General features: G+C 44.5%; 1 protein-coding gene across 1 annotated transcript; it reads left to right on the plus strand.

Moving 5' to 3' along the window:
* The first annotated feature begins 23,375 nt into the window (after positions 1-23,375).
* enpep (glutamyl aminopeptidase) lies at positions 23,376-112,076 on the plus strand. Its single transcript, XM_085962215.1, has 20 exons — positions 23,376-24,193; positions 51,788-51,929; positions 52,484-52,615; positions 61,475-61,595; positions 63,801-63,955; positions 66,934-67,047; positions 67,721-67,855; positions 71,452-71,517; positions 72,933-72,998; positions 73,113-73,264; positions 76,810-76,892; positions 77,886-78,016; positions 78,689-78,744; positions 85,974-86,124; positions 86,233-86,306; positions 86,400-86,501; positions 87,325-87,495; positions 88,528-88,668; positions 103,583-103,664; positions 111,495-112,076. The coding sequence occupies exons 1-20, from the start codon at positions 23,553-23,555 to the stop codon at positions 111,636-111,638; spliced, it is 2,859 nt and encodes a 952-aa protein (XP_085818341.1). The 5' UTR covers positions 23,376-23,552; the 3' UTR covers positions 111,639-112,076.
* Positions 112,077-144,179: the final 32,103 nt, after the last annotated feature.

Genomic DNA, 144,179 nt, shown 5'->3' on the forward strand with positions numbered 1-144,179 from the left:
ACACTTCTTTCTATGATGTCTTACTTCATCCTTAATGTCTGTGACTGTTTATTTGCATGACCCATCCCTGTTTTTGCTTCTTCCTATTGTGATATAAGTAGATTATTCTGCATGATTAGACTGTCATTTTCTCATAGGCATCATGCTGCTAAACAAAATAAAATGTAGGTCTGAACCAAAAACAAAAAAGCATTCAAGGCATTAAACAACAGCAACTCACATGAAAAAGTTACAAGAAAATTCAGCATATCATTGTCCCAAATTTCAAAGATTCATAAGAAAAAAGAGAAATTGTTGAAGGAATGGGACCACAATGAAAATCCAATAACCAAGTGGAAGACAGGAGAAAAGAACATGACATGGGCAATAATTTGGTCTATGGTGGTAAAGGCTCAAGCTTATCCTAGAACTGGTCCATTGCAGAATGAAAATCAATGTCCTTGGCAAAACAGGGACTGAACACCTTGAGCCAACAAATAGGTGGCTTTTATAATAGAACAAGGGATATTACCTACAGTAAAAATAAAGATACATGTAAAGGTAATAATTAGATACAGAATTTGCACGCCTGTATTTTTCCCTGAAATTTTATAATCTTCCTAATGTGTACACTTTTTTTTTGTTAATCCTGAAGCCTTGTATTGCCTCAGTATGTTGGTCATCCCTCAACCAACATCACAAAAACAGATGAACTGGCCATTATCAGAGGCCTCACAATCTGTACCACAGTCTATAAAAAAGCAAAGGAATGAACATCTATGATGCTATATCATGGATAGAAACCACAAAATTCCACCTCTGGTTATAGAAAACAGCACAGATCACAAATGTTCTAGTTATATGTCTTAGCTAAGTTATGTGTTTTTGCCTAAAACTAAAACTCAGACTCTTGAACAGGCATTCTCTGGAAACTTAAAGTTGCATTATCTTAATAGAAGTATGTTCAACAAATGTTCTTTTGTTTGAGGAGAAACTGGAGCCACAGATCTGTGCACCAATTTCATCCTATTGATGTCACACCCAAGCAATTCGAGGATCCAGTTCAAAACAATTTACATGGGCCAACAGGGCCATTCTTTGTTGAATTTTAAAGGGGTACTATCTTTATTAGAAAAAAGGTGCTAAAAAAAACTCTATACAGGAAACTTCGCGATATCCGGCACCGACGGGACCGAGCTGCTGTCGATCTATCAAAACTTCCGGATAGACCAGCACTAATGTTGAAGGATACGGAGGTTTTCATCTCCGTATCTGACAACAAACACTGTTGCTTAGCAACGGCTTGTAAACACTCGGCCCGTACCTTGGAAGCCTCTCTGAAGCTGTTGCTAAGCTACAGAGACGCTTTCCAGAGCCTGACTGTTAAAAAAATGCTAGGAGAAGAAAAAAAACCTAACCAAAACGGCTGCTGATTTCTGCCGTTAGGTCGAGGTTTCCGGACATACAACCTCCGGATAAACCAAAGTTTCCTGTACTTTTTTTACACAGTACTAATGTAAATCATTTGGATGCACCACCATGTCACTTGCGTGTGACACATTTGTGAAACTAAAATAGTTTTTCAGGCCATATGATCTCCTCAAACAAAGGTTTGTAAAACCCTTTAATAAAAGCCCATGAGGCAAGCTTTAATCTTTCATACTACCAGCAGAGCTTCCTGAACTATGAGTGTGTATTGGAAATTCAGGCATTGCCTAATTTGTGGGGCTCTGATTTTATGTCCATTAAAATTTGTGCTCGTTAATTATATTTCAACAACTGTACCTGCTTTTAACAGCAAAGTCTAATTTCCTGATACCATAATTAAAAAAAAAATTATTTGTATGGAAAAAAACCTTTAAAATTGAAACTGTAAAAATTACAGTAGTAGATAAAATAAACTAAGATAAAAATGCACAGCAGAAAGAACTTGCCAACTTGATTGTAGAAACCAGCTAGTAACTTCACTGCAATTGATTTTTCTAGGGTAGACAACTTATCAGGATTCTGTACCAGCTCAGATAAAGTCGGCAGTGTTGTTACAGGCAATTAGAAACCAGACTGTGTAGGAAGATTCTGAATGTTATAGTTCTAACAGACAGAATAAGGTATCATAGGAAGCTGTCAAAGTCAGCATCAGCATGGTTTTAGAAGTAATGGGTAATGCCTTATTGGAATTGTTTGAAGGGGGAGCAAAGCCAGTGGATGAGGATAATCCAGTAGATGCAGCTAACTTGATTTTCAAAAGGCATTCAAAAAATTAACCCAAGTAAGACCAGTCCAGTAGGAATAGTTGAAGGTCATGGAATAGATGGCAAGTTTTTTTTAAGTGGAATGAGAATCGGCTAAGAAATAGAAGATAGTGAAAAGTGGAAAATGCTCTGTCTGTGAAACAAATGAAATCAATTGCAGTGAAGTTACTAGCTGGTTTCTACGATCAAGTTGGTCTGTCTCAACCATTATAGTACAAGCTCAGTTCCAATTCCTTTTTCATGATTAGTGTCTTTCATGAGATCGTTGGAAATGGTTTTATTAAAATGTTTAGTTGCTACAACAGAGAATCAGTGGCATGAACTGAATTTATTTTATTTAAAGTACCTGATGTTATCTATACGCAAAGTAAGTTTTATACCTCACACTCACCCTTCTGTCAAATCTGAAAAAGCTTATTGTTGCTGTTGTGCTTGCTGTTCTGCTGTGTCTTACCTCTATTGTACTTAGCTTCTTGGTCAGCCTGAAGCACTTACAGCAAAATTTTTCTCTACACATAACTTCTGTAAATCCACTGCTAGTTTATTTTTTTGAGAGGGCAGATGGTGAAAGATTGTTTCCATTGGTTGGGTTGCCACTAAAAGAATGAAGAGGGAAGTTAGAAGACATTTTTCAGACAGAGGTTTAGAACATGGAATGCTTTGCAATTGGCTATTGAGGCAGAGACTTATGGGGGAAATTTTCTTAGACACCACACCAGCAGTGTATCCTCAAAAACACGAGTGACTTTGCAGAAAATCGTAGGTGTACTGCTCTTGATTTTAAAATAAGCTGCTTGCTGTGTACAATGACCACGAGTGATTTGGGCATCTTGGAAAAGTTCTCCCAGTAACCTCAATTATCAAATTGGGTAAGTAATTAAAAAGGAAGACTATAAAAGGACATGCGGATAGCGTAAGGAAATGGGATTAAAGTAAATAGTTTCATTTCTAGAGCTAGCACCAGCAGAGATGCAATAAGACAAATGCCCTCCCTTCTGGAAAATAATTTCAATGATTATGATAGGTGAATTTCCTTGGGGCTTCTCCAGCTCTGTTACCATAACTTCGGCGCAAATCCCATTTACACGTGTAAATAGGGTTCCTGCGGAATCGCCGTCAAAGTTACAGCTGTGGAGCGGGAGAATTGTTGGTGAATAAAATTCGATAATCATCTTGCCTTTCCAGAAGCCCCTGCCAAATTTGTCTCTGTTAACTTCTGTGAAACTTATTTTTCATATCTTTTCCATCCTGATTACTCATTAATTCTTTTAGAGGATGCTGACCTTTCTTGGCTTACTTTTGTTTCTTACTCTAATTTCAATGTTCTTGGTTAAAGAATGTTTCTCCATTGCGACATTCCAATTTGGCCATTATAACCAACATCAAGTTTAATCAATGATCTCTGGTCCTGATGGTGTTTCTACCATCACCCTCACAATATGGTCCCCAAACATACCCCTGTCTTATACCATCTCTTGAATATTCCTTACTACCATTTCCTTCTTCTTGGGAATTTACTCAGGTTTGCTCTAAACAGAAGAAAATAAGGTTCTCTTAGTTTTCAAACTACTATCAAATTGCTACATTTAAATTGGTATTTTCTAAAGATTGGAAACTGCTGCTAACTCTCAAGTTATCTATTAGTTTGAAAGTTCTGGCCAGCCCATGATCACCAGTAAGGTTTTCAGCATAACCATTCCACTTGTGATCTTGCTGCTTTGGTCCACGATTGGTCATTGCCTTGGACATCTCCAAACACTAACAGCATCTGGCACTATGCACTTCTAAACTTCTACCATAATATAGTCCCGCCCACCAAAATCATGTTTACGGCTATGTAACTTCTTAATTTGCTCTATCTATCTACATGGCTTATTCTCTGAATCTTTTTTCTATTTAATCAGGGGTTCTCTAAGGCTCATTCCCCTCTCCCATTCACTTTCTCCACTCATCATACAATCCTACGAAGTCTTTTGCTGATATTTTCACTACACATTCGACATATGGGAGTTCAGGCTCAGCAGTGTAGGGAACCCTCATTATGTGAGCTGAACGCAATATAAGGTCAATCATAGATCCTCAGGCAGGGATTTTCTTTACCTCAGCGGGTTTGGGGTGGGTCGCGGCCCCGCTGCTGGCTCCATCCCGGTCTGGAAAATGAATTTACGTTAATGGGACTTGTTAATCACGTCCAGCGCATTTCCAAGTCCAATTGGCGACGTCATTCCTGATGCGTCATCCGCCGGTTTCCTTAAAAGGGACCATAACCAACTTTCTTTTGACATTTGTGTTGTCAGTCTTCTACAGCACTGAGGTGCTGCAAACACTGACAAGCACTGTACAGAGGTGCACGGCTGCACCCATGTTCTCCCATGACTCCCTCCATATGCTTATGGAGGGAGTCACAGCATGCAGGGAGGTCCTCCTCCCTTCCAATGGGCAGAAGAGATCTCCCCAGGAGAACAAAACAGCCTGGTTGCACATTGCACAGGAGGGCACAAGCAGGGATGTGGTCAGGAGGACCTGGGTGCAAGCCTTTCAATGATCTTAGTAGATCACGAAACGTTAGTACAAAGCCACACTCAAACTCATCCTGCTGAGCCTCTCATCACATTCCCATCACTGTGTCTTTCCTACCCTACTCCTGCACATCCTTACTCACACTAACTTACCTTGTACCTCCACTCAACCACGTGGTGGTTGAAGGTCAATCATCACAGCCCAGGACATCACTGCAGGAGTTCCTCAGGGCAGTGTCCTAGGCCCAATAATCTTCAGCTGCTTCATCAATAACTTTCCCTCCAACATAAGGTCCGAAATGGGGATGTTCACTGATGACAGCACAGTGTTCAGTGCCATTCACAACTCCTCAGATAATGAAGCAGTCCATGCCCGCACGCAACAAAACCTGGATGACGTTCAGGCTTGGGCTGATAAGTGGCAGGTAACATTCGTGCCACAGAAGTGCCAGGCAATGACTATCTCCAACAAGCGAGAGTCGAACCATCGCCCTATGACATTCAATGGCATTACCATCGCTGAATCCACCACCACCAACATCCTGGGGGTCACCACTAATGAGAAACTTAACTGGACCAGCCACATAAATAATGTGGCAACAAGAGCAGGTCTGAGGCTAGGTATTCTGTGGCGATTGTCTCACCTCCTGACTCCGCAAAGCCGTCCCACCATCTACAAGGCACAAATAAGGAGTGTGAATGTGCCTGGATGAGTGCAGCTCCAACAACACTCAAGAAGCTCAACACCATCCAGGGCAAAGTACCCCGCTTGATTGGCACCCCATCCACCACCTTAAACATTCACTCCCTTCACCACCGGCGTACCATGGGTGCAGTGTGTACCATCTACAAGATGCACTGCAGCAACTCGCCAAGGCTTCTTCGGCAGCACCTCCCAAATCCGCGACCTCTTCTGAAGGGATATTTACTAGTCCTCGCCCCTTTAGGGCTACCCCGGATCAGGCGTATTTCTCAGACGTTCACTTTCAACTAAAGTTTGAGGTAGCCGAATCCTAAAGACGCTTAATTGAGTCTAAAGGTCCGGGCTATCTCTCCCTAAAGGAAAGGACCAACCCGAGAATGTTACCATCCTCCAGATAGCACTTTTAATAAGTTTAGCTAGACTGTAGCATTCCGGATATTATTAGGGTCCGGAGAATTCCCTCAGAATTCTGTAACTCTTCACCAAAGAGTGTACAGAAATTGAGTTCGCGAGTTATTGATACAGAAGACTTGTGAGACAATTCTAAAAATATGTAGAGATTTATTAAGAGAACCGACATGGAATTTACAGTTGGTTAATCAGTCAGTCGCAACATTAACAGTTCTAAAAAGAGAACAAATACTATCTTTTTAACAGAGAATCTTACTTTTAAATCTTAACTTTGCTACAGTATTACAGTTCTTAAAGTTTTCTATACAGGATATCCATCAATATCAAATACCTTTGATCACCGAGGTACAAAGAGTTGGAGACTACAGAGCCACCTCTGAAGCCGAGAATCGCTTTGCCCGATTAAAGCGAGTCTGAGATCCCATTTGAGAGTTCAATATTTATACCCTTTTTCAGTGGTATTTCCTTTAAAGTTTCTGCTGACCCAAGTCAATTATCCCTATTCATCTTTCTGCTGGCCTCTGCAATTCTTACTGCTACATCAGCCAGAATCTTGTCTCATCTCCAGGTGTTCTAGGGTCACCATGTAGAACGGTGTGAATGGCAGGTGTTCCTTATTTTATGTCATCTTTACAAGGGCAGATGTTCCTTATCTTATGTGCCATCTTTATGAAGTTTAAATTAGAACACCTTATCCAGGGTGAAACATTGTTTTTGTTCCCAAAGGTCAGCCTGTCGGAGCCATGAACCTTCTGTTTCAATTATTTATTCAGGGTCAACAACTGTCTTATCTCAATAGCCAGAATTCTTTCACAGCTATTTCATCGTCAGGTTTCTAAATTTCCAAACCCAGTTTGTCATGTTTTAATAAGGCCAGAATTCTTTCAGAAGATAGTCTGGCCCAGAAATTCGGGTCGGGGGCTTCCCGCGGGTACAAGCCCCCGACCTGCACTTACCTAGCGCGCCAGCCGTTGAGCTGTGGGCCCGCGTGGGATTCCGATCCTGGGCCTCCTCCAACTGCCGGCACACAGTGCTTGCGTATCCCAGGGGCGCAGTTAGTTCGATGCGTCCCCTGGGATCACGTGGGCCATGGAGAGCCAATGGTAGCAGGGAATGCTTCATTCATAAGTTTGACAGGAAGAGCTGTCAAACCTATAAATACTATAAGCCCCAAAACATCACTAAAACTTCAAATACATTTTTAAAAAAACATCACATTTTTAAAATAACTACTGTGTTCACGGACATTTTTAACATCTCATTACAGCAGTCTGTTGTACCAGTGTGCTTCAAGGAGACAACCATTGTGCCGTTACCTAAGAAGACCAAGGTAACAGGCCTCAATGACTATCGTCCCGTGGCTCTAACATCTATAGCCATGAAGTGCCTGGAAAAGCTGGTCATGACACACATAAGCAGCATCATAACCGATTCCTTGGACCCGTTCCAGTTCGCATATAGGGCGAACAGGTCTGTAGACGATGCCATCTCCCTAACACTACACACTGCCCTGGAACACCTAGACAGGAGGGACACTTACGTCAGACTGTTGTTCATTGACTACAGCTCTGCATTTAATACTATTATTCCCTCCAAGCTGGTCCTGAAACTGAGGGACCTAGGCCTGGGCACCCCCATTTGCAATTGGATTCTGGATTTCCTGACTGGTAGGCCTCAAGTGGTGAAAATAGGGAACAACATCTCATCCACTCTGGTCCTCAACACCGGAGCACCACAAGGCTGCTGCCTCAGTCCTTGGCTGTACTCTCTGTTTACACATGACTGTACAGCCATACACAGCAACAACCAGATTATCAAGTTTGCCGACGACACCACAGTAATTGGCCTGATAAGCAACGATGACGAGACGGAGTACAGAGATGAGATAGTCCAGCTGATGAGATGGTGCAATGACAACAACCTTGCCCTGAACGTTGGCAAGACTAAGGAGCTCATCGTGGACTTCAGAAGCCACCGAGGGAATCATCGCCCATCAGCATAGACGGGACACCAGTGGAAGTCGTCAGTTGCTTCCGATTCCTGGGACTGCAGATCTCTGATGACCTGGTCTGGAACCATAATACTGAGGCTATGTTGAAGAAGGCACACCAGCGCCTCTACCCTCTACGGTGCCTGAGGAAATGCGGCATAAGCACCCAGTGGCTTGTGAACTTTTACCGCGGCACCATAGAGTGTGTCCTGACGAGTGGTGTCAATGTGTGGTATGGTAACACCACTGCACAGAACAAGAAAGCCATCCAGAGAGTTGTGAATACGGCAGAAAAGATCATCGGGTGTGCACTTCCGTCCATCGAGGAGATCTTCCAGACCAGGTGTCGGAACAAGGCCCACTCCATCATCCAGGACCCCAATCACCCTGGGCACAAACTGTTCTCCCTCCTGCGGTCCGGACGTCGGTACCGCAGCATCCGAACCAGGACCAGCAGGTTTAAGAACAGTTTCTATCCACAGGCAGTGCGCCTACTGAACTGCTAACCGCACTGCCCCACATATTATAGTTATATGTTTATGTAAATATATATATTATACTTATATTACCATATATTTATCATATTACATTACTATTATTTCCAGTGGTAATTGAGGCTTTTTTGCACTATTCATCATATCCTGCAACTTGGACTGTTATTGCTATACTTTCTGCTTATTTGCTTATTGTTTTTATTTATACTTGTTTTTATTTTTTGCTTTTATATTTATATGCTTGTATTGTGGGAGTGAGTGGGGAGTAAGCATTCCATTGTACAAGTTACATATGGCAATAAAATGATCTTGAATCTTGAAATAACTATTTTAAACAATAATTTAAATTTTTGAAAAAATTAATTACATTTTCTAACGGGGCTAAAAATAAACTTACCTTTCTTTAAAGTATTTAAAAATAATAAACCTGTGGAAAAAATGTTTTAATTTTAATTAATTCACCACTTACCTTGTTAAAAGCAGGCCTTGCGCCTGCTTTTTAAAAGCATAACTGCTGGAGACTTACCCTTCCGGAGAAACCTGCAAAAAAAACGTAAGTTCGATGCGCACTTGCTGCCTCTCCGGCGCACGCGTTCCACCTGTCAACCCCTTCTTTCAGAGGAACGGAAGTGCCGGTTTCCTGCGCATGCGCAGTGCATGCATGAAACCGGCACTTTCGTTGGGCCTACGTGTGAGTACCCCGTACGTACTCACACATTGGGACCCGAATTTCTGGGCCAGTTTTTCCTGAATAGGTTATATGGCTTAATCCTTCACACTTCCACCTAGAAGGACAAGGGCAGCAGGCGCATGGGAACACCACAACCTCCGAGTTCCCCTCCAAGTCACACACCATTGTGACTTAGAAGTATATCGCCGTTCCTTCATCGTCGCTGGCTCAAAATCCTGGAACTCTCTACCTAACAGCACTGTGGGAGTACCTTCACCAAACGGACTGCAGCAGTTCAAGAAGGCAGCTCACCACCACCTTCCCGAGGGCAATTAAGGATGGGCAATAAATGCTGGCCTTGCCAGCGATGCCCACATCCCATAAACTAAATTAAAAAGAAATCCCTCTCTGTCTACATTATCCCATCCCCATCTCACTAGCCACCACTCACCTCATCCTAGTGCAAGCTTACCAACTAACACACAGGGGTAGCCACTTGGGTAACCAATGTTCATGTAAAGTTTCTGTTAATGTGCTGTCAAACATTGAAACCTTTATTTGCAACTTTCTGTTCTTGGACAGATTTGTGTGTATCTTTGGAAGTGGCTTAGTGAGTTGCAGTAAATGGTGAGACTTAACGATACCCCTTGCAATGGTGGTGAGTGTGAAAGGAATGGCTTGGACATTGCAGGGATGCTTTATGGTGTTGGTGTGGGGTAGTGCCAACCTGGTGCTTCATGTGGCAGCCAGGGTGTACAGAATCAAGTGAAGTAAATCTGACCATGGTTGGATTCTGAGGACCAAGGTGAGACAGTATAAAGGGCATCCATGTTGATGGAATAGATGGCAGGTGAAGTAGAGATGACAGAAGCATTTTGTCAATGGCAAGAGAGTTCTTCCAATGAGGCAAGAGTGGATGGAGAGTGGAAAGCCTGCAGAATCTGTGCTGGAAATGGACTGAGAAACAGCTTGTGGCTGAGGAAAGTGATGATGTGTCAGGTGGGAGCTTTTACTGTACATTTGAAGCTGTCAATAATCAGCTGAAGCAATGGCCATTCAACTCCCACCTCAGGTTCACAGACATGGCCCCTGAACAGCGTGGACCCCGTGGGCAAGCAGTTAAATTTAAATGGTAATGTCTGTCAACAACTCAATAATTGGTTTAATTGGGTCGCCCGCCCCTGCGGGTCAGATCGGTGATCACACATGTGCCATTGGGAAAGGCGCGTTGCGGCGGGGTCCCGACCTGCTGTCAAAAAAAATCTAATTTCCCACCTGACCCACCACCGATCCCACCCACTGACCCCCGGAAAATACCAGCCTGAGTGTACATTGCACTATGCAGGAAAACTGAATATTCGCGGACTCAGCAGTAACTGATCACACTCTGTAGAATCACAGAGGGTGAGGAGTGTCTGGATTGTACTCTACAGAATGTGGTCACCAAAGTGGTGGCGTCAAACAGCTCAGGACATGGGAATAGCATTGGAAGACAGAAGTGGATGACTACCTGTAGAGGCAGAAGGGGGGACTGGACTCATAGATATTGGAACTGTCCAATTATGGTGGGTAAGTGCGAAGCAGGCAGTAACAGTGATGGTGGTTCTGACCAGCATTGTGGAACTGTGGAGCAAGAGGGACTACCTAGGGGAGAGAGAGTCAGGTAAACTACAAGAACAGGAGATAGTTAGTAATAAATCCAATAGGAAAATACGAAGGAATGTCTTTACCCAGATACAGGTAGACTACCTTTTATCCGAACTTCCGAAAACCGAAACCCTCTAAAAACCGAAGGTTTTTTCGTTCAGCGTAAGTCGTGCGCACGACATGACCAGAGTGGCGCACGACTTACGCTGAGCAGAGGGTCAGCATAAGTCGTGCGCACGACCCCGACCCCCGCCGACGACCCCCCGCCGACCCCGACCCCCGCCGACCCCCCAGTGGACCCCCGCCGACCCCCCCGCCGACCACGGCTCCCGCCGACCCCCCCGCCGACCCCCCGCCGACCCCCCCACGGACCCCCGCCAACCCCGACCCCCGCCGACCCCCACCGCCGACCCCGACGACCCCCACCCCCGACAGACCCTGACCCCCGCCAACCCACCCCCGACAAATTTCCCAGTCTTATAAAATACTTTCCGAAATCCGAATTTTTCCGAAAACCGAAACACGGCTGGTCCCGAGGTTTTCGGATAAAGGATAGTCTACCTGTAGTGGTAAGAATGTGGAACTCGCTACCACAGGAAGTGATGAGGCAAATAGCTTAGATGCTTTCAACAGGAAACTAAACGAGTACATGAGAGAAAAGGGAATAGAAAGATATGCTGAAAGGCTAAGATGAGGCAGATGGAATGGGGGAAGACTTGTGTGGAGTTTAAACACCAGCACAGACTAGTTGGGCCAAATGGCCTGTTTCTGTGCTGTATATTCTGTGTAATAGCTATGGAGGCTTATAATATAGTAACCATACAGAGTTGAGGCTTAGGTTTGAACAGGACTGGGAGCAACAATATTACTAGTTATAACACTTTCAGGAGATATAAGGAGGGGAAAAAGTGTGTGGATGGCAGTGTTAGCGAAGGATGATAGAACGCAAGGATGTCCTCGGGGTTGTGTTAAGGCAGAACTCATATGAATAACATTAAGAAATAGGAAGAGAAATGATACAATTCTTGGTGTGAATTACGGACCACCAAACAGTGAAGATGAGGCAACGGTGGAGATCTGCAGAGAGTTATGTAAGAACAACAGGGCAATAGTACTAGGTGATTTTAACTATCTCAAGATTTACTGGAATCAAGGTAATGCACATGGTCAGAGTGAGGAATGATTTTTAGAATGTATGCAGAACTGTTTGCTAGATCAGTATGTCTCTGGTCCAACAAGGAAAGAAGCATTGCTTGAATTAGTTCTGGTAAACAACTAATGTTAGAGTAGGGAAACAATTGAGAAATAGTGACCACAACACAGTTAACTCCAATGTTAGAACAGGAAGGAATAATGAAGAGTCAAAGATAAGGGTGCTTGATTGGAAAAAGGAGAAGTTCAGTGAGATAAGCAGCAGTCTGGCCCAAAGCAGTCTGCCACATCCAGTTGTTAGTGGTGGTGGACAATTAAACAGTTAACAGGAGGAGGCTCCAAAAATATCCCCATCCTCAATGATGGTGGAGCCCAGCACGTGAGTGTAAAAGACAAGGCTGAAGCATTTGCAACTATCTTCAGCCAGAAGTGCCGAGTGGATGATCCATCTCGGCCTCCTCCTGAGGTCCCCAGCATCACAGATGCCAGTCTTCAGCCCATTCAATTCACTCCACGTGATGTCAAGAAACAGCTGAAGACACTGGATACTGCAAAGGCTATGGGCCCTGACAACATTCCGGCAATAGTACTGAAGACCTGTGCTCCAGAACTAGCTGCGCCCCTAGCCAAGTTGTTCCAGTACAGCTACATCACTGGCATCTGCCCAGCAATGTGGAAAATTGTCCAAGTATGTCCTGTCTACAAAAAGCAGGACAAATCCGACCCGGCCAATTAACGTCCCATCAGTCTACTCTCAATCATCAGCAAAGTGATGGAAGGTATCGTCGACAGTGCTATCAAGCGGCACTTACTCAGCAATAACCTGCTAACTGACGCCCAGTTTGGGTTCTGCCAGGGCCACTCAGCTCCTGACCTCATTACAGCCTTGGTCCAAACATGGACAAAAGAGCTGAACTCAAGAGGTGAGGTGAGAGTGACTGCCCTTGACATCAAGGCAGCATTTGATCGAGTGTGGCATCAAGGAGCCCTAGCAAAACTGAAGTCAATGGGAATCAAGGGGAAAACTCTCCATTGGTTGGAATCATACCTAGCACAAAGGAAGTTGGCTGTGGTTGTTGGAGGTCATTCATCTCAATCACATGACATCACTGCAGGAGTTCCTCAGGGCAGTGTCCTAGGCCCAACCATCTTCAGCTGTTTCATCAATGACCTTCCCTCCATCATAAGGTCAGAAGTGGAGATGTTCGCTGATGATTGCACACTGTTCAGCACCATTCGAGACTCGTCAGATACTGACGCAGTCCGTGTCCATATGCAGCAAGACCTGGACAACATTCAGACTTGGGCTGACAAGTGGCAAGTAACATTCGCACCACACAAGTGCCAGGCAATGACCATCTCCAACAAGCAAGACTCTAACCATCTCCCCTTGACATTCAATGGCATTACCATCGCTGAATCCCCCACTATCAACATCCTGGGGGTTAACATTGATCAGAAACTGAACTGGACCAGCCATATAAATACTGTGGCTACAAGAGCAGGCCAGAGGCTGGGAATTCTGCGGCGAGTGTCTCACCTCCTGACTCCCCAAAGCCTTTCCACCATCTACAAGGCACAAGTCAGGAGTGTGATGGAATACTCTCCACTTGCCTGGATGAGTGCAGCTCCAACAACACTCAAGAAGCTCGACACCATTCAGGATAAAGCAGCCCGCTTGATTGGCACTCCATCCACCTTCAACATTCACTCCCTCCACCACCGGCACACTGTGGCTGCAGTGTGTACCATCTACAAGATGCACTGCAGCAACTCGCCAAAGCTCCTTCAACAGCACCTTCCAAACCCGCGACCTCTACCACTTAGAAGGACAAGGGCAGCAGACGCTTGGGAATATCACCACCTACAAGTTCCCCTCCAAGCCACACACCATCCTGACTTGGACCTGTATCGCCGATCCTTCGCTGTCGCTGGGCCAAAATCCTGGAACTCCCTTCCTAACAGCATTGTGGGTGTACCTACACCATATGGACTGCAGCGGTTCAAGAAGGCGGCTCACCACCATCTTCTCAAGGGCAATTAGGGATGGGCACTAAATGCAGGCCTAGCCAGCCAGCGACGCCCACATCCCCAAAAAAAAATTAGGAAAGGGGGTTAAATTAAGAGCAGAGAAACTGTAACTTGCTTGTATTATTAAATTAATAACTTAAACTAGATAAAATACTCAAACAATAATACTAAAATATTGATTGAATAAAAGCTTTAACCAATTAATTAATAAATAAAACGAGGTTAAGGTGGCAGGGCAGGTGGTGTGTCATAACTGCAGCATGTGGGAGTTTCTGGAGAGCATCGCGATCCCGAGCAACCACATCTGCAGTAAGTGTCTGCAACTCGAGGAATTGGGAGAGTTTCAGAAACCAACAAAGGATGACCAAAAAGTTGATAAAAAAGGGAAAAAACAGAATGAGAGAGAAAACTGATGTAGTTGCTCTAGGATAGACTGTCGTGCTGGCTGTGGAATAATCACTCGTGCTCCCCACAACACGCAACCATCCTGCACACTCAGCTCTGTTTTCCTGACACTGTAGTGTGTGAAGTCAGCCCCTTCCAGATGCTGTGGCCATCCCCTCACCACATATTCTCAAACTCTAGACAGTACTGGATCTTTACCTGTCCATGTCCTTACTTGCTCTGCAGTCACAAGTGCCGTGTCAGTGTCCTCCAACATCAAAACTCTGTCCTCTGGAGCTGCACGGATAGGTGTGCCTGGCAGTGGGAGACAGCTCAAGGCATCTGTGTTCCCATGGTACTTGTCTGCCTTGTAGATGATGACATACTCATATGACCTCAAAGTCACAGCCCACCTCTGGATCTGGGGTGACACCATCTGTGGAACTGCTTTCATTTCATTGAAAAGAGAGAGAAGAGGTTTATGATCGGTGCATATGGTGAACTTCCTGCCATATATGTACTTGTGGAACATCTGTAACCCAAACATTACTGCTAACCCCTCTTTGTCTAACTGGGAATAGTTTTTTTCCTCTGGTGTTAGAGTTCAGGACATAAACCCTATTGGTCTTTCAGTTCCATCTTCCATGCAGTGTGAAAGAACTGCCCCCACCCCGTAAGGTGAAGCGTCACAAAAGAGAATGATGTCTTTCTCTGCATTGTAGTGAACCAGCACATCCGACAACAGCATCAGTTTCTTGGACTGTTCAAATGAAACCCCCTGCTCCTCTCCCCACTGCCACTGTGTCTCCTTGCGCAGTAGTTTGTGAAGAGGTGCTAACACAGTTGACAAGTTTGGTAAAAACCTGTTATAATAGTTCAGCAGTCCCAGGTAAGCTTTTAACTCAGCCACATTTGTAGGAGCAGGGGCGTCCTGCAGTGCTTGTACCTTCTCCTTGAGTGGATGGAGCCCGGTGGCATCCACTCTGTGTCCCAGGAACACTGCCTCATTCGCCAGGAAAGTGCACTTACTCCTCTTGAGCCGGAACCCTGCCCTCTCCAATCTCTGTAGTACCTCTCTCAGAGTGCTCAGATGCTCCTGGTCGGTTCTTCCCGTCACCAGAATGTCATCCAGATAGATGGAAACATGTGGAATCCCTTGCAGTACGCCTTCAATTGTCCTCTGGAAGATAGCTGGACTAGATGAGACACCAAACGGTAAGCGGTTATATGTAAACAAGCCCTTGTGTGTATTTATGGTGACATACTTCTTTGATTCGTCATCCAGTGTAATCTGCAAGTAGGCATGACTCATATCCAACTTTGTGAATTTCTTTCCTCCAGCCAGGTTTGCAAAGAGATCCTCTGTTTTGGGAATAGGATACTGCTCTAGTTTGGACACCCGATTGACTGTCAATTTATAGTCTCCACAGAGTCTTACCGAATTGTCCGGTTTTAAAACAGGTACTATGGGAGCAGCCCATTCCGAACATTTCACTGGCTCCAGTATGTTCTCTCTCAATAGACGGTCAAGCTCAGCCTCTACCTTTGGCTTCATGGCATAAGGCACAGGTCGTTGTTTAAAAAACCTTGGCGGTGCCTCCTTGTCTACATAAATCTTAGCTGGGGGGCCATTAAATGTGCCAAGTTCCTCCTTGAACACATTCTCATGTTCACTCAACACTTCTTGTAAAGTCAACTGTTTGCCCGCATCTATTTGATGTACTGCTCCCCAGTCTAATTTAAGTTCTTTTATCCAGCCCCGACCTAACAGGTTTGGTCTAGTACCCGATACTATAACTACAGGTAGCTGTTCCACTGTGTCCCTGTGTTGCACAGTTACCTTAGCTGTACTTAATGTCGCTACTCGTTCACCTGTATATGTTTTAAGATGCAGGGAGCAAGGCTTTAACTCTGGAACTTTTGCATGGTTCCACAATTTTGACTACTCTGCCTTGTTCATTATGGTCACGCAGCACCCTGTATCCACTTCAAAGTTCACCTTAGAGTCATTTACTGTCAGTTGCAATGTGATAGGAGCCACTTTTGGAATGTTCTCTAACATGCTTTACATTATGAACATGTCCTCTTCTTCCTCAGCTTCCCCGCTGATGTGGTGTGCTCCATGTTTTTTCACTTCTCTCCCTTGGTTTTGCTGTCCTCCCCCTTTTGGTTTGGATTCCTCCACAGGTGATTTCGTCCTGCAAGCTCATTTTATGTGTCCTTGTTTCCCACACTTGTAGCACTTTTCCTCCAGAAACCGGCATTCACTCACCAGGTGATCGCCCTTGCATCTATAACATTCCTTCATATGCTCACGTTGTGGTTTCTGATGCATGTTCAACTTGTGCACAACAACCTGACCTGCAACTTGCGTAGCATTAGCCCTGTCTGAACCCTGTATTTCTTTTACATCTCGGTTCGCTGTCTCTATGGCTTGAGCAAGTTCCAATGCTTTTTCATAAGTAAGCCCAGTCTCGGATAATAATCTACGCTGCATTCCGTCATCCATAATTCCGCAAACTAGCCTATCTCGCAGCATTTCCTTCAGGTTGTTCCCATAATTGCAATCTTGTGCTAATTTACGCAACACCGCTACATAGTCCATTACACTCTCTTCCTCCTTTCTGTTCCTTGAATTAAACTTGAACCGCTGTACAATCTCACTAGGCTTAGGGTTAAAATGTTCCTTCAGCAAGGCCACTAATTCAACAAATGATCTGTCTCCAGGCTTTTCAGGACTGAGCAGATTCTTCATCAAACTGTAGGTTTTGCTTCCCACTGAACTAAGCAGAATGGCTTTCCTTTTTCCGGCATCATTTATTTCATTTGCTTTGAAAAAATAACCCAACACTTCACAGTATTCCTCCCAGGTTTGTGCTTGAATATCAAAAGCGGAGACCGTTCCTACCGTGGCAGCTATGCTCTCTTCCAACTGGTAGCTAACTTTAGCTTGTGATTTTGTTGTTTAAACGTCCTGGCAGGCTTCTCTTTATTCAGGGTCCTGTTTTACCTCGTCGCCAAATGTGATAAATCCATGTAGTGAGACAAAGAACTCGAAGAGGCGAGGTATTAGGATTAATACGAGTACTTTATTAAACGACTGCGAAACAACCAGGCAGGCCTGCATCCAGGCTTTGCACCTTTGCTGACCTTGGCAGGAAGTCAACCCCTGACCTTAACAGGAAGCCAACCCCTGACCTTAGCAGCAGCATTGGCTACAGCACCACCTGGTGGGTAACCTTAATCATAACATCCCAGATTACTATATTATTCACTTTGGTAGGAATAAAAAATCAGAATGTTTTTTAAACGGTGAGAAACTTTTAAATGTTGGTGTTCAGAGAGATTTGGGTGTCCTTGTGCAAGAAACACAGAAAGCTAGCACGCAGGTACAGCAAGCAATAAGGAAGGCAAATGGCATGTTGGCCTTTATTGCAAGGGGGTTGGAGTATAAGAGTAAGGAAGTCTTGCTACAATTGTACAGGGCCTTGGTGAGACCACACCTGGAGTACTGTGCACAGTTATGGTCTCCTTATCTAAGGAAGGATATACTTGCCTTGGAGGCGGTGCAATGAAGGTTCACTAGATTGATTCCTGGGATGAGAGGGCTGTCCTATGATGAGATTGTGCAGAATGGGCTTATTTTCTCTGGAGTTTAGAAGAATGAGAGGTGATCTCATTGAAACATACAAGATTCTGAGGGGGATTGACAGGGTAGATGCTGAGAGGTTGTTTCCCCTGGCTAGTCTGTCTAGAACTAGGGGGCATAGTCTCAGGATAAGGGGTAGGCCATTTAAGACCGAGATGAGGAGGAATTTCTTCACTCCAAAGGGTTGTGAATCTTTGGAATTATCGGCCCCAGAGGGCTGTGGATGTTGAGTCTTTGAGTATATTCAAGGCTGAGATAGATAGATTTTTGGACTCTAGGGGAATCAAGGGATATGGAGATTGGGCGGGAAAGTGGAGTTAAAGTCGATGATCAGCCATGATCTTATTGAATGGCAGAGCTGGCTCGAGGGGCCGTATGGCCTACTCCTGTTCCAATTTCTTATGTTCTTAAATTAACTGAGCAGAAAAGTTAGCAAACAGGACCATGGATCAGCAGTGGGAAATCTTCAGATAGGAGATGGATAAAGTACCAAATAAATAAATAAGATAAAAAGGTAGTACACCAAAGAATCAAGTTCCCTGGATAAATAGAGATTAAAACTAAACTGAAACTTGAAAGGGAGGCAAATGATAAAGTTAGAGCTAATAATACCGAAGGAAATCACAAGGATTATAGAAAGTGCAGTTGTGTAGAGAGGTTAGAAGGGCTAAAAGGGAACATGAAAAAAGTCTAGCAGATAATTTGAAATGGCTTTTGTAAGTGTATAAAGAGCTAAAGAATACTTCAAGAAAGGATAGGGCCACTCGGAGATAAAGGAGTGAATGTAATGGTGGAGGTTGAAGGTATGGTAGAGATATTAAAAATTTGCACTGATTCTTACAAATGATAGTGGAAGTGAGAATGTGGGTGTACTAAAGCAGGCTATAGAACAATACTAGAGATAAGTGGAGAAAGGGAACTGGTTCTAAGAAAATTGTCAGAACTGGTAGATAAGTCACCAGGCATTGATGGCATGAACCTAAGGTGGTTGAAAGAAACCAGACAGAAGACAGCAGGGGTTTCTGGCCACAATGTTTCAATCCTTCTTAATCAGTCTTTACAGTAGAAGACACTAAGGATATCCCAACACTGGACAAACAGGGGGCTAAAGGAGGGGAGGAGCTAAACACGATCAAAATCACTAAGGAAGTGGTACTCGGTAAAATAATGGGACTCAAGGCGGATAAATCACCTGGACCTGATGGCTTACATCCTAGGGTCTTGAGGGAAGTGGCGGTAGGGATTGTGGATGCATTGGTAATAATTTTCCAAAACTCCCTGGACTCAGCAAAGGTCCCGGCAGACTGGAAAACTGCTAATGTAACACCCTTATTTAAAAAGGGCAGTAGACAGAAGGCTGGAAACTATAGACCGGTTAGCCTAACATCTGTGGTAGGTAAAATTTTGGAGTCCATTATTAAGGAGACAGTAACAGGACATGTGGATAATCATAATTTAATAGGACAAAGTCAGCATGGTTTTATGAAGGGGAAGTCATGTTTGACAAATTTGCTGGAGTTCTTTGAGGAAGTAACATATAGGGTGGATAAAGGGGAACCAGTGGACGTAGTGTATTTAGACTTCCAAAAGGCATTTGACAAGGTGCCACACAAAAGATTATTGCTTAAGATAAAAAATCACAGGATTGGGGGTAATATTCTGGCATGGATAGAGGATTGGCTATCTAACAGAAGGCAGAGAGTTGGGATAAATGGTTCATTCTCAGACTGGCAATCAGTAACTAGTCGTGTTCCGCAGGGGTCAGTGCTGGGTCCCCAACTCTTTACAATCTATATTAACGATTTGGAGGAGGGGACCGAGTGTAACATATCAAAGTTTGCAGATGGGAGGGAAAGTAGTGAGTGAGGAGGACATAAAAAACCTGCAAGGGGACATAGACAGGCTAAGTAAGTGGGCAGAGATTTGGCAGATGGAATACAATACTGGAAAGTGTGAGGTTATGCACTTTGGCAGGAAAAATCGTAGAGCAAGTTATTATCTTAATGGCAAGAAACTGGAAAGTACTGAAGTACAAAGGGATCTGGGGGTCCTGGTGCACGAAACTCAAAAGGTTAGTATGCAGGTGCAGCAAGTGATTAAGAAGGCCAATGGAATGTTGGCTTTCATTGCTAGGGGGATAGAATATAAAAATAGGGAGGTATTGCTTCAGTTGTACAAGGTATTGGTGAGACCGCACCTGGAATACTGCGTACAGTTTTGGTGTCCATACTTAAGAAAGGACATACTTGCTCTCGAGTCAGTACAAAGAAGGTTCACTCGGTTAATCCCGGGGATGAGGGGATGGACATATGAGGAGAGGTTGAGTAGATTGGGACTCTAGTTCAGAAGAATGAGAGGCGATCTTATTGAAACATATTGATATACCTATCAATTCGTCCAATAGAAGGCGACGAGTTAAGAACGTAACTAAAGGTTTTTATTGACTAAATAACAGAGCCCACCCTCGTGGGTGATCGGGTCCAACAAGGAGGAATACCAGCCAGTCGACTACCTTTATACCTGGGCAGGTAGGTGGAGCCATGGGCGGAGTCGGAGGTGGTCAGCCCAGGTATAACAGCGCGACAAGAGGCGACCTCGTATCGTGATACAACGGTGATAACAATACAACAGTGATAACTATAGTGTAACGATAAAGTGGTTTACCACACATATAAGATTGTGAGGGGGTTGGATCGGGTGGATGCGGGGAGGATGTTCCCGATGATGGGTGAAACTAGAACTAGGGGGCATAGTCTTAGAATAAGGGGCTGCTCTTTCCAAACTGAGATGAGGAGGAACTACTTCACTCAGAGGGTGGTAGGTCCATGGAATATGCTGCCCCAAAAAGCTGTAGAAGCTACATCATTACATAAATTTAAAACAGAAATAGACAGTTTCCTAGAAGTAAAGGGAATTAAGGGCTACGGGGAGCGAGCAGGAATTTGGACATGAGTCTAGGTTCGGATCGGACATGGCCCTGTGGGTAGCGGAGCGGGCCCAGGGGCCGTGTAGCCTGATCCTGCTCCTATTTCGTGTGTCTAATTCTGTTAGATTCAGGAGATGGTTCTGTGATAGTGGATTGGCGGTTAGGATCAGATCAGCCATGATCTTATTGAATGGCGGAGCAGGCTTGAGGGGCCGATTGGCCTACTCCTGCTCCTATTTCTTATGTTCTTAAACATGCAAAGCGTGCCCTGGCACTGGAGAGTAGCTGTTGGTGTAAAAGAGAAGTCTTCCCTCCTCTCAAGCGGACCCCCGGAAATAAGGGGCCGACGCTTGCCCTATATATGCAGGAAGGATGTTCCCGATGGCGGGGGAATCCAGAGCCAGGGGTCACAGTCTAAAAATAAGGGGCAAGCCATTTAGGACAGAGGTAAGGAGGAATTTCTTCACCCAGAGAGTGGTGAACCTGTGGAATTCTCTACCACAGAAGGCAGTTGAGGCCAATTCATTAAATATATTCAAGAAGGAGTTAGATATATTTTTTTTAAGGCTAAAGGGATCAAGGGATATGGGGAGAAAGCAGGGACAGGGTACTGAATTTGGATGATCAGCCATGATCTCATTAAATGGCAGAGCAGGCTCAAGGGGCCGAATGGCCTACTCCTGCTTCTATCTTCTATGTTTCTATAGCAACCACGAATTCACCAGACAGACACCTTGGGTAAGTTTCATGATCTTTATTCAAGCATATGCAGGGGGAAAATCTCAGTCTCATCCCAGAGAAAGGATTCTTCCACCGAGTATCAAATACATACAGCAATTATACCCTAACTTGAGGCGTGCACCCCTCATGCACACCCCTTCTACGATCATTGATTGGTCTACAGAACAGGCGAAGGGCTGCGTCCATTCGTTGCCCCTTATCAGGGAGGTTGCTGAATGGTTCACAGAAACCTATTTTTACAGCATTCGCGGGCAAAATTATCTGTTCCTACTCTGGCCAGGTGGTGCTTACCTCATCCCATGAGAATCTGTATGTCCTGCCTTATCTTAAGCAAGGACAAAAGACAAGCTTGTTAGCCTACAGTTCCTGTCTTATCTATGCCCTACATTCCTAAGCAAGGATCGGAGACAAACTTAGTACGATAGCAAAATACTGCAGATGTTGGAAATCCGAAATAACAACAGAAAATGCTGGAAAAACCAGCACCTCATCTTCCGATTAGGCACTCTGCAGCCTTCTGGACTCAATATCGAGTTCAACAATTTCAGATCATAAGCTCGGCCCCCATTTCATTTTTTCTTGTAATTGTTCCACTCCTTTCCCCCCCCCCCCTTTCCTTTCCTTTCTCTCTCACACCTGGCAGCTATCTTTTGCCCTGCCAGTACACTTTACACCTAATCCCAGCCTATTACCATCTCGTCTAGCTTCTAATCTCTTACTTCTTTTGTTTCTTTTATTCTTTTGTCCGATTGCAGCCCTGCCTTCGATCTAGTTTCTTTTCTTTCCAGTTTTGAAGAAGGGTCCGACCCGAAACGTCAACTCAAATTTCTCTCCACGGATGTTGCCTGACCTGCTGAGTTTTTCCAGCATTTTCTGTTGTTATTTAGGAGACAAACTTATCAGCCTTCTAGTTTCCACGAATTTTAATTTTAAGAAGTTATAGTTTCTTCTAACTTTAATTCTAAGAAGTCTTTTTTGTCCCCTTACAGTAGCCAATGTAACAGCTTTCTTTTAATATTAGAAATTTCAATGTAGTGCAGTAGGCTGTTGGAGAACTTTTTAAACTACACAGTTTACATTTCAATAACTCTATACAGATTCCAGTACTAGTGGCCAGATCACCTTTTCCAGGTGGTCTTTCATCAGTGCGAAACTGCTGATTTCTTGGAAATCAGAAATGTTACATATGTTTGACATCAGCACAGTGTAAAATATTGAGTGCCATGGATGCCAGGCATACCGGGAGAACTGGGCGTTAAACAATATCCCATTTAGGATAATTGGACTGACTCCTTTAGATACTGAGAGATCATGTAAACCCGATCGAATATTAGTAGAGCATGTTCAATTATTGCTAAATTATCCATTTCCACTTCAAGATTTTATAACGGGAAATACCAAATTCAGATTAAGATATCTTAAAAGATGTCATTTAAATCCTTCTTGGGTACTCAACCCATAGGCTAATGTGGCTTTATGCGCTGATGCCCTCAGCTCCAGTCCAACTCAGTTTAAGTGCACAGTAAAAGAAACCCCGTTATATTCAGAAACAAACGAATTCTGAGTAGAAATAACGAAAATAAAAATAGCTTTTAACTGAATGTTCTTTTAACTTCTTTTGCCCGCGGTAGAATTTGGATTAAAGTCAAAAACTGAAATGGTTAAAAAAACTCAAATAACCTGACAATTTAGAATCCAAGATGAAGCAAGCTATGTGTGTCAGAAGTTATAAAAACAGGCAAGCAAACTTGCAATTTGCATACCTGAAGTCCAATCTGGGCTAGCGCCGCTTCCTCGTTCATTTTGTTTTGGGGTGGGGGGGAGTTGTCGACATGTTATTTGACCTGTGGAAGCTTCTCATTGCTCATTAACATGCTGCAGTTTTATATTTAACCCGGGTGGGACAGTGTGAGACAGATACTGCGCGCTAGCCAAAATCCCCGGGCAGTTACCTCAAGACCGCAAACCTACACCGTCCTCCACCGTGGGCGGAAGAAGTACCGAATGTGCGGCACAGACTGCGAAGAGGGGGCGCAGAAGAAAAGATGCATCAGTGGTAAAAACGTGGCCATCGTCCTATGCGGGGTGGTGGTCGCCCTGGGCCTGGCGGTGGGGCTGGGAGTGGGACTGAGCGGGAAGACTGAAGTGTGCGAGCTGGAGGGCGACACGACCACTTCCAGCCCCCCGGCTCCCAGCCCCAGCCCCCCGGCTCCCAACCACTGCCCCCCCAGCTCGGACTCCACGGGACCGTGGGACAGCTTTCGCCTACCCGACTACATCAGCCCGACCCACTACGACTTGGAGCTGAAGCCCGACATGGATGGCGGGCTCTACACGGGCAAGAACGTCATCTCTATCCGCACCAGCAAGCCCAGCAAGTACCTGTGGCTGCACATCAGGGCGGCCACGGTCACCGCGCCGCCCGTGCTCCACCAGCGGACCGGCTCGGCACAGCCCAGCCCGCTCCCCCTGCGCCGCTGCTTCGAGTACAAAGCTCAGGAGTACCTGGTGTTCGAAGTCGAGCAAGAGCTGCCAGCGACCATCGCCGACCAGGAGTATCTTCTCACCTTGGAGTTTGAGGGCAGCCTCCTCGGCTCGCTGGTCGGCTTCTATAAAACCACTTACGTGGAAAATGGAGTCATGAAGTAAGTTTTTGGTGTTTGATCGATCTCTCTCTCTCATTTCTATAGCAATGCGCAACACTTGTATTTGGAAAAGATCTTCCAGCGATATCTGCACTAAAGCTGGAAGCACAAGTAGACCCTGCGATAAAGTTCAATGGACTTTGCTCTGGGATGCGCTCAATAAGCTATTTTGCGGCACGGTCTGTTGCTCCCGTCTCCCCTCTCATCTGTGCGAACTTGAGAGGAAAGCGGGCGGCTCAGTCTGCCTCCATGTTAACGAGCATACGCGATTATCACTTGCCGAGAGCCTCATTCCGCTCCACACGGCGCATGACTCGAAATGCGGTAACTGCCGTGGAGGAAGGTACAAAAAAAGATGCTGGGTTGACGTGCAGTGGTACACTTCAAACTAATGCTCAGGTTAATCTATCTTTACCTCATTTACTTTGGGTAAATTATTGGCCCAGATTTTGCTGTCAAAATAACAATGAGACCAATGGTGCTTGCCATAATTTAAGCGTAACTGGCACAACAACTTAAGGTGGTGCTTGAATGCCAATGACCGAAAATTGCTCCGAGTTGTGCCGCTCTGCCGTTAACTTTGTGAAAACAGCATTTCACTCTGCACCTCACCATTGAAATGCATTGAATGGCATGACGTTACTGTATTTCTAGAGGACTAGAACACAAGCCAGTAGAAGTTATGCTACAGCTAGTCAAAGCCCTAGTTAGACCATACCTGGAGTACTGTGAGCAGTTCTGGGCACCACACCTTAGGAAGGATATATTGGCTTTGGAGGGAGCGCAGCGTAGGTTTACCAGAATGATACCCGGACTCCAGGGGTTAAATTACGAGGAGAGATTACACAAATTAGAGTTGTATTCCCTGGAATTTAGAAGGTTAAGGGGTCATTTGATCGAAGTTTTCAAGATATTAAAGGGAACAGATAGGGCAGATAGAGAGAAACTGGTTGGAGAGTCTAGGACTAGGGGGCATGGTCTCAAGATTAGAGCTAAACCTTTCAGGAGTGAAATTAGGAAACACTTCTACACACAAAGGGTGGTAGAAGTTTGGAACTCTCTTCTGCAAATAGCAATTGATGCTAGATCAATTGTTAATTATAAATCTAAGATTGATAGATTTTTGTTAACCAAAGGTATTAAGGGATATGGGGCAATGGCATGTATATGGAGTTAGGTTGCAGATCAGCCATGATTTCATTGAATGGTGGAACAGGCTCGAGGGGCTAAATGGCCTACTCCTGATCTTATGTTCCTATTTGCGCGGTAGATATAAACTAAACTCGCTGTAGATATTTAGTGCTAGTATAACCCTCACAACCATTACCATCAAGCCAGATGACCAACCCTGGTTCAATGAGGAGTGTAGAAGAGCATGCCAGGAGCAGCACCAGGCATACTTGAAAATGAGGTACCAACCTGGTGAAGCTATAATACAGGACAACATATCTGCTAAACAGCAGAAGCAGCATGCTATAGACAGAGCCAAGTGATCCCACAAACAATGATCTGATCAAAGCACTGCAATCCTACCATATCCAGTCATTCATGCTTGTGGACAATTAAACAACTAACGGGATGAGGAAGCTCAATGAACATTCCCATCCTCAATGATGGTGGAGCCCAGCATAAGAATGCAACCAACAAGGCTGAAGCATTCTTAGTCATCTTCAGTCAGAAGTGCTGAGTGGATGATCCATTGCTGCCTCCTCCTGGGGTCCCCACCATCAAAGATGCTAGTCTTCAGTCAATTTGATTCACTCCACGATATTCAAGAAATGCCTGGATACAACAAAATCCCACTGCAGTGCTGAAGACTTGTGCTCCAGAACTAGCCGTGCCTCTACCCAAGCTATTCCAATACAGCTACAAAACTGGCATCTCCTTGACGATGGAAAATTGCCACAAAAAGCAGGACGAATTCAATTTGGTCAATTACCGCCCCATCAGTCTACTGTCAATCACCAGCAAAGTGATGGAAGGTGTCATTGACCGTGATATCAAGTGGCACTTACTCACCAATAACCTGCTCGCCGATGTTCAGTTTTGGGATCTGCCTGGACTACTTCACTCCAGATCTCGTTACAGCCTTTGCCCAAACATGGACAAAAAAGCTGAATTCCAGAGGTGAGGTGATCATGACTGCCCCTGATAATCAAGGCACCATTTGACTGAGTGTAGCATCAAGGAGCCCTAGTAAAACTGAAGTCAATGGGAATCAGGGGGAAGACTCTCCACTGGCTGGAGTCATACCTAGCACAAAGGAAGATGGTTGTGGTTGTTGGAGGGCGATCACCTCAGCCCTGTGACACTGCAGGAGTTCCTCAGGGCGGTGTCCTAGGCTCAAGCATCTTCAGCTGCTTCATCAATGATCTTCCCTTCATCATAAGGTCAGAAGTGGGGATGTTCGCTGATAATTGCAGTGTTCAGTTCCATTCGCAATTCCTCAGATAATGAAGCGGTGCAGCAAGACCTGGACTACATTCAAACTTGGGCTGATAAGCGGTAAGTAACATTCATGCCACACAAGTGCCAGACAATGAACATCTCCGAGAGAGTCTAACCACCTTCCCATGACATTCAATGGCATTACCATCATCTAATCCCCCATCATCAATATCCTGGGGATCACCATTGACCAGAAACTTAACTGGATCAACCACATGAATACTGTGGCTACAAGAGCAAGTCAGAGGCTGGGTATTCTGCAGCGAGTGACTCGCCTCCTGTCTCCCCAAAGCATTTCCACCATCTACAAGCCACAAGTCTGGAGTGTGATGGAATACTTTCCACTTGTCTGGATGAGTACAGCTCCAACAACACTTGAAGCTTGACACCATCCAGGGCAAAGCAGTCTGCTTGATCAGTACCCCATCCACCACCTTAAACATTCACTACCTTCGCCACCAGCGCAATGTGGCTGCAGTTTGTACCAGCTACAAGGTGCACTGCAGCAACCCGCCAAGGCTTCTTTGACATCACCTCCCAAACCCGCAACCTCTACCACCAAGAAGGACAAGAGCAGCAGGTGGATGGGAACACCATCGCCTTTATGTCACATACCATTCTGACTTGGAAATCTATTGCTGTTCCTTCATTGTCACTGGGTCAAAATCCTGGAACTCCCTACCTAACAGCACTGTGTGGGAGTACAGCACTGTGTGGGAGTACCTTCACACAAGGACTATAGGGGTTTATAAGAAGGCAGCTCACCACTACCTTCTCAAGGACAGTTAGGAATGGGCAATAATTGCTGGCCTTGCTAGTGACTCCCATGTCCTGTGAATGAATAAGTTCACTCCTACAGCAAATCTGGGAAATTGTCTTCAGTGCTACTGACAGAGTCTTGCACATCAAGGAGTGCAATTCAGAGGAGTGCACCCCATGATTTTCTGTCCATTTAATATTGGGGGGTGGGTTGGAGGTTCTCTAATGCCTGATATATTTGCCAGAGCATGCAACTCTTTGCATGGAGCACAAAGGGTGAAAATCCCTTTTCCCCATTCCTCCAGAGCATCCTTCAGCCCTACTTCTGGCAATAGAGAAGGTGTGGTGAAAGCTCTTCCGTTCGATGCAAGGTAAACTATTCCCGTATGCATTGCAGTGAAATAATTAGCTGGGGGGCAGATTTTCTTCTTGCTCCCATGGCAGTGCAACTGTGGCAGGGCGAGACTTCTGCTTGTCCTGTGCCTGCTGCCCTGACCCCTGATGTTTTCTAGGGTGAGGCTGACTGCTATAACTGGTGTGCTCCCGATTGTTGTATTCACCTACTTGACCTCATCCTCACCAATCTACCTGTCGCAGATGCATCTGTCCATGACAGCATTAGTAGCAGTGACCACCGCACAGTCACTGTGGAGATGAAGTCCTGTCTTCACACTGAGGACATCCTTCATCATGTTGTGTGGCACTACCACTGTGCTAAATGGGATAGATTCAGAACAGATCTAGCAGCTCAAAACAGGGCATCCATGAGGCACTGTGGGCCATCAGCAGCAGCAGAATTGTATTCCACCACAATCTGTAAACTCATGGCCCGGCATATCCCTCACTCTACCATTACCACTAAGCCAGGGGACCAATCCTGTTTCAATGAGGAGTGCAGAAGAGCATGCCAGGAGCAGCAGCAGGGGTACCTAAAAATGAGGTGCCAACCTGGGGAAGCTGCAACACCGGACTACATGCATGCTAAACAGTGGAAGCAGCATGCGATAGATGGGGATAAGCGACCCCACAATCAACGGATCAGATCAAAGCTCTGCAGTCCTGCCACATCCAGTTGTGAATGGTGATGGACCATTAAACAACTAACAGGAGGAGGAGGCTCCATGAATATCCCCATCCTCAAAGATGGTGGAGCCCAGCACGTGAGTGCAAAAGACAAGGCTGAAGCGTTTGCAACCATCTTCAGACAGAAGTGCCGAGTGGATGATCCATATCGGCCTACTCCCGAGGTCCCCGCCATCACAGAAGCCGGTCTTCAGCCAATTCGATTCACTCCACGTGATATCAAGAAACGGCCGAGTGCACTGGATACAGCAAAGGCTATGGGCCCCAACAACATCCCAGCTATCGTGCTGAAGACTTGTGCTGCAGAACTAGCTGCGCTTCTAGCCAAGCTGTTCCAGTACAGCTACAACACTGGCATCTATCCGACAATGTGGAAAACTGCCCAGGTATGTCCTGTCCACAAAAAGCAGGACAAATCCAATCCAGCCAATTACCGCCCCATCAGTCTAATCTCAATCATCAGTAAAGTGATGGAAGGTGTCATCGACAGTGCTATCAAGTGGCACTTACTCACCAATAGCCTGCTCACTGATGCCCAGTTTGGGTTCCGCCAAGACCACTTGGCCCAAACATGGACACATGAGCTGAATTCCAGAGATGAGGCGAGAGTGACTGCCTTTGACATCAAGGCAGCATTTGACCAAATGTGGCATCAAGTAGCCCTAGTAAAACTGAAGTCAATGGGAATCGGGGGGGGGGAAAACGCTCCACTGGCTGGAGTCATACCTAGCACAAAGGAAGATGGTTGTGATGGTTGGAGGTCAATCATCAGTGCCCCAGGACATCGCTGCAGGAGTTCCTCAGGGCTGTGTCCTAGGCCCAGCCATCTTCAGCTGCTTCATCAATGACCTTCCCTCCAACATAAGATCAGAAATGGGGATGTTCGCTGATGACTGCACAATATTCAGCGCCATTCCAACTCCTCAGATAATTAAGCAGTCCATGCCCGCGTGCAACAAGACCTGGACGACGTTCAGGCTTGGGCTGATAAGTGGCAGGTAACATTCGCGCCACAGAAGTGCCAGGCAATGACTATCTCCAACAAGCAAGAGTCAAACCATCTCCCCTTGACATTCAACGGCATTACCATCGCCAAATCCCCCACCATCAATATCCTGGGGGTCATCATTGACCAGAAACTGAACTGGACCAGCCACATAAATACTGTGGCTACAAGAGCAGGTCCGTGGCTAGGTATTCTGTGGCGAGTGTCTCCCCTCCTGCCTTCCCAAAGCCTTTCCACCATCTACAAGACACAAGTAAGGAGTGTGATGGAATATTCTCCACTTGCCTGGATGATTGCAGCTCCAACAACACTCAAGAAGCTCAACACCATCCAGGACAAAGCAGCCCATTTGATTGGCACCCCATCCACCACCTTAAACATTCATTCTGTCCACCACCGGCGTACCGTGGCTGCAGTGTGTACCATCTACAAGATGCACTGCAGCAACTCACGAAGGCTTCTTCGGCAACACCTCCCAAACTCGCGACCTCTTCCACCTAGAAGGACAAGGGCTGCATGTGCATGGGAACACCTCCACCTCCAAGTTCCCCTCTACGTCACACACCATCCTGACTTAGAAGTATATTGCCGATCCTTCATCGTCGCTGTGTCAAAATCCTAGAACTCCCTCCCTAAGCACTGTGGGAGTACCTTCACCACACGGACTGCAGCGGTTCAAGAAGGCGGCTCGCCACCACCTTCTCGAGGGCAAATGGGATTGACGATAAATGCTGGCCTTGCCAGCGATGCCCACATCCCATAAGCGAATTAAAACATTTTTTTTTTTAAATCACCACCGCTGGGTCACTTGTCTCGGAGGGGGAGTGGCAGTAAAATTGCTGTCGGCACCTGAAGCACTAGGCAAGGTGACCCTTTAAAGTTCAAATCCTCTTCTTCGCTTCCACCCCCCCAGCCCACTGTTTTAGTAACTCTAGATACTAGGAACACACTAGTATTCCTCATACAGAGGAAAATTGCCCTACTGATAGTTTAGATCTTGTGGTACAATATTACTTCAGTTGGTTTGCAGAAACCTGGAGTGGGGGTGAAATTCCTGCTGTTAATTTGAGCAAAAATTTAGCACGAGTACAAGATGGGCTTTCTATCATGATCTCTGCAACAACAAAAAACCACAAAGTAAATAAAGATACCCCATCAACTCTACCTGGGTAAGGAGCAGCAGAGGTGGAAGCACTTGACACACTTTGGAATTCAATGGTATTGATGAACTGTTCTGGGTTGCAGTTTTCTAGTTAATGGTGACAGCTGAACTCTTTAATGTACCACTTGCTAGAAATCAGATATAAATTGATGTGGGTGGAATATCAATTGTTGGTAAATTAAATCAGAAACAGATTTTCCTCCACACCAAGTCGGAGACACTAGATTGGGATGTACTATCACATGCTGCTTGTAATCTAAAGGTTGTACCAGTTATTTTAAGATTAGCTATCTTGAAATGAGTTTTCACTTGGAGTAGTGGCAGAGGTGCATTTTTATTGTTCTTGATGGAGCAATAGGAAATTACTGGGTTTTAAAGCAAAAACTGTATTCTGTTCATTGGTTTATTTTACATATACATTAATTTGTTTACAATCATGCTTCATCTTGTGCTTTTCAGTTTGCATTCTGTAAAGACAGGAGAATGTGGCACTTGCGAGATTACAGTAGTCAGTACAAGCAACATTGGTTTATGTTATGATCCCTGGGGTTATGCTATTATTTAATTATCACTTCGGATCATGTAGGGGATCAGTGGTCTGTTTATGAGGGGGACCAGTGATATTAAACCAAAGAGGGATCTAGCATAAAACACATGAAATTTGTAAAATGGGATAAGGTTTATACTCGCCTAGAAAGACAATAAGGGACATGTTAGCATGGACTTGCAAAAGTCAAATCATGTCTGATAAATTTCAATAGAGTTCTTTTGAGGCAATAACAAAGTATTGATAAAGGAAATGCAGTGGATATTGTGCATATGGATTTTCAAAAGGCATTTGATAAAGTGCTAATTAGGAGGCTTGCTGTAAAATTAAGGCACGTGGAATTGAAGTTATTTTGACGGCATAGATAGGAAGCTGATTATAGGACAGAAATCAGGAAGGCCTCTATTAACCCCACCCCCACACCAGTGGTCATGGGGGGGGTGGGTGGGGAGGGGGGGGTAAAATTAGGGTTAAACCTTAAACGTGACCCTATCCCAACCCATATGCGCTTGCCACCATTTTTACAGCGGCAGGTAGCGTGGCGTGTAATTGAAGCCTGATTTTATAACTTTAACAGCTGCTGGATTGGTTACCCAAGGCTCGGGAAACCCAGCAGTGAAAAGGAGGCAGGAGCTGCCAGCTCTAGATGTTAAGTGATTTTTTTATAGCACTCCTTGAACGACCAGGAGGAGCAGCAGTGCTTCCCCCTGCCCCCTCCAAACACCTGCCATGCTCACTGCCAACCCTCCCCCACCCCTCCTGATTTCCGAAGACTGTCCCCAAGGGTCCCCGACAGCAGCATCTTGTTGCTGATTTTTCCCCACCCTTGCTGGCCAGCCTGTCAATTTGGCTGGCTGCCGGGTGGGAAACTGAAGGAAAAAATTACAATGTGGTTCTGCTATTAAATTTAGTAGGAACTCTGCGCCACCAGCCTTGCCGGATTTCTCTCCTGCTATTGGGACTATTGCTATTCTCAATATAAGTAAATGATCTGGACTTGGGTATAGGGGCATAATATTAAAAATTTCAGAAGGCATTGAACCGGGAGCATGGTTATATCTGAAGAGGACTGTAAGCAGCTTCATGACTTCAGAAGAATAGAAGATAAATATCAGATGAAACTTAATTCTGATAAATGTGATGTGTGTTCGCAACCTTGGTGTCATATTTGACCCTGAAATGAGCTTCTGACCATACATCCGCCACCTAACTAAGACTACCTATTTCCACCTCGGTAACATCGCCCGTCTGCCCTTGCCTCAGCTCATCCGCTGCTGAAACCCTCATCCATGCTTTTTGTTACCTCTAGACTTGACTATTCCAGCACACACCAGGCTGGCCTCCCACATTCTACCCTACGTAAACTTGAGGTCATCCAAAACTCAGCTGCCCGTGTCCCAACTTGCACCAAGTCCCATTCACTCATCACCCCTGTGCTCGCTGACCTACATTGGCTCCCTGTTAAGCAACGCCTCGATTTCAAAAATTCTCATCCTTGTTTGAAAATCCCTCCATGGCCTCTTTCCCCACCCCAGCTCTGTAATCCCATTCTGCCCTCTTGAGTGTCCCTAATTATAATCGCTCAACCATTGGTGGCCGTGCTTTCTGTTGCCTAGGCCCTAAGCTCTGGAATTCCCTGCCTAAACCTCTCTGATTCTCTACCCCTCTTTCCTCCTTAAGACACCCCTTAAAACCTACCTCTTTGACCAAGCTTTTGGTCATCTGCCCTAATTTCTCCTTATGTGACTCGGTGTCAAATTTTTGTCTTATAATACTCCTGTGACGGGCCTTGGGACATCTTACTATGTTGAAGGCGCTCTATAAATACAAGTTATATTTTGATCAGAAGAATGAGGGCATATATGCTAAATAAAACTCTACAAGGCGTAGACAAGAAGAGAGAATTGGCGGCTCAGATACTCAAATCTTAAAGTAGGAGGACTGGTTGCTAGAACCTTTTTTTAAAAGCGTATGGGATTCTACGTTTTATAAATGGGGTTTATAGAGTACAATGGGGAAAAAAGGTAATGGTAAACCTATACAAAACATCAGTTTGGTTGCAGTTAGAATATTGGGTTAAATTCAACTTTGGCAGAGGCACAAAACGGGTGGTAACAGATTGTCCGCTCGTTGTACATCTCGCCTGATTTTTCCTTTAATCAGGTGGCGCATATAATGGCTGCACGATCTGCTACTGGTCATATTGTGCCCTCATCAAAGATGAATTTTAGTCGCTTTTAACTCCCCCCAAAAACAGGTGGGTTGGGGTTGGGTCAGAGGTCAAAACTAAAAAATCTCATCAACCTGCCCACTTCCAGGTTTAACGGGGGTGGGCAGCCAACCTGCCTCCTGGGAGGCAGGTTGGCAATTTAAATATTTTAATGAGGTTGGCAGCCTCAGGTTTAACCTGTTTTACATGTTTAACTGTGGCCTGCCATGTTTCCCACAGCTGAAGGGAGGCGAGGACAGCTTTGGGCAAAAGGTAAGTACCTTTTACAGCCCTGCTTGTGGGCCAGGAGGGGCAGGACAGCATCCCCTGGGTCGTGGATCAGACATACCTGGTCCTGCGGCCTGCTCTGGAGTCCTCCCTGCCCAACTGGAAGCCAAGCCTGTCAATCGGGCTGAATTCTGGGTGGGGAACCTCTCAAGGACAAAAGACGCATGCTGTGGAGTTAAAACGCCAAAGCATTGCCCCCTCCCCCTGGCCTAGGTAATCTGCCCCTTTTACTATCCAAGCCATCGTGCCCAGTTTTAGGAAGGATGTCATGGAGTGAGCACAAGAGAATTTATTAAGGGATGAGAGACTTTGGTCCTGATATTAACAGGGAGGGAGGATGCGGGGAGCCCAATAGAGGGCGAAGTTCCAGGCAAGACTGGAGACGAGTTGATCCTGCCAATCTTAAGGGTGAGGCATCATTAGAATATTGTTGGGCCGCCTCCTGCCCGGTAGTCAGCCAACCACTAAGCTTGGCCGGTGGGCAGGTGGCAAAACTAGCAGCAGGCTGCCGCTGCTAGGGACCCGTGGGGGAGGTCCCTGGTACTTGGAAGGGAGCATGAGCTCCAAGCTTGCAATTGGTGAGGGGGTGGGGGAGGTGCTGGAGATCGGGAGTGGGGGCTGGAGATTGGAGCTGTTGGGGAGGAGGGTAGCCTGGTTTACTTGAGGCCAGGAGGAGCACTCCTGGCCCACAAAAAAAATCCTAAACATTTAATTTTAACCCCCCCCCACCGCCCCCCCCCTTTCAGGCCCAGGATCTGGCTCTTGGCAGCTTTTGCCTCTGGTTTGCAGATTGGGTCCTAATGACATCATTGGACCTGATCTTCATATTTAAAACCAGACTCCGCTTCCTTCCTGCAGGTGTCCTGTTCACATGCTCAAAAGAGCAGGCTAATATGGGGACATGCTGGGAAGGAAGCGGGAATGGTGGGGGTATCTGACCCCCCATTAATTTAACTGCCCAGTGTCTGCCAGGTGGGGCAGTTAAATTCAGGGCCTTAGTGTCTTGTGTATTTGCCTTTGTTTACCAAAATTTTGCTGTTTCCTATGGCAACTTTAATACTATTATCTTTCCAGTGTGAAACGTGAGAGGCCTTCAAAGAGGAGATGGTTCGGGTACAGAGTAGACACATTCCCATGAGGGGGAAAGGAAAGGCATCCAAAGCTCGAGCTCCATGGATGACTAAAGATATAGAGGTTAAACTGAGACTTAAGAAAAAAGGAGGCTTATGACAATTGTAAGGTTCATAATACAGTAGAGAGCCAAGTGGAATATAAAAAGTACAGAGGGAGATCTAAAAAAGGAATAAGGGGGATAAAGAGAGAGTATATGAGAATAGATTAGTAGTTAGCATAAAAGGAAACCCAAAAGGCTTTTATAAACACAAAAATAGTAGAAGGGTGGGGCCAGTTAAGGCAAGCTGAGATGGAATAGAATTCCACGTGCTGCAATAGTGCTACGGCATATCCCCCTGGTGGCCATTCTTTATCTGTGTGGCCATATGATGAATGTTGGTGAGCTATTCAATTATGGGGACATTTCCACACACTGTCCACAAATGCACATTTCTAACAGGATTGACTTCATTTAGTAACCAGCAGTGGGATTCCTTTGTCATGCATTCTTTTGCCTTGGCTGAGACTAGGGGAGGCCAATTATAGTGTCCTCACTGCTTTTTAGAAAGAAACAAAGTTTTACCTTTCTGGCATTTCCTAACATTGATTGAAAATGCATGATTGTGGCCAGTTGGTATGAATGTATTAAAAAATGATAAAAGCACAGATCCTTGGGTTGAAACCCCTACATCAGCTAGAATATACTGTAACTATTTAGAATGTAGCAAATATATAGCACATCTGATAGAACACATTTTGAAGTCAATATAAATAGCAAGTGAAATAGAAAGAAATGATAGCAGTAACTAACCTAAACTAATTAGCACTCCCATCTGACCGAGTAAATCTTTAATATTAGCAGCATCAGACCTTTGGGGCTAATGTTCATTTGTGAACATAAGCTGATGCATGAGCATTTTGAGAGAAAAGGGGAAATGTTTAAGCAATGAATAATTGGGAATTACAAGCTTAATTCCTGAAATGGCCATCTTTGAAAACATGGTCGCAGAGCCTCTGTATTGGCTACTGTGAGTCTTTGCACTGCAGTAGACCTAACTAATGTTGTACTGTAGTACAAAATGTTTCAATATTTTTACTCTTGCCTAAGTTTTAATGAAAAATGACACTTACTGTGTTGTACATATCACTGAACGAACCTCCTGTGCATAGATATGACCAGATATTCAAGACTTTTTGTAGTGATGCCACTCCTTTAATAGCTTGGACATGTTTTGGCAGAATGGAGGGGGGACTCCGAAGGCTCCATTATACACCTGAATATTGACACAACCACTTTGCCAACAAATGTTATGCTTGGATCTGGATTTCTGTAGATGTTAAATAGAAAATAGCCAACTTATTCAGTTCTGTCCTATGGTGCAGTTAGTAATGAATCTGCATTTCAATGTACATGAAAACAACAGAAGAAACTGACCAAAAATAAATGTTTTATACCAAATTGATCAGATGTGCAAACTGGATAGTGAGTTGACTAAAAAATATACATTTAGAATAAATGTAAAGAAAAACATAATTGGGGAACATTTTATGTTTTGCTTTGATATCTGAAATTCCACAGTGATTCCACATTGTGGTTTTACCAAATTGAAGTTTTGCACGAGGATCAAAAATGTGATTTTCTTTTTAATAGAAATCATCTACATATCAGTTTTGGTGATCTCGGTGTAAAAAACTGGTGCGAATCATGTCAGCTATTTCACTTGTAATAATTAACATCCTAATCCTAACAGTTTTGCTAAAACTAGTAAAAGTCTTTGAGAGATAACTAAAGCCCATTGACCTTGAAAAAGATTTAACTTTAAAGAAATTTGCAGAACAGTGACAGTTCATGATAACTTTGCTCAGTTCATTTCCATGAGTGTCATTACTTAACCATGAAAACTGAAAACAAGCGGTCCTAAATTGAAGAATTTTAAAAAGTTGACATTATTAATTTAGTGTGAGCTGCTAAATGAATAGAACTCAGCCATAGACACAATCAGACAGAAGGGAATACTTTTGATGAGATTGTGTATCTCCCAGCTCGATTACATAAGTGAAATGTTCTTCTATAAAATGATTGTAAATGAGAGTCTCCAAGCCAAAACTTGCAATGGCAGTGGTTACCACGGAATATCTGTTTCGAATATCTTCTGGCTGTACTGAAGGTGACGCTATTTCTAGTGGATTCTTGGAGCTGTGGTTGGCTCTTTTACTGCCTGAAGCATATTTAATGAGACTGTTCCTTTTTTAAAAGGTCATTGGAGAGTGTCTTCTAGTACAGACTGGACAGGTGACATTACTTCCTACCTGACTGAGATAGTTACAAATATGGTTGAGGCTGCATGCATGAAGACCACCATCAGCTGAGATTATATAGATAATGATGGGGCTGGATACTGTTCATTACACAGACTTTCTATGGGGTTTTGCACAAGAACTTTAAATAAGAGCCAAAAATCACAGCACATTCTGCAGAGTATCTGGGACCTCTGTGAACAGGGCAAGCAACTGGCCTACTCCTGCTATTATTTTTATGTTTCTATCTCAACCAATCAGAGTGAAGAATTGGTAATGAGCAGCACAGAGTCTGAACTAGGAAGTTTAAGTTAGAATATGGAATTTAATGTCAAATCACATACAGAAAGCAAAATGAGAGGGCAAGATGGATTAAATTGAGAGGGAGAGATAAGAGGCAAAGGAAAAAGTAAAATTATTTGCATTTAAAAAAAAAAAAATCTCCAACAATAATTAAAATCTGAAGGAATGAGACTCAACACTTGCAAAAGTTAATTTTCAGTGCCAGAGAGGTTGGTTGGCAGTAATTAAGACTTACCACACCATTAAAAGGGTACTTAGACTGGAATGGACAAGCCCTAACTTTCTGGCGTGTTTAGTCTGTCTCTGAGGTAAGTACAGCAACTTCACTCAGTTCAATGTATTTCAATGGCAAGTCAGACGGCAAGATGCCATTTTCGGAAAGCTTTTGGAGGAGCAGGGCATCTCGGACAGCAACTTCCAGATCTCTGTTTAACTGCACATGTGCAGTCACTAAGTTGCTGTCCGATTTTCCACATAAATAACAGTGAGCACTGTTATCACCATTATTTCTACTGCAAAATCCGGCCCATAAGGTAAAGTAGGTAGATGTCAGGGTCACCTTGCTGTGGTTTTACTGGCTTGATGATCTCCAGTCTAAAAACAAATGGAGGAAACAGTCTTCAGTTACAGAACTTGACCCCACCTCCTTTTCTGTTAGCATAAAGTGCTTACTACATTAATGGAATCACCATATGTAGGGTAATAATAGACTCAAATGTTTTATGGTAACATTGTACTTAAGTTTGATATTTGACATGCCTCTCTGGGGAGTGAGTGCAGTGCTGAACTCTTAAAGTCGATGGGGGCCCCTGCAGTCTGTTTTATAGCAACAAACCTATCCAAACAGCAGATGGCGCTGCAGGCGAACAGTGTGCTCCTTCATCGAACAAATACTGAGCGTGGCATTTTTATATGGCGGACATCTGAAAACAATAAAGAATTCTCGAGATAAACACAGCTGAAGTGTAAACACCTTTTTTGCACCGAGCAGTGGAGCAGCTGTTCTGAAACTTTTTAATGTGCGGTGAACTTCCTACAAGTATTGACACAATCCCCGGGACATCTTGTGTTAACTTCTGAAAGACAGTGTCAGCCGGAAAAACGTTTCAGAAAACATTGTTGGTTAGTATACAGCGGGACAAATAATGTGCGGGTGCGGCACAATACAGATCTCTGATGATGGACAGGAACCTGATAACTTTATGGACCCTCCCAGATCCTCTCGTGAATCCCGTAAGGTCTGCAGAGCTCAGTTTGGAAACCTGTCAGTATCTGCACCACTTCTGTCAGTAGTGTGCACGGTAGCTATGGTTAAACTCAGCGCTCGTACTGCTGCCCAATTGGAGAAAGCAGAACTTCAGGCATGAATGTTTAAACATATGCACATAGCGCCAGTCACAAAAGTCAGTTCTTTCCTAACATTAGAAATGTAAAGGAAGTGCATCATGTGTCTGCTCAAAGTCAGGTCTGCGATAGCTCCATTCATCCTGCAGCCAGTGCATAGTTAGAGCTGACCTTTAGGATTTTATAACTTTTTATCTATCCCTCAAGCGTTTCCCGGGCTTTTGTACCATCCTCTGTACAGAATTTCAAAAAGAAACCTTTAAGTGTAAGCGTATATGTGTGTGACTGCGTTTGAGTCTGTGTGAATATTTGTTTGTATTTCTATGCCTGTCTGTGAATGCCGCAGCCTTATCTACGTTCCTCACTGTAACCTTCCCCTCTCCTCAGAGCAGCCTCTCCCCCGCCCCCCCCCCCCATTCCCCCCAATCTGTCCTTCATATCTAGGAGAGATGATATTATTTCTGCAGCTATCTTGGGGTCGAAGTCCAGAGTCTGGGTCCAGATCTCTGCAAGATGATAAAAAGAGAAAAGCACACGGGTCGCGTATCCGCTAGTTGTATCTGCGCAATCCGGCGGAATTGAAAGTACCAGTGCAAAAGATCGAGGAATTTTAAACGTGAGTTATGCCCAAAATCATTTACGTTCGTGTTGTCTGCGATCTTTTAAATTGATTCAAGATTCGATATGCCCCAATCAGGCCCCGCCCACAAAACATGCCACACCTTCAAGTCAAATTGCGAGTTTCCACCGATTGCACTGGTTCAGGAAGGCTCTTCAAATTGCACTCATTTTCTTAGGTGCACAGTAGGCATGTTGTAAACTTTCTTGGATCAAAATATATTTAATTTACTAAGGAACCTACTAGTGTACACCAGTGAAACCATTAAATGCTTCAGTATAGTTTTTAAGTCATTTTCACTATCCAGTTGTTCACAGGTGGAGGACTGGACACCCTTATTAAAAATACTTATTTTTGGTGGGCAACCCATTTTCAGCTGCATTAAAACTGCAGCACATGACCACTGTGAAGTACATCAAAGAATATTTTTTAATGGAAAGAAAAAAAGATAGAACGTAATTGTATCACGCTGCCCGATTGCGCTGGTTCATGAAAGATTTTGTTTGTGATTATGCAAATTTAGTTTAGCAGAAACCTGAATTGTAACCGAACCAGCGCAAATTCAAGCACAATTTGGGCACAATTTCCAGATTTGCGCCCAAGGCGGAAACTCTACCCCATATAAAGAGGAAGAGATATACTACACAGCAAAGAGAAAAATAAACTGTTTTGAGAGGCATGGAATGTATAAGACATACAGGAGAGTAGATGTTGATGAAAGAAAACATTTCTAAGGAGAGAGGAAAAGAGTTGCAGATATACAGTATGCGAAAGTATTGGCGAGCGAGAAATAAGGAACCAGGCAGCAATTTTGACTTCGGGGTGACTGGCGATATCGATGCAGCCACCCATCGTCCATCTCTCCCGATGTTCATTTCGTCTCTCCAAAGTGTGAACGAAAAATGGAAAGACAGGACAAAGAATTAAAGTGGGAGATAATTAGAGCGAGAAACAAACTTTTTTTTGTGTCTAAGAATGCCACAAGAGATCAACTAGTACTACTGAATTTATGAAGTGTTGTTTTGTCCGAGGGACCTTTGAATTGGCCCATTACGCTCTCTCTCAGACTGAACCAACTGACCCTGCAATTTACACTGCGACATACTAGGGCGTGAGTGCTTAACATGTTTGTCTACAATTCTTTTGCCACTATTTTAATGGCGACATTAGCCCATTTATTTTAGATGGGCTAATGACTCCTCCAAAAGGAATTTAGAAAATTGGTGTTCGTACTTCAGTATCCCAGGATGTAACATAGAAACATAGAAGATAGGAGCAGGAGTAGGCCATTCAGCCCCTCGAGCCTACTCTACCATTCAATGAGATCATGGCTGATCATCCAAATTCAGTACCCTGTCCCTGCCTTCTCCCCATATCCCTTGATCCCTTTAGCCTTAAGAAATATATCTAACTCCTTGAATATATTTAATGAACTGGCTTCCACCGCCCTCTGTGGCAGAGAATTCCACAGGTTCACCACTCTCTGGGTGAAGAAATTCCTCCTCATTTCAGTCCTAAATGGCTTACCCCTTATCCTTAGACTATGACCCCTGGTCCTGGACTCCCCGGCCATCATAAACATCCTTCCTGCATCTAGTCTGTCCAGGCCTGACAGGATTTTATAGGTTTCGATGAGATCCCCTCTCAATCTTCTAAACTCCAGTGAGTATAATCCCAATCGACACAATCTCGCCTCATACGTCATTCCTGCCATCCCAGGTATCAGCCTGGTGAATCTTCGCTGCACTCCTTCCATGGCAAGAACGTCCTTCCTCAGGTAAGGCGACCAAAACTGCACACAATACTCAAGGTGCGGTCTCAACTGTAGCAAGACATCCTTGTTCCTGTACTCGAACCCTCTTGCTACGAAGGCCAACATACCATTTGCCTTCTTAACCGCCTTCTGCACCTGCATGCTTACCTTCAGTGACTGGTGCACAAGAACACCCAGGTCTCTTTGCACTTCCCCTTCTCCCAATCTATTGCCATTCAAATAATAATCTGCCTTCCTGTTTTTGCCACCAAAGTGGATAACCTCACATTTATCCACATTATAGTGCATTTGCCATGTTTCTGCCCAATCTGTCCAAATCGTACTGGAGTTTCACGACATCCTCCTCACAGCTTACCCTCCCACCCAGCTTTGTGTCGTCTGCAAATTTGGAGATATTACATCCAATTCCCTCGTCCAGATCATTAATATATATTGTGAACAGCTGGGGTCCTAGGACCAATCCTTGCGGTACCCCACTAGTCACTGCCTGCCACTCGGAAAACAACCCGTTTATTCCAACTCTTTGCTTTCTGTCCGCCAATCAGTTCTCTATCCAAGTCAATACCTTGCCCCCAATCCCATGTGCCTTAATTTTGCACGCTAATCTCTTACGCGGGACCTTATCGAAAGCCTTCTGAAAGTCCAAATACACCACATCCACTGGTTCTCCCTTATCTATTTTACCAGTTACATCCTCAAAAAATTCCAGTAGATTAGTCAAGCATGATTTACCTTTTGTAAATCCATGTTGACTTTGTCCGATCCTGTCACTGCTTACCATGTGCTCTGCTATTACATCTTTTATAATAGATTCTAGCATTTTCCCCACTACCGATGTCAGGCTTACCGGTCTATAATTCCCCGCTTTTTCTCTACCACCTTTTTTGAATAGTGGGGTAACATTAGCTACCCTCCAATCCATGGGTACTGTTCCAGAGTCTATCGAGTTCTGGAAGATGACCAGCAATGCATCTACTATTTCTAGGGCCACTTCCTTAAGTACCCTGGGATGTAGATTATCAGGCCCTGGGGATTTATCGGCCTTCAGTCCCATCAATTTTCCTAACACCATTTCCCTACAAATACTGATTTCTTTCAGTTCCACCCTTTCATCAGGCCCTATGTTCCCCGGCATCTCTGGGAGGCTATTTGTGTCCTCCTTTGTGAAGACAGAACCAAAGTATGAATTTAGTTGGTCCGCCATTTCTTTGTTTCCCATTATAAATTCCTCTGATTCTGACTGTAAGGGACCTACGCTTGACTTCACCAATCTTTTTCTCTTCACATATCTATAAAAGCTTTTACAGTCAGTTTTTATGTTCCCTGAAAGCTTACTCTCACATTCTATTTTCCCTTTCTTAATTAATCCCTTTGTCCTCCTTTGTTGAATCCTAAACTGCTCCCAATCCTCAGGATTATTGCTTTTTCTGGCCAATTTATATGTCATCTCCTTGGATCTTATGCTATCCCTAATTTCCCTTGTTAGCCACGGTTGAGTCACCTTTTTTGTTTTATTTTTATGCCAAACTGGGATGAACAAATTCTGTAGCTCATCCATTCGGTCTTTGAATGTTTGCCATTGCCTATCCACCATCAACCCTTTGAGTGCCATTCCCCAATCAATCCTACCCAACTCGCTCCTCAGACCATCGTAGTTTCCTTTATTTAAATTCAGGACCCTAGTCCCTGAGTCAACTACTTCATTCTCCATCTTAATGAAGAATTTGATCATATTATGATCGCTCAGACCCTAGGGGCCTCGTACAACAAGATTGCTAATTAATCCTTTCTAGTTACATAATACCCAGTCTAAGATGGCCTGATCGCTGGTTGGTTCCTCGACATATTGGTCCAGGAAACCATCCCGTACACACTCCAGGAATTCCTCCTCCACAGTGTTGTTGCTAATTTGGTTGGCCCAATCTATATGTAGATTAAAGTCACCCATGATGACTGCTGTGCCCTTATTGCACGCTTCTTTAATTTCCTTTTTAATGCCATCCCCAACCTCTGCCTTACTGTTGGGAGGTCTATATACCACTCCTACTAATGTTTTTTTCCCCTTGGTATTTCTCAATTCTACCCATACAGATTCCACATCATCAGAGCTAATATCCTTCATTACAATTGTATTAATCCCTTCTTTAACCAGTAATGCTACCCCACCTCCTTTTCCTTTTTGCCTATCTTTCCTGAATATCGAATACCCCTGGATGTTGAGTTCCCAGTCTTGGCCATCCTTGAGCCACGTTTCCGTAATCCCAACCAAATCATATTCGTTTACCTCTATTTGCGCAGCCAATTCGTCCACCTTATTACAAATGCTCCTCGCATTAAGACACAAAGCCTTCAGGCTTGTTTTTTTAACGCTCTTAGACCTATTAGAATTATTATTTACTGTGACCACGTTTGATTTAAACCGTTGATTTCTCTGACTGCCACTTTTGTTTTTCTCCTTCCTATCTTTTGCTTTTATCCCTGTTTCCCTTTCCTCTGTCTCCCTGCTCAGGTTCCCAACCCCCTGCCATTTTAGTTTAAACCCCCCTGAACCGTGCTAGCAAACCTCCCTGCAAGGATATTTGTCCCGCTCTGGTTCAGGTGCAACCCGTCCGACTTGTACAAGTCCCACCTTCCCCAGAAGCAGGCCCAGTGATCCAGGAAACTAAAGCCCTCCCTCCTGCACCAACTCTTAGCCACGTATTCATCTGCTCTATCCTCCTATTCCTATACTCACTAGCACATGGCACCGGGAGTAATCCAGAGATTACAACCTTTGAGGTCCTGCTCTTTAATCTGCTACCTAGCTCCCTAAATTCTTGCTGCAGGACCTCATCCCTCTTCCTACCCATGTCATTGGTCCCAATGTGAACCACGACCTCTGACTGTTCACCCTCCCCCTTCAGAATGCCCTGCAGCCGTTCAGTGACATCCTTGACCCTGGCACCAGGGAGGCAACAAACCATCCTGGAGTCACGTCTACGGCCACAGAAACGCCTATCTGTTCCCCTTACGATAGAATCCCCTACCACTATTGCTCTCCCACTCTTTTTCCTCCCTTCCTGAGCAGCAGAAGCACCCCTGGTGCCGGGAAGTTGGCTGCTGCTGCCTTCCTCTGGTAAGTCATCCCCCTCAACAGTATCCAAATCGGTATACCTGTAATATCAGGGCCTGTCTTTAAATGAATATTGCTGATGATGATTCACCATTAATAAATTCAAACAAAGTAGCTTTAATACATTTTGTAAGTCAGGGTGAATGTTCTTGGGAGACAAATGTTTACAGAATAATAATAAAAAATAAACTGAGTGTTATGTTTTTTTTTTAGAAGGCAAGACCTGTTCAAATAGGAAATAGGATAAATTCAACACCGGTACCTAAAGCTGTATCGGTGCACTATTGCAGGTATCATCTTTCAGATGAGGCATTAAACTGAGGCCGCGTCTACTCCCTTAGGTGGACATAAGATTCCACGGCACTATTCAAAGAATAGCAGGGGTGTTATGCTACTTTTCTGGCCAATATTTATCCCCCAACCAAATCCCTAAAATCCAGATTATCTAGTCATTTATCTCTGTGCTGTTTGTGGAACCTGATTGTGCAGAAATTGGCTGCGACATTTCTTTGCATTACAACAGTAACTTTATTTTAATAAGTAATTCAATGGCTGTGAAACGCTTTGGGATGTCCTGAGATTGTGAAAAGCGCTATATAAATGCAAGTGTTTTTTTTCTTCTCTCTTGCCTTCTTTCTCTGTTTCTTTCTATTCGTAGTCTAAGGTTGCCATTTCCAAAAGGTCTTGCTAATGACGACAAACTGCTGATTATACAAAAATCATCAAGATTATGTTTGTTGAGGTGGAAAATATCTCCCTTCATCAGTGTTAAACATACAGTCAGAATTGGGGCACGAGCCATGCAACTCTTGCAGAACAGTTTGTGCATCATAACTGCAAAATTTATAATAAAAGAAGAAAAAGCTTTGTCATTCAGTATGTTATAGCAGCAACTTGTAGGCGAGAAACCATCTTTTTAAATCATACTCTACTGTTTACGTATGGATTACTGTTATCACTATAATAAGCTTTACTCACGTTTCTTTATCAATTTTAATAGCCTTTGTCAAAACATATGTTTAATATTTATTATCTTGTTGCAATAGGAGGCAATAAGGGACATTAATTTGCAAAATATCTCACGCACTGCAATTTTTGTAGAAACCAGATACTGAAATTGTGCTTGCTATGTCTTATTTCCAGAGAAAAAAATGAAACTATTTAACTTTCATCTTCCTCTTGAGCCCCACAATCTCATGGTTTTAAAGGTTTTATTAACCATTCTAAACCTCAGAATCTGAAGATTGGCGATAACTGATCAGACATAGAAGGGACTCTGTTAAATGAGTTGTCTCATCGTTGACCCTGGAGTACAACAGCACCTGGATGTGTCAACTTGTTCGAGTTCAATCTGGAACACACAAACGGGAAGTTTAATAAATCTGGTCAAATCTCCACATAATAAGCTGTAACTGAGCCAGATGGGTCATTTTTGTTATTTAGAATAGTCTGTTTTGAAGCCCAACCCCAACTCCACCTCCATTTTGCGCAGGAAAGTGAAGCACTTTTGGGTAATGTTCACCTGTATTACAAATTTCCTGAGAGCACTGAGGTAACTACACTTGTCCACATTTCCAAATATTAGGGATTGAAATAATTAAAATAGTGCCATTAGAGCTATTTGCTTCAAGCAAGCTTTCAACTTATTGAAATATTGGTAATGCCACATAGACAAAGCGATTCAGATAAGTATAATAATGAGTATATTGTAATGGATGCTTGGATTTGTTACAATAAAGCTTATTTCTATTTGCATCCAGCTTTATTAGAGATGTTTATAAACCGATGAATTACAGTTGGCAATATCAGCAGATGACTAACATTAATCTGCTAGAGTACTGCGTGCAGTTCTGGTCACCACATTACAGGAAAGATGTGATTGCACTAGAGAGGGTACAGAGGAGATTTACAAGGATGTTGCCGGGAGTAGAGAATCTTAGCTATGAGGAAAGACTGGATAGGCTGGGGAGACCTTATTGAGGTGTATAAAATTATGAGGGGCATAGATAAAGTGGATAGAACGGACCTATTTCCCTTAGCAGAGGGGTCAAAAACCAAGGGGGGCACAGATTTAAAGTAATTGGGGGAAGGTTTAGAGTGGATTTGAGGGGAAATTCTTCACCCAGAGGGTTGTGGGGGTCTGGAACTCACTGCCTGAAAGGGTGGTAGAGGCAGGAACCCTAACCACATTTAAAAAAGTACTTGGATGTGCACTTGGGATGCTCTAACCTGCAGGGCTACAGACCAAGAGCTGGGAAGTGGGATTACGCTGGATAGCTCTTTGTTGGCCGGCGCAGACACGATGAGCCGAAATGGCCTCCTTCCATGCTGTAACTTTCTATGATTCTATCTGACATTGTGCTGTCTGCTACTTTAACAGAGGCATTAATTTATTTAAAATAAATTAATTAATGACTGTTAAAATAATGAACAGGAATGCCAACCAAATGCAGTATGCTAGTATTACTAGCAGTAATTACTAAGCTATAATAATCTGCTCAAATTTGAATGACTGACTAATTTTAAGAATTTGTTATTTTGTTACCTATTTTCTTATCCAGCAGAAGCCTGAATAAGACTGAGCTTTCAAGTCAGGAGTTTGTAATTTGTTGCAGTGGAGCTTGGAAATTAAATTAGCCTTTCAGAATTGCAGCAGTGTTTGCACAATAACTCCAAATATAATGCACAATTAAATCTTTCATCTTTATAGAGTAAATATGTTAGGTTTCTTTTTTCCCTTCCGTCTGCCCTTCCTTCCCTGGTAACAGTAGTCTGGTGGCTGAATGCAACGTGGACACTTGCAGGCAATAACCATAGAAGGTACAATAAAAATACATTAAAATAAAACAATTTAAATACAGGCAATAAAAGAGAATGACAATTAATTTATCCTTTTCTTGCTGCAAGTATCTTTTCCATGTATATTTTGTAAAAATTTATGGATTTGCAGATTCATCATCATATTTTAGGATTTTAGCCTCTCACCCTATGTTAAAAATGCTATTATCGAGCTAGTCTTGGCTCTCAAGGTTATGTTCACAGTACAGCACAGCTTGTAGATGTAGATTAAGGATTGTCTGATCCACTATGGTGGAGCGAATGAAAGATAGTTTAACATTTCACTGATTGTTCACACTCTTTGCTGTGGTGACAACTCTATTCATTTAATTTCAGCAGGGGTCATTGTCAAGTTAGGCTGGTGGATCTGCAGTTGGGGTGGGGGGAGGGCCGCAGGGATTGCTGCCACCATGAGGGAGCCTGACTTTGCAGAAGAGAGAAATTCTGCTGCAACGGGAGCACCAGAAGAAGAGGGGTCAGTATTAAAGGAGCAGAAGCCTACCAAAGATTGGAAGAAATGTCTCGTTGTCACTGAAGAGCTCGGCCAAAACCGGAGTCTTCAGCAGGCGAGTGTCGGGTGGGGGTGTGAAATGAAGAGCGAAGAGGTCACTACCAAGCCCTCTACCTCCATGGAGGAACCTCGGGGCCATTCCATTATCATCTCTTTCTGGGGCATACTGCACCCTTCCCCATTGTTGGTCCTGGGAAGTAGCAGTAACAGGCCCACACAAGAAAAATGCATCAGCGACCTGGGCCTTGCTCTCTGCCATCATTTACATGTGGTGGTGGTGGGGAAGGAGTGACCAGTGAGTCTTGGCGGGGTGGGGGAGTGAGGTGCTACTCAGGAGTGAGGCAGCAGTAGGGTCTACTCCCTGAATTCAATCATTCTCTGCCACAATCCGGCCCGATTTCAGGCGGGAGCACAGTAAGAATCCAGCACAAGTTGTGCTGATGGGAACATAAGAAATAGGAGCAGGAATAGGCCACTTGGCCCCTCGAGCCTGCTCCGACATTCAATAAGATCATGGCTGATCTTGGGCTCAAAGCCACTTCCCCGCCTGCTCCCCATAACCCTTCACTCCCTTATCTTGCAAAAATCTGTCTATCTCCACCTTAAATGTATTTAATGACCCAGCCTCCACAGCTCTCTGGGGCAAAGAGTTCCACAAATTTACGACCCTCAGAGAAGAAATTCCTCCTCATCTCCGTTCTAAAAGGGCGACCCTTTATTCTAAAACTGTGCCCCCGAGTTCTAGATTTCCCCACGAGGGGAAACATCCTCTCTGCATCTACCTTGTCGAGCCCCCTCAGTATCTTATGTTTCAATAAGATCACCTTTCATTCTTCTATATTCTAATGAATACAGGCCCAGCCTGCTCAATTTCTCCTCATAAGTCAACCCCCTCATCTCTGGAATTAACCTAGTGAATCGTCTCTGAACTGCCTCCAATGCAAGTATATCCTTCCATAAATAAGGAGACCAAAACTGTACGCAGTACTCAAGGTGTGGTCTCACCAATACCCTGTACAGTTGTAGCAGGACTTCCCTGTTTTTATACTCCAACCCCCTTGAAATAAATGCCAACATTCCATTTGCCTTTTTGATTACTTGCTGTACCTGCATGCTAACTTTTTGTGTTTCATGCACAAGGACCCCATGGTCCCTCTGAACTGTAGCATTTTGTAATCTCCATTTAATTAATAATTCACTTTTTTATTTTTCCTGCCAAAGTGGATAACCTCGCACTTTCCCACATTATACTCCATCTGCCAAATGTTTTCCCACTCACCTAGCCTGTCTATATCCCTTTGCAGATTCTTTGAGTCCTCTGCACAACTTGCTTTCCCACCCATCTTTGTATCATCCGCAAACTTGGTTACATTACACTCGGTCTCTTCATCCAAGTTATTAATGTAGATTGTAAATAGTTGAGGCCCCAGCACCGATCCCTGTGGCACCCCACTAGTTACCGTTTGGCAACCGAAAAATGACCCACTTATCCCGACTCTCTGCTTTCTGTTAGTTAGCCAATTCTCTATCCATGCTAATATATTACCCCCAATTCTGTGAGCTCTTATCTTATGCAGTAACCTTTTATGTGGCACCTTATCGAATGCCTTCTGTAAATCCAAATACATCACATCCACTGGTTCACCTTTGTCCACCCTGCTCGTTACATCCTCAAAGAACTCCAACAAATTTGTTAAACATAATTTCCCTTTCATAAAACCATGCTGACTCTGCCTGACTGCATTCTGATTTTCCAAATGCCCTGCTACTGCTTCCTTAATGAAGGACTCCAGCATTTTCCCAACGACAGATGTTAGGCTAACTGGTCTATAGTTTCCTGCTTTCTGTCTCCCTCCTTTCTTAAATAGGGGTGTTACATTTGCAGTTTTCCAATCTGCTGGGACCTCTCCAGAGTCCAGGGAATTTTGGTATATTGCAACCAATGCATCCACTATCCCTGCAGCCCTGTGAAGCAGGCCATCTGGCCCAGGGGACGTGTTGCCTTTTAGTCCCATTATTTTACCAAGTACTATTTCCCTAGTGATTGTCTTTAGTTCTCCCCTCCCTGTGGCCCCTTGATTTTTGGGATGGTTTTCATGTCTTCTACTGTGAAGGCAGATACAAAATATTTGTTCAGAGTCTCTGCCATTTCCCCGTTCTCCATTATTAATTCCCCTGTCTCATCCTCTAAGGGACCAATGTTTACTTTAGCTACCCTCTTCCTTTTTATATACCTGTAGAAGCTCTTATTATCTGTTTTAATGTTTCTTGCCAGTTTTCTCTCATAATTCATCTCTCTTATTAAATTCCCAATTCTCTGGGCTCCCACCAATCTTGGCAACATTGTATGTCTTCATTTTCAATTTGATACCATCCTTAGTTAGCCACGGATGGTGCTCCCTTCTCTTAAATTTTTCTTTCTCTCTGGAATATATTTTCGTTGAGAGTTATGAAATATCCCCTTAAATGTCCACCACTACATTTCAACTGTCTTACCCTTTAATTTATGTGTCTAGTCCACTTTAGCCAGTTCTGCCCTCATGCCATTGTAATTGCCTTTGTTTAAGATCAGGACACTGGTTTGAGATGCAACTTTCTCACCCTCCAACTGAATTTGAAATTCAACCATGCTATGATCACTCTTTCCTAGAGGATACTTTACTATGAGATCATTTATTAATTCTGTCTCATTACACAGTACCAGATCTAAGATAGCCTGCTCCCTGGTTGGTTCCATTACATACTGTTCTAGGAAACCATCCCGGATGCACTCTATGAACTCCTCAAGACTTCCATGGCCAATTTGATTTGTCCAATCAATATGGAGATTAAAATCACCCATGATTTTTACCGTACCTTTTTTTTTTACAGGCCTCCATTATTTGTTGATTTATACTCTGTCCAACAGTGTTGCTACTGTTCGGGGGCCTGTAGACTACGCCGACCAGAGACCTTTTCAAATTATTTTTTTATCTCCACCCAAACCGATTCTACATCTTGATCTTCTGATCCAATATCACTTCTCACCACTGCACTGATCCCACCCTTTACCAACAAAGCCACCCCACCTCCCTTTCCTTTCTGTCTGTTCTTCCGAATTGTCAGATACCCTGGAACATTCAGTTCCCAGCCCTGATCACCTTGCAAGCACGTCTCTGTAATGGTGATCAGATCATACCCATTTGTATCTATTTGTGCCATCAACTCCTCTATCTTGTTATGAATGCTGTGTGCATTCAGATATAGAGCTTTTAACTTTGTCTTTTTACCGTTTCTCCTTGTTTTGGCCCCATTTTCTGTTGCACTCTTATTTTCAAACGTTCTGTCCCTTCCTGTCACACTCTGGTTAATATTTCCCCCATCTCCATCCTGCTCTATTGTTTTCTGATCATAACTGTTCTTCTGTATGTTCATGTGCTGCATAAAAAAGCAACTTAATGATTCATAATGAGGCTTGGTCTACCTTCGGAGAGACTGAAGTACTCATGCAAAAGACACGTACAGTTCTGGTCGCAAGGGGGTGCGATTGTTACACCCCCATTTCACACAATCATACAAGCCGATTAACTCCCACAAAAGAAAGATGTCAGACTGCTGAAAGAATTGAGTGACTGAAGAGAGTCATTTGGAGGAAGGTTTGTGCAAATTAGTTTCAACGGATTAAATCTGCACTTTGTGTTCGTGTAACAGATGCTGACAATAAAAAGAACTCTTGAAACAATTATGCTGAGCAGAAATTGGCTAGTGGAACCAATTTCACATTCTCTTTTCTCTATGATTTAATTAGTATATTTTATTAATAAAACAAACAAAATAAATGAATGCAACACAGTTTCCTGGCAAATAAAGTGATCGCGTGCAGTAGGAATATCCTGTTCCCAGATTCATTATTGCTTCCGAATAACCAGATATAATAAGGCGACTGACTGTAATTTTCAAACACAAGTAAATTGTGTGCAGTGGTTGGTCAACTGGGTTTAAAAAAATAAAGATTGCCTACAGTAGTGAGTGCTTCTTCAGGCTTCATTTAGAATGTAGGTTTAATGAACTTTTAAGCAATGCCTGATCAGAGAAGCTTGAAAAACGCCTGGTCAGAAAAGCTTGGAAAAATTAGTTACCAGAGTGATTTTGTTGTTTTTGATTTTTCTGGTGATTTTCAAAAATGTTGTTTTACTAACAGGAGCATTGCAGCTACTGACCATGAACCAACAGACGCACGGAAATCGTTCCCTTGTTTCGATGAGCCCAATAAGAAAGCGACATACACCATCTCTTTAATACACAATGAGCCATATCAAGTACTTTCAAACATGCCATTTGAGGTAATTATATAACACTTCAAAAATAAAATTGGTGCAGTCATAGGCCTTGAATTGCTGAAGCACATGGACAGGTGTGTTTATGGGAAAATGGGGAGTATGTTTAATCAGAATTTCTCTTTACCAGCTGATCTGCTGTGGTGCTGCTCATAGGCAATCCAGAATCTGGAGCCCAGCTGTGATGTTTAGCTGCTAAGATGGAGCTGTATTTAGTCTGGCCTAACCCTTTAAGGCCACTGTTCAAGTACTTCCTACGGGAAAGTGATCTAAATAGGATAATGCTGAGGGAAGTTTCTGTAAACTGATATTAACTTGTAAAGCCCCAGATCCTGCTCTTTGAGGTGTTGTGGGGGGGAAGGTTTGAAGGTTCTGATCTTGATGAAAATAGTCGTAATTAACTAGCCTTATCTCTTTTATACTTTCGACACTTTAAACTGTGACATCTGATATATCTACATATATATATTTGTACAATTAAAGACACTGAATCAAATCCAACATACAGATGTGTCAATGCTACGTGGAGAGTGGAATTAATCAGCTTCTTTGTCTTCCAGAAAAAGGAAGATCTGGGTGGTGGCCAGAAAAAAACAACATTTAAAATATCCGTCAAAATGAGTACTTATTTGGTCTGTTTTGCTGTTCATCAGTTTGCATTTGAAGAAAGAATATCATCAAACGGAATCCCTGTGAGTTATTTAATGTCTTGGGAACAAGCTAGTATTTTTATGCCAAAGTATTCATTGTTTTGCAAAATCGGAACTTCCCCCACACTGCAGAGATTTGTCTCTTTCACATAGCAGTTGCTGCGAGGTAACTAAATAAAGAACAATTCATTGATGACCCGACTGGTAAAATGGTATTGCAATAACAGTGATTGGGGGTAATTCTGACTTTGTGTGATGATGTAAAATGGATGATAATGCACAAAGTCAAAATGACTTCCATTGTGTGTGGCATGGTCGGGATCACCCACTGGTTTAAGTGTCATATATAATGGCTCCATGATGTCTAAACAGACTTGGCGTTGAACGATCAACACTGGTGTTACGACTTTGTAGCTCTACCTCATGACTTTCTTAACATAAGTGGAGCTCAGCTATACATATCAGAATGATCACAAGTTCAACCCTCAGTCTGCAATGAGTTAGCTGGCCTGAACAATTGGGATGCTGCAATTGGCATTCGTGCTTGTGAGCTAGGGAGGGGAAAATCAGCCGAAGTTCCTGCTCCTGGTTACTATACTGTGATGCTGGAAAAGTGCATGTATGTAGATGCTGCCAATTCTCTTATCTTACCGCCTCGTGTTTGAGCCATATTTCAGGGGAAAAAATGGCTGCCACCTCGCTTCCGGCACGAGATACACCATTTTGGGGAGGTCCATAGTGTCTTGTTTTGCACACTTTGTACAAAAATAATAACTTGCAGGACAACGGAGTATTACAGTTTAACTCTTATTAAGCATTAGGTCTGATCTTACTCATAGCAGCACAGTGGGGAAAGCCTGGCATTAGGACCCCTAGCCTGGATCTTCCAAACAATAGTAGTCCTTACAGATGCCTGCAGGCCAATGACAACTCAGCATGTGATCACGTGAATATAATAGGTATTCCTTACAGATGCTTGCGGGCCAATGATAATTCAATATGCAAATGTTACATCCCCTTTTAAAAGAAAAATGTTATGCATTACTTTTAAACCTTTCTTCTACATAATGTTCTCGGTAGCATAAACATATAAGTAAACTCAGCATTTAACTAGCACTGAAAACATCTCAACGTTTCAATAACGATGTACAGTTTTTTTAGGGCAGTGATCCGCCTACACCCTTTGACAGTTCACAAGTCAAGGATAACTCTAGGCTTGACCTCTCGTCCTGACCTTGTGTGGTATGAAACTGAGCATGCTCCTGAATTGGTCAACAATTCAGGTTCCGGTTTAGGTTCAGGTAAGTATGATGAGTTTTGTGTATTGCTCTGTTCATCACACTGTTGAACTGATCCTCTCATCGGAATGACGGCGTTGTTCCTTGGTGTTCAGGAGGTGCCTGCGATTGCGGCGGTACACCTGTCCTTCTGGGGTGCGGACGTGATACGATCGCTCAGTGTCAGCTGGCTGGATGACGACTGCTGGCTTCCAGTAGTTATGCTCCTGGATTCTGATGGATTCTCCATTGTGCAGCGGCGGCAGTAGTCTAGCTGACCTGTCATAGTATCTCTTTTGGTGTTGCTGTCTCTGTACACGTTTTGCATGCACTTGCTTGCAGCTGATGACCTCTGGCTGCAGCTGCTGGTTGGTGCTTGGAAGGATTGAGCGAAGTCTGCGGCTCATCAACAGCTGTGCTGGTGACTTGAAGTTGTCAACCGGAGTGTTGCGGTACTCAAGGAGACTGATGTAGGGGTCTCTTTTGTCCGCTTTGGCTTTGTCCATGAGTGTTTTTGCAATCTGGACAGTTTTTTCAGCAAGGCCATTACTTTGAGGGTAATGTGGGCTTGATGTGACATGTGTGAAATCCCATGCCTTGGCAAACGACTCAAACTCTTTTGATTTGTATTGGGGGCCATTGTCTGAGACTAAAGTCTCTACCATGCCATGCCTGGTAAAGGCTGCCTTTAGCTTGTGATCACAGCTGCAGATGTGGTGCTGTGAAGCTTGTCCAGTTCAAAAAATCTGCTGTAGTAATCAACAGTCACTATGTAGTCCTCGTTCCATGTGAACAGATCCATTGCCGCGACCTGCCAGGGCCTGTCTGGGATACGGTGAGGTATCATGGGCTCTTTGACATTTGATGGGCGGCGCTCTAGACAAATGGAACATTTTCCGACAATGTCCTCAATGTGTTTGCACATTCCAGGCCAAAACATAATGTCACATGCTCTTTGTTTGCATTTTTCCATGCCAATATGTCCAGCATGAATTTTTGTCAACATATCTTCTCTGAGACTGGTAGTAATGATGAATTTCTCCCCTTTGAAGATGATTCCGTTGATTTGTGACAGTTCGTCTCTGTGGTTCCAGAATTCAGATATGCTCTGAGGACATTTCCTCCTTTCCTCAGGCCATCCTTCATGTATGACTTTGCTCAGCAGTGTGAGTTGTGCATCTTTCTCTGTTCCTGCTCGGATCTCCTTCAGTTTTGAGTCACTCACAGGTAAGCTGTTGTACACCATGTGCACCTGCACATCCATGCCTTCACTGAGGCTGCTGTCCTGGTAGCTAAGAGACTTTCTGGAGAGCGTGTCTGCGACAGGAATGTCTATGCCTGGATGGTGAATGATTGTGAAGTCGTACTTCTGTAGCTGAAGGATCATTCTCTGTAGCCTTGGTGGGGCTGCAGCTAGTGGTTTCCTCATGATTGACTCGAGGGGCTTGTGGTCGGATACCACAATGACTTGTCGGCCATAGACTTACTGGTGGAAACGCTTACATCCAAACAGAATTGCATATAGCTCTTTCTCGATTTGAGCATAGTTGATTTCATGGTCTGTGAGCGATCTGGATGCGTAGCCGATGGGCTTTCCTTCTTGCAGTAATACTGCGCCTAGTCCGTACTTTGACGTGTCCACTTGTAGTCTGAGTTCTTTGTTGGGGTTGAAGTAGGCAAGAACTGGTCCTGGTTCTCTGGTGATTAGGTCTTTCATTTTCTGAAATGCTGTGTTATGTTGTTTGTCCCACAGGAACTCATTGGATTGTTTGAGCAACTGACGCATGGGTGCGTTGATTTCGGAGAGGTTCGGGGCAAACTTGGCTAAGTAGTTAACCATGCCTAGTACTGTCTCTAGCTCTGCGCAGTTCTTCGGCGGCTCCATCTTCTTGATGGCGGAGATTTTCTCTGGATCCGGCTTAATGCCATCAGTTGAGAGGCGATGCCCGAAATAACTGATCTCGGTGGATCCGATTATGCTTTTCTCGGGGTTGAGCCGGATACCTTTCTCCTGTGATCTTTGTAGCATCGCACGGAGGTTCCTGTCATGTTCCTCTCTATTCCTGCCATAGATGAGGATGTCGTCTACGATTGCGACTACTCCATCGAGGCCTTCATAGGTTTCGTCAATCTTCCGCTGGAATTCAGCCTGAGCTGAGATAAGACCAAATGGTAAACGCAGAAATCGGTAGCGTCCAAATGATGTGTTGAACATTGTTAGCTTAGATGACTCTTCCGTGAGCTTGATAGTTCAGTATCCTGATCGTGCGTCCATTACACTGAAGTAACGTGCTCCCACTAGCTTGGGTGTGATGTCATCTAGCGTTGGTAGAGGGTAGTGAGGGCGTTTGATAGCCTTGTTCAAATCTCTGGGGTCGAGACAGACTCTGAGCTTGCCTGTACATGGTTTCTCAACCACTACCAATGCGTTGACCCACTCTGTCGGTTCTGTTTCCTGGACGATGATTTCTGTATTCTCCATGCTCTGCAGCTCCTCCTTCAGGTGACTATGTAGAGCAAGGGGTATCCTTCTCGGTGGGCAAACCACAGGGCTTGCTGCTGGGTCAAGGTGAATAGTGCATTCACCTGGGAATAGTCCGATTCCTTTGAAAACGTCAGCAAACTCCTCCATGACTGTCTGCTTCTCAACTGGTGCTGTCAATGATAGCACTAGCTTGACGAGGTCCATGTCTAAATATGCCTTTAGACCTAGCACTGGAGGTGCTCGAGTGTCAACAATGTAAAAGTCCAACATCATTTCGCTTTCTTCGTACTTGCATTTCATCATGCATGTGCCTTTTACAATGAGCTGCTCACCCCGCTAGCCGGTCAGTCTGCATGAGGTGGGCTGTAGCTCACACTCATCCTTCAAGCTGTGATACTCAGAGGAATTACATTAACCTGAGCTCCAGTGTTTAGTTTAAACTTAAGCTCTGTGCCCTGTTTTCCTATCTCAATATCTGCAAAGGCTTGCTCAGTCTCTGAAATCTGTTTTTTCTGTGACACAGAATCAATAAACAGTTCCTCTGCATTTGGCTCTCTATCTGGCATTTGGCTGTCACTCACTGTGTGTGCTGCTTTTCCATAAACAGTCCTGCAAACTTTAGCAATGTGGTTCCGTTTACCACATTTAGCACATTGCCTTCCTTTGGCGGGGCAGTGCTCCTTTTCTCCATGCATCTTGTTTCCACAATATCCACAGTTTTTGAAGCGTTTTATGTCTGTGTCGCTCATTTTTAGGACTCTCTCTTTCTGTTCTGAAACACGCTCTCTGGGCGGTGTTCTTTGGTGTGTGTCTATTAACTGCGTGCACTGTCTGTTCATGCGAGCTGCTCGTGGTGCCGGTTATGGTGTTTTCAACTGTGCCTGGGCTATCTCGTGCGATCTAGCTATGTCCATAGCTTTGTCCAGCGTTAGCCCGGACCCAACATTCAAAGGTTTCTCTCTCACTTTAGCTGAATGTATTCCAAACACAATGCGGTCTCTGGCCATCTCATCTTTATCTGCATATTCACAGTCTTTTACCAGCAGTTTTAACTCAGTCACGAACTGTTCAAATGACTCACTAGCTCCTTGTACTTTCTCCTGAAACTTGTACCTAGCGAATATCGTATTTGTCTTGGGCATCACCTATGATTCAAAATGGTCAAAATAACTTTTCAGTACCTTTGCTTCATCCGCAGTGAGAGACCATGTGTTAAAAATATCTCTCCCTTTTTCTCCGATCCACAGGAGTAGGTAGCTGCATCTTTCTTCCTCCCCTTTGCTTTTTAGCGGACCCGAGAACATCAACTCCACGTGTTGCTTGAACTTGCGCCATTCCCTAGGTAAGTTCAAAGATTCCCAATCGATTTGAGGCAAGGGAGCTCCAATGATGTCCATTTACAATCCCTATTCTGACACCATGTCTTGTTTTGCACACTTTGTACAAAAATAATAACTTGCAGGACAACGGAGTATTACAGTTTAACTCTTTTATTAAGCATTAGGTCTGATCTTACTCATAGCAGCACAGTGGGGAAAGCCTGGCATTAGGACCCCTAGCCTGGGTCTTCCAAACAATAGTAGTCCTTACAGATACCCGCAGGCCAATGACAACTCAGCATGTGATCACGTGAATATAATAGGTATTCCTTACAGATGTCTGCGGGCCAATGATAATTCAATATGCAACTGTTACACAGCACTGCCATTGCCAGTGCTGGCCTCTCAAATTCAAATGCGCAGATCATGACATCAATCAGTCTGCAACACCTGATTTGACAGACAACTGCTATTTTCAATGTCGCCACACGCAATAACGCCTGCTCCAAACCATGCATGGAAGAATGTGCATGTAGCTTCTTAAAGGGATACATATACACCTTTCAGGTAAGTTTGGATTTCAGCTTTTTGGAGTGATTTTTTAAATATTTTATTGAAGTACTGGCTTGGAACAATACATTTAAAAAGTTGTTAGTGTGCAGGGAGTGCTGCTGGATGCTTGCAAGGCTTTGGATGGTAAAGGAAGGCCTCTGAGAAGACAGAAAATGCTGGAAACACTCAACAGGCCAGGCAGCATCCATGGAGAGAGAAACAAAGTTAACGTTTCAGGTCAAGATGCTGGCTGACCTGCTGAGTATTTCCAGCAATTTCTGCTTTTATTTCAGATTTCCAGCATCTGCAGTATTTTGGCCCTGAGAAGACCACTTGCTCGCAGTCCTGGGGGACACATGGAGATGAAGCAGTAGCAGCAAAGGGGACAAGATGCTCGCAGGGGGAAGCAGAAGAGGGAGAGGCAGCCCAGATAGCCCCTTTCTGGCCAGGATATCCGGGATCAAATCATTGCCTGCGATACCAGTGATCACAACCCCAATTCCCCTTTCAACATATGTCCCACACCTTACCTTCCCTCTGTTATTGACCATCACAGCGTCCTCTTGGCCACAATGCTGAGATAAAAGCCACCACAAAGCAAACTTTTCAAGCCTACTTTATCTATATATGCATGCATCCAATAAGAGCCTAGCATGCAAAGTTAAAGCACATGGGATTGGGGGTAAGGTACTGACTTGGATAGAAAACTGGTTGGCAGACAGGAAGCAAAGAGTTGGAATAAGCGGGTCTTTTTCCGAGTGGAAGGCAGTGACTAGTGGGGTACCACAGGGATTGGTGCTAGGACCCCAGTTATTCACAATATATAGACGAGGGAACTAGATGAAATATCTCCAAGTTTGCAGATGACACAAAGCTGGGTGGGCGTGTATGCTGTGAGGAGGATGCAGAGCAACTCCAGTATGATTCGGACAGGTTGGGCGATTGGGCAGATGCAGTATAATGTGGATAAATGCGAGGTTATCCACTTTGGTGGCAAAAACAGGAAGGCAGATTATTATCTGAACGACAATAGATTGTGAAAAGGGGAAGTGCAATGGGACCTGGGTGTCCTTGTGCACCAGTCGCTGAAGGTAAGCATGCAGAAGCAGCAGGCGGTTAAGAAGGCAAATGGTATGCTGGCCTTCATAGCGAGAGGATTCGAGTACAGGAGCAAGGATGTCTTGCTGCAGTTGTACAGGGCCTTGGTGAGACCACACCTTGAGTATTGTGTGCAGTTTTGGTCGCCTTATCTGAGGAAGGATGTTCTTGCCATGGAGGGAGTGCAGCAAAGATTCACCAGACTGATACCTGGGGTGGCAGGAATGACGTATGAAGAGAGATTGGTTCGATTAGGCTTATACTCGCTGGAGTTTAGAAGAATGAGAGGGGATCTCATTGAAACTTAAAAAATTCTAACAGGACTAGACAGACTAGTTGCAGGAAGGCTGTTCCCGATGGCGGGGGTGTCCAGAACCAGTGGTCACAGTCTAAGGATAAGGGGTAAGCCATTTAGGACTGAGATGAGGAGAAATTTCTTCACCCAGAGAGTGGTGAACCTGTAGAATTCTCTACCACAGAAGACAGTTGACGCCAATTCATTAAATATATTCAAGAAGGAGTTAGATATATTTCTTAAGGCTAAAGGGATCAAGGGATATGGGGAGAAAGCAGGGACAGGGTACTGAATTTGGATGATCAGCCATGATCGCATTGAATGGCGGAGCAGGCTCGAGGGGCCGAATGGCCTACTCCTGTTCCTATCTTCTATGTTTCTTTGTTAAAAATCAACTAATCACACTTGTGCATTCCCTTAGTGACTGTCTTGCATCTGCCTTTGCCTATCCTACTGATGTCATGTAGTGCCATCCCAGTGGCTGCAGCTTGGCTGGTGGAAGATGCATCCTCAGAAGCCTTGGGGGACACTGCAGATGGCCTTGCAGGATGACCTTGAGCTGGTGGCTGGGATTGTGAAATCAAGTGACGGTGTTTCTTCTTCTTCTTCACTCTCCTCTCTTTCTTGGTCAACCACTGGCTGGGCAGGCTGCATTTCTTGAGTGTCTGAAATGAGGAAGACACAAGGGTAGAGTTGTCCGGAGGGGAGGAAAGTGCATGCTTACACCATGTGCAGCTTGTACATCAGAAGAGATTGTGTGATGAGGGGGAAGTGGGATGTGAGAAGGAGGATAACATGAGGATACCAGCATCTTGTATCCTTTCTGCCCCACTGCTGGTCAAGGGCTCAGCCATCCCCCTGCTAAGAATGGCCAGCACCGTCTCCTCCAAGGGGGTGAGGCGAAGCTAGGAATGTGAGGTGCGCCTCATGTTTGGTACAGATTATTGGTAGGTGAGTGATTTGGGGAGGGGGGGTGGGGATCATGCATTGAGCAGTGTGTGAGGCTAGTGGTTCAGTTGGTAGGAGACAGCTTTTGAAGATGCATTCACTGACCTTGACCACTCGTCTTGAGGTCATGAAACTTCTTTGGGCACTGGAGCCAGGTTCTGGGGGCAACACTGCTGGCAGTGACAGCCTCGGTGATCTGGTCCCACGTCCTTCTTTCTTGAGGGCCTCCTGGCCCCCTGTGGTAGAGCACCTCTCTTCCACTTTTGACCTGCTGCACAAAGCTGGAGTGTTGCTTGCAAGACCCTGGGTGCTCTTTCCCTGGCCTGTTGAGCTATTTGTGTTAGCGCTGAAGCACTTTTACCACTTTTTTACATGCAGAAAGCATTTCAGCTTTAGAGCTGGAGACTGCCATTTTCAAATTATTTTTAATGTTTTTTTCTTTTCAGAAGGCAGTTGAACTCTAAGGGTTAAAGACTGCCTATTTTTAAATGAGTTTTACTTTTATTTTAGAAGGCAGTTCCGCTTTAAGGGCTCGAGACTGCTTTCTAAAATGATAGCCTTGCTTAAGAAAAGGCTGCCTCGCTCCAGGGATGCTACGGTCACACTACAATGGGCCTCCTGTTGAGCGCACAACCTGATGTAGCGCGATCTACTAGGCTGTGCGCTCCAATCATTCAAATCAGCAGACAGCGCCAAAATAACAGAGCAAACCTCGCCTTGTGACGGCACCGCACGTTTTCGGGCTTTATTGGATTTCTAGGCTATGGAGTTCAAATCGCATCTGGGATTGGATTACTGTAAGAAAAGGGAATATATCTGTTTCTATTTTGAAAGTTGTAAGGTCATAAAGGATTTTCTTATATAGAATAAACTGAATTCAGTAACACTATTTGTTTAATTCTATTTTTGTTTGTTTTCATCTTTCAGCTGAGAATTTATGTCCAGCCTGAGCAGCGTCATACGGCATTGTATGCAGCAACTATTCTGAAAAAAGCATTTGACTACTTTGAACAATATTTTAATATAAGATATTCTCTTCCTAAATTAGGTAATGTTAATGTAATTTTTGTCTTTTGTTTATTACAAATGGTTATACTATTGCAACATGGTAAAGAAACAAAGTCAAAAAATGTAGTTATTTATCTGTTGTTTCTGTCAATAGTCTTGGATCACTTATCAGCCACATTTGTTACCAATTCAATTACCTTTTTTGTTTTTCTTTATCCGCCCACATTATTGTTATATTGTTTTTATTTAATTGTATCTTCACATTCTTCCCTTGGAGAACAGTGTGAAGTGGTGGAAGCATTCACAGACTGATTAACAGTCTGCTAGGTTATGCCATTAATGCTCCTTCTATGGCTGTAACCATCTTTAATCCAGCCAATAAGGTGATTGGCCCTGTATGGTGGGATGATTTCATGGGCTCCCACAACCCATATGACAAGGCACCCACACCCACTGGGCGCAAGTATCCTGCTGCATGTCAACCCAGAATTCGGAGGTGGAGTTCCGCTTGCTGTCTGCAGCAGAATTCAAACCCTACGCCTTCTGACTCTGAGGCGAGAATGGCAGCACTAAGCTACAGGCTCACTTCTGGTGTATTGTTAATATATTATTCTACTCTGTGATGGAAGCATAGGCCAGTCACAATACAGGGAGTGGGTCATGCAACCATCCTTTATACAATAGGAAGAAACAGCGTCTTATCCTGTCCACAGGAATTCCAAAGCACTTAACAACCAATGGATTACTTTTGAAGGTTGCTGATCAATAAACTCATTTGGCAGAGTGCTTTCCTGTTTTAACACATTTGTGTGTCATAGATTTGACCATGTCACGTCTGAGAGATAACCATGTCAATTATAAAACTGCTGAAATACCAGCTTTCAAAGCCAAGAGGAAGAAAATGGTGTGTAACATATTAAATTTAATTTTAAAGTTTGAAAGGAAAAAATCAAATTAAAGTTAAAATAATCGAGGGTGAATTTCCACGGGGATTCTCCCTCTCATCTGTCATAACTTTGGTAGAGAGCCGCAGAAATCCTGGAAAAACAGCATAAACCCAGTTAACACCATTTCCAAAGTCTTTAAGAATTGTTTACCAACTGTTTCCCCCCCACCAAGTTCCCTTTAAATTTCACTTGCATACAATTTCCTATTTGCATTGCTGCACCCATCCAAATCTGCAACTAAAGCAATGCTAATGAGCTGACTTTGAAAAATTTGATGCAAACAGCTCACTTGTATTTAAGTCTGTTTAATCTCCTCACAGGCCATTCAGGTCTAAACCACACCAAAAGTAGAAAATCTAGATTTAATTGTTCATGTCACAGCTGAAGAAAGGCCACTCGGCCAAGGCCGCAGACGACTGTCAGTGTTCCGTTATGGGCTTCGGCAGTGCTGTTGCAAGGATTTTCAAGATGGCAGCCGGGATTTTCAAGATGGCAGCCTATCAGTAGCGAGATAAAGGACCGCTCACCCAGTCGAATAAAATTAAGCACATTCCACATTTCTAATAGAATCTTAGTGAGTATTTTTTAAATGAACTATTTTAATATATAAAAAAAAGTTGATGGTTAACAATGTGATACAAAATTTAATCTACTAGCTAGGAAATCCTTTAACTCATTCCTGACCAATTTTACAAAGAAAGGATATAGACACTTTTTTAATATCACATGCATTGTACATGCTGTTCATTATACCAACATCCGCAGTATGTTCATGTCTTCTCTGAGCACTTCCTGTCTCAATCACCTAGTAACATTAACCATTACAAAACATGGAATTACAGGAATTAAAATGTTTGAGAACTAGTGGAATTGAATGCATCTAATGAGCTAGAGATAATTAGGTATCGCTCATTTGTAGAATAAATTCCATTTTCTACTTTTCCCCATCGCAAATAGTTTCTAAATCTAAAAAGAGCCTCGGAGAATACTGAATTCAATTTGAAATCGGTACATTAATCAGTTTCTCTAAAGTAAGAAATAAAATTTAATTGAAATTAGTATTTAATATTAATCATAAAATAAAGACCATCTCCATCTAATCATTAAATGCCAAATATAGCATTTGGTAATCTACAAAGGAAAATGGGAGCTGTGAACTGCAGGTCAAAATCTATTGAATATTTAGTTCATTATGTGGGTCCTTGTAGTTGTTTATTTTGCAATTCTGAAATAATAGAAATGTGTACATTGTATTCACTTTATCATGTAAATCTTTTTGCTGCAACTCTGCATTGCAGATATGATTGCCATCCCAAACTTTGGTACTGGTGCAATGGAAAACTGGGGACTGATCACCTACAGAGAGACTAACCTGCTGTTTGATGAAAATGAATCTTCCTCATACAATCAGCAACGAGTTGCTTCAGTTATTGCCCATGAGCTTGTTCACCAGGTACTGTAAGAATGCAACATTCAGTTTTCAGGAATGCCCAATTTGTATATTATTATGGATTTATAATGAGCTGCAGATAATAAGATCTATTTCAAGACTTATGTTAGATCATAAATTTATCCTGCGCCTTCCTTGAGGCATGGTTTTTTTCTCTCTCGCCTATTCAGTCTGGAATTGCTGCATTCCCACTAACCAAAATTAGTTATAATTATGAAGAGAAATAGAGACACTGACAAGGTTTAAAAGGAGATAATGTTGATAAGACCTAAATCAATAAACTATGAAAAAAGGGATCTAACAAAATAAATACTCATTGGATAAAAAGGTTAAGGGAGACATGCTGCTGAATTTTTAAGATGATAATGAAGAGAAAACATGAAGTGGAGGTGGAGTTCTGTGTTAAAGCATGGGATAGAAATGGGATCCGAGTATAGGAGAAGGAAACTAAACAATTTGTAAGTTAAAGAGCAACTATCTACCATGTAGAGTTGTTACTTTATTGAAAAGCCCTCTACACCAAGTTTGATTAATACTGATGCTTTTGAAATACTAAGAAAACCCACTGAAAGAGTCCTAGTTCAACTAGAAATAAAGAATGCTGACTTAGTACTAAGGGTAAGGCGAGGGGAGATGAGAATGGCCTGTGAGGTGCTGAATATGGGCCTAAATTATAAGATAACTTAAGTGGGCTGAGAGTGCTTATTCATACCTTATTTTGTTCTTGGATGTATCTCAAAGGTTATTTTGAAAGGCTTATTGAACTCCAGCCGCCTTGATTTATTTTCATTGGCCCAGAAATTCGGGTCTCCACGGGTGAGTACGCACGGGGTACTCACCTGTAGGCCCGATGGAAGTGCCGGTTTCCTGCATGCACTGCGCATGCGCGGGAAACCGGCACTTCCGTTCCTCTGAACATAGGGGTTCAGAGGTCAAACGCGTGTGCGGGGGAGTCTGCGCGTGCGCTTTGAACTTACGTTTTTTTTTACAGGTTTTTCCGTGAGGGTAAGTCTTTAGAATTTAGAAATTTAAAAAGCAGACATAAGGCCTGCTTTTTACAAGGTAAGTGGTCAATTAATTAAAATTAAAACATTTTTTCCACAGGTTTATTATTTTTAAATACTTTAAAGCAAGGTAAGTTTATTTTTAGCCCCGTTAAATTTTTGAAAATAATAATTTTATATTCTAAATTATTGTTTAAAATAGTTATTTAATGTAATTTATAGTTTATTTAAAAAATGTGATGTTTTAAAAATTTATTTGAAGGTTTACTGCTATTTTGGGGCCATAGTATTTATAAGTCTTGACAGCTCTTCCTGTCAAGACTTATGAATGGGCATTTCCCTGCTCCGATTGGCTGCCCATGGCCCACGTGATCCCAGGGGACGCATCGAACTAACTGCGCCCCTGGGACACGCAAGCACTGCGCGCCGGCAGCTGGGCCAGGCCCCGGATCGGAATTCCATGGGGCCCTACAGCTCAACGGCCGACGCGCAAGGTAAGTGCAGGTCGGGGGCTTGCACCCGCGGGAAGCACCCGACCCGAATTTCTGGGCCAATATTATGTTTGTTTCAATATGGTTTACAAGTGGTGCAAGATGCAAAACAGCTAACAAATAAAAATATTGCAATCAAATCACCAGTAGCACAAGATGGGCAGAAGTTATGAGCCATTTAAGAAAGATTTTCTCTTTGCAAGTTGTGGGGTTTTGAATTGATTTGGCTAAGAAATATGGTGCAAGTTTCTTGTTTTCATCTGACTAATGCTACTCTTCAGTATGTGGCAAAAACATTGTTGAATCCATTGTACAATACATGTGTCCATATTTTGAAAGATAAATATGCTCAAAAACTAGGTCTGTAAGGGTTAAATTTCCTCTCCATGGTCATAGACATACATTCAGGACACAAGTCTGCTTTGTAGCTTTTGACACTAGAATGATTTAAATTTTACAATTTAGCACTTTCGGCAAAGATCTTTTCATAACTGGAGCCCATATCAGGCATTTGGGTCCTGAGGTCAGCATGTCCCAAACTGAATTGCTTATTTGCACTCCTGCCACAAAGCTCAATGCTGCAAGCACAAAACTGTAACATTTGCCCCGAGTCCATATTCCTTTACTTGCTGTTGATTCATGAGTTTGTCTTGCTGTACTAACAAAATGAAGACTATCTCAAGCAGGAAAGGGGCCATTTAATATTTTACATTGTCCTAATGTGAAGGCCATTCATTAGCATGTGTAAACCTGAAAAATCCTGTGAAAGCTTAGCATATGTAGTTACATCTGGTTTCTCTCCGAGCTACACTGCACAGGCACTGTCTTTACAATCCAGGATCAACGGAGGAATGTGGGGCTCAGAAAGTAAACTCACCTATTTTTACATTATAATCAAAGAGTGCATTATAATTCACAACTAAGATTGCCTAAAGGCATACTATAAGTTGAACTTTGATCGCAGGTCACATCTTCCTGCATGGAAAATCATTGGAGCCATCAGATCTAGGTACAAATTATGGATATACAGGAAACTTTCTGGTATCCGGCACGGACAGGACAGACCTGGTGCCGGTCCATCAACAATGCCGGAATACCGAACGCTATAGTAAAACATACGGAGCTCAGAGCTCCGTATAAAGCAACAAACCCTACAGCTTCAAAACAATTGGCACAAGTTGCAAGCATCTCTGTAGCTTAGCAACAGCTTCAGCTACACGCTTGCACAGCCACAAATGGAGTAAAAAAAAAAGTAACTAAAAGTAAAAAAAGTTATCTGAACTGACTCCTGAATTTTGCCGGTGGATAGAACGTTCCGGTTATTTAGTGGCCAGTTAATCGAAAGTTTCCTGTAGTTGTGCAAATCCGCAGATATCATACTTCCACATGTTTCATTTGGTTTTCTTTTTGTTTGAAGTCAAATGTACTGAAACCAAACTTATCAAGCTCATTATCATGTCAATAACGCATGTATTTATACTTGTAGTGGTTTGGAAATCTTGTGACCATGGATTGGTGGGATGACTTGTGGTTGAATGAAGGATTTGCCAGTTTCTTTGAGTACATTGGAGTAAATGCAGCTGAACCTGATTGGTTAATGGTAAGTCAGTCTTTCTTTTAGGTTCTGAAATTACATCGTGCAATATCTGCATACAAATGCTTAACACATTCTTTGGAAATTCCTTTTTCTACCATTTTAGAGGTGGGTTCACAATGAGTTAACAAATTAGCAACTCGCTGTCCTCTGAGCAGGAAGAGGGTGATTAATATCCTGCAAGGTGTTTGGGATGGGAAATAAGGGACCATGGAACAAAAAAAATTACAAGTTGACAAGGTTACTTACATCAAAGGGTGAGGTAACTGATCGGTAGTCCTGAAAATCAGCGAACTGTTTTTGAAAAGCGCTTCATTTAATAATGATGCATGTCTGTGAAGTGAAACAACAATGACTTACTTTCAAGTGCCAGTTACCTAAATTGTTACATTTCACTGAGTGAATATATGCACATTTGGATATACCGCTGCTGTCCATACTTAGTTACCACAGCTACTGTCTGTAAATTAACAAATATGCACATTGAATTAAAATGAATGATGATAAATTAGGAATTCTTTATTTTTTTTCCAGTGAAAGCAGCTATTAGCGTCTCTTATTTTATAAGTTCACACACTGGCAGGTAATGCGCATCACCCAGTCCTCCTGTAAAGTAACTTATTGTACAGCTATGCATGATTGGTTTGATCAGTAACATCTCTGATATTATCTTTCACAGTTGGATCAGATTCTTCCAGATGACGTTTTGTCCGTAATGGCTGATGATGCTTTGTTATCATCCCATCCAATCATTGTTAATGTCTCAACACCAGCAGAAATTACCTCCGTGTTTGATGGCATATCGTATAGTAAGGTAAGAACTGCATTTAGTTATTATAAATGAGTTATACATTAGACCACCTTTGGAGCACTATTTTGTGAGGCATACTAAAAGTATGCTGCAGCATTTTACATGGGTTTTCAATTACTGAATGATTCAAACTATGAGATGAAATGGTGTGTGATCATAAGGAATGCATTAACACATTTGTATGAAATTCACTATTTAAAAAAGTTAATGCCTTCATTAAAATCATGAGAATGAATGTGTTTCTCGGTAATATAGTACAGCACAATTTCAACCTCATAAATAGGGGCCACTATATTTGAGAAATGTGCAATAGTGAGCAGTTAAAACCTGTATGTCTAATATTGTATTGCATGGCACACATCTGTTAACAGCAAGATACTTTGGTACTGATGGTGAAATGAAAGATATGCCGAATTGATTGTGAACAAAGTAATGTTGTAAACAATACCTGCCTTGCAAGCAAACAGTGGCCAGTCTGAAGCATAATGATAACCTGTTACAATCATTGTAATAGAGCATTACTGACCTTTAAATTACAACCTGTTTATTTACTGGAATATTATAGTCATACCACATTAAATGTATTGTTCAAATATTTCATTTTATGTGCCTTTATGACTGTTGCCCAACCTCTCAAAAGTATTATAACTATAAAAGGCAATAGAACCATAAATTAGTATGAGGCTGCTTCTAAGACTGTATCACATGCTTGGATACCTTGTGAAAAACACGCACAATTTAACAATAATGATTCCTTTAAACCAGTGCTTTGACGTGAAAGTGGCAATTTTCCGTCTTCATGCTGCCAGCAGGGGTCCTTGCCCGTCAGCACATTGGAAATGTGGTCACATGCTGCATGCTATTTTCCAGCCATTAACTTATCTGGGTAGATCTTGACTTTGTGCGATAGTGTAAAATGGGGGATAGTGAGTTGGTAGCCCAGTTTAAATCACTCCCGATTATTAGTTCCATTGGCTTCCCTCCCCTTTCACCATCTCTTTTTATATTCTTCCTTTTCAATATTTATGCAATTCCATTTTAAATGATAGAACCTTTGCCTTAGTAACCATTTATGGTGATACATCCATGTTCTACTAAGTTTCTGTGTGGAAATACTTCTTCAAACATTCCTCTTCATTCTTCCAGTGATAATCGTGAGTCTATGCCACGCTGTTACTGATTTACTGAAATTGGAAAGAATATTTCACTTTCATTAATTTGCAATTTGTCCAAGGTATCTGTAATGGCATTGGGATAGAGATTCCAGGGGTAAATTTTCCTCTTCACCGCGTGGGTAGTCTTCTTTCTTTCATATGTTAGTAACAAAGTAAATCAGATGTCAATGTCTAAGTCGAATATCCAGGCCAAAGCTTCTGGTGTAACACTGGATATCTTGTAGGCTGCCTGCGAATTTCCTCTGAGGGCAGTGTTCAGTGATGTGCTCCAGGGTCTGATTAGGAGCTACACAGTTGCATGATGGGGATGCTTTAATCTTCCATCTATGGAGAAAGTGGCAGCATCTACCATGACCAGTTCTGAGGTGGTTGATGGTTGTCCACTGTTTGTAAGGAAGGTTTGATCTTTCTGGTTGTACTGTGGGGTCCTCTATAAGGAATCCATTCCGTATGTCGCAGTTCTTTCAAGCATTTCGCCATCGGTCATCAAGGCTGAGGGGAGATCGCTGAAGGGCTTAGGCGATGGTCCAAAATGGCCTTCTAGATTTGAGACTGGTTGATGGTAGGTCGTTCAAGTTAGCCTGGATCGGCATGTCTTTGCTGGTGTAGTGGTTGTATTCTCTGGAGATTGCATATTCGCAGTGTAGGTGTGGTGGTGCGATGTTTGCAAGCACAGACAGCCAAGGTGTTGGTGTTGATAAAAGCATACCGGTGATAATTCTCATAGTAGAATTCAGCTGGACATCAGCGGATTTGACATGCAGACTTGATAGCCATGCCGGAGAGCAGACTCCGCTGTAGAGTACTCCAGGGCGAATGTTGCCTTATGGAGGGTTTGAGCATCTGCATCCCATGTGGATCCGGTGAGTTTCTTCCCAAGGTTCTGGAGATGTTGTCTATATGACGGTGCAATCAAGCGTGACTCCTAAATAGGAGTTTTTTTTGGCATGGTTTATCTCTGCACCGCAAAAGGAGACTTTCAAAGCTTGGTTTGCTTGATGGGTGTTGAGGTGGAACGTCGAGGTGATGGTCTTTTGCGGGTTTGGCCAAAGTCGCCATCGGCAGAAGTAGGCCTCCATCCTCTGTAAATCACTGGTCAGGGTCTCCTCGGTGATGGATAGATTCATGTTTTACGTGGCCAAGGCAATATCATCAGCGTATACGAACTTGCGGGACTCTGTTTCGGGCAGGTCACTGGTGTAAACATTGAATAACATGGGTGCCAGGACAGAACCCTGTGGGAGTCCGTTGTTCAATGTCCTATGTCTGCTCTTCTCGGTACCAGTGCACACACTGAAGCGTCAGTTGCCAAGCATGGAATTGAGAAGATGGATCGTTGTTCTACAGGGTAAAATGGTGGAGAGCTTGAAAAGCAGTCCATGCTTCCATATTGTGTCACATGCCGCTGACATGCCCACCTGTGCTACGAGTAATCTGGCAGAACAGATCACCCACTCTTTATAGAACCCACCCAATTTTCATTCCAGTACAACGAAAATCAAGTGGGTCACGTTGGAATCTGTGGGTTCTCAGCCTGTTAGAGCAAGTGCAGTGGAGCAGAACTCATGGCCACCCAGATGCACCAATGCAGACCTCATCCCCAATTTTAGGGATGGGTTCATGGTCGGGGACTGGCAGATACTGCAAAGATGCATCAGCAGAGGCCTGGAAAATCTGAGGGACTCCATGCCCCTCCAAGGCTGGAAGAAATGTTCGGGAAGGGCACAATTAATGGGTGAGTATTGCTTTTCTCTAGCTCCCAATGGAACCAGCGGGGCTCTGCTGAAGGCAGTCTTGCATGAGTTGCCCTGAGACTTTATAAAGGTGTTGTCAAGGCAGCTCAGGAACTTCCCAGTCACACCCTTTTGGAATATGGGGTGGGGGGTGGATGGAAGGTCCATCACGTGACCCCCAACCGGCATTAAAAGGATGCTGTAAATGGAGTGTAATCTTGGTGGAACTAAATTCCACTCCAAATTTCAACCCATTGCCTATGTGAAGATGGACAGGTTCAAATTATTTGCTGAGCCATAAAATTGTAGCAACAGATATTCTAGATTAGGCCCCAGCTATTGCACTTTGGGTTGAGCTTTCTTTATGGTTCTTCTATTAACATAGTAACATAGTACCAGTTTCAGGCAGGAGAAGACCCACCTATCCAGAGTATTCTCTTGGTGCTTTTTTAATAACAATCCCATTTGTTAACCAGGACCTGTCTAATTCTGTCTAACCCATTCAAGTTTCTTGTTCCACCACCTGTGCCAATAATCTGTTTTATAAAAAAATTTAAAAAAGTTCCTCCTGCATTTCCTATTTTCATTTTGTTGTCCTTAATGTAAGGGCTATAACATTGTTTTCTGTAGTCAGAGGTCAGACTATAAGGGACTACTGTGTTTTGTTCATGTCTTGTGCTTATGGTTGCAGGGTGCATCGATTCTACGTATGTTGCGTGACTGGATGACTCCAGAAAAATTTCAGCAGGGATGCCAGGTACATTTTTTGTTTTTTGCTTTTATAAGGAGAATGGATAGCTAGCCAGCTTCAAGACCGAAAGCAGATAGTAGAAGTAAAGGGTAGCTATTCAGAGTGGTGGAAGGTGGAGTCGCACAAGTTCCAGTGCTGGGACCAATGTAATTCACAATTAATATTAATGATTTCGACTTTGGAATCAAAAACACAATTTCTAAATTTGCGGATGACACCAAATTGCAGGGGGGGGGGCGGGGTGTAGGATAGTCAATACTGAGGAGGACTGCAACAAATTACAAGAAGACATTAATAAACTTGAAGAATGGGCATTTAATTGGCAAATGAATTTCAACATGGATAAATGTGAGGTATTACATTTTGGTAGGAAAAATAAGGAGGTCACATATTACTTGGAAGATAAGAATCTAAATGGGGTAGAAGAGCAAAGGGACCTCTGAGTACAAATACACAAATCACTAAAAGTAGTGACACAGGTTAACAAGGCCATAAAAAAGCAAACCAAACAGTAGGGTTTATTTCTAAAGGGATAGAATAGAAAAGTAATGAAGTTATGCTAAACTTGTATCGAACCTCGGTTAGACAACACTTGAAGTACTGTGTAACATTCTGGTCGCCATATTATAAAAAGGATATAGAGGCACTGGAGAGGGTGCCAAGAAGATTTACAAGGATGATACCAGAAATGCGAGGGTACACCTATCAGGAAAGGATGAACAGGCTGGGTCTCTGTTTTCTTGAAAAGAGAAGGCTGAGGGGTGACCTAATAGAGGTCTTTAAAATTATGATAGGTTTTGATAGAGTAGACAGAGAGAGAATGTTTCCACTTGTGGGTAAGAGCAAAACGAGAGGCCATCAATATAAGATAGTCACCAAAAAATCAAATAGGGACTTCAGAAGAAACTTCTTTACCCAGAGAGTGGTGAGAATGTGGAACTCGCTACCACAGGGAATGGTAGAAGTGAATAGTATAGATGCATTTAAGGGAAGGCTAGATAAGCATATGAGGAAGAAGGGAAAAGAGGGTTATGCTGATAGATTTAGATGAAGAAAGACGGGAGGAGGCTCGAGTGGAGCAGAAATGCCGGCATGGACTGGTTAGACCAAATGGCCTGTTTCTGTGTATATCCTAATGTAATCCTATGTGTGGCAGTAGGCAGTGGTTGTTTGTGCTGATACTCCTCTAATGGTGAGTTCCCATTATCAGTCATGCTGTCACGAGGGACACCAACTTAAGGCCAGCAGATTCCCAGCACAGATGGAGGAGGGTCATCCAAGTGGCAGTGGCAAAGATCTAATCAATTGTCTACATCTTGCCTGAGAGTCCAAGAAGGAAAATAGTACTTGCCTTACCATAAAGCAAAAATTTGTTCACAATAACTGAAGAAAATATTTTAAATGCTGCATTATATCTTCAGAAATACCTCAAGGATCATCAGTATCAAAATGCAAAGACGGATGACTTCTGGCACGCCCTCGCTCAGGTAGGTCCAGTTTAGGCTATCTATTTTGCTCCTTTTTGTGTGAGAATTTGTTGCTTGTGCTCATCCCAATTTTCCACTGTGCTTGTGCAGCATTGATTTTAATTTCTTCTGTAGGTCAGTGGTAAGCCTGTAAAGGAAGTGATGGATACGTGGACACGGCAGATGGGTTTCCCTGTACTGAATGTTGAATCACTCTCAAAGCTCACACAGAAACGCTTCCTGTTGGACTCAAAAGCAGATCCAACTCAACCTCCTTCAAGTCTGAAGTAAGACATCCTGTCCAGCGTATAACTAATTTGCTTTGCTTGTTTTGAATACATTACTTTATAACCTCTTGCAATTGGTTTCAAATATACATTATAAGACTAACTTAATCCAATGATTAAACATGCTTAAGATCAACCGGGTCAATTTTCATGTTTCTATCACTGATGCTGGAGCAGAATGGGCATGGTCAGGAAACTGGGTGGTGATCCATTTACCTGAATCTTGGCCCATTCTACACCACATGTACTCCTCTGGTTAGGCCTTAAGGCAGGCCTAAGGAGCTCTCGCAAAAACAGATGAGAGCTTCATTTTATATATAAATCTATTTAATTATATATAAAATTCGTTCACAGGCAATTTCCCTTGATTCTCATTGGAATGAGCTGGGCTCTAAATATGCCTGTTTAAAATGAGTGATGAAAGCCCGTTTGCACATAGTGCTCTACATGTGCACAGTGCAGTGGCCAAATGCACCCTCACCAATATTAGCCTTGGTGCTTATTCAGTTACCATTAGATCCCATTCCTTTCACCGGCTATTACTTAACACAGTTAAAGTAAGGTGCAGCCACATTTAATACTCTAAGCGACAAATGTATAAGCGATACATATATGTACGTAATATTTGTTGGCCCGATGGTTCGCCTTGGTGACAGTGTCTGTTGTGGATGCTCTAGAACATAACTTAGTACCCCTTTTAAACTATTTTTATTCCTGGGATGTAGCCAACGCTGCAAGGCTGCATTTATTGCCCATCCCTAGTTGCCCTGAGAAAATGGTGGTGGGCTTTTTCCTTGAGCAACTGCAGTGCTTGAGTTAATGGTGCTTCCATGATGGAGTCTGGTAGGGAATTCCATGAATTTGATCTAGATATTTAAGGAGCGATGATTTATGTCCCAGTCAGTATGCAGCGTTAATTGGAAGGGAATTTGGAGGGGATTGTGCTCCCAGGATCTTGCTGCTTTTGTCCTCCTTGGTAATAGAGGTGCTGTCCAAGTGGCAGGAGTGAGTGAGCTAGCTCCTGTATGTCAGTGAGAGCTCTTGGCATTGAGATGGCCCTCTGTCTCCTTGATCTGGGTTATGAGATGGCTCTGCAATTCTTCTCATCTGCCACGTCTATTTCTGTGGTGGCTGCATACTTTCTAACACATTTCCTGCCATTTGAACAGTGACTGCAGGGGCCGAATGTGATGGAGCTCTTGAGCCAGCAGCCTCATCAATGCTGGTTTCAGCCATGCCCCTGCTGCTGGGCGCTCTCTCAGTATGTCCAGTGATCTAAATGGCAGCAGATCGCTGGGACAATACAGGCAATTAAGCTTTGTGTAATTAGTCTCTCCATCCAAACCCCCAATATGTTGAAAACGAACAAGCCAGTCTCATGGAGCTTGGGTCCCAGGACCTCTATAGCAGCTTGAGAAGCAATCTGATTTGGTTTAGGGCTTCTGTCATGAGTGGTATTCCGTAGCAGAAGATCCTGTGTTCCATGCTGGACTGCGTTTCTGTTAAACCACCAGAAATGCCGGCACAGACTCTGGTAATGGACTTCGTAGGGCTGGATTTTGCCAGCCAATATGAGTTGGGGGCGGGACTGCTGCCTTCCGGGTTCCAGTCCCGCCCCCAGCGACATATGACGAACCCACGCTATTTTCCCTTGATTGGCCTTGTTAAGCCCGCCCTGCCCAATTAAGAGAAAGCCGGTGACAGATGAATTGTCAGCGTTTGACAGCTTTGAGAAGCTGTCAAACACTGACAATCTCTGTTCTAATGTGAGCCCTTGCACACAGGCTCACCAAGACCCTTCTGCTCAGCAGAAAGCAGATGGCTGCTGAATCTGAGAATGCAGCAGCCATTCTGTCATCTCTATCGTTGAGGATCCGGAGGTTCCTCCTCTCAATGGTTGAAGCCTGCAGAAAGAAGCAAAGGTAAGGAAACTTTTTAAAAAACTTTACACTCACCTCTCATACTTAACCTGTCCACACTTGCACCCATCACTCACCTCTACATCTGACACGTCAACTCCTCGCACCCCCGCAGACCCACTGCTCGGTTCGCTGACCCTGGCGAGGTTCGCAGCCGTCGGGAAGCCTGCAATTGCAGGCGTAAAATGGGGAAAAGCCTCAAAACTGCCTGATAACTACCTGTTAACAGGCAGTTAATTGGCTCTAATCCCCTTTTTGCCTCGAGGAGATGGGTCCCTGCGCGACTCGGGGACACGCCTCCTGGGAAGATGTTACGGAGGCTGGTTGGGCGCGGGGTTGGTACCCGCTCCCAGTTTCTGCCATTTTCCCAGCAGTCCCGCCTCCAAACACTCCTCCTCGGGGCTGGGAAAATTCCCCCCATGGGGTAGATTTTCACTTTTGAGTGGCCAACAGGCAGAGTGCTCGGGTCCGTTGCCCATTCCAGCAGCAAAGAGGCCTGTCATTTTGAGACTGCAGCCTCATTTAAATTCGGCTAGCGAGGTGCAGGGCACCAAACAGGCGTCCCAATGCAGCTCGCCAGATTGAAGACTGTAAATTGGACCGGAGCTGCTGCCAGCAAGGTAAGTAGCTGGTTTGGGGGGTGGGCTGGTGGTTGGGATCACAGAGGGTGGGGGTCCCTGGGTGGAAACAGCCCAAGTTATTTTTGTGGGCCCCAAATGTACACTCTTGCTCCTCCCAGGGCCTATTGACACCCAGCGGTTAGCCCCCTTTAAAACTGAGCCAGCCACATCGCTAGTATTCACAGGATGGTAACACTACCAAACTCATTTTGAGCCTGTTACCACCCCATTAACACCAGACGAGGGCACTCAAAATCATCCCCAAAGTGTGTTGTGGTGGCTCACTTTGTGTGAGTGAGTGATTATGGATCAATAACAAAAGGATGGTACTAGCCCAGATCTTCAGGAAGGCCTCCAGTTTCACCACAGCACAATCCTTCTATGTTCTTCACTCACAGCATATCCAGTTCATACTTACTTGAGGTGTCCAAGATGAGGAGAACTTTGTTTGGTTCTGGTCTGCACCTGCCTGTTATGCACCACTTTTTTCTGTAAGCAGAAAAGTAATGTTGGGATGCTGGATGTTTGAACATTACGTGGGCAAGCGACACAACCAAAGTCTTCTAAAACTTGTTCGATCACCTTTGGGGCTCAAAGAGGAATTTTACAGAGTGTTTTCCCCTAAGTGGCCTGAATTTTTTCCTTTCCCCCCCCCCCCCAGGAGATGTTATGGTTGGTTGGGGAGTTGGAAGGGGTGGGGGGCGGGGGGCGGGGGAGGGAATTATGCTGTACATAAGTTGCTTGATGGACCCGCTGGTCTTTTCCTGTCTGTCATTTGCATATGTTCATATGGTTATGGTGCTCCCATCTCCAGTTGGATTTTCCCCTGATCAGACAATCTAGGCTTTGATTTCAGCAAGGTGGATATGTAGTGAGGAGGAAGTGTGTGTACAGCAGTGTATTGGAGCACAGATAGCACAAGAGACAGAAGTTCAGAGGAGCATAATGCTATGGTAAAACAGTACGACAAACCTCATAAAATACTGAATCTTTTTTTCAATTTCAGCTACCGATGGAATATCCCCATACAGTGGCACACACTGGGTGGAAAAAATGGAACAGCACTTTTCAACCGGTCAGATCCAGCAGGTATGTTTGAGATGAAGGAAAGGTGGGACTCCAAACTGCAGGCTTTTGATAAAACCAAAAATTGTAAATGCTGGAAATCTGAAATAAAAGCAGAAAATGCTGAATAAAGTACACAGCCGGGCATGGAAATGATAATCAGGTGGTTTCTATAACGGACGGCCAACCTGCAACACCCGGGTGGGAAATTGAAACTCTACCCCAGAAGTCCAGGCATGCAGCGAACCTAAATTACCAATGTGAGCTCCCAGCAGATGGGGCTTCCCCCTGGGAGTGTCAACTCACTAAATGACCCCTAACATGTCAGAATTGTTTTTATTTCTATGGTCACAGACAGGCCGGCTACTCCCTAGGCTTTCCTGTCTGGGAGTTAAACTTCCCCTTCATGTCTCCAACCGTGTCTGTGACCCAACTTTTTGTAGGTCTGAAGAACGGAGTTGGAGGTAAGGAAAAATGCAGGCCTCTCCCGATTGGCCATTCATTGGAGACTAATGGTGCACAGGTACAGTAGAGAGATGAGATTGGTGCTCTCCTGGAGAACTAACAACATTATAAAAGTGACTCAATATCTGAGCTGTGCCACTCTTTGGCATCACTGAGTGGTTTCCTCCCCACAAGAGGGAAGGAAAATTAGAGTGAAAGTCATCTCTAAGCTACTTTCATGAAGCTTAGCGTAGCCAGTTTCAGAAGGCTGGAGAACCGTTCAGCAAATCTTGGCCGTAGACGGTAAGGAGGAAGGGCAAGAAAAAGTAAATCTTGCAGGCAGCAGCAGTTGTGATCTTAAAATAGTAGCATTAATATCTATTGGTGAATTAATGAATTAGGAAAGGACAGAACTTGCTGACAGAAGAAGGCAGAGCAAGAGAGAACTAAGAGTTTTCTACATGAAAAGAAGCCTTTTGCTCAGTATAGACATGGCACCGGTCCAGCTTGTATGTTTTGTTACAATGCAGGTAACAATAGTTTATTTACTGTTCTTATTTGATAAATACTTAGGTATTAACTTAAAGTATAACGTAACTGATGGATTACTGAAAATAAACACAGACCATGTTGGGTTCTATCGTGTGCAGTATGAAGCACCAACCTGGGATCAAATCATCAATCAGCTGATAATTAATCATACGGTAAGACTGATTGTCCTTTCTTTAGTTTTAGGTTCCAATGTGTAAATACAGGTTGAGCGTCCTGAATCCGGCAACCTCGGGACTGAGGCCGAGCCGGTTTTCGTGTTTTTCCGGACTTCGGAATGCATTTCTGATGTCCGAAGTCCGGAAATATCGCAACCTGGGCTCGGGTGTTTCCGGACTTTGGACATCAGAAACACATTCTGGTCCGGAAATGCCTGGGCTGCTCCGCGTAGCGCTGACGTGTTTCTCCGCCCCTCCCCTTCTGTTAAAGGGGCGGGATGCTGCGAGCTCTGCAGAGCATCCGATGGTCCACACTAGGCCACCAGGGCGGCGTGGTGCCGTGGCCGCAGCCTAGCGGAAACACTTAGTGGAGCTGTGCTGATTAAGGAGGATAAAACAGAACACTAAACTTTTATTGCATCACTCGCATTTTTCATAGGATTTTAAAAAAAAAGACAACAAAAGTTCATGGCTTTTTGAAGTACAGGTTGAGCGTCCAAAATCCAGATTTCCGGATTCCGGAACATTTGACAGATTCTGGACGATCCTGCCACCAATTGTTCCGGATTCCGGATTTTGGACACTCAATCTGTACTAGGAACTGTATAGTTTCTTTAAAGAGAGCTCTGTGCTTACAAAATTCTGTATAACATCTGCTTCTCCATTTAGCTCTTTTCACTTGCTGATCGTACGGGATTCATTGATGACGCGTTTTCACTTGGAAGGTAAGTGTTTTGAGTAATTTACCTCTTGAATTTTGAAAGAAAATATTTTCAGAGAAGGAACTGGGTGATGCAATGGGTGATCATCCTGTCCTACTGCCCCTAGGACTTTGATTCAAATCTAGGCTACAAGTGTTGAAAAGTTTCAACTCAATTCCTAGTTGGCAAAGGCCCACAACACAAAACTAAATTGGTGCTAATTGGGGGTATCGGATTTTCGGGTTGGGCGCTGAATGGACACTATCAGTGGTGCCTAACTAATGAAGCAGCCGGGAGGCCCAAACCCCCTCCAGGTTTGCGCCTCATTAACATTTTCTTGGTGAGCTGCAGGCGCCAACTAGGTTTTCTAGGGAGGGAAATCGGCCAGCTACTGCACACAGCAGATACCGGGGACATTGCAAGAACGAGTCAGAAGATTTTTGTGGAGCCTGGAGAAACATTCCTGGTCCCAAAAAATCTTTTTTTTTTAATCTTACCTTTTGGGAGAGACCTCCAGAGGTCCCTGAAGGACTGCCGGATAGGCCTCCCGTCATCTGGAGAGATGGGACTGACGAGCACTGTGTATGCTTTGCCCATTTCCCCTTTAAAAGTGTCAATCAGGGTCCTAAACAGGTGTAGAACACCAATTTGCACATCTAAACAGCTTCCCGTCTAGTTTATGCATTTTAAAGGCCTGCCTGAAAGTTGATTCAGGCGGGAAATGGGTGCACAAGGTCCCCACCAGACTTTCAACTGCCAGTCGCCCATTTTCCTGGTGAGAAATGGGCGGCCAACAGTGAAAGTCTCTCCGAGCTCATTCAGCTCCTTGCACCTGAGCTGGCTCTCTGAAAGTGTTGTCCACTTAGTCCCCTTGCCTGCCTTTTCCGCATACCCTTAAAAAAAAAAAGTATATATATTTCAAATATTTATGCACTTTGCTTTTAAAAGCTGTTATGTATTCTGCTTCCACCACTGTTTTTGGTAAAATAGTCCATGTCCTAACAACCCTCTGTCATTAATTAATATAAATAAGTAGATTAGTAATGATAAGTTTGTGCCCTCCCATTATCAATTCACCCTACAGTAGAATTTTTTTTGCTATTTATCTTATCAAGCTATTTACTTTATTGAGTTTAGCATTACCTCTTTTATTGTTTTTTACTCAATGCCTCTATTTATAAAAGTTAGGGTTACATATGATTTTCTTCCCTAGTTTTATCCACTTGTCCTCTTTTAAACATTTCTATATCTGAATTTCTAAGTGTCTGCTTTTGCACTCAAAGGAATGTAGCAACAGGAGTAGGCCATTCAGCTCCTCAAGCCTGTTCTGCTATTCAATTAAATCATGGCTGATTTACCACTTGTTGGTGTATATTTCTATTTATCGTTCATCCAGGAATGTATCCCATTAAATTTCATCTAACATCTGGCCAATCTACTAACCTATCTTTGTCCTCCTGAATTCATTTAGAGTCCTCTTCACAGTAAACTACACTCCCTATTTTTGTGCAATCTGCAAAATTTGATCCTTGATATACACCAGTCCAGATCATTTACAAATTGAGAGGAGAGCACTGATCCCTGGGGAACACCACTATTTACATCCCTCCAGACCAAAAACATTTATTAACCACTACTCTATTTTCAGTCCTTTAATTAACTTCGTATCCCTGCTACCATATTCCCTTTGATACCACGTGCCTTAATTTTATCAACAAGCCTCCTATATCAAACAGCTTTTGAAAATCCATGTACACAACATCCACTGCATTTGATTTCTCAATCCACTCTGTTATTTCGTCAAAGAACTTGATTTGTCAGACAAAACTTGACTTTTACAAATCCATGCTGGCTGTCTTTAATAAACCCATTTCTTTCAAGGTGAATATTAAGTTGATCCCATATGGCCTCTAGAAGCTCACCCACTACTAATGTTAGGTTAACTGGTCTATCGTTACTGGGTTATTTTTTTTGAACATGCTGTTACATTGGCAACCCTCCAGTCCTCTTTGATCACAAGTATGGCTGCTCGGAGAAATGGGAATATCATGCTTGTGTACCAGAGGTTGAAATTATGGCATGTTGGGACAAGATTTCCTCCGATCACAATTTCTAGATAAATCATCAAAGTTGTTTTTGAAAGTGTATGATGTTAGTAGAAATAGGAAATTTTTCTGCTATGGTTACAATGTTACTAACATAGGAAGCTGTAGTGTATGTAACCGTTCACCTTTAAGAGAACTATTTTAGGTGTGGCACTACTTTATCTTGGCTGCTGTATACTGTAATACCGACGGTGACCACACCGGTATATAAGTGCTGTGTCAGGATTTATTGGCAGATTCGCCCTGACCTTCGAATAGTAAAGTCCTGTTAAAGTTACTCTTGTAGTCTGTGTATTAATTCGCCATAATACCTACAGACTTTACAGTGGCGACGAGTTCGATCTTACCCTGCGGCAACAATACTTCCGAAGCAGTTAACGAGCGTCGAGAAGAGGCACCCGCCCTCGTCGTTCTGCTGAGAGAAAACTCGAGTCTGCAGAGCAAGGAAGAAGGAAGAATTCAGACACGAAGCCTTCCATCAGCAACAGGCACTGATTGTCCCTTCTGCCACGGTGGTGAGTGAACCGATCAGCGCGAGAAGCAAGTCGGCCACGGCGACTGTGAGTAAAGGGAAAATAAAAAAATAAACGGAGGATAAGGGCGGTGAACTCGACCACGGTCGGGGGAAAGGAGCCAGACAGAAGTCGGGCCCAGAGGCGCTGAGACTGGGGCAGCGTGGAGCACGGAAGCCGCGGTACAAGCGGGCTGGGAGACGCAACGGCGTCGTGAGACAGCTAGACCGCGACCGGCGAAAAAGGCCGGGCAGCTACCGAGGCCACGAGGCGCTGCGACCGGGATCGTAAGGCGCGGGAAGATATAAAAATAAATAAACCGCGGGGAACTCAGCCGCAGCCGGGGAGGAAAGCACCGGACTGCGAGAGGGCTGGGAGGCGCGATTGGAGTGAAAAAGGCCGGGCAGCGACCGAGGCCACGAAGCGCTGCGACCGGGATCGTAAGGCGTGGGAAGATATAAAAATAAATAAATCACGGAGAACTCAGCCGCAGCTGGGGAGGAAAGCACCGGACTGCGAGAGGGCTGGGAGGCGCGATTGGAAGCCGCTGAGGGAGAGACAGAGCCCGAGCGAGCGGGAGAAACAGAGCCCGAGCGAGGGAGACTGAGCGAGATCCAGCCAGCGGCTGAAACTGTTCGCCGTCAACGGGTTGTACCCAGCGCCGGTTGCCCTGCCGAGAAAAGGGAACAAGGAATGCACTGAAGCTGACGCGCAGGCTGCGAACCCCGAAAGCCAGCGGTCGTCGCCCGAGGGAAAAGCTTACCCCTCCCGCCAGGGGAAGAAACGCGGGAAGCCGCCAGTAGGCGGGGAAGACGACAGAAGCGGGAAACCGCCATTTTGAAAGTGGGCGGGGGAAGAAGACAAGCGCGGGAAACCACCATTTTGAAAAAAAAAGTTAAAGAAAAATTTCGTGTTTGTTTCGCAGAAAGATAGTGAGAGATAGTGAAGATGCCTAAGCATGGTAACATCAACAACTTCGATTCTGAGGTGGAAGATTGGGCCACGTACGTAGAACGTATCGAGATATATTGTGAGGCCAATAAGATAGCAGATGATGATAAAGCTCTCACCTTATTAAACGCAATGGGGGCAAAGACATACGGGCTATTGAAGCATCTTCTATCACCAGCTAAACCGGCGGATCAGACTTTCGCTAATATTGTTGCTGTCCTGAAGGATCATTTGAACCCCACACCACTGATGTTGGCGGAACGATTCAAATTCTATGCGAGAACGCAACGGAAAGAGGAAAGCAACGCGGAGTACTTGGTCGAACTGCGTAGACTAACGAAATACTGCCAGTTTGGGGAAAATCTGACAGGCATTGAGAGACAAGTTCGTGTGCGGGTTGTCGAAGGAAGGAACACAAAAGCGACTGCTAGAAGAGAACAATCTCACACTTGATAAGGCTGTCCTTATTGCAGCATCGCACGAAGCCGCAGCGAGAGGCACAGCGGAAATGCAGCTGAAGGCAGCGGTACTCAGTGTGGATCAAATTACTTCGGGTACATCGAAATGTTATCATTGTGGGAAGACAACACACGACCAGAACCAATGCTGGTTTAAAAACCAGGAATGTAGAAAATGTGGCAAACTTGGTCACATAGCTAAGGTATGCCGGTCAGGAAAGAAGACCAACAACAACAAAAAAAAGTCACCGCAGGAAAAGTACAATAAGGTACACAAGGTGGCTGAGAAGAGTTCAGATGAACAGAATTCGGATTCAGACCCAACCGTTCAGGAACTGGGTAGTCTGAGAATTCACAATGTGAGTAAGGAAGCTGACCTGCAAACTATCTGGGTCATGCTAAAAATAGCCGGAGTCCAAGTGAAAATGGAATTGGACACAGGATCAGCCCTATCAGTCATAAATCGAAGGGATTACAACCGGCTATTCTCACACATACCCTTGAGAGATACCAAGATCGTATTGCAGACATACACGGGGCAGAAAGTATACCCCATGGGAAAGATAAAAGTCAAGGTGAGAGACAGGGGCAAAGAACACCAAGGAATGTATTTATATGTACTACCTGAGGGAGGTCCACCACTTCTGGGACGGGAGTGGATCTGGGAAATAAACATGGAATGGCACTATTTAAAAGCAATAATGAGTGAGAACTCGGTGAAGACAATCAGCTCAGACTCTGAAACGGATGACGATAAGACCAGCCCAGGTGCGAAAGACAAGTTTAAAATGGACTTGCTGACTAAGGTTGGAAAAACGAAGGAGTGCATAAATGCTTATGCTTCAGAGGAGAACAAAGTTTCAGAACAGAATTCCACTGAACAACAACAACATAGTTTGACAGAGAATTCTGCGTCTGTCCAGTTTACAGATATGCACAATTCTGAGGAACACCGGGCTCGAACTCAACTCCATTTCAAATTACAACAGCAATTAGAACAATTGAGTTGCCGTCTCGAACAAGAGATGAAAGCAATGAAAAAGTTCTGTGACACAGAGTGGGAGAATCTGGAAAGACAACAGAAACAGCTGAGGGAGAAAAGGGAGCAGGAGCACACAAACCGTCGGGGCAAGGAGGCCAAACGAATCAAAGCTGATTCAGTTTCAGAAGGTGCGTGCTTTAATCTGGTGGAGCAAGAGGTTCAGCAACTGAAAGCGCTTGTTAGCGGATTGCAGGCAGAAAAGACTGATTTGGTCGCCATGAACTCCGAGCTCCTACTGAAGTTGGGTGCAGCGTCACCGGACGATTCAAGTGGGGAAATTCGAATGGTGGAGGCTGCGGATGATGGCGAAGTAGAAACGGCAAAGGAGCCCCAGGGCAAGGTTATAAACAGCCCTGCAGCTACTGGGAAACGTATGAGGTCAGAAGAGTTAACGGTCAGCCAACTCTTTCATATGCTGAAGGACAAGACTCTGAAATGGGAACAAATTGAACAGGAGTTTAAATCTTCAAAGGAGAGGGGTTTGGAGCTCCCAAAAGTTATTGAAATAGCTGAGGTTGCAACACAGACTGAGAAGATGGCAGCAGAGCAACCCTTGGATGCCAAAAGTACGCTGACTCACGTCAATGTTGAACAACAGAAGGTTGAAACAGCTGCTGCAGTAGAGGGATTGAATAGTCCGATCAACCAATCTCCGAATGAAGTTGAAGTATTGAAATCACAAATGACGTCATTAGTAAAAGACTTGCAGGAAGCCCAGAAAAAGCTGGATGAAGCTGAACGCCTGAAGAAGTCTCTTCAGGAAAGATGTCTGGATTTGGAACAAAAGCTGGCTAATGTCCAGCTGGGTATGGAGGAAATAGAAGACCCTCTCACTGGCCTAGCTCAAGATGACACCGAATATTACCATGACCTGTTGGACGACATCGAATATTACGATGACCTGTTCTGCCCAGCTTGTGATGAAAACTCCCAAAGTGCAGAAACCATGAAGAATCACAAAAAGTCTAAGGAACATCGGGAGATGGTGGCGCTACTATGGAAAAAGGAGGACGAGAAGGAGGAACTGTGCATGCAGCTGGCAGCTGACAGTGGAGCCCAGAGAGTCTCCAAGAAGCAGAAAAGGAAAAGACGAAGCAGAAGATGATGATCATCTGGACCATCATCATCACTACTAGATCACGCACGGGGTCCCTTCGAACGGAGCCAAATCAGTTTGGAAGTAGAAAAACTTCCCAAGGTACTCAAGTTTTTACAAGCCAACAATGCTGGTTCAGAAGGACGGAAGTTCAAGCTGTTAAGTCCAGTGAAGGACTATTGGATGAGTCACTCCAGCAACGTGAACCGACTACACCACAGGGAACTGCTACACCACTGAGGTGTTGTCAGGACCGAGTCAAGAAGCACGGAAGGCGCATCCGCAGAGACTGAATCTGTGAACTGTTTCCGCAGAGACTACATCTGTGAACTGTTTTAACATGAAGTTGGATATATGTTATGTTGTTATGTTTAATGGGGAATAAGTATGTTGTAAGCTAAAAAGGGAGGATTGTAGTGTATGTAACTGTTCTACCTTTAAGAGAACTATTTTAGGTGTGGTACTACTTTATCTTGGCTGCTGTATACTGTAACACCGGTATATAAGTGCTGTGTCAGGATTTATTGGGCAGATTCGCCCTGACCTTCGAATAGTAAAGTCCTGTTAAAGTTACTCTTGTAGTCTGTGTATTAATTCGCCATAATACCTACAGACTTTACAGAAGCTTTATCCCATTATTGTGGCATGGTTAAGAGAGCATTGCTCTGAAACTGGCTCTGCTGTACCTGAAGTGGGAGTGTTTGATGCTGACAGTGGGGATCTGAAATAGAAAAGCAGGGATAATAGAAAGGAAAACTGGACGCGGTATATAATGGTGGCCGATCTGCTGCTGCCAATTTTGTGTCCCCGCCGAAGTTGAATATCAATGTTTCTTCTGATGAGCACATTAATCACCAATTTAGTTTTTTTTTGAAGTGAGTACTTTCATCCTCTCAAATTTTATTTACTTACTACATTAATAGACAGCTAAACTTTGACTTGTTCCTACAAAAAGACCTCCAGACAGCATGTAACATCTCTAGGACACTGCCAGTGACTCTCAAAGTCAACCTTTCCGCTGGGCATGAGTAAAATGTAATGGAGCCTGAACTCTAATTACTATTCCTTTAACCTTTTGCCTTTTTGCAGAGCGACTCTCTTAAACTACTCTGTAGCTTTAAACATGACAAAATATCTGAAGAATGAAATGGAATATTTGCCTTGGTCGAAAGCAATTTCATCCAGTGCATATATTCGGGACATGCTACAGGGCGATAACATTCTTTACTTGGAGTTCCAGGTGAGCTGAAATGACTACGTTGAACGATTTTTTTTTAAAAAGTCTGAAATATTTGGCATGCATGTTTTCCTTGACAATGAAGATAAATTGCCATTTTTACTTTTGTAGGGTTATTGGAGGAAGCAGGTTAAACCCATTACAGACAAAGTTGGATGGAATGATACAGGATCCCATTTGGAAAGGTTTGCAATTGTTACTTGTAAAACAATTATGAATCACACCATCTATTGCATTATATAAACTAATCCACAAGATTAATTTTGGTGTATGCACAGGTTATTGAGAGAAGATGCTTTGGGACTTGCATGCCGGATGGGAGATGCAGAAGCATTAAACAAGGCGTCCCAATTATTTGACGCATGGATGACAAGAGCTAGGTGAATATACTGGCCTGATATTTTTGGGGAGGGTGCGGGGAGCACTGTAGTGGGAGGGGAACCCGGAAATCCAGGCACGTGGAGGTCCTGCCAAATTTGACGGCAGGATCTCATTGTCATTTTTTAAAATTCTGTTTCCAGCCCAGCAGCTGGCCAGATTGACAGGCTAGCTTGCTGCTGGGCGGGAAAGCTGCAGTCAGAGACGGTCCCCGGTATTCGGCAAAGATCGCGAGGCATAACGGGGGCTCAGACAGGCAATCTGGAGCGGGAGGGAAAGATCGCAGGGCATTAAGTCTTGGGATTACGGGTTTGGAGGGGGTGGATGGGGGGGTCGGCCGACCGCAGCAGAAGATTTGCTTTGGGGGGCGCGGATGGGCACCCTGCTCCGACTGGCTCACAAGCAGTATTATAAAAAGCACTTACCTGCATGATCTGGATGCTCCCGTCTCCATTTAGCTGCCAGGTTTCCTGAGCCCTGGGAAAGTCGGCTGGCCAGCATTAAATTTAAATGCAACTGCCCTGTGGGAGCCTGATTTAAATATAATGAAGTGTCCCGCCTCTTGAGAGCAGGGCACAGACACGCTATGCAACCCACTGTAAAAATGGCATCAGGTGTGTATGGGTTGGTGTCGCGTTACACGATTTAAAAATTTTAACCCCCAACACTCTCCTGCTCATTGTGGGGGAGTTAAAGTTCCCCCCCCCCCCCACTGTCTTTTGCATTAAATACCAGCTATTAAGAATAATCTAAATTTGATGGAAGGAAAAATGAAGAGAAACTTTTGGTAACCATTTAAAATCATTTTTTTTTTTTTAAATCCAGGATACCACCAAATTTGCGTCTGATTGTGTACCGTTATGGGATGCAAAGGTCAGGGAAACTGTCTTCATGGGAATTTATGCTTAAGAAGTACCAGGAAACACCTCTTGCTCAGGAGAAGGACAAGCTTCTGTATGGACTGGCTTCAGTGGAGGATGTTTGGCTTTTGGACAGGTAGTTACAATATTGCATCCATTTGCATGGATCACTACCCATTCTATTGACCTACTTTATAACATTTATTAAAAAATTTTTACCAGTTCATAAACTGGAAGGAATAACTCAACTAATGAAAGATTTTTGCCTAAATTCTAGAAAGTAAGACCCTGATGGGGCTGCGCCCGTGACTGATCGGTTAGATTCTATCTGGGGAACTGTGTCTAGTACTGGTCATCATGCTGTAGTTAGTATATTATTGCTCTTGAGATGGTGCAGAATAAGGCAACAAATATATATCAGGGAGCCGATTTTTAGTTTGCTGTGGTGATCGGGCACTCCTGCTCTTCCTGGCCCCGCAAAAAGAAAAGAAAAAAACATTTTGTCTGGTTTTTGAAGCAGCCTGCAGCTCGAAGGACCACTGATTAGGCCGTTACATGCCAGGGACCAATGGGCTGGTGTGCGCCACCCACGCTCTGCCCATTTGGTGCATGAAAATCACGTTGGGATCCTACAGTGGGGGTAGCACTTCAATTGAAATATTTAAAGAAGGCCCCTGCCTGTTTTGTACGGCAGCGCGGCCTGCCGTTTTCCAGGCCCACTCAAAAATCAGGCGGAAAGTGGGTGAGACTTTTTTTTTCAAAGTTTCTTTTGCCTTCCGACCTGTTCTTCAGCCCGCTGCCATTTTAATGGCACACTGTTCGGAGTTGGTCGAGGCTCCCATCACTGGCAGGTGGGGGGGGCCTCAGGAATACATGTAAATTGGGGCCGAATGGGGCAATTAGGCCCTCAAGCCATTTCAACTACAAATCACAGAAATCCTGCCCAGTGCCCAAGCCGCCAATAAAACCTATAAAAGTTTCAAAAATATACCCGTAATTAGCTTCGCAAGAATCGGTCTTCTCAAAAAAAAAAAAAAAAAAAAAAAAAAAAAATTCAAAAGTTCTATTTTCTATGCATTGTGATGGGTTTCCCATGTGTTGAATTGACTGATCATAAAAAATGTTCACTTCTTCAAAATTTTCAAATTTCTCTTGCTTTGTAATACAGGTTCTTAAGCTATCTTAAAAATGAAAGTCTCATTAAGAGTCAGGATCTGTTCACTGTTATCCAGTACATTTCGTACAACAAATATGGGAAAACTATGGCTTGGGATTGGACACGACTCAACTGGGAATACTTAGTGAAAAGGTAAGATTTCTTTTTCCCCCATCTCTCAGTGCAAATTTGATTGTAGGTAAATGTAGATGTGATTCTACCCGCTTTACCGTCTCATACACCAAAATTCCTGACCATGTAGCTTTAGTTTCTTCTTCAAATTTATGTTCTTCCCCAGTTATTAATGGTCAGTTCCACGGGTATTGTTCAGTTGAATCTTAATTCTTCTCACAATACCCATTCAACTCACAATATGATGTGGAATACCTAAAGAACTATTTTAAAATATATAATTTTAGAGGTGAAATTCACAGTTGGAGTGGTGAGATGGGTTGATGCTGGGAACCAGCACTGAGCAAAGTCATGCCATGTTTAGGTGTCTAAGTAAGGATGGTCTCTATTAGGAGGCCTGTTATACAAGATTTCTCTTTATAAAACATAACAATTGAACTTCTATTTCTTTTGCTAACTTAAAAAAAAGACTTGCATTTATATAGCGCCTTTCATGACCTCCAGATATCCCAAAGCGCTTTACAGCCAAGAAATACTTTAATAGTCACTGTTGCACTGTAGGAAACGCAGCAGCCAATTTGTGCACAGCAAGCTCCAACAAACAGCAACGTAGAATCATAGAATTGTTACAACACAGAAGGAGGCCATTAGGCCCGTTGAGCCCGTGCCGGCACTCTGCAAGAACAGGTCAGCTAGTCCCAGTCGCCCACCCTATCCCTGTAGCCCTTCAATTTTTTTGCCTTCAGGTACTTACCAATTCACTTTTGAAAGCCATGATTGGGTCTGCCTCTACCACCCTTTCAGGCAGTGCATTCCAGATCCTAACCGCTTGCCGCATAAAAAGGTTTCTCCTCGTGTCGCCTTTGGTACTTTTGCCAATCAACTTAAATCTGTGTCCTCTGGTTCTCGACCTTTCCACCAATGGGGACAGTTTCTCTTTATCCAGTGTCTAGACCTCTCATGATTTTGAACATCTCTATCAAATCTCCTCTCAACCTTCTCTCTCAACCTTCTCTACTCTAAGGAGAATAACCCCAGCTTCTCTAGTCTATCCACGTAACTAAAGTCCCTCATCCCTGGAATCATTCTCGTAAATCTTTTCTGCACCCTCTCTAAGGCCTTCACGTCCTTCCTAAACTGCGGTGCTCATAATTGGACACACTGCTCCAGTTGAGGCCGAACCAGTGTTTTATAAAGGTTCATCATAACATCCTTGCTTCTGTACGCTATGCCTCTATTTATGAAGCCCAGGATCCCGTATGCTTTTTTAAAACCGCTTTCTCAACCTGCCATGCCACCTTCAATGATTTGTGCACAGACACCCCCAGATGTCTCTGTTCATGCACCACCTTTAGAATTGTACCCTTTAGTTGATATTGCCTCTCCTCGTTCTTCCTACCAAAATGTATCACTTCGCACTTTTTTGCATTAAATTTCATCTGCCATGTGTCCGCCCATTTCACCAGCCTGTCTGTTTTCTTGAAGCCTATCACTATCCTCCTCGCTGTTCACTTTACTTCCAAGTTTTGTGTCAACTGCAAATTTTTAAATTGTGCCCTGTACACCCACATCCAAGTCATTAATATATACCAAGAAAAGTAGTGGTCCTAGTACCAACCCCTGGGGAACACCACTGTATACCTTCCTCCAGTCCGATAAACAACCATACACCACTACTCTGTTTCCTGTCACTTCGCCAATTTCGTATCCATGCTGCCACTGTCCCTTTTATTCCATGGGCTTCAACTTTGCTGGCAAGCCTATTATGTGGCACCTTATCATGCCTTTTGGAAGTCCATGTACACCACATCAACCACATTGCCCTCATTCACCCTCTCTGTTACCTCATCAAAAACCTCGATCAAGTTAGTTAAACACTATTTGCCTTTAAAAAATCCGTGCTGACTTTCCTTAATTAATCCACACTTGTCCAGGTGACTGGTAATTTTGTCCCAGATTATCATTTCTAAAAGTTTCCCCACTACCAAGGTTAAACTGACTGGCCTGTAGTTGCTCGGTTTATCCTTACACCCTTTTTTGAACAAGGGTGTAACATTTGCAATTCTCCAGTCCTCTGGCACTACCCCTGTCTCTAAGGAGGATTGGAAGTTTATGGCCAGTACCTCTGCAATTTCCTCCTCAACGCATCCGGTCCTGGTGACTTAACAACTTTAAGTCAGCCTTTCTAGTACCTCTTCTATCAATTTTTATCGCATCCAGTATCTTCACTATCTCCTCTTTCACTGACTTTGGTAGCATCTTCTTCCTTGGCGAAGACAGATGCAAAGTATTCATTTAGTACCTCAACCATGCCCTCTGCCTCCATGCATAGGTCTCCTTTTTGGTCCTTAACGGCCCTACCCCTCCTCTTGCTACCCCTTTATTATTTATATGCCTATAGAAGACTTTTGAATTTCCTTTTATGTTAGCTGCCAATCTATTCTCGTACTCTCTCTTTGCCCCTCTTATTTTCTTTTTCACATCCCCTCTGAACTTTCTATATTCAGCCTGATTCTCACTTGTATTCTCAACCTGACATCTGTCATACATACTCTTTTTCTGCTTCATCTTACTCTCCATCTCTATCTCCAAGGAGCTTTGGCTTTAGTTGCCCTACCTTTCCTTCTCATGGGAATGTATCACGACTGTACACAAACCATCTCCTCCTTAAAGGCAGCCCATTGTTCGATTACAGTTTTGCCTGCCAATTTGATTCCAATTTACCTGGGCCAGATCCATTTGCAACCCTCTGAAATTGGCCTTCCTCCAATTAAGCATTTTTACTCTAGATTGTTCCCTGTCCTTTTTCCATAGCTAATCTAAACCTCGATACTGTGATCACTGTTCCCTAAATGTTCCCCTACATAGCAGCCACCAGTTGATTTATGACCAGTGCTTGACCCCTGTAAGACAGTACTTGGCACAGTCCTGTCCAGCGCCCTTGGCGAGCGGTGACTTTGGCCTCCAGCTTTTGCCAGTTCACTGGCCAGGCTTCCTCGGCAAGGCCAAGGTAAAATCCCAGGTAGAGGAGATGAGTGGTGCTCCAGGCAAAAGGCCTGAGCTACTCTGGCAGGGAGTCCACCAGGAGTCTGGAACATTTCTCCCAGTCGATCCTGGCGGAGGACGCAGCTGAGTAGGCCTGCTGGCACTCGTGCATCCTCTGCAAGTCGGCGAGATCCATGACCATGAGGAGCACATCATCGGCATAAGCCGAGAGGACAACCTCCATGCCCGGCCTGTGCAGAGCCAGTTCCATCAACCTCTTCCACAAGAGGCGCAGGAAAGGCTCCACGCAGATGGCATATAACTGGCTGGACAAGGGGCATCCCTGACGCACCCCTCTCCCGAAGCAAAGGGGTGCCGTCAAAGACCCGTAAACCTTAATCAGACACTCCGCGGCGGTGTACAGAAGTCTGATCCGGGCAACGAAATGCATCCCAAACCTGAGTACGCGCAGTCCTGATGAGGTATTCGTGATCCACCATGTCGAATGCCTTGTTCTGGTCTAGGGAAAGGAAGACGACCAACAGACCAGCCCTCTGGGAATAGTGGACCAGGTCCCAGACCATATGGATGTTGTCGTGCATGGTCCGGCCCGGGACCGTGTAGGACTGGTCTGGGTGGATCATGTGAGCCAGCGTGGTGACAAGGCGGGCAGACATGGTTCTGGCAAAGATCTTGTAATCCGAGCTGAGGAGGGAGACCAGGCGCCAGTTCTTAAGTAGGCGGAGATCGCCCCTCTTGAGCAGCAGGACAATGACCGCCCTGCGCCAAGAGAGGGGCATCTCCCTGGAAGACAGACTTTCCCCCAGGACCCACGCGTAGTCACCCCTCAAGACGTCCCAGAAAGCCCTGTGGAACTTCACGGTCAGCCCGTCCAGCCCTGGGGACTTGCCCCTCGAGAGCTGGCCAGGCTCAGCGGAGCGTCCAGCTGTTCGCCGCCCTCCAGCAGGTCCTCCCACAAAACTCTGCGCACATCCTTGCTGGAAGGATCCAGAGAGAACAGAGTCTCGTAATAGGCCTGGCACTGATGCCCTCTGGATCTGAGACCAGAGATCCGTCGTCCACTAGCAGCCCCAAGAGCTGCTTACGGACCCCCCCATCTTCTTTCAGTGAGTAGAAGAAGGGGGAGCTGCAGTCCACGTCCCGGAGGAACTGGATCCGCGACCTCACGTACGCGCCTCGAGACCCGACGAACTGCAGGTCCTTCAGCGCACCCTCCTTCTCTTCGTACACCTTCCGCAGGGCCGGGTCTTCGACGACTTGACCGAGACACGACTCCAGCTCAAGCACCTCCCTCTCCAACCGCCCGACCTGGGCCTCCCGCCTCTTGGACGACCCCTTCGCGTACTCCTGACAGAAGAGATGGACGTGAGCCTTGCCCACGTCCCACCATAGCCTCAAGAAGGGGAAGCTCCCCTGCTTCCTTCTCCAGTAAACCCAGAACTGATGGAACGAATCCCGGAATTGCTCGTCCTCCAGCAGCAGGTTGTTAAATTGCCAGTACGCGGACCCCCCCCCCACCCCTCCCCAGGCGTGCGGAGCGAGCTCTGCCCACACCAGGTTGTTGTTCGAGCACGACACCGGCCGCATGTAAGCCGCCGGAACGCAGGGGACAAAGGGCGAAACGCTAGAGATAACAATACGCTGCACGGTGGCCTCAAAGAGCGTCCACCGGCAGGAAGGTCCCGCCCACTGTGAGCCCCTTATTAAGGGCCAGGGATACCGCCTGCTCTGACCCCAGGAAGAACACAGCCTTCCCATATACTTGAGGCTGCAACGATGGCTGAAGGGCCGACAGCCTGAGCCATGGCTTTAATGAAAGCCTTGATGGTCATGTTGTGGTGAGTGTAGCTCTTGACCCAATGTTTTTTCGTTATTAATTTGAAAGGTGACGGGGCAGCTGGAGCAGCCGTGGCAGCTACGCCCGCTTACATCCTTGCTGGCCCTGCCACCGGCAAAGATGGAGTCGCCATTGATGGGTGTTGTCACTTTAAGAGCTGCACTCACCCCAAGTCTTGGGCCTCCGATGTTCGCAATTATGGCCTTTGTTTTATGCTCTTTGAGCAGAGGTTGTTCTCAAATGAAAACACACCTCTTCCTTTTATACGGTGATGGGAGAGGGGCCTTCACCTCTCCGCTCAATAATCAATTAATTATGAAAATAAAGGTGCCTCTCGGTGGGAGACCGAGAGAGAGAGGGGGGGTGGGGTGGGGTGGAAGGAGGGAGGCCGCTCACGATGGTGGGTGGATGCTTGCAGGAGTGCATTCTCTGATGGTATATACGGTATTATATTGATCTTCTGGTGGGGGGAGAAGACCTGGGACAGCTGGAACTGCCCAGACACAGTCCTCCACCAGGTCTTCTCAATGAGATGAAAAGGAAACTTCACTCAGGCAGCTCCAGTTGTCCTGGACCAGGCAATGGGGGTGGGCCTGGACCAGGCAATGGGGGTGGGGTGTTTATTAGTAGTGTGTGCAGCCCAGTTACAAGAAATAAGAAATAGGAGCAGGAATAGGCCATTCGGCCCCTTGAGCCTGCTCCACCATTCAATAAAATCATGGTTGATCTACCTCAACTCCACTTTCCTGCGCTATCCCCATATCCCTTGATTCCCTTAATATCCAAAAATCTAACGATCACTGATCCTTGCGGTACCGCACTAGTTAGAGCCTGCCAACCTGAAAATGACCCGTTAGTTCCTACTCTCTGTTTTCTGTCGGTTAACCAATCCTCAATCCCTGCTAATATATTACTCCCAATCCCGTGAGCCCTAATTTTGTTTAATAACCTCTTGTGTGGCACCTTATCGAATGCCTTCTGAAAATCTAAATACACCACATCCACTGGTTCCCCCTTATCTATTCTGCTAGTTACAACTTCAAAAAACCAACAGATTTTTCAAACACGATTGTCCTTTCATAAATCCGTGTTGACTCTGCCCAATCCTATTATTATTTTCCAAGTGCCCTGTTACCACGTCCTTAATAATAGATTCTAGCATTTTCCCTACTACTGATGTCAGGTTAACTGGTCTGTAGTTCCCCGTTTTCTCTCTCCCTCCTTTCTTAAATAGTGGGGTTACATTTGCTGCCTTCCAATCCGCGGGAACCGTTCTAGAATCTATGGAATTTTAGAAAATGACAACCAGTGCATCCACTATCTCTCTATAGCTAACTCTTTCAAAACCCTAGGATGTAGGCCATCAGGTCCAGGGGATTTCATTCCTATTAATTTCTCCAGTACTACTTTTTACTAATACTAATATCTTTCAGTTCCTCATTCTCGTTAGACCCTTGGTTGCCCACTATTTCCGGGAAGTTTTTTGCATCTTCTTCCGTGAAGACAGGCACAAAATATTTGTTTAATTTCTCTGCTATTTCCTTATTCCCCATTATAATTTCTCCTTTCTCAGCCTGTAAGGGATCCACATTTACTTTTGCTAATCTTTTCCTTTTTACATACCTATAGAAGCTTTCACAGTCTGTTTTTATGTCTCTCGCTAGTTTACTCTCATTCTGTTTTCCCTTTCTTTATCAATTTCTTGGTCCTCCTTTGCTGAATTCTAAAATCCTCCCAATCCTCAGGCTTACTACTCTTTTTGGCAGCATCATAAGCCTCTTCCTTTGATCTAATACTATCTTTAACTTCTCTTGTTAGCCACGGTTGGACCACTTTTCCTGTGGGGTTTTTGTGCCTTAAAGGAATGTATATTTGTTGTAAATTATATTAATTCTTTAAATGCTAGCCATTGCTCGTCCACTGTCATACCTTTTAATGTAGTTTCCCAATCTATCTTGGCCAACTGGCCCCTCATACCTGCTTAGTTTGCTTTGTTTAGATTTAAGACCCTAGTTTCAGATTTAACAAAGTCACTTTCAAACTCAACATAAAATGTTATCATATTATGGTAACTCTTCCCTACAGGCCCCTTTACTACAAGGTTATTAATTAACCCTTTCTCATTGCACAATACTAGATCTAAAATAGCCTGTTCCCTAGTTGGTTCTTCAACATACTGATCTAGAAAACTATCTTGCATATATTCCATGAATTCGTCTCCACGCTATTACTGCAAATTTGGTTTGCCCAGTCTATATGTAGATTAAAGTACCCCATGATTACTGTATTACCCTTGTTACATGTGCCTCTAATTTCCTGATTTATACTCAGCCCTACATTACAACTACTGTTTGGGGGCCTAAAAACAACTCGCACCAATGTTTTCTGCCCCTTGCTGTTTCTTAGCTCCACCCAAACTGATTCTATTTCTTGATTTTCAGAGCAAAGATCATTTTCTCTACCGTCTTTATCCCATCTTTTATTATCAGGGCTACCCCTCCTTTTCCATTTTGCCTATCCCTTCTAAAAGTTATGCATCCTGAAATATTTAGTTCCCAACCTTGGCCACTCTGCAACTACATCTCCATAATGTCTATTAGATCAAACCTATTACAGGAAACTTTGTGTTATCCGGAGGCGAACCGTCCGGCAAGCTGGAGCCACCGGCAAAAATCAGGAGCCGTTTTTTATTCTTTTCGTTTCTTTTCTTTGCTTTTTTTGAACAATCAAGCTCTGCAACGTCTGTAGCTAAGCAACAGCTTCAGCTAGAGACGCTACAGAGACGCTTGCCGACTGTTTAGAGGCTGTTGCTAAGCAACAGGGTTTGTTGATTCATACGGAGATAAAAATCTCCGTATGTTTCAACATTAGTTCTGGAGTGTCCGGCAGTTTTGTGGGAACGGCAGCAGCTCGGTCCCGTCGGTGCCGGATAGCACAAAGTTTCCTGTAATTTCTATCTGCGCTATTAATTCATCAATTTTGTTGCGAATGCTTTGCACATTCGGATATAATGCCTTTAGCTTTGACTCATTTCTCTTATTCCCTGATGTCACCTTAGTCACTGATGCCTTATTACCTTTGTTACTCTCTAGAGTCATAGAGTTATACAGCACAGAAAGAGGCCCTTCGGCCCATCGCGTCCGTGCCGGCCATCAGGCCCTGTCTAATCTAATCCCATTTTCCAGCATTTGATCCATAGCCTTGTATGCTATGGCATTTCAAGTACTCATCCAAATGCTTCTTGAATGTTGTGAGGGTTCCTGCCTCTTCCACCCTTTCAGGCAGTGAGTTCCAGATTCCAACCACACTCTGGGTGAAAAAGTTCTTCCTCAAATCCCCTCTAAACCTCCTGCCCCTTACCTTGAATCTATGCCCCCTTGCTATTGACCCCTCTACTAAGGGAAAAAGTTCCTTTCTATCTACCCTATCTATGCCCCTCATAATTTTGTACACCTCAATCAGGTCCCCCCTCAGCCTTCTCTGCTCCAAGGAAAACAACCCCAGCCTGTCCAGTCTTTCTTCATAGCTGAAGCGCTCCAGCCCAGGTAACATCCTGGTGAATCTCCTCTGCACCCTCTCCAAAGCAATCACATCCTTCCTATAGTGTGGTGACCAGAACTGCACACAGTATTCCAGCTGTGGCCTAACCAACGTTTTGTACAGCTCCACCATAACCTCCCTGCTCTTATATTCTATGCCTCGGCTAATGAAGGCAAGTATCCCATATGCCTTTTGAACCACCTTATCCACCTGTTCTGCTGCCTTCAGGGATCTATGTACATGCACACCAAGGTCCCTCTGATCCTCTGTCTTTCCTAGGGTCTTACCATTCATTGTGTATTCCCTTGCCTTGTTAGTCCCTCCAAAATGCATCACCTCACACTTTTCAGGGTTAAATTCCATTTGCCACTGTTCCGCCCATCTGACCAACCCATCTATATCGTCCTGCAGACTGAGGCTACCCTCCTCACTATTTACCACCCCACCAATTTTCATGTCATCTGCGAACTTACTGGTCATACCTTTTACAGTCACATCCAAATCATTAATGTAGACCACAAACAGCAAGGGACCCAGCACTGATCCCTGCGGTACCCCACTGGACATAGGCTTCCAGTCACAAAAACAACCTTCGACCGTCACCCTCTGCCTTCTGCCACTAAGCCAGTTTTGGATCCAATGAGCCAAGGCACCCTGGATCCCATGGGCTCTTACCTTCTTGACTAGTCTCCTATGCGGGACTTTATCGAAAGCCTTACTGAAATCCATGTATACCACATCCACTGCACTACCCTCATCCACACACCTAGTCACCCCCTCGAAAAATTCAATCAAATTAGTCAGACATGATCTTCCCTTGACAAAGCCATGTTGACTATCCCTGATTAATCCTTGCCTCTCCAAGTGGAGACTAATTCTGTCCCTCAGAATTTTTTCCAATAATTTCCCTACCACTGATGTTAGGCTCACTGGCCTGTAATTCCCTGGTTTATCCCTACTACCTTTCTTGAATAATGGTACTACGTTAGCTGTTCTCCAGTCCTCTGGCACATCCCCTGTGGCCAAAGAGGTTTTGAAAATTTGTGTCAGAGCCCCTGCAATCTCCTCCTTTGCCTCACACAGCAGCCTGGGATACATCTCGTCCGGGCCTGGGGATTTATCCACTTTTAAGCCTGCTAAAATCGCTAGTACCTCCTCCATCTCGATGCTATTATGTTCAAGTATATCACAGTCCCCCTGCCCGATTTCTATGTCTACATCGTCCTTCTCCATAGTGAACACAGATGCAAAAAATTCATTTAAAACCCCACCAACATCTACTGGCTCCACACACAGATTGCCAATTTGGTCCCTAATGGGCCCTACTCTTTCCCTAGTTATCCTCTTGCCCTTAATATACTTATAAAACACCGTAGGATTTTCCTTTATTTTGCTCGCCAGTGTTATTTCATGGCCCCTCCTCGCTCTCCTAATTTCTTTTTTAAGTATCCCCCTGCACTTTTTATACTCCTGGGGCTTCCTCTGTCTTTAGTCCTTTGTATCTGCCAAAAGCCCCCCTTTTCTTCCCAATCCATTCTCGTATATCCCTTGACATCCAAGGTTCCCTGGGCTTGTTGGTCCCACCCTTGACCTTTACGGGAACATGTTGCCATTGTACTCTCTCAATTTCCTTTCTGAAAGACTCCCATTGCTCCGATGTGGATTTTCCTACAAGTAGCTGATCCCAGTCCACTTTGGCCAGATCCTGCCAGAGAAAAAGATTGGTGAAGTCAAGCGTAGGTCCCTTACAGTCAGAATCAGGGGAATTTATAATGGGAAATAAGGAAATGGCAGACCAACTAAATACATACTTTGGTTCTGTCTTCACAAAGGAGGACACAAATAACCTCCCAGAGATGTCGGGGAACATAGGGTCTGATGAAAGCGAGGAACTGAAAAAAATCAGTATTTGTAGGGAAATGGTGTTAGGAAAATTGATGGGACTGAAGGCCGATAAATCCCCAGGGCCTGATGGTCTACATCCCAGGGTACATAAGGAAGTGGCCCTAGAGATAGTAGATGCATTGCTGGTCATCTTCCAGAACTCGATAGACTCTGGAACGGTACCCATGGATTGGAGGGTAGCTAATGTTACCCCACTATTCAAAAAAGGTGGTAGAGAAAAAGCGGGGAATTATAGACCGGTAAGCCTGACATCGGTAGTGGGGAAAATGCTGGCGTCTATTATAAAAGATGTAATAGCAGAGCACTTGGAAAGCAGTGACAGGATCGGACAAAGTCAACATGGATTTACAAAAGGTAAATCATGCTTGACTAATCTACTGGAATTTTTTGAGGATGTAACTGGTAAAATAGATAAGGGAGAACCAGTGGGTGTGGTGTATTTGGACTTTCAGAAGGCTTTCGATAAGGTCCCGCGTAAGAGATTAGCGTGCAAAATTAAGGCACATGGGATTGGGGGCAAGGTATTGACTTGGATAGAGAACTGGTTGGCGGACAGAAAGCAAAGAGTTGGAATAAACGGGTTGTTTTCCGAGTGGCAGGCAGTGACTAGTGGGGTACCGCAAGGATCGGTCCTTGGACCCCAGCTGTTCACAATATATATTAATGATCTGGACGAGGGAATTGGATGTAATATCTCCAAATTTGCAGACGACACAAAGCTGGGTGGGAGGGTAAGCTGTGAGGAGGATGTCGTGAAACTCCAGTACGATTTGGACAGATTGGGTGATTGGGCAGAAACGTGGCAAATGCACTATAATGTGGATAAATGTGAGGTTATCCACTTTGGTGGCAAAAACAGGAAGGCAGATTATTATTTGAATGGCAATAGATTGGGAGAAGGGGAAGTGCAAAGAGACCTGGGTGTTCTTGTGCACCAGTCGCTGAAGGTAAGCATGCAGGTGCAGCAGGCGGTTAAGAAGGCAAATGGTATGTTGGCCTTCGTAGCAAGAGGGTTCGAGTACAGGAATAAGGATGTCTTGCTACAGTTGTACAGGGCCTTGGTGAGACCGCACCTTGAGTATTGTGTGCAGTTTTGGTCGCCTTACCTGAGGAAGGACGTTCTTGCCATGGAAGGAGTGCAGCGAAGATTCACCAGGCTTATACCTGGGATGGCAGGAATGACGTATGAGGAGAGATTGTGTCGATTGGGATTATACTCACTGGAGTTTATAAGATTGAGAGGGGATCTCATCGAAACCTATAAAATTCTGTCAGGCCTGGACAGACTAGATGCAGGAAGGATGTTTCTGATGGCTGAGGAGTCCAGAACCAGGGGTCATAGTCTAAGGATAAGGGGTAAGCCATTTAGGACTGAAATGAGGAGGAATTTCTTCACCCAGAGAGTGGTGAACCTGTGGAATTCTCTGCCACAGAGGGCGGTGGAGGCCAGTTCATTAAATACATTCAAGAAAGAGTTAGATATATTTCTTAAGGCTAAAGGGATCAAGGGATATGGGGAGAAGGCAGGGACAGGGTACTGAATTTGGATGATCAGCCATGATCTCATTGAATGGCGGAGCAGGCTCGAAGGGCCGAATGGCTTACTCCTGCTCCTATCTTCTATGTTTCTATGTTTCTCATATTAAAATTGGCCTTCCCCCAATTTAGAACCTTTATTTCCGGTCCATCTCTGTCCTTTTCCATGACTACCTTAAATCTCACCGAATTATGGTCACTGTCACCAAAGTGCTCACCTATTAACACTTCTACCACTCGCCCGGCCACATTCCCTAGAATTAGGTCCAGTACCGCCCCCTCTCTTGTAGGACTTTCTACATGCTGGCTCAAAAAGCTCACCTGGATGCACTTTCAGAATTCTGCACCCTCTAAGCCTTTCACACTCTGACTATCCCAGTTAATATTGGGGAAGTTGAAATCCCCCACTATTATTACCCTATTATTTGCACATTTCTCTGAGATTTGCCTACATATCTGTTCCTCTATCTCACCCTGACTGGGGGCCTATAGTACACTCCCAGCAAAGTGCTTGCCCCCTTTTTGTTTTTAAGTTCTACCCATATGGTCTCATTAGAGGAACCTGTTAATATATCATCCCTCCTTACAGCAGTAATTGACTCCTTAATTAATATTGCGACACCCCCTCTTTTACCCCCCCCCCCCCCCCCCCCTCTGTCTCGCCTGAAGATTCTATACCCCGGAATATTGAGCTGCCAGTGTCTCCGTCATAGCAACAATATCATACTCCCATGTATTCATCAACACCTTCAGTTCATCCACCTTATTCGCAAGACTCCTTGCATTAAAATAAATGCCATCCAGCCTTGCCCTACTCCCTTGTGCTGTTACATATTTGCTCTGCCTTCCAAGCTGACTTGTTTTTTCCTCTCTATTTGGCTGTACATCACCCCCTATTATAGCTCCACTCTGTATCCCATCCCCCTGCCAAGTTAGTTTAAACCCCCCCTACAGTGCTAGCAAACCTCCCCGCAAGGTCCCTTCCTGACCCACTCTGTTTATTTTAACCAAAACTCTGCTCTAGAGCCTTGACATTTCTCTCATTGCTTTTAAATTTACTCTTTCCTGAATTCTCCCACCCACCCCCCCCTTAAGTTTAAAGCACTATCTACTGCCCTAGTTATTCGGTTCGCCAGGACACTGAACCCAGCCCGGTTTAAGTGGAGCCCGTCCCACCGGAATAGCTCCCTCTTTCCCCAGTACTGGTGCCAGTGCCCCATGAACTGAAGCCCCTTCCTCCCACACCACTCTTTGAGCCACGCATTTAAACTTCTAATCTGTTTGTCCCTATGCCAATTTGTGCGTGGCTCAGGTAACAATCTAGAGATTATTGGCCCAGAAATTCGGGTCGGGGGCTTCCTGCGGGTGCAAGCCCCTGACCTGCACTTACCTTGCGCGCCGGCAGTTGAGCTGTAGAGCCCCGTGTAATTCCGCTCCGGGGCCTGGCCCAGCTGCCGGCACGCTGTGCTTGCGTGTCCCAGGGGCGTAGTTAGTGCGATGCGTCCCCTGGGATCACGTGAGCCATGGGCAGCCAATCAGAGGAGGGAAAAGCCCATTCTTAAGATTGACAGGTAGACCTGTCAAAACTTATAAATGCTATGGGCCCAAAATAGCAGTAAACCTTCAAATAATTTTTTTTTTAAATCACACTTTTTAAATAAACTATAAATTACATTAAATAACTATTTTAAACATTGATTTAAATTTTAGAAAAAAAGAATTTTGTATTATAACGGGGCTAAAAATAAACTTACCTTGCTTTAAAGTATTTAAAAATAATAAACCTGTGGAAAAAAAGTTTTAATTTTAATTAATTGACCACTTACCTTGCAAAAAGCAGGCCTTACGCCTGCTTTTTAAATGTGTAAATCCTGCAGGCTTACCCTCCCGGGAAAACCTGTATAAAAAAAAAACCTAAGTTCAAAGCGCACGCGCAGCCTCCCCTGCGCGTGCGTTCGACCTCTGAACCTCTTCGTTCAGAGGATCGGAAGTGCCGGTTTCCCACGCATGCGCAGTGCATGCAGGAAACCGGCAATTCCATTCGGCCTGCGGGTGAGTACCCCGTGCATACTCACCCGTGGAGACCCGAATTTCTGGGCCAATACCTTTTGAGGTTCTGCTTTTTAATTTGGATCCTAGCTCCTCAAATTCCCTCAGCAGAACCTCATTCCTAGTTCTACCTATGTCATTGGTTCCTACATGAACCACGACAACTGGATCCTCCCCCTCCCACTCCAAGTCCTTCTCCAGCGACAAGGAGATGTATTTAACCCTGGCACCGGGCAGGCAACTCAACCTTCGGAACTCTCGGTCGCGGCTGCAGAGAACAGTATCTATCCCCCTGACTATACTGTCCCCTACCACAACTACATTCCCTTTCACTCCTCCCCCCACTTGACTGGCCTCCTGCGCCACGGTACCTGCTCATCTATCCTACAGGCTTTTCCCTCAACCACACAGGCAGCAAGAACCTCATACCTGTTGGACAAAGGCAAAGGCTGAGGCTTCTCCAGCACTGCACCTGGGGTCCCCTTACCTGCCTGAGTTGCAGTCACACCCTCCTGTCCCTGACCACTAACCAGACCTGTACCTGTACCACTACCTAAACTAAGGGGTGTGACTGCCTCCTGGATCAAAGTGTTCAGGTAACTCTCCCCATTCCTGATGCCCCGCAATGTCTGCACCTCAGACTCCATCTCAAAAACTCTGAGCTGAAGTTCCTCAAGATGCAGGCACTTACTGCAAACATGGTTGTCCCGGATCACAGTGCTTTCCACAAACTCCCACATGCTGCAGTTGTGGCACACCGCCTGCACTGTCATCCTTATATGGCCTTGATTTATTTAATTAAATTTGTAATTGGGTAAATTAGTTTACAGTGTAGTTTCCTGACTACTTACTTGATCTAGATTAAGTTAAGTGTGCTGAAACTAAATATCTACCTGTAACACAAAAAGAACTATAAGTAGTGTAGGCAAAAAGCAACAACTCATTCCCTCTCTTCTCCGAATTCCGAAGATGAGTATTCGGGATAAGGCAATCAGGGAGCTGTATCCTGGAACATTGCTTTAAATAACCGCTTGGTAAACTTCCATTTTGTTCATCTTTCAGATTCACAATTAACGATAGAAATCTAGGACGACTAGTTTTAAGAATAACAGGATCGTTTAACACCGAGCTCAGTTTGTGGCAGGTAAGCACCAGGAAGGCTATTTTAAAAAGCTCTTATTTTTTGCATCAGAGTTCACAAATCATAAGCAGACTTGGTACATTTGACAAGATCATAAATATACAGAGAAGTATCCTCATAGATAGTTATGTATAGTTTGCGAGTGCTACTCACCGATATTAGTCATGTCAGTTTTTAGCAGGTCATAGACTGAAGGGGGAGGAGGGAAGGTGGGATCAGGGCAGATTATTTATTAAATGTGAGACGTGAGGGCCAGGCCGCTTGGGTATTTAGTAACATGGGAGGGTGGTGGGTAATTAGCAACTTAAAGAAATTAGTCTTATGAGTACAGTAGCATAGTGGTTCTGTTACTGGACTAGAAATCCAGAGACCTGGACTAATGATCCTGAGACATGAGTTCAAATCCCACCACGGCAGCTGGGGAATTTAAATTCAGTCAGATTGTCGTAAAAGACCCATCTGGTTCACTAATGTCCTTGCCTGGCCTAAATGTGACTCCAGACCGGCAACGTGGTTGACTCTTAACTGCACTCTGAAATGGCCCAGCAAGCCACTCAGTTACACCAAACCATGACAGAGGTATTCTAAGAACTCTGCATCGAACTAGGCATCGGACTTGTCAAAGGTACACCCAGTCAACCTTGCAAAATCCTCCTCACTAACATCTGGAGACTTGTGCCAAAATTGGGAGAGCTGTCCCACAGACTAGTCAAACAACAGCCTGACATAGTCATACTCACAGAATCATACCTTTCAGCCAATGTCCCAGATTCCTCCATCACCATCCCTGGGTATATCCTGTCCTACCGGCAGGACTGGTGGCACAGTGGTGTACTGTGGCCCTGGGAGTCCTCAACATTGACTCCAGGCCCCATGAAGTCTCGTGGCTCCAGGTCAAACTAGCAAGGAAACCTCCTGCTGATTTCCACCTACTGCCCTCCCTCCGCTGATGTATCAGTGCTCCTCCATGTTGAACACCACTTGGAAGAAGCACTCAGGGCAGCAAGGGCACAGAATGTAATCTGGGTGGGGAACTTCAATGTCCATCAAGAGTAGCACCATGACCGAGCTGGCCGAGTCCTGAAGGACGTAGCTACCAACCTGCAGCAGGTGGTGAGAGAACCAACACGAGGGAAAAACCACTTGACCTCGTCCTCGCCAATCTACCTGTCACAGATGCATCTGTCCATGATGGAAGTATTGGTAGGAGTGATCACTGCACAATCCTTGTGGAGATGAAGTCCTGTCTTCATTCTTGTTGTGTGGCACTACCACCGTGCTAAATGGGATAGATTCAGAACAGATCGAGCAGCTCAAAATTGGGCATCCATGAGGTGCTGTGGGCCATCAGCAGCAGTAGAATTGTATTCCACCACAATCTGTAACCTCATGACCCAGCATATCCCTCACTCTACCATTACCATCAAGCCAAGGGACCAACCCTGGTTCAGTGATTAATGTAGAAGAGCATGTAAGGAGCAGCACCACACATACCTAAAAATAAAATGTCAACCTGGTAAAGCTACAACACAATACATGCTAAACAGTGGAAGCAGCATGCTATAGATCAAGCTAAGCCATCCCACAATCAACGAATCAGATCAAAGCTCTGAAGTCCTGCCACATCCAGTTGTGAATAGTGGTGGACAATTAAACCACTAATGGTAGGAGGAGGTTCCATGAACATCCCCAGCCTCAATGATGGCAGAGCCCAGCACGTGAGTGCAAAAGACAAGGCTGAAGCATCGCAACCATGTTCAGCCAGAAGTGCTGAGTGGATGATCCATCTCAGCCTCCTCCTGAGGTCTCTACCATCACAGAAGCCAGTCTCCAGCCAATTCGATTCACTCCATGTGGTATCAAGAAACGGCTGAGCGCACTGGATACAGCAAAGGCTATGGACCCCGACAGTATCCCGGCTCTTGTGCTGAAGACTTGTGCTCCAGAACTAGCCGTGCCTCTAGCCAAGCTGTTCCAGTACAGCTACAACACTGGCATCTACTGCCCCATAAGTCTACTTGCAATCATCAGCAAAGTGATGTAAGGTGTCGTCGATAGTGCTATCAAGCAGCACTTACTCACCGATGCTCAGTTTGGGTTCTGCCAGGACCACTCGGCTCCAGACCTCATTACAGCCTTGGTCCAAACATGGACCAAAGAGCTGAATTCCAGAGGTGAACTGAGAGTGACTGCCCTTGAAATCAAGGCAGCATTTGACCGAGTGTCCTTGCAAACTACCGCCCCCTATCCAACCTTCCTTTTCTCTCCCAAATCCCTGAACGTGTTGTCGCCTCCCAAATCCATGCCAATATTACCCAGAACTCCATGTTGAATCCCTCCAATCAGGTTTCCACCCCGCCACAGTACCGAAATGACTCTCATCAAAGTCACAAATGACATCCTTTGTGACTGTGACAAAGGTAAACTATCCCTTCTCGATCTGTTTGCACGGTTTGACACTGTTGACCACTCCATCCTCCTCCAGTGCTTCTCCACCATTGTCCAGCTGGGTGGACTGCACTCACCTGGTTCCATTCTTATCTATCTAATCGTAGCCAGAGAATCACTTGCAACGGCTTCTCTTCCTACTCCCGCATTGTTACCTCTGGTGTCCCCCAAGGATCTAGCCATGGCCCCCTTCTATTTCTCATCTACATGCTGCCCCTTGGCGACATCATCTGAAAACATAGCGTCAGTAGCAGGGAAACTGCTAGAATCTATTATTAGGGCTCTTAGCAAGTCATATTATGATTGGGCAGAGTCAATATGGATTTATGAAAGGGAAATCATGTTTGATAAATCTAATAGCTTTGAGGTAATAACGGGGATAATAACGGGTAGATAAGGGGAACCAATGGATATAGTGTATTTGAATTTTCAAAAAGCATTCGATAAGGTGCCACAGAAGAGGTTTTTACATAAAATTAGGGCTCATGAGATTGGTGGTAATATATTAGCATGGGTTGAGGATTGGTTAACTGACAGAAAGCAGAGAGTAAGAATAAACAGGTCATTTTCAGGTTGACAGGCTATAACTAGTGGGGTACCATTTGGGCCTCAGCTATTCGCAATATGCATCAATGATTTGGATGAGGGGAATGTAATATATTCAAGTTTGCTGATCATACAAAACTATGTGGGAAAGTAAGTTGTGAGGAGAACACAAAGGGGTATAGACAGGTTAAATGATAGAGCAAGAGCATGGCAGATGGAATATAATGTGGAAAAATGTGAAGTACCCACTTTGGTAGGAAAAATAAAAAAGCAGAATATTTTTTAAATGGTAAGAGATTGGGAAATGTTGGTATTCAGAGGAACCTGGGTGTCCTTGTACACATCACTGAAAGTTAACATGCAGGTACAGCAAGCAATTAGGAAAGCAATTGGTATGTTGGCATTTATTGCAAAAGGATTAGAGTATAACAGTAAAGAATTCTTACTGCAATTATATAGGGCCTTGGTGAGACCACACCTGGAGTACTGTGTACAGTTTTGGTCTCCTTATCTAAGGAAGGATATACTTGCCTTTGAGGGCATGCAATGAAAGTTCACCAGATTGGTTCCTGGGGTGGGATGGGGTGGGGGAGGAGTTGTCCTATGAGGTCATAGAGTTTTACAGCACAGAAAGAGGCCCTTCGGCCCATTGTGTCTGCGCCGATGTGATTGAGGAGATCTTAGAATTTAGAAGGATGAGGCGATCTCATTAAAACATATAAAATTCTTACAGGGCTTGACAGGGTAGATGTTGGGAGAATGTTTCCCCTGGATGGAGAGTCGAGAACTAGGAATCACAGTCTCCGAATAAGGAGTCGGCCATTTAGGACCAAAATGAGGAGAAATTTCTTCACTCAAAGGGTTGTGAATCTTTGGAATTCTCTACCCCAGAGAGCTGTGGATGCTCAGTCGTTGAGTATATTCAAGACAGCGATCAATAGAGTTTTGGATATGGGGCTAGTGCAGGAAGGTGGAGTTGAGGTAGAAGATCAGCCATGACCTTATTGACTGGCAGAGCAGGCTCAAAGGGCTGAAGACCTACTCCTGCTCCTATTTCTTATGTTCTTAACCTAAGGTTTTGGCTCCGCTGTGTTCATGATTGAGTTGACAAGAAAGAATCCGACACAACAGCAATGTAGGAAGGGCACTAAGGTGCTTTAGTAGCTTTATCTTTTTTAACTGGCAGATGATCTAGATGTATATGTGGAGTGTGAAACAGTTGAGGGATGCATGTTCTCACTGGTAACTGGGAGAACTATGAATGTCTGCATGTAAAAGCATCTTTGTATTACAAAGGCAAAATCGTGTAGATGCTGGAAATCTGTAATAAACAGAAAATGTTGGAAATACTCAGCAGGTCAGGCTACAGCTGCAGAGAGAGAAACAACGTTAACGTTTCAGGTCAATGACCTTTCATCAGAACTGGAAAATGTTACAGATGTAATCGTTTTTAAGCAAGTACAGAGACATGGAAAGGGGAGAGAGGGGAGGAGATGAAAGAACAAAAGGGAAGGTCTGTGATGGGAGACAGGAGCGGGTTAAATGACAAAAGGGATGATAGTGCAATGCAAAAGGGGGTGGTAATGGGACAAGTAAAGAAACAAAAGATGGGTCTACAGGAGGTGTAAATGACAACAGCAGAATTATTACCAGCATCTGCTGTCTGGAAAAAAGGGAGCAGTGGTTATGATCTGAAATTGTTGAATTCCATGTTGAGCCCAGAAGTTTATAAAGTGCCTAATTGAAAAATGAGTTGCTGTTCCTCGAGCTTCATTGGAACAGTGTAGGAGGCCGAGGAGAGTGGAAGTGGGATGGAGAATTAAAATGGCAAGCGACTGGAAGTTCTGAGCCAAGTTTGTGGACTGAATGGAGGTGTTCTGCAAAGCGATCAGCCAATCTGCCTTTGGTCTCCCCAGTGTAGAGGAAACCGTATCATGAGTAGCAAATAGAGTATTAAAAAAAAGAGTTGAACTTTCTGTACAGCAATGCACACAGTGTCCATAATAAAAGAGGGGAGCATTGCGAGGAACTAGACATAGTAGGGATTACTGAGACATGGCTACAGAAAAATCAGGACTGGGAATTAAACATTCAGGGTATAACATAATTAGAAAAGACAGAGGGGGAAAAATGGGAGGTGGAGTAGCTGTACTTATTAGGGATAACATAATGGCAGTAAAAAAAAGTGACTCAACTATCAGCAAGACAGAAATAGAATCCATGTGGATAGAGATAAAGGATCAATCACACTAAAGGGTAGTCTACAGACCACCTAATATGAAAGGGAGGTGGAGGAAGAAATATGCAAACAAATTAGGGAAATGAGTAAAAACATAGAATTATAATCATGGGGGATTTCAACTACCAATTAATTGGACAGAAGAGGTAAATAAAGGGGATAAGGGAATGAAGTTCCTACAATGTGTACAGGACTCCTTTCTAACCCAATATGTAAAAAACCCAACAAGGGAGGATTCGTTATTGGATCTAGTAATGGGGAATGAACCAGAGCAGATAAGAGAAATAAAAGTAGGGGAACATCTAGGCTATAGTGACCATAATATAATATGCTTTAAGATAATAATTGAGAAGGATATAATTATGATGAAGACCAGGGTAATAGATTGGAGAAAAGCTAATTTTGAGGGGCTGCGAATAGAACTTGGGGAAAATAAAATGGACAACAATATTGGCAAACAATGATGTAGAACAGCAATGGGAAACATTTAAAACGGTGTTCAACAGAGTCCAGGAAAAATATATTCTGCTAAAAAACAAGAACATGCTAAACACTAATGAGACACCATGGATAAATAAAGCTGTAAGGGAAAAATTGAGGGTAAGGAAAGAGGCATACATTAAGTACATGGACAGCAGGGGAGAGCATGATAAGGGAGAATATGAAGAGATTCGGAGCGAAGTCAGAAAAACAACTAGGAAGGCAAAAAGGAACTATGAAATTAAATGATCAAGGAGCATAAAACAAAATAGTAAAATATTTTACAGGCACATAAATAGAAAAAGGAAGGTCGAGATGGGAATAGAGCCACTAAGTGATGGACAGGCTAATACCACAGGCATCGATAGAGAGATGGCACAAATATTAAATAATTACTTTGCTTCAATATTTACCAGGGAGATAGAACAGGTAGACATGACATTGGATGATGAGATTAGTAATGAGATAACTGCATTTAAAATAAAAAGAGGGGATATATTAAATAAACTAATCAAACTCAAAGAGGATAAAACCCCTGGTCTGGACGGATTACATCTGCACATTTTAAAAGAATCTAGGCAAGAGATAGCAGAGGCATTATTATACATATTTAATAATTTGTTAGAAAAAGGCATAGTGCTAGAGGACTAGTGGATAGTTAACATAATACCTATATTTAAGAAGGGAGATAGAACATGTCCAGGGAACTATAGACCAGTCAGTTTAACATCAGTAGTAGGAAAAATAATGGAATCCCTAATAAAGGAGCAAATAGAAGAATATCTAGAAACCAAAAATATAATAATGAATAGTCAGCATGGATTTCACATGGGAAAGTCTTGCTTGACCAACCTCATTGAAATTTTTGAAGAGGTAAGAAGAGTAGACAAGGTTAATGTAATAGATGTATCTGGATTTTCAAAAGGCCTTCGATAAGGTACCACATAAATAGATGAATGAATAAGGTCAGAGAATGCAGAGTCAGGGGACAAGTAGCAGAATGGATAGCTAGCTGGCTTCAAGGCAGAAAGCAGAGAGTAGGGGTGAAGGGTAGCTCTTAGTGGCAGAAAGTGGGTAGTGGTGTTCCACAAGGATCAGTGCTGGGACCACTGTCGTTCACAATTTACATTAACGATTTAGACTTTAGAATCAAAAACACAATTTCTCAAAATTTGCGGATTAGTGTGTACAATTCTGGTCGCCATATTCTAAAAAGGATATAGAGGCACAGGAGAGGGTGCAGAGAAGATTTATAAGTATGATACCAGAAATGTGATGGGGATACCTGTCAGGAAAGGTTGAACAGTCTGGAGGGGGGTGGTCTTCAAAATTATGAATGGTTTTAATAGAGTGGATACAGATAGAATGTTTCTACTTGTGGGGAAGAGCATAACTAGAGACCATCAATATAAGATAGTCACCAAGAAATCAAATAGGGAATTCAGAAGAAACTATTTTATCCTAAGAGTGGTGAGAATGTGGAACTCCCTACCACGGAGTGGTTGAGGTGAATAGTATAGATGCATTTAAGGGGCGGTTAGATAAGCATATGTGGGAGAAGGGAAGAGAGGGTTAAGATGATAGATTTAGATGAGGAAAGACGGGAGGAGGTTCAAGTGGAACATAAATGCCAGCATGGACTGGTTGGGCCGAATGGCCTGTTTCTGTGCCGTATATCCTATGTAATATTAAATTGAAATAAGTACAAGTAAATCACTTTCACCTGGAAGGAATGTTTGAGATCCTGGATGGTGGGAAGGGAGGAGGTGAAATGACATGTGTTGCATCTCCTGCATTTGTGTGGGAACATGCCATGGGAAGGGGAACGGGTGTTGGGAAGATGCCATGGGATGGGGAGCAGATAATAGAAGAGTGGACCAGAGTGTCACAGATGGAACGGTCCCTTTGGAATACTGAAAGGGGAGGGGAAGAATTGTTTGTTGGTGGCATCACGATGGAGATGGGGGGTGATGATCCATTGAATGTGGATTCTCGTGGGGTGGAAGGTGAGGACAAGGGGAACCATATCGTGGTTCTGGGAGGGAAGGAAAGGGGTTATTAATTTGGTTAACAAATTTTTCATTCTGAGATACCCAATTTATGTGTTTTTTCCATTTAAGATGAAAGATTTCTTTGCAAAATATCCAAATGCTGGAGCAGGAGAGATTCCTCGTAAACAAGCTCTTGAAACTGTGCAGACAAATATAGACTGGTTAAAAAGCAACAAGGCTGTAATAGAACAATGGCTGCAGGACAATGCCTAACAACCTAAGGAAGTTGCAAAACATCAATAGGAGCACAATCCCCTCTGTGTAAACATGATGCACATTTGCATCAACAGCTTTCGGGTTAGCATTAAAGTCCCATGTCAATTGTATTTGTACTCTTTTGCTGGAAAATTTAACATTTTATGGAAAAGGATAAAATTTAAAATTATATGGAAAAGGATGACATTTTTAAAGTATTCCTGTTTTGTTTTTTTAAAAAAGGGTTTTAGTTGTTGCCTGGTAAACCAATATAGATTGTGCAAGAATTCAGGTGCCATCTTTTTTCCTAATGCAACTATTGTGCCTTATGATAATGTTTACAATCCATACAATCTAACTGGAATAAGCCAATGCATTGTCATTTTTGCTGCACATACAACAAAGGAGAATACTACTGCTGTAGAGATTTTTTTAATAAATAAAATGTGAACATTTTATGCTGGTTTTATTTGAATCTCTAATAGTGGATTGATTTCTTTTTTAAATGTATAAAAATTCTTTCCGGTGACCCTAATATGTCAGCTTAGTTCTATGACTAAAATGGGGTCATTTTAACGTTTGGTGATGGTGTAAAATGGGCAAATCTGATCATCCAGAAAATCGGGAGAGGTGAATAATGGGCAGCCTTAGCAATAAAAGGGAGAGCAGACATTGGGGGTTAAATTGGTTAGCTCCAGAAAACGGGCGCAGGGATCGTGCTGCCTGCTCATTATAATGATTTCTACGTGCAGCCAGCGCACCCCACGCTCTTCATTTGCTGCATGCATCAGCAGGGAGCCCAATATCGTTACTAAGTTGTACTAAAAGCTAGCCTGCACCTTTTAAAGGGGAGGTGCATTGTGGTTGGAGCAGATGTTGAGAGTCGTTCTACAACTGAACCTGACCTGGGAAAGAGTGAAGAATGGCTGACCATGAGGGAGAGAGGGCACCAAGGTTTTTGGATGCTGCGGTAGGAGATGGGAAGGAGGAGAGATGTCCTGTATCCTCAGGTGCAGGAGACCCTCCAGAGAAACGATGAGAAGATAGTGAGAACAGATAGCCGCAGAGGCCAATGCCAGCAGTATAGCCATAAGGACCTGGATGCAGTACCGGAAGAAGTTTAATGACTTCACAAGAGTGGTCAAGGTCAATGAATGCATCTTCAAATGTCATATCCTACCACCTGTACCACTAGCCTCAGACACTGCTCAATTCCCTGCACCCCCATCACTCACCTACCAACAATCTCTCAATCAGGAATAATAACTAATGCTCATATGTTCACCTCACCCACACGCACTTAGCACTGTTGCAAGCCTCAAATCCACATCTCACAGCTTGCACACACTGGTAGATATTCAACCATGTCAGCCACATCACCCAAACAAATTGCATGATGGTCACTGACACGCTTCCCTCTCTTACTGGGGAAGGTGTCACACAACTGGAGGCAGCAGGAACTAACCAGAGGCATGCCTGCATGCTCTAAAGCCCATCAAGGCGATGGTGCTGGCCATTATGGGAAGGGCCATCTCTGAGGCTGTGGCCAGTGGCGGAGCTGAAGCCATTGAAGATGATGGTATCCGCATACCTAATCCTCCTTCCCACATCCCACTACCACAACAAATTGTGAGACCCACTCACCTGAGTACTGCAGGGCTCCTCCAGAGCGGTCTAGGCAGTGGAATCGTTGTTTCAGGATGCCAATGGTCCGCTCTATCAGATTTCTTGTGGCAGCATGGTTCTCATTGTATGCATGCAGCGCACGTGTGCATGGGTTGTGAACTGGAGTCATGAGCCATGTTGTCAGCAGGTAGCCCTTGTTGTACAGTAACCACCCTTTGGTTTGCTGTGGTGATTGAAATACAGCTGGCACAGTGGACTGCCACAGAATGACTGCATCATTACTCCTGCCAGGATATCGGGCATTGACCTGAATGATGCGCTGCCTGTGTTCACACACCAGCTGCACGTTGAGAGTGGAATCATTTTCAGTTCAGGTACATGGCAGAGTTGACATGAGGTGCACACAAAGCAATGTGCATGCAGTCAATGGCACCCTGCACCATGAGGAAAACTGCAATCCTTGCAAACCATTGTGCTCACTTCACCTGCTTTTCTCTGGCAAAAGGGAATGAGATGAAGCTGTCTCTCTTTGCATCGAGAGCCTCAGTGACCTCCCTTATGCAGCAGTGAACTGCAAACTGTGTGATGTTGCTAATATCTCCAGCAGCAGCCTGGAAGAGCTGAATGCATAAAAGTTCATAGCCATGGTCACCTTTGTAGCCACTGGCAATGTGACCCTTACCCTGCTCTGAGTTTGGAGTTGTGGCTGCACAGTTGGCAGATTTCAGTGATGACCTTAGTGAAGTGCAGACGGCTCAAACATTGGTCATCGCTGAAGTTTGGGTAGGAGAATTTGCTCCCTGGACGGATATGGCTTCCTTCTGAAAGCCCTTCTCCCTCTCCTCCTCCTCCTGCTCTGCGTGGCCTCTGCTCATTCTCCCAATCATGCTGTATTCCAAGAGGAAGGGCTACTAGTGTGCCCATGTCTGGGAGCAACTAGTTCGTGCAGAAGCCTTAAATTAAGCAGAAAAGTACTTCCGCACCTGCCACACCACTCCCTGTAGACTTTTGAAACTTTTAAACAACTATAGAAAGTACCCATGTGTAGAATTATAGCAACAGCCAGAAGAAATATACCAGAAACGAAACTGTAAATAGTTGATGAACCCTTTAAATAGCATTGCTGGGGTGTTCTCCATGCTGCTTAATGTCGTGTTCAGCTGTATGAGGTTAAGAGAGGATGTAGGCTGGAGCGTGGAGGTCCAAAACGACAGCACTGGCGTCAAATTGACATAATGAACTGCATGCTGCCGGCGGGCATTAGGTGCACGCGTGCTAACTGGGCACCCTGCGAGTTGCCCCACTCCAGCAAATTCCAGCCCAATGTGTCTATTACACTGTGTTGGTAACTAGCAACAATAAAGATTGTCTGTATTTAAAAGCATATCATGGCTGGCTCCACAGACCTAATACATGAAAATTCTTCTTGCGTGCACTTGAAGACTATTTAGTAAGCGCACTATAGTATTCTATCTAGCTGTCGGTGGGTGGGGGGAGGTGAAGAAGACTAGTAAAACTGTAGTTATTAGCAATCTGGTATCCAACTGTCCCTCTTCCATTTGGCAGTGGCAGTCTCAAGTCTGTTGAAAAATCAAAAGTTGCACTACACTGAATAGCCCCAAAACATAAGTGTAGAACATAAAAAATAATAAACAACAGTAACGTGAGTTAAGGAGTTAATTCAATTGTATCCTTTCATTAGTTATTAAGCTAGGCTTTGGGAAGATATCTATTATTAAAAATGTTGCACATGGCATGCATTTTCTGTCCACAGATGTAACTTCCTGTAACATTTTTCATTTCAACAGTTATAATGGGAAAACTGTAAACATTCTATAATAGGAAAAGTATATATTGATACCAACTTACATTAATCTAGTGCCTTTAACATACAAAAATGTCCCAAGGGGCTTAGAGGCGTAATCAGAAAAAAAATGAACCAAAGAAAGAGATATTAGGAGGGGTGATCAGAAACTTGGTCAAACAGATGGGTTTTAAGGAGGAGAGAAAGGTGACAAGAGGGAGAGGCCCAGCTGAAGGCATATCCATCAATGGTGGGGTGAAGCCAGGGGGTGATGCACAAGAGGCCTGAGTTAGAAGAACAGAGAGTTTGGAGTGGGTGGTTGCAGAACTGGAGAAGGTTATAGAGATAGGTAAGGGTGAGCTCATGAACTGATTTAAACATGAGGATGAGAATTTTAATTTTGAGGTTTTGAGGACTGGGAGCCAAAGTAGGTCAGAGAGGACATGGGTGATGGGTGAGCATAACTTGGGTGTGGAATAAGATATGGGCAGCGCAGTTTTGGATGAGCTATCAATGTTTTGGGAAACCCAGAAACAAACTACAGGACGACTTTTAAATCTTTTATGCAGCTTTACCGCCCGTCAGGCAGCCTGATTGACAGGCTGTCTTCCTGTTGGGCAGGAAAGCCTGCAGCACAAGGATGCATTGGAGCAAAAAGCATATGGGGAGGTCGCAGTCGGGGGGTCTAGTGATGGTCAGGGTGTCTCATGGTGGTTAGAGGGGGAGAGATCATGGGGGTGTAGACTGTGGTCAGGGGAAGCGAGATGGTGGTTGGGGTGGGTGAGATGGAGGTCGGGGGGGATCGCGGGTTGCTGGAGTCAGCGATCGTGAGGAGTGAAGCAGGTAAGCTTTTTGGGCTGGGTGGGGAAACACACCTGCTCCTCCTGGCCCACAAGTAGTGCTGTAAAGTCTCTTACCTTATGGATCCAACCCTTCTCGCCTTTTATCTGGCGGGTTTCCCGAAGCCTTGGAAACCCGACCAACGTTAGTTAAAAATAAAAAGCTTATAAAAATGGAAGCACACAACTTCTTTAAAAGCTGCTACCAACCAACATGCCTCCTGAGAGCGGATTGGTTGCCTGCTGCTCCCGCTGCCCGCCCACTCTCTGTTAAAACCAGAAGTTGTTGGGTTGGAATCTGCTTTGAAATTTTAAAAATGTTTTACTTTTTGCCCGACCCAAACCCACATGTTTTTGGGGGTTAAAATTACCCCCGATGTCTTTGGTCTTTGAATGTTTAACTGGAGGAAACTGTGGCTCACCCAAGACTAGATGCCAGACAACACACAGGCAGTGGAGGGGTCGAGAGAGGTGCTGAAGAGGTAGAGCTGGGTATTGGGTCAACATACATGTGCAACCTGATGCCATGTTTTTAGATGATGCCACCGAGGGGCAGCATGTAGATGAGAAATAGGAGGGGGCCAAGGATTGATCCTTGGGGGACTCCAGAGTTAACGATTTGGGAAGAGAAGCCATTGTAGGAGATTTCCTGGCTGTTACTGGATAAGTAAGTGTGGAACCAGATGAGGGCAGTCCCACTCAACTGGACCACGGAGGAGAAGCTTGGAGGCTGGTCAAGAAGGATGAGGAGGGATAGTTTACCATGGTCAGTCACAGAAGATGTCATTTGTGACTTTGATTAGGGCTGTTTCAGTGCTAAGAGAGGGGCAGAAATTGCAGAGGTTCAAACATGGAGTTGTGGGAAAGATGGGCATGGTCAACATATTCAAGGACTTTGGAGAGGAAAGGGAGATTGGAGATGAGGTGGTAGTTTACAATGGCAGAGGGATGAAGGAAGTGTTTTTTGAGGAAGGGGTTGATGACAAAGGCATGGTTGACAATTTCAGCAGCAGATGAGCTGAGGTGGGGTGGAGATTAGCGATGTTATGGAGGTGGAAGTAGTCGTTCTTTGTGATGGAGAGGATATGGGGTCGGAAACTCAGCTCAGGGTAGAATAGGATGTCAAGGTTGCAAACAGTCTGGTTCAGCCAGAGACAGTGGCCGGGGAGGGGGCTGGTGTCAGTGGCTAGGAAACTTAGTTTGTGATGGGGGACCAAAGACAATGGCCTCAGTCTTTGGGATGTATAACTGGAGGAAATTATGGTTCATGCAAGACTGGATGTCAAACAAGCAATCTGACAGCATAGAGGCAGAAGCAGGATCGATAAAGGTAGTGGAGAGGTAGAGCTGGGTGCCATCAATGTACATAAGAACATAAGAAATAGGAGCAGGAGTAGGCCAGTCGGCCCCTCGAGCCTGCTCCGCCATTCAATAAGATCATGGCTGATCTGATCCTAACCGCCAATCCACTATCCCAGAACCATCTCCTGAATCTAACAGAATTAGACACACGAAATAGGAGCAGGATCAGGCTACACGGCCCCTGGGCCCGCTCCGCTACCCACAGGGCCATGACCGATCCGAACCTAGACTCATGTCCAATTTCCTGCCCGCTCCCCGTAACCTTTAATTCCCTTTACTTCTAGGAAACTGTCTATTTCTGTTTTAAATTTATGTAATGATGTAGCTTCTACAGCTTTTTGGGGCAGCATATTCCATGGACCTACCACCCTCTGAGTGAAGTAGTTCCTCCTCATCTCAGTTTTGAAAGAGCAGCCCCTTATTCTAAGACTATGCCCCCTAGTTCTAGTTTCACCCATCATTGGGAACATCTTCCCCGCATCCACCCGATCCAACCCCTTCACAATCTTATATGTTTCAATAAGATCGCCTCTCATTCTTCTGAACTCCAATGAGTAGAGTCCCAATCTACTCAACCTCTCCTCATATGTCCATCCCCTCATCCCCAGGATTAACCGAGTGAACCTTCTTTGTACTGACTCGAGAGCAAGTATGTCCTTTCTTAAGTATGGACACCAAAACTGTACGCAGTATTCCAGGTGCGGTCTCACCAATACCTTGTACAACTGAAGCAATACCTCCCTATTTTTATATTCTATCCCCTTAGCAATGAAAGCCAACATTCCATTGGCCTTCTTAATCACTTGCTGCACCTGCATACTAACCTTTTGAGTTTCGTGCACCAGGACCCCCAGATCCCTTTGTACTTCAGTACTTTCCAGTTTCTTGCCATTAAGATAATAACTTGCTCTACTATTTTTCCTGCCAAAGTGCATAACCTCACACTTTCCAGTATTGTATTCCATCTGCCAAATCTCTGCCCACTTACTTAGCCTGTCTATGTCCCCTTGCAGGTTTTTTATGTCCTCCTCACTCACTACTTTCCCTCCCATCTTAGTATCATCTGCAAACTTTGATATGTTACACTCGGTCCCCTCCTCCAAATCGTTAATATAGATTGTAAAGAGTTGGGGACCCAGCACTGACCCCTGTGGAACACCACTAGTTACTGATTGCCAGTCTGAGAATGAACCATTTATCCCAACTCTCTGCCTTCTGTTAGATAGCCAATCCTCTATCCATGCCAGAATATTACCCCCAATCCCGTGATTTTTTATCTTAAGCAATAATCTTTTGTGTGGCACCTTGTCAAATGCCTTTTGGAAGTCTAAATACACTACGTCCACTGGTTCCCCTTTATCCACCCTATACGTTACTTCCTCAAAGAACTCCAGCAAATTTGTCAAACATGACTTCCCCTTCATAAAACCATGCTGACTTTGTCCTATTAAATTATGATTATCCAAATGTCCTGTTACTATCTCCTTAATAATGGACTCCAAAATTTTACCTACCACAGATGTTAGGCTAACCGGTCTATAGTTTTCAGCCTTCTGTCTACTGCCCTTTTTAAATAAGGGTGTTACATTTGCAGTTTTCCAGTCTGCCGGAACCTTTGCCGAGTCCAGGGAGTTTTGGAAAATTATTACCAATGCATCCACAATCCCTACCGCCACTTCCCTCAAGACCCTAGGATGTAAGCCATCAGGTCCAGGTGATTTATCCGCCTTGAGTCCCATTATTTTACCGAGTACCACTTCCTTAGTGATTTTGATCGTGTTTAGCTCCTCCCCCCCTTTAGCCCCCTGTTTGTCCAGTGTTGGGATATTCTTAGTGTCTTCTACTGTAAAGACTGATGTAAAATATTCATTCAGTGTTTTTGCCATCTCCATATTTCCCACCATTAATTTCCCGGTCTCATCCTCTAAGGGACCAACATTTACTTTAGCCACCCTTTTTCTTTTTATATAACTATAAAAACTTTTGCTGTCTGTTTTTATATTTTTTGCTAATTTACTTTCATAATCTATCTTCCCTTTCTTAATCAATCTTTTTGTTATTTTTTGCTGTCTTTTAAAGTTTTCCCAATCCTCTATCCTCCCACTAGATTTGGCTACCTTATATGCCCTTGTTTTTAGTCGAATACTATCCTTAATTTCTTTACTTAGCCATGGATGGCTGTCTTTTCTTTTACACCCTTTTCTTCTCAGTGGAATATATATTTTTTGGAAGTTGTAAAATAACTCCTTAAATGTACACCACTGATCATGTATTACTCTTTAATCTATTTTCCCAATCCACTCTACTCAATTCCGCTCTCATACCTTCATAGTCTCCTTTATTCAAGCTTAGCACGCTTGTTTGAGATCCAACCTTCTCACCCTTTAATTGAATATGGAATTCAACCATGTTATGGTCACTCATTCCAAGGGGATCCTTTACTAGGACATTTTTAATTAATCCCATCTTGTTACACAGGACCAGATCTAAGGTTGCTTGCCCCCTGGTCGGTTCAGTTACATACTGCTCAGGAAACCCATCCCTAATACACTCAATGAACTCATCCTCAAGGCAGCCTTGCCCAATTTGATTTGTCCAATTAATATGATAGTTAAAATCCCCCATAATTATAGATGTTCCCTTATTACAAGCCTCAACTATTTCCTGATTGATACTCCATCCAAAAGAGTTGCCACTGTTCGGCGGCCTATGTGGAAGCTGACCCCATATTTGCAGATGTTGTCACCAAGGGGCAACATGTAGATCGGAAAGAGGAGGCGGCCAAGGATAGATCCTTGGGGAACTCCAGAGGTAATAATGTCGGGGTGAGAAGAGAAGCCATTGTTGGGGGTGCTTTAGTTATGATTGAATAGGTAAGAGTGGAACCAAGTGAGGACAGTCATACTGAGTTAGACAATGAAGGCGCGAAGTTGGAAGTGGATGTTGTGGTTGACTGTGTCAAATGCTGCATCATGGTCAGTCACAGAGGATGTCATTTATGATTATTGTTATGGTTGTTTCAGTGCAGGGGCGGAAACCTGATTGGAGAGATTCAAACCGGGAGTTGCGGGAACAGATTTTGGGAGGCCTCGACATGTTCAAGCACGTGTCAGCTGTGGCTTAGTTGGTAGCACACTCGTCTCTTGAGTCAGAAGGTTGTGGGTTCAAGACCCACTCCAGGGACTTGCGCACATAAAGCTAGGCTGACACTCCAGTGCAATGCTGAGGGAATGCTACACTGTCGGAGGTGCCGTCTTTCGGATGCGACGTTAAAACCGAGGCCCCGTCTGCTCTCTCAGGTGGACGCAATGGATCCCATTTCGAAGAAGAGCAGGGGAGTTATCCCCGGTGTCCTGGCCAATATTTCTCCCTCAACCAACATAACAAAAACAGATTATCTGGTCATTTTCTGTTTGTAGGAGCTTGCTATGCGCAAATTGGCTGTTGCGTTTCCCACATTACAACAGTGACTACACTTCAAAAAGTACTTCATTGACTGTAAAGTGCTTTGAGACGTCCATGAAAGACGCTATATAAATGCAAGTCTGCTTTCTTTCTTTCTTCTTAAACAGGAAAGGGAGTTTGGAAATAGGGCAATAGTTTGAAAGGACAGAGTGGTGGGTTTTTTGAGAAGGGGAGATGATGCTAATTTTGACAGGGAGTGGGACAGCCCCTGAGGCGAGGGAACGAGTTACAATGTCAGGTGTTGAGTGGTCAGCAGTTTACTAAGTATGGGGACAGGAAAGCAGGAGGTGGGGTTTATGGACAAGATGAGCTTGGAGAAGGCATGAGGGGAGATAGTGGAGAAGCTAGAGAGATACTAGAGCTAGGGCAAGAGAAAACCTGGAGAGAAGTTAGGCTTGGCGGTGAAGGAGAAGAGAGGAAAGCAGCAGAGATTGCTGAATGGACGATCTCAGTCTAAGCGGCAAAGAAGTTCATTCGCTCATTGCACTTGTTGGAGATAAGAGTGAAGAGGACAGGTGAGAGTGATTTAAGGAGGTGGTTGCTAGTAACATAGAAACATAGAAGATAGGAGCAGGAGTAGGCCATTCGGCCCTTTGAGCCTGCTCCGCCATTCAATGAGATCATGGCTGATCATCCAAATTCAGTACCCTGTCCCTGCCTTCTCCCCATATCCCTTTAGCCTTAAGAAATATATCCAACTCTTTCTTGAATATATTTAATGAACTGGCCTCCACCGCCCTCTGTGGCAGAGAATTCCACAGGTTCACCACTCTCTGGGTGAAGAAATTCCTCCTCATTTCAGTTCTAAATGGCTTACCCCTTATCCTTAGACTATGACCCCTGGTTCTGGACTCCCCAGCCATCAGAAACATCCTTCCTGCATCTAGTCTGTCCAGGCCTGACAGAATTTTATAGGTTTCGATGAGATCCCCTCTCAATCTTCTAAACTCCAGTGAGTATAAGCCCAATCGACACAATCTCTCCTCATACGTCATTCCTGCCATCCCAGGTATCAGCCTGGTGAATCTTCGCTGCACTCCTTCCATGGCAAGAACGTCCTTCCTCAGGTAAGGCGACCAAAACTGCACACAGTACTCAAGAAAAGAAGCTTGGGGTTATTTTTGGGGTGAGGAATCATTCAGTGCATAGGTTGAGCAAGGAAAAGAAAGAGGATATCAAGGTGAGAAACTCAGGATGGATCTTGGGGCAGGGGGTGGGGTGGGGGGGAGGCAGTAGACAGTGAGGATTTTAATTGAATGGGAGAGGCAGAATAAAGTGAAGTGTTTGAAGAAGGAAAAGGTACCAGAAGAGTAGGGGGAGACCAAGGTATGATTTTGTGATACGGGCCACACCACAATAGTTTGGATGGGATTTTTTTTTAATCATTCCTGGGATATGGGCATCGCTGGCAAGGGCAACATTAATTGCCCATCCCTAGTTGCCCTTGAGAAGGTGGTGGTGAGCTGCGTTCTTGAACCACTGCAGTCACAGAATCACAGAAACCCCACAGTGCAGATAGAGGCCATTTCGGCCCATCGAGCCTGCACCGACACATATCCCACCCGATCCCCGTAACCCCTACACCAACACATATCCTACCCTATCCCCGTAACCCCATGTATTTAATCCCCCTAACAGTAAGGGTCAATTTATCATAGCCAATCAACCTAACCTGCACATCTTTGGACTGTGGGAGGAAACCGGAGCACCCGGAGAAAACCCACGCAAACATGGGGAGAATGTGCAAACTCCACACAAACAGTCGCCCGAGGCCAGATTCGAACCCGGGTCCCTGGCGCTGTGAGGCAACAGTGCTAACCACTATGCCACCGTGCTAGTGGGATGTGGTACTCCCATAGAATTATACAGCCAAGAAGGAGGCCATTTGGCCCATCGTGCCCGTGCCGGGTCTTTGGAAGAACTATCCAAATGGTTCCACTCCCCTGCTCTTTCCCCATACCACTACAATTTTTTTCCTTTTCAAGTATATATCCAATTCCGTTTTAAAAGTTAACTCCAGAAATAGTGCTGTTAGGGAGGAAGTGCCAGGATTTTGAACCAGCGATAATGAAGGAATGCCGATATAGTTCCAAGTCAAGATGAAAAGTAACTTGGAGGGGAATTTGAAGGCTTTGGGGAGACAGGAGGTGAGTCACTTGCTGCAGAATACCCAGCCTCTGACCTGCTCTTGTAGCCTCAGTATTTATGTGGCTGGTCCAGTTAAGTTTCTGGGCAATGGTGACCCCCCCAGGATGTTGATGGTGGGAGATTCAATGATGGTAATGCCGTTGCATGTCAAGGGGCGGTGGTTAGACTCTCGCTTGTTGGAGATAGTCATGACCTGGCACTTGTGTGTTGCGAATGTTACTTGCCACTTATCAGCCCAAGCCTAAATGTCATCCAGGTTTTGCTGCATGCAGACACTGGCTGCTTCATTATCTGAGGTGTTGCAAATGGAACTGAACACTGTGCAGTCATCAGCGAACATCCCTTATGATGGGGGGAAGGTCATTGATGAAGCAGCTGAAGATGGTTGGGCCTAGGACACTGTCATGAGGGACTCCTGCAACAATGTCCTGGGGCTGAGATGATTGACCCCCAACAACCACAACCATCTTCCTTTGTACCAGGTATGACCCAAGCCAAAGGAGAGTTTTCCCCTTGATTCCCTTTGACTTCCATTTTACTAGGGCTCCTTGACATCACACTCGGTCAAATGCTGCCTTGATATCAAGGGTAGTCACTCTGACCTCACCTCTATTTTAGCTCTTTTGTCCATGTTTGGACCAAGGCTGTAATGAATGGAGCCGAGTAATACTGGCGGAACCCAAACTGAGTATCAGTGAGCAGGTTATTGGTGAGTAAGTGTCGCTTGATAGCACTGTCGACGACACCTTACATCAATTTGCAGATGTTTGAGAGTAGACTGATGGGGCATTAATTGGCCGGGATTGGATTTGTCCTGCTTTTTGTGGACAGAACATACCTGGGCAGTTTTCCACATAGTCGGGTAGATGCCAGTGTTGCAGCTGTACTGGAACAGCTTGGCTGGAGGCGCAGCTAGTTCTGGAGCACAAGTCTTCAGCGCGATAGCTAGGATGTTGTCAGCGCCCATAGCCTTTGCTGTATCCAGTGCACTCAGCCTTTTCTTGATATCACGTGGAATGAATCGAGTTGTTTGAAAACTGGTTTCTGTAATGGTGGGGACCGCAGGAGGTGGCCAAGATGGAGCATCTACTCGGCACTTCTGGCTGAAGATGGTTGCAAACGCTTCAGCCTTGTCTTTTGCACTCGCATGCTTGGCTCCGCCATCATTGAGGATGGGGATATTCATGGAGCCTCCTCCTCCTGTTAGTTGCTTAATTGTCCACCACCATTCACGACTGGATGTGGCAAGACTGCAGAGCTTTGATCTGATCCGTTGGTTGTGTGATCGCTTAGCTCTTTCTATAGCATGCTGTTTCCACTGTTGCAGCCTCCCCAGGTTGGCACCTCATTGTTAGGTATGCCTGGTGCTGCTCCTGGCATGCTCTTCTGCACTCCTTATTGAACCAGGGTTGGTCCCCTGGCTTGGTAGTAATGGTAGAGTGAGGGATATGCGGGCCATGAGGTTACAGGTTGTGGTGGAATACAATTCTGCTGCTGCTGATGGCCCACAGCGCCTCATTGATGCCCAGTTTTGAGCTGCTAGATCTGTTCTGAATCTATCCCATTTAGCACGGTGGTAGTGCCACACAACACGATGGAAAGTGTCCTCAGTGTGAAGACGCGACTTCTTCTCCACAAGGACTGTGCAGTGGTCACTGCTACCAATACTGTCATGGACAGATGCGTCTGCGACAGGTAGATTGGCGAGGACAAGGTCAATTAGGCTTTTCCCTCGTGTTGGTTCTCTCACCACCTGTCGCAGGCCCAGACTGGCAGTTATGTCCGTCAGTACTCAGCCAGCTCGGTCAGTAGTGGTGCTACCGAGCCACTCTTGGTGATGGATATTGAATTTCCCACCCAGAGTACATTCTGTGCCCTTGCTACCCCCAGTGCTTCTTCCAAGTGGTGTTCAACATGACGGAGTACTTATTCATCAGCTGAGGGAGGGCGGTAGGTGGTAATCAGCAGGAGGTTTCCTTGCACGTGCTTGACCTGAAGCCATGAGACTTCATGGGGTCCAGAGTCAATGTTGAGGATGAATGTAAATTGTGAAAATTTGTGTGAGCTGCACTTTTTCATGGAGGGCAGAGTTATGTTAATTGAATACCAGAGGCCAGTCCTTCCCGACTGTATACCACTGTGCCACCACCCTTGGTGGGTCTGTCCTGCCGGTGGGACAGGACATACCCAGGGATGGTGACGGAGGAGTTTGGGACGTTGGCTGAAAGGTATGATTCTGTGAGTATGACTATGTCAGGCTGTTGTTTGACTATCTGTGGGACAGCTCTCCTAGTTTTGGCACAAGTCCCCAGATGTTAGTGAGGAGGACTTTGCAGAGTCGACTGGGCTGGGTATGCCTTTGTCGTTTCCAAATCCGATGCCGAGGTCGATGTTGGGTGCTCTGTCCGGTTTTATTATTTTTGTTGTTTTTGTCGCGCTTTGGAACAACTGAGTGGCTTGCTAGATGATTTGAGAGGGTAGTTAAGAGTCAATCACATTGCTGTGGGTCTGGAGTCACATATAGGCCAGACCTCAGTTTTCCTCCCCTAAAGGACATTAATGAGCCAGATGGGTTTTTACCGCAATCCAATAGTTTCATGGTCATCATTACTGATACTAGCTTTTTTTTAAATTCCAGATTTAAAGTATATGGTGAAAAGTATAACATTTAACTTTTTGGGGGAGGGCGCAGGAGGAGCAGGAGTGTTGGCTCAACCGAGGCCTCCCCTGAGATTGCCCCTCCTCAGGTCCGACTTGCTGGCCGATTTCCCAAACTAGTGAACTCCATCAGAGTGTCTACTTGAGCCTGCAGCTCGCCGGTGGTATTTAAATGAAGCCCAGCATGTTTAAGAAAATGCAATTGCGGACGTTTTTCTAATTGTTAATTCAAATTATTCTGATGTCATAAAGATGCCTTCAAAGATAAAGAAAATATACTGTAGGTCTCAGTGAGGTGAAATTTTATAAAATAGCTTTAAGAGATTGCCATAAAACACCAGAAATGCGACTTTGGGTCCTTTTACGCCCAAAAGTTTAGACGTAAATTTACAGCAACTTCAGAACAAATGTAAATTCTGAAAATTTGCGTGAGCTGCACTTTTTCATGGAGGGCAGAGTTATGTTAATGAATGCCAGAGGATTTTGATGGCGGCTTTGTGCAATCGGTGTGAAAGATTGAGGAAATTTGAGCATAGCGTAAAAATGGGCTTAAGTGACATATGCCTGAATTTCATCTATCTTTTGCACTGTAAATCGGCATTGTGCCGTACTTGTGCTGCTCTTTAGCCTAAATTTTCAGGAAATTCCAGGCCTGAGCACATTCGGCTACATTTGTGCATTCTGAGCATGTGCAGTTTTCGGCATTTGACAACAAAGTCAGTGCATCGATAGTAATTAAAGTGCAGAAGGACGTGCTCCCCGATCCTGTGAGGATTTGAACTTTTTTTGCTTTTTCCATGAGTTTGAAAGAAAATGGAGATTAGATTCTGAAAACATTATTTCAGACAAGTAATTTAAAGGTTGCTGTTTTCTATTATGAACTTCTCCGAGATTACGCCAGTAAGCAGCATCACTTGTCATGTGTATTTTTTGTTGATAGTTAGAAAGAAGGTTTTTTAGTCATTTGCCTCTATTTTATTTCTTTATTCTGTTAAAAAAAATCTCTTATTTGAAACAGTTTGGGGGAGAAATTGGGTGAGTAGCGCCACCTGTTAGCGCCTAAAGAGGCAGTCAGCGGCTGTAGCGCCACTGGCTGCGTCCCCCGCGATATTCAGTAGGGGCGCTAATGGTGGTGTTAGGCATTTGCGCTGCGCCGCCACCGATGACGTCATCGGTGTGCGCAGCGCCCCATTCGTGCCCCGTTCACGATATTTGGTAGCGAACGCCGCAGTTGTGCCGCTCGCTACCCACGCCCGGTTCACGGGGCCTTACTGTGCTGGCAGCGGCACAAGTTAAGGTGGAGGTGCGGGGCGGCTGCTTTTTCGGCGGCCGCCTGCCAGCACCTCCGTCCCCGGCCTCCTAACCCCCCCCCCCCCCCCGCGGCATTGCCGGCTGTTTCCCGAGAGCCCGGCACTTCTCCTTGATGCCGGGCTCATTTGCCGGCACTCGCGAGCGGGGATCGCGCTGTTGCAGGCACCACCCCCTTAACAGTGGGAGGAAGGCCTGCAGTACCGCAGCGTGCCGTGCCGCAGCATGTGGCGCTGCGGCATGTTGCGCTGCGATAATCAGTTTCAGCGCCCTAAGAGGGACGCGGAGCGCCTCGAGCCTCGCCCCGTGTCCCTCGAGGTGCACTGAAACTGAATTTCTGGCAATCGGTATCACTCCGATTGCTGCGCTAAATCCTGCGCTCAGGCGACTTTTGCGCCACTTTGGCGCCCCAACCCAATTTCTAGGCCTTTGTATTTTAAATTAACGTTGGGGTGTATGGGCAAGTCAATATCATTTGGAGTTAAACCTTAGAATAGAGTTCTAATGGATGACCAAACCCAATCATTAGCCCGGGGTAGATTTTCACATCCAGCAGTGGCAGGAAACTGCTGGTAGCAAATCGCCCACCTATTATACACCCCACCCGATTTTCCTTTTCATTGATGTAGATAGCCCGAACGGCCGGTTTCTATGCTGCAGATTCTATTGTAATTATATATTTGTGAGTCTCCGAACCAAAGTTAAACCAAACCAAGTGGATGTAAAAAAAAAATCATGTTTCTAATATTTAAATAATTTCTGTAAACTAATGCTTCTCAAAGATCCATAACCATACTTTCTGCTTGGAATCAAGCCAGTGCATATCATGAATTTCAAAAGAAATGAATAAATTATAACATGAATATGGTCATGTTCCATGGACTATCCTTCATCCTGTGAAAGAATATTAAAAAAAGATTGCTCAGTGGAGTGCAGAAATGGCATATGGTATCTTTTGAAATCTAAACGATTAGAGGCTGCAGATTCATGAGTTATTTTTAATTTTTGGTAATGTGGAAAATCATGTTCCTGTATTTCATCCAGTCCTTAGTATATTTTTAATTATTGAAAAGAGCCGGCACTCCATTATCACGATTAAAATTTTGACCAGTTAAATATTCCAAACCGCGAGACTCTCTCATGCTTGATGGATTCTAAATACTTAAACATTGATTGCTACATTAAAGGAGCATTAAAGAGAATGAATGGCTCTTATATTTCTCTCCCTGGCTCCCTTTACATTACCCAAGGATTTCCAAGACTCCCCCAGGCATTCCCCACCCTTCTGTCTCAATTTCTTGCGCTTGCATCTCATGGGTACCTCAAGAAACTAATGGTGGGCTTTACGCTGGGACTCTCCTCAGATCGTGAGGTGCAAATCAAAGAAGATGAAACAGGTAGGTGCCCTACATTTTACAGCAGCACATAGAGGTTTTTGTTGTCTAGAGGCCTTCTGGCTCCCTTTGGAGAACAGACCTCTGAGGCCTGCAGCTGCACGCCTGATTCCACCCTTGATTCCTGGCATAAGGTCCTACTAGAGGGTGGGCATGAGCTAGGGGTGCGACCGGGTCATATGAATGAGCTGGCCCACCAAATCTTGCTGTACTTCAGGCAGGATAGGTAGACCACAATTCCAGTGTACTCCACCTGTCCAGCAGTCGGGAAAGAAGGAGGGGCGCAAAATAGAAGTATAGCTCTTCTGTCTGCTGGCTGTAAAGGGACTTTGTGAAAAGAGTTTGGGCAAACTTAAAAGTGTTTGAATAAGAATGGAGCTAATGGGATAAAACTGTCCCTTAATTGGCATTCAGTTTGTATGTTTTTCAGTGCAGAAATGGAAAACTGTTGCAGCATTGCACTAAGGAGTGTTCTTCTGAAGTTGGGGCGAAGGCTCATTATCGGCACAAGATAGAGGTAGCTTAACTCTGTTTCTAACCAAGCTGTGCCTAAACTGGAAGTGCTTGATGCTGAATTTGGGTTTTTGAAATAGAAACATTCTATTCCCCAGTGCTAACATCCAATAACGAATAAATAATTTATATAGTGCCTTTCACATCAAAGGATTTTTAATTACTTCACACAGTGAATTACCTTTTGAAGCACAGTGGCTTGTTATGTAAGCACATTTGGCAAACGTTCTGTACAAGCTCAGCCCAAAAACAGCTAGGAGATGAATGACCAGACAATCTGTTTATCAGGTAATTTTGATCGAGGGAGAAAGGTGGCCTTGGACACTCGGAGAACTCCTTACATTTCTTAGAATAGTGCTATGAGATCTTGAACATCCTTCTAAAATACCAGCACAGACAGATTGGTTTAGTATCTCATCTGACATTGTAGCACCTCCCTCGTATTGCACTGTGTCAGTCTAGATCATTCCCTCAAGCCCTGGTGTCAGCTCTAGCCCTACAGTTTTCTGACCCAAAGATTTTGATGAGAGCAGAAATTCATGAAAGAGAGTAAAAATAAAATAAAATATATATATTTTAATAAAGAAATGTACAATCACAACTGCTTTCATTCTGAATGATACATGTTAGTTTGAATACAACAGATCAGGTATTGGATCACTAAGCTTCCAAGAAGAATACACACCAACCCTGAATTTGAAGAAATTGTCTACTGCTTGCTTGGAAGTTAGAAGTTTAAGTACGTGGGCATGGTTAACATTAGTGAAGTATTATAGTCTTACATTTCTCTCACGGCGAGTGAGTGCTAAAGCTGTTCAAACAGAATAAGGACTCATTTCTAGCTAAGCACAGTTCTTGTGTTCTGGCCATGAACGCTAAGAGCCCGTGAAGCATGAGGTCATTCATTCTCCTCCCTGCCCCTCTCGCTCCTGCGTGTTCATTCAGTAATCTGAATGGTTACCTGTTTACTTTTCTATTTGAAGTAGTGTTCTGCAAAACTTCCTCTGCTTTGAATGAAAGATTTAAATAGCAGTAAAGATATGGGCCCAGATTTTGCAGTAAAAATAACCATGAGGCTATTAGCACTCACTGTTTGTTTATTGAAGAGTAAATCGGATAGCCGACCGCACATGCACAGTTAAACATGGAAATCAGGAGGTTGAGGTCCAAATTGCCCTGCTCCTCCAGAAGCTCATTGAGAGACTCTGCATTGAAACACATGTAAGGGCATAAAGTCGTTGTAATTATGTGATAGATAACCACTAAACTCGACAGAAAAAGTTAGGGCTTGTCCATTCCAGTGTAGGTAAAATTATAATGCCATGATAAGTCTTAATTACTGCCAAACAACCTTTCTGGCACTAAAAATTAACTTTTACAAGTGTGGAGTCTCATTCCTTCAGATTTTAATTACTGTTGGAAATTAAAAAAATAAAAAATGTAAATAAAAATTATTTTTTAACTTTTTCTTTCTGTCTCTTTTATCTTGCTCTCTTAAATCCATCTTTCCTTCCCTCTCTGTATTTCACTTTCTGCACATGATTTGACATTGAATTACATATTCTAACTTACACTTCCTAGTTCAGACTGCGTGCCACAGTAAGGATTCTTCAATCTGTTCAGGAGATACACAGTTGCATGTTCTGCTGACACAGGCCCCAGATGCTCTGTAGAGGGCGCCACACTATTTTGGCTCTCTAATTTACAGTAAGTTTCAGTCCAAATTCCCATAGAAAGTCTGTGGGCAAGAACAAGTGTAATGAACGGCTGGCACCATTTGTTCGCCATGAAGAGCAAACTCCGACCCAATATGTATAAATATATATATATATATATATTTTAAATGTCGCAACCCTAGCCAAGTTTAACTACATTGGGTTGAAGGGGATCGCACTCTCCTTCCCAAGAAGTATTTGGGACTAGGGACAGGAAATGATTGTTTGGAGAAGATGCACAATTAAAGTCATGGATTAAGAGAGCCCAAACATGTAACATTGCCTGCTTTTTGCACCAATTGCGAGTGTCAATCACTCCCGATAAGGAGGTTGTTGGATGGTTGCAAAGTAAAATCACCTCTACTCTTACTACCTGTGACTGTTCTTGAGTGTTTATAACATTATGTAATCTATATTCCTGGATACAATTTCACTTTTTCCACCAACAAGCATGGATTCAACCAACAATTCGCTGATCTGGGAGTACGTGACACTGACTGGGTGTGAAACGTAGGAAAATGTTCCACCAAAGTGGACACAAAAATCCAGGTGAAAAATATGAGTAAATGTATGGAAATTTTCTTACATTTACTGGATACATTTAGTCAATGAGGTAAAATGAATGCTTCACAAGTGAGGCTGACTGGATAACTTATGAGCGATGAAATCATAGTTGGTGCTTGGTCAGTCTCATGAGTCAAGATATTTATAATTTCTTTCTGCTGGCCATGTCACATTTTATTTATATCACATGTTTAAATATAATTTTTGAACATATTCATTGTTTTTAATGGCTTCACAAGTGGAGAGATGTGAAAAATATCTCTTCAGTTCCCAGGACACGTAAGTGGTCAGTGTACGTAGGCAACCAGAACAGAGGAGTATTGTGTGAAGGAGGCAGTGTTGCGGGACTGAATAAAGGACCCAAATAAGTGAAAGATAAAAGAGTGGTTCTGGACAAGCTTGTCAGAGGTATAGAATGTGGTACTGTCCTCATATTGATGTTAAAATAGTGAGCATGACAGTGGCCAGGGATAGACCTTACTCCCCAGAGTGGAATATTATGTCAAAAATCCAGACTTGCAATAGACAAGAGCTGAAAGGAGTTTATGCAAATATAAGTGGCAGCAGTGATGTGTAGCAAAACATAAAACATGCATTAAAATATAGTGATAGAATAAACTTGAGTGAACAGATAAAAGAAAATGAACAGCAGGTTACCACAAGTAAATAAGTGAACATAACAAAAATAAACTTGATCAGAGTGAATATATACAGATGATTAATGCAATTGTAGTGAAATAAACACTTGAAAATGTGCAACTGGTTACAATGATCCTTACTGGTTATAATTTACTTCTTATAATATTCAATAAAATCTAGACATTTTTAAGTTATTACAGTGGTACATTCTGAGATTCTATCATGTTTTCCCTGAGAATATATCGATATTTTAACTCTAGCAAGTGCAAGTCTAGGTAGTCCATACTGTACACCAACTGAACAGATCTAATCAGCAGTGAAAGGTAAGCAAAATTTGGAAGAGAAAAAAGGTGAGAGGGATAACATTTGGAAATATAAACGGTGGGTACTTATGTTTTCAACTCAGACAAAGTTTTAAAAACAGGAAAATTGACACCAGAGCTGCAGTAGAACCTATTTAATATTGTACATTTTATTTTATTTTACATTTTTTTTATTCATTCAAGGGATGTGAGCACCGCTGGCAAGACCAGCATATATTGCCCATCCCTAGTTGCCCTTGAGAAGGTGGTGGTGAGCCGCCTTCTTGAACCACTGCAGTCCATGTGGTGAAGGTACTCTCACAGTGCTGTTAGGGAGGGAGTTCCAGGATTTTGACCCAGCGACGATGAAGGAACGGCGATATACTTCTAAGTTAGGATGGGGTGTGACTTGGAGGGGAACTTGGAGGTGGTGGTGTTCCCACGCGCCTGCTGCCCTTGTCCTTCTAGACGGTAGAGTTTGCGGGTTTGGGAGATGCTGTCGAAGAAGCCTTGGCTTCTAAGGGCATGAAATAAATGACCTAAATTTAACAAACAAAAACACCTAAGCTTTTAATGGCTGGCCTAGACTTGAATGGACCTGTAGCCAACTTTAGCAGACCTGTGAATATTTGTATATAAATAGTTCAAAATTTGAGGTAATCTTTTTTATACATGTGCTCGGAAGTCAGGGTGAGACATGACTCCTGATCTATATTATCACATTTGCAACATTGTATACCTGAAATCATTTTGGCTGGAATCTTTACCTTCGAGTCGGGTTGCGTGCATGCGGGCCGCGTAGCGGGTCGGGAATCCGAAGATTTGAACAGCGCATTCTGCACTGCGCGTTTAACTCAACGGTCCCAATTAAAACAGTTGTGCGTGTTTCCCGGCGCAATTAAATGGAGCGGGTCTGATGACGTCTCCGATGACTCGTTTTCAGCATGGATATTTAAAGCAGCCTTGCACACGTCTCATTTGAAGGTTGATGTAGGAGTGCAGAATGTGGTTTCCAGAGGTCTCAATAGCGTAATAAAACTAACAAAACTGTGGGTCATGGAGACAAGACAGAGGGCAGCGCCAAGATTCACCGTTACCTCCCTGGAAGTTCTGGTGCAGGCAGTAACAGCATGCAGGGAGGTCCTCTTCCCTGGCAATCGACAAAAACAACCACCTAAAGAGACAAAAAGGGCATGGCTAGAGATCACAGAAGGGGTCAGTAGCAAGGATGTCGTCATGAGGACGTGGATCCAGTGCCGGAAAAGATTCAATGATCTCATGAGGTCAAGAAAGGTGAGTGCAGGGCCACATTCACCTACATCCTGATGTGCCTGTCACCCCAACCCCATCACTCTGCCTTCCCAAGCTTACTCCAGCACATCACTCCTCACTCTGACCTACCTTGCATGTCCACCCAACCCTCTCTCTCAATGTACATACTCACATCCCTGTCTGACTAACCACCACCGACACTCACCTCACCCTAATGCAATCATAACTGTTGTGTATGTACCTTTAAGGGAATAACTGGTCTCAGACTGCAGTACCGGCAGTGACCACCCCTGTATAAAAGGCCCTAGCAGGCTTCTGTAGTTTTCAGTTTCCAGGTTGTCTCCATTCAGTAAAGACTTGTTATAATCAACTCCTGCAGTCCATGTCTCAATTATACACGGACATAATACTGGCGATGAGTAAGAAACGAACTTACCTGCAACTTGGCAGCACCTCAGACAACGTTATTGAAGGTCGAAGCCAGAAGAACAAAAAAAAAATAATAATCCAAAGAAACTCGAGAAACGGGCGTCGACCATGGGCAACCGCCCTCCAAATCATCTAATTGAAAAGTGCAGGAGAGACTGTCGAGAGCCAGGCTTGCTTCTCCAGTCTGTGGTTTCCCAGCTAATCGGGCTGGTGGCAGGTAGTGCACTGATCCTTCCTGGGCTGCGGCGGGCTAGAGCTCGATCGGATGGCTCTGCAACGGGGCCGGGCAGCGAGTCGGGAAGCAGAGAGAGAGAGAGAGGGTGGAGCACACAGGGCGCGGCCAGTGCTTCGCAGCCGGGCAGCGTTCGGACCTAAGAAGAGGGAGGGAAGTGTCCCAGAGGGTCCGCTCCACGACGGGAACGGTTCTTCAATTAACAGAGCAAATATTGAAGCGCGATAGTAAAATAAATATAATCGCCAGCAACAGCGCTGGCAGCAGCGGCAGCGGCGGGAAAGCGCAGGAGGCGCCATCTTAACTCGGCAGGGAAGAAGGAAAAGCGCGGGAGGCGCCATTTTGATCCATCAGGGACGAAGGCAAAGCGCGGGAGGCGCCATCTTAGATTTTCAAGATGCCAAAGACTGGTGATATCCTGCCTTCGATAATGCAATAGAAGACTGGACCACGTATGTGGAAAGAGTCGAGGTATATTGCGAGGCAAACGAAATAGCCGATGAGAAAAAGGCATCGGTATTGCTAAATTTAATGGGCGCAAGAACGTACGGCCTATTGCGGGACCTGATTACTCCAGCCAAACCGAAGGCGAAGAGTTTTAACGAAATTGTTGCTATCCTACAGGAACACCTAAATCCTACACCGCTGCTGATAGCAGAAAGATTTAAATTCCACAGGAGAAATCAGCATACAAATGAGAGCAATGCTGATTACCTTACGGAACTACACAAGCTATCAAAGCACTGCCAGTTCGGAGCAGGACTGGCAGATACCTTACGGGACAAATTTGTCTGTGGACTCCTGAGTGAAGGAGCCCAGAAGAGGTTACTCTCAGAGAAAGAGCTGATGCTAGATAAGGCTTTCAGCGTGGCAGTATCGTACAAAGCAGCAGCAAGGGGAGCTGCAGAAATACAACAAAAGCCACAGGAATACGGCACCCACGAAATGACATGGGGATTTGCAAAATGTTATCGCTGCGGCAGAACAAACCATGACCAGAAGGACTGCTGGTCCAAGGACAAAATATGCAGGCAATGCAGAAAGATGGGACACATTGCATGAGTTTGCAGGTCTGGGAAGAAGACCAACGACAACAAAAAGGCTACTAAGGAACCGTACAGGAAAGTACAAAAGATGACGGACAGTAGTTCCGAAGACCAGATGAGCGATAGTGAATCCGGGAACAAGAGACTAAGCTGTCTCAAACTTCACAACGTAATCGCAAAAGAGGATCTCCGAACCATTTGGGTCACCCTCATGATAGCAGGGTCCCAAGTCAAAATGGAATTGGATACAGGATCAGCCCTGACCGTCATGAATCGACGAGACTACGAGCAGCTATTCTCACACATACTCTTGAGAGAGACATCCATTGTCTTGAGGACATATACGGGGCAAAAAGTATACCCCAGAGGAAAAATAAGGGTGCCTGTCGAATACAACGGCAAGAAAATACGGAAATTGTATCTCTACATTCTGCAAGATGGTGGACCACCGTTATTGGGACGTGAATGGATCAGAAAGATAAGTTTAGACTGGCAATCCATTCAGGCACTGACGGTGGCTGGTAAAAAGGATGACGACGTCACTCCTGGACGATTGTCAACAATTTTAGCTGACACCAAAGAGGTATTTCAACAAGAACTGGGCACTCTTAAAGGCATAACCGCCTCGATAAAAATAGAGGAGAATGCAATTCCCAAGTTTTTCAAAGCAAGACCGGTACCATATGCAATTCGCCCAGCCGTCGAGGCAGAGCTGGAGAATCTGGAGAATGCAGGCGTGTTATCTAAGGTAGACTGGAGCGAGTGGGCAACACCCATCGTTCCTGTCATGAAGAAAACGTTAAACAATATGTCTGAGGAGCCAAGGAAGGTTCGCATCTGTGGGGACTTCAAGGTGACGGTGAACCCAGTCCTTCACACAGTACAATATCCTCTTCCAAGGATAGAAGATATCTTCGCCTCACTATCTGGAGGGAAGCGTTTTACAAAAATTGACCTAGCACAAGCATATTTGCAGATGGAGGTTGAAGAATCCCCTAGGAAGTATCTCACGATAAACACTCACAAAGATCTTTACCAGTATAATCGACTGGTATTCGGAGTAGCATCAGCTCCGGCGATATGGCAAAGAGCGATGGAACAAGTCCTGCAAGGGATTCCGGGGACTCAGTGTTACTTAGACGACATCCTAGTGACAGGTGAAGATGACAGTGAACACCTTGCCAACCTAGAGCAGGTGCTCACTAGACTACGTGAACATGGGCTACGAGCCAATCGCCCCAAGTGTGAGTTTTTTAAGAAACAGATATCGTATTGTGGCCACGTGATTGATGAAGAGGGGTTGCATAAGTCCCCTGACAAAATTGAAGCGGTAGTTAACGCTCCAGCGCCTGAAAATGTGTCGCAACTAAGGTCATTCCTCGGATTGGTGAATTACTACCATAAGTTTTTGCCGAATTTGTCCACAATTCTGCATCCACTGAACGCCCTACTACGAACGGGAGTAGCATGGAAATGGAGCGATGAATGTAAGCGGGCCTTTCAGAAGAGTAAGGACCTAATCACTTCAAGAGAAGTATTGGCTCACTACAACCCATCACTACCGATAAGACTGGCGTGTGATGCGTCTCCCTACGGCATTGGGGCGGTACTGTCACATAAATTCCTTGATGGTTCAGAGAGGCCGATAGCTTTTGCGTCACGCCCGTTAACTTCAGCTGAGCGTAACTACGCCCAGATTGACAGAGAGGCCCTCAGCCTGGTGTGGGGGGTGAAGAAGTTCAATCACTACCTGCATGGTCAGAAATTTACTCTACTAACTGATCATCAACCTCTCGTCTCCATTTTCAACCCTCAGAAGGGCGTACCGATAATGACGACACAACGGCTACAGAGGTGGTCCCTTTTCCTAGGGGCACACCAATATGACATCGAGTACAAAGGAACTAAACAGCATGGGAATGCTGATGGATTGTCGCGCCTACCGTTGCCGACGGTGGAAGAAGAACTGGCAGTGGATCCAGTGGAGTTATTCCACAGGACTATAGTCGAATGTCTCCCTGTGACGAATGCAAACATAGAAAAGGAAACACGAAATGACCCGACACTCTCCTGGGTCTATGATTTAATGGTAAAGGGATGGCCAGCACATGGCGAACCACTGCTGCCAGCATTTTCGCCGAGAAGAGAACAGCTGTCAGTGTGCAGAGGAACCTTGATGTGTGGATCCAGAGTAGTAATTCCACCCAAATTGAAGGATAGAGTGCTCAATGAGCTTCATGAGGGTCATCTGGGAGGGGTAAAAATGAAGAACTTAGCCAGAGCGTTTGTGTGGTGGCCGGGAATCGATAGAGAAATTGAAGAGATGACCAAGAGCTGTACAGGATGCCAGAAGGTCCAAAACGCCCCACCACAAGCCCCTCTACATCCATGGGATTGGCCCTCATCTCCATGGCAAAGGGTGCACATTGATTTTGCTGGTCCCTTTATGGACTCGATGTTTTTAATTGCGGTGGATGCACATTCAAAGTGGCCAGAGGTAATAAAAATGTCCTCAACCACCACAGAAAAAACTATCACAGTCTTACGAACCATATTCACCAGGAATGGGCTGCCTGAACAGATTTGCTCTGACAATGGACCACAGTTTGTGTCTGAAGAGTTCCGGAGGTTCTTAAAGAACAATGGTGTTAAGCATTACACATCCGCCCCATATCATCCAGCCACTAATGGATTGGCCGAGAGGTTTCTTCAAACATTCAAGAAGGCTATCAAGGCAATGTGTAATGAAGATATACCCCTACAACACAAGGTGGATAACTTCTTGTTTGCCTACCGGAATGCGACACATGCGGTTACCAACCAAACTCCAGCCATGATGTTCTTCAATCGAAGACTACGATGCCACTTTGATTTGGTTAAGCCAAACGTCAGAAGAGATGTGGAGAACAGGCAGTTTCAGAATATGAATGAAAGGCCGACCAGGAGTTTTAAGATAGGTCAACCAGTTTTGGCCCGGGACTACCGCACAGAGAAATGGCAGCCAGGAACGATCTGTACACGGCAAGGACCTCTAATGTATACCGTGGACGTTGGAAAGAGCATTGTAAGATGCCATGCTGACCAGATTCTAGAGTCACTTGAAAACGTCAACTCCACACCACGATCTGATACACCTGGCGATGAAACCGAAGTACCAATTGCATCTACCGCAGAATCGGTGATATTGGAAGCAGACGAACCAAACAACGACATTGATCCCGACGCAACCCTGCCAGAAGAACCTGATATCCCAAAGAGGCGTTATCCAGACAGAATCAGGAAACCTCCTCAAAGACTGAACTTATAATTGCTTAACTTCAACCAATGTATCTAGCAACCGTAATTGTAATTGTAATTAGTTATTATTTAGTTGTTAAATGAATGTTATGTACTGTTTATCTAAAAGGGGAGGAATTGTTGTGTATGTACCTTTAAGGGAATAACTGGTCTCAGACTGCAGTACCAGCAGTGACCACCCCTGTATAAAAGGCCCTAGCAGGCTTCTGTAGTTTCAGTTTCCAGGTTGTCTCCATTCAGTAAAGACTTGTTATAATCAACTCCTGCAGTCCGTGTCTCAATTATACACGGACATAATAATAACAAGTAATACCACAGAAGGAGGCCATTTAACAATGTCACGCCACTCCCTCATAGTCACCCTCTACAGATGTAGCCCTTCCATTCCTGATACTAATTCCATCACTCTCACTCAAAGTTCTCTTCTTTCCCCCCTTGCAGAAGAGAGCCGACAACAATAAGGAGAGGCAGAGAACTGAAGGTGGCCCTCCAGTCTTCAGTCATTTGGCTCCAGCAGAGGACAAGGCCCTAGAGATCTCTGGAGTTGCAGAGCTGCTGGCGGTGAGAGATGGAGTGAGGGGGACCTCCCAGCAACTTGGTGACAGAATTAAATCTCATACAGCCACATGGCATACACCAATCACCCATATGGTGACTGATGTCAACATCCAGTGAAATGTCATCATGTGCATAATGAGAACGTTACCCATTCTTATTATAACACTTCTAATTCATCTCTTTACTCTCCCACAGGTCCATCAAGTGCCCCACCCCCCACTCTCCAGCCACAGGAGGAAGACAACTCCTCAGAGGAAGCTGCACTCTCTGAGGATGCACCGTCACCAGACCCATGCACAGCCAGCACCAGCACAGATACACATTCCTCGGTGGGTCCTGTGCGAGATAGAGTAGTGTTGTCACCTGGTGTCTCACACATCACAAGTGAGCAAGAGCAGATGTTGAAGACGGGACAGCAATGGAGAATCCTCACTGGAAGGTGCAGGACGCTCCCAACTCTGCTCAGCTGGATGCAGATGCTGCGCCTCGGGGGCCATCAAGAAAGATGGTGATCTTGGAGGGGCAGCAACAATTGCATGAGGCTCTGGCAGCTTTTGCAGCCATGATGTCTGCAAATGTGCAGAGAATGGAGGAGTCCATCTTCAACATTAGCACCACCACGTCGCAGGTGATGGAGATAATGTGGTGTTCCATGGAAAGGATGGCCACCTGCATGGAGCAGCAAATGTGCCAGTCCAACAAGCACATGCTTGCTGTGAACAACAAATGGCAGACGCTCGTAGACCTCATCTCGAGGAGGGATATATATGTAGACGTGGGTTCTCATGGCCCCACTGCTGTGCAGCAGGGTGCTCTCCAGTTCCTTGCTAGCAGGGAAGTGCAGGTGGCCCATGAGAGGGAGAATGGTGAGAGGGGACATGGAAGTGGGGGCTCCTCTCAAAGCGCTCACACTTATCCCCATTGCCTCCCCCTCAGTCAGAGTGAATGGTGAAACATTAGTTAACCTTGAGCAATGGGAGCTTGGGTGACAGGAATGACTTGGTCATTATAGGGCTGCTTTGTGGTGTTGGGGTGGTGGTTAGGGAGCACTGGAACAAGTTAAGTAAATCTGGCCATTATGAGGCCATCCCAGGCCTCCCAGGCAGCAATGTGCGCCACTGCTGGGGCCATCGCCACCTCAGGTTCGTCATCCTCCTCGTCTTCCTCATGATCATATTGAATGTTGGAGCAGGCTCGAATGAATGAATGGCCTACTCCTGCTCCTATTTTTCCATGTTTCTATGTTTCCACCTGTTCCCCCCCCTCTGAAGAGGCTGTGCACTCTACGCCTTGCTCCTCCTGCAGCTCCAATCCTCACTGCTGCGCTATGTTGTGCAGCACGCAGCATACGACGATGATTCTGGAGACCCTAGCTGGTGCGTACTGATGGGCTCCTCCAGGTCTGTCAAGGCTTCTTCAGCATGCTGATTGCTTGCTCAGTGACACATCTGGTGGACATGTGGCTGTCATTATAACGCTCATCGACCTCAGTACTTGGCCTCCTCAAGGGTGTCATGAGCCAAGTCTTCAGTGGATAGCCCTCGTCTCCAGCCAGCCGGTAAGTCTGTTTGGAGGATCGAAGAGTTGAGGGAGGGTGGACTGGCGCGGCATAAAAGACTCATAACTGTTAGATCCGTGTATCTTGATGTTGTGTGTCCTTCAATAACTAGACAGTGACTGCAGGGAACAATCAACAGGTGTTTACTGGATGAGGGTTACTCTAAAACTAAACGTACAGATCCCTACTCAGTGTTTATATACAGGTGTGGTCACTGCCGGTACTACAGTATACAGGAGCTGTAAAAAGTAGCTCTCCCCTTAGAGGTACATACACTACAATTCCTCCCCTTTTAGATTAACAGTACCATAACATTCATTTAACAATTAACACTTTTAACATGCACATTAACTGAAAATAGTCCATTTATAAATTCAGTCTTTGGGGCGGCTTCCTGATCCTTTCTGGATAGCGCCTTTCCTGAGTGTCTTGCTCTTGGTGCGGAGGCCCCCTGTCGTCAGTTGGTTCATCAGCTTCCGATGCTACTGTTTCTGGGGTAGATGCTACCTGTATGTCGGGTTCATCACCAGGTATGCGAGACATGGGGTTGACTCGTTCCTGTGACTCTAGGATCTGGTCGACGTGGCGTCTCACAATGTTCTCCCCAACATCCACTGTGTACATTAGTGGCCCCTGCCATGTGCATATCGTTCCTGGTTGCCATTTCTCTGTTCGGTAGTCGCGGGCCAATACTGGTTGCCCTACATTGAAGCTCCTTGTCGGCTTCTCATTGATGTGCTGGAATTGCTTATTCTCAACATCTCTTCGTACATTTGGTCTGAGCAAATCCAGACGAGATCTCAACCTTCGGTTAAAGAACATCATGGCCGGGGTCTGGTTGGTGACTGCATGTGTCGCATTTCTGTAGGCTAACAGGAAATTGTCCACCTTATGCTGCAGTGGAATGTCGTCATCGCACATGGCCCTTACTGCTTTCTTAAAGGTTTGTACGAACCTCTCAGACAATCCATTTGTGGCTGGATGATACGGGGCAGATGTGTAATGCATTACCCCATTCCTTTTCATGAATCTTCGAAACTCTTCGGACACAAACTGTGGTCCGTTATCAGAGCAAATCTGCTCTGGCAAGCCGTTCCTGGCAAATATGGTCCATAGGACTGCAATAGTTTTCTCTGTGGTGGTGGACGACATTTTGATCACCTCAGGCCATTTCGAGTGCGCATCCACGGCTATTAAAAACATTGAGTCCATGAATGGACCAGCAAAATCAATATGCACCCGTTGCCATGGAGATGAGGGCCACTCCCATGGGTGTAGAGGGGCCTGTGGTGGTGCATTTTGGACCATCTGGCATCCTGAGCAGCTCTTTGTCAGGTCCTCAATTTGCTGATCGATCCCCGGCCACCACACATAAGCCCTAGCAAGGCTTTTCATTTTCACCCCTCCCAGATGGCCTTCATGAAGCTCATTTAGCACTCTCTCCCTTAACTTGGGTGGAATTACCACTTGGGATCCACACATCAAGGTCCCCTGGCATACTGACAGCTGTTCTCTTCTGGATGAGAATGCTGGCAACAGTGAGTCGCCATGTGTTGGCCATCCCTTCACCGTCAAATCATATACCCAAGACAGTGTCGGGTCATTTCGGGTCTCCTTCTCTATATCAGCGTTAGTTACTGGCAAGCGTTCAATTATAGTCGAATAAAATATTTCGACAGGGTCCACTGCTGGTGCTTCCTCCGCAGTAGGCAGTGGCAGGCGTGATAGCCCACCACCGTTTCCATGCTGTTTCGTGCCCTTATACTCGATTTCATATTGGTTCGCCCCTAGAAAAAGGGACCATCTTTGTAGCCGTTGCGCAGTCATCACCGGAACGCCCTTCTTTGGATTAAAGATGGAGACAAGTGGTTGGTGGTCAGTCAGCAAGGTGAACTTCTGCCCGTGCAGATAGTGGTTGAACTTTTTCACTCCCCACACTAGGCTGAGGGCCTCCCTGTCAATCTGGGCGTAGTTACGCTCGGCTGAGGTTAGTGACCGAGACGCAAAGGCTACCGGCCTCTCCGAGCCATCCGGGAACTTGTGCGACAGCACCGCTCCAATGCCATAGGGTGATGCATCACACGCCAACCGAATTGGTAGTGCTGGGTTGAAATGAGCCAACACCTCTTTTGATGTGATCAATTATTTGCACTTCTGGAAAGCTCGTTTACATTCGTCATTCCACTTCCATGGTACCCCCGTTTGCAGTAGGGTGTTCAGTGGGTGTAGTACTGTAGACAAATTCGGCAAGAACTTACGGTAGTAGTTCACCAGCCCGAGGAACGACCTCAATTGTGACACATTTTCCGGTGCTGGAGCCTTGACTACTGCCTCAATCTTTTCAGGGGACTTATGTAACCCCTCTTCATCAATAAAGTGGCCACAATACGAGATCTGCTTCTGGAAAAACTCGCATTTGTGGCGATTTGTTCGGAGCCCATATTCCTGCAATCTAGTGAGCACCTGCTCCAGGTTGGCAAGGTGATCACTGTCATTTTCGCCCGTGACCAGGATGTCGTCCAAATAACACTGGGTCCCTGGAATCCCTTGCAGGACTTGATCATTGCCCTTTGACAAATAGCCGGAGCTGATGCTACCCCGAACACCAGCCGGTTGTATTGGTAGAGACCTTTATGAGTGTTGATTGTGAGGTACTGTTTCGAGGCTTCTTCTACCTCCATTTGCAGGTATGCCTGGGCCAGATCACTCTTAGTGAAGCGTTTCCCTCCAGATAGCGAGGCGAAAATATCTTCAATCCGCGGAAGCGGATATTGTACCGTGTGAAGGACTGGGTTCACTGTCACCTTAAAGTCCCCACAGATGCGAACCTTCTTTGGTTCCCCAGGCGTATTACTCAATGACCTCTTCATTACAGGAACGATGGGTGTAGCCCACTCGCTCCAGTCCACTTTGGACAGTACTCCTGAACGTTCCAAACCTTCCAGCTCTGCTTCGACGGCTGGACGGATCGCAGAAGGCACCGGTCTGGCCTTAAAAAACTTTGGGCTTGCATTTTCCTCTATTTTGACCATCGCTGTTATGCCTTTTAGTGTTCCGAGTCCCTCCTGGAACACTTCTTGTGCATCAGTTAGCATTTTTGACAGTCGTCCAGGTGTGACATCGTCATCCTTTTTGGCATCTACAGTCAGTGCTTGTATGGAATGCAATCTACCTGTATCGTTCGGATCCATTCACGTCCTAGTAGTGGTGGTCCTCCATCTGGCAATACATATAGGTCCATTTTTGGTGTTTCCTTGCCGTTATATATAACGTTCACCCTTATTTTTCCTTTGGGGTAGACTTTTTCCCCCGTGTACGTCTTCAAGACAATCTCTGTATCTCTCAAGGGTATATGTGAGAATAGTCGCTTGTAGTCCCTTCGGTTTATGACTGTTAGGGCTGATCCTGTGTCCAATTCCATTTTCACTTGGACTCCGGCTATCTTGAGCGTGACCCAGATAGTTTGGTGATCCTCCGTTTTGATCACCTTATGTAGTTTCAGACAACCCAGCTCCTTGCTTCCGGAGTCTGTATCACTTTTCTGTTTGTCTGAACTACTCTCCGTCACCTTATGTACCTTCTTGTACTTCTCCTGTGGAGATTTCTTGCTGCTGGTTTTCTTTCCCGACCTGCAGACTCTTGCTATGTGCCCTACTTTTCCACACTGTCTGCACACTTTGTCCTTGAACCAGCAATCATTATGGTCGCGTGTTGTTCTGCCGCAGCGATAGCACTTCACTGTTCCGTATGACATTTCATTTGTGCCATATTCTTGCGGTCTCCATTGTATCTCTGCAGCGCCCCGTGCGGCTGCTTCGTGTGATACTGCC

The sequence above is a fragment of the Somniosus microcephalus genome, chromosome 2 (genome assembly GCF_052327205.1).
Source record: "Somniosus microcephalus isolate GS21.2 chromosome 2, FLI_Smic_1.0, whole genome shotgun sequence".
Lineage (NCBI taxonomy): Eukaryota > Metazoa > Chordata > Chondrichthyes > Squaliformes > Somniosidae > Somniosus > Somniosus microcephalus.

What these genes read in the sequence shown, in the direction of transcription:
- enpep (XM_085962215.1), top strand. Translation starts at nt 23,553, where the DNA reads ATGTGCGGCACAGACTGCGAAGAGGGGGCGCAGAAGAAAAGATGCATC. An exon ending in GTGGAAAATGGAGTCATGAA is followed by an intron (nt 24,194 to 51,787) that starts GTAAGTTTTTGG and finishes TTTTACTAACAG; the next exon opens with GAGCATTGCAGCTACTGACC. An exon ending in TATCATCAAACGGAATCCCT is followed by an intron (nt 52,616 to 61,474) that starts GTGAGTTATTTA and finishes TTCATCTTTCAG; the next exon opens with CTGAGAATTTATGTCCAGCC.